Raw genomic sequence first — 114,296 nt, forward strand, 5'->3', positions numbered from 1 at the left:
AGAGGGAGAAAGAATGATATAGACAGAGATGGATGAATGAAAGCGAGAGATATAATGTCAAGAGATATGGATTGAAATAGTGGGAGATATAAAAGGATAGTGAAAGAGAGATGTGAAAAAAGGAACGAGTGAATGAAACCGGATAAGAAAGAATGGGCGGGGAAAAGTGAGAAAAGGGGAACAATAAAAGATGGAGAGATGGATATAGGAACATGGAGAGAACTGAAAATGAGCACAATGAAGAGGGAGAAAGAGAAAGAGTGAAAGAGTTAGAAACGAGGTAGAGTGTTCCCCTTCTCAATCTATTTTTTTATAGTCTCTCTTGCTTTATCTCCCTATTTGTATCTTTCCTAATCTTTCTTTCTTGTCATCTTTCTTTTCACATGTCTATGTTTTGTCCTTCCATGTCCCTCTTTTCCTAATCAAATAAAAAAGTTGTAGGGACTAAAATTAAAGTGTTTGTTCAAACTAAACATATTTAGTCATAAATAAATAAATAAAATATTTTCTTATGCGCCACCATGTAAATAAAAAAAGGTCATCCACGTGACCATTCGTTAGTTAAATGAGAGTTAACCTATTAGCGGGAATCATAAGTTCATATGAAAAATTTTAAGGCATCAATACGTGATTTTATTTTATAAGAACTAGAATAAAAATAAATCGAGTTTCATAAGGACTAAAAATATATTTAATAGTTTATTTTAGACTTAATTATATCTTTGGTCTCCTAAACTATTTACTAGTTTCATTTTGATCTCATAATTAATCATTGTTATATTTAGGTTTTTAACTCTACTTTTGTCTGCAAAGTTAGTTTTTTTTGTTAGTTTTTATGATAGAAAAATTAAGTGTGGTACATATGACTTGTGATGTGGTAAGATTAGCTTGTGATGTGTTAATTTGTGATTTGCCAATATAAAATGGTTCTTTTTAATTTGAAATGAATTAGGGTTTTCATGGGTTAAATTACGTCACTCTTCTTCATCTCTCATGTCACCTACATCCCCGCCCCCTTATTCTCATTATTTATCTTCATCAAATCACCATTTTGTTAAGTGTTGCTTATAATTCAAAAAGTCATGATCGTTCACAACAATGTAATATAGATGAATGTGTTCAATCATTTTGATTTGTTGACTCTTTTTTTAGAAGACAAACCAAGAGCGAATTGATATTTAAAGATAAAATCGTTTTTTGAACATATATTACAAGTTTTAATTATGGAAAAAGCTTTTGGTAAGTAGAAACTACAAAAATACTGATGACAAAGGATGATGTTTCACACTAGGCTGAAACTCAATCCATGAAGGCCCGATGATCAGTGCATTTTGGAACTTTTCTTCGAGTGTTGTACTTTGACATTTATAAGGTGTCTTAAGTTTAATTTATGTATTTTAACATATTTTTAAAATTTGTATCATAAATAAATTTTAGTTTATTTCTTTTATTTATCTTCGGAATAAACTGCATTTTGGTGTTTTCTCGCTGTACATATCATGTCTTGGATTAGGAGTATCAAGTTGGCGCCTACGAGTAGGCGTTAAAAATTTAAGAGAAAAAATTACAAGTTCCATTTTGATTTCATAAGCTAGTTAGAAGTGTTAATTAGTCATTTATTTTGTTTTTCGTACAAGACTTGAAGAAAAGTTATAAAATTATGTTTTTGGGCTAAGGCTATTAAAGTTAAAAATCTTTGTCTATTTGTTTTTTACTTTTGGAAAGGAAAACACAGTCACGAATTACATAATTCTATGTATGAAATATGGAAGGAAAATAGAATTGTACTGTCATGGCCAACTAAACTTTTCCTTCGATTCACTATCTCGCCAATTCATCAAGACTAGAGGTTTTTATGCTATTTATTTATGATTCAATTTGTATTCTAATGTTTAATTCTAATGCACATAAATTTGATAGGATTTAGTTTGATAGAATTTGATTTCTTAAGGCATGATTGATAGGTTGTAGTTTTATGATGCTTTATTGTAAAACTATAGCTCATTGTCAACCATAATGATTTATCTGATAATAGAAACTCAAATTCACCCATGCTTGATTTCTGATTGTTTATTTACTCTATAGTCAATCAGGAATATGACTTAAATTAGAGATTGACCCGTAAAAACAGATAGGTTAGAATTGTTGATTCAGTGGATCGCTCGATTTTAACTCATACACATTTTCTATCGAAATTCCTAAAACCATCCAACCTCAAAACCCCCTAATATTTTCACTTTATTGGTTCTAAATTTAGGTAATTGATTTGTTGTTACATTTTATTTAATGATTTAGTAATTTTACATGCTTTTGGTTGCTTATTTCATTGAAAATGTGTGTTATGTGATGATTTGGCATTACTGGGTATTTTATGGGATTTATGGAGAGTGGAAATAATCCTTTAGAGTTTTAATTTATTTTATTTGATTAAAAATAATACAAAATAGTGATATTTATGTGGAATTCTGAATTATTAAAAAAAAGGAAATTAGAGATAAGAATGGTAAAGATGGAATAAATAAAATGTTGGAATTAGGTTTTAATTTATATAGAAAATGTGAGGGTTTGGGCGAGATTATTGATACGTAGAAGTTGCAAAGTGGGAGAAAAAGAGACAAGAGGAAAACCTTAGGAAGCTTTTGACGGAGAAGAATAAAAAACCATAATCAACTTGTTTTTGCTGGAAATTCAGGTAAGGGAGAACTACTCTAATATAGGTGTTATTGCTTGAAGGGTAGATAGGGATCCTCACCTTCCTATAGGTTTTTCCTCCATTGTTGTGTTTTAAGAGCTTTGTATATTGGAATTATAGTGTTTAGATCTCTAAACAACACACAATAACAAGGTATAAAACACTGCAAAAACTTTAAAGAACACAAGTAATTGTTCACCCAGTTCGATATATAACAATACCTATTGTAGGGGCTACAAAGTCAGGGATAAGTCTACTATTATAGTATCAGTTTGAAATACTATGCAAATAACCTCCGGTTCACACGTAAACAACCTCCAGTTTACAACATTCTCGCCTAATCACTACCCGTGCTATATTTCTACCTAAGAATCACCTAGGTATAAGGCCATCCTCAATTCCCCTCAATCACAATCGTGATAATCAATTGCAGAAATTTAGAATACACACTTTCAATACATAGTCACTCAATGCTTAAAAGCTTATGAATGAACACATAATTTACAACTCAATGAAAATGCTCAACTCTTTTATCAATATGATATTAGAGAGGCTCACAATACATAAGACTGCATAAACCCTAACACAAACTACAATGTAAGTTCTACACCAATACTAAGTTTGTTGCTTGCTATTTAAAACAATCTTTTAGACTGGATTTGAGCTTCAAAACCACAGCAGGGCACTCCAGAAAATACTCCAAAATCTTCTCCATGAAGATAGGGCTTCAATCATTAGTTTCCTAAATATTCTCCATGTTTAGAAACTAATAAAATATTTTGAAAACAGAGACAATCTCATATCCTTAAATCAAACGCCACATAAGATTGCATATGATCCAAAATTTTCTGCACGTGTAAATAAAAACAGACTTCAACAGATCCAGATGTACTTTAATAGAGACGGTGTCAGATGCTCTTGCACAGGACATCGTTCTTGACATGTCGTTGCAGTTGAAGTTGATATCACATCTTGTTCAACATGTTCCCATAAGTTAGTTTTACCAAACATAATGCCAACCATAAAATAGAGAATTAACATATATGATAATGAATATTTGATGATAAGGGTGATTCTTGATGTGTGCTTATGTGTTGTTATTACTAAATGTATTTTATTGAATTGATGATTTTAATTTGATTGAATCTGATATTGACATTGGTGATTGGTGTGTTGTGTTAATGGTGAGTTTGGTGATGAACAAATGCAGAAAAATTGGTGAGATCTTGAGAAATTATGTGAGTTTGATGAGATAAATGGTGATGATTAATTCTGTCATATAATTATGTTTTGATGCTAAATTTAATAGTGTAAAATGTTAGCAATGTTAGATTAGATTGACGTACGGTTTAGAGGGATTAATAGTTTGAGAATTTGAAGTCAAACATGGAATTTGTGGAAAAACCACTTAGACCAATCGATTGGGGTGGGGGTGCAATCTATTGGTTCCTTTGAAAACAATTGAATTTTTGGACAAAATGTAGCAAGCAATCGATTGACCAGGGCATACAATCGATTGGCTCCATTAAAAATTGGAATTGTTTGCCATAATACAAGGAGCAATCAATTGGTTCTTTGGTGCAATCGTTTGGTTCTTTTTGGAAACGTGAAAAATCAGTAATAGGGAGCAAGGAACAATCAATTGTTCATGGAGTGTAATCTATTGGTCGACTTTTTGTTTTAATCATAACTTGAGCTACGTGACTCGAAATGAGGAGCAGTTTGAAGCATTGGAGAGCTAACACATAATACTACCCCATGATGATTTCTTAGGAGATCAATTATGTATTTATAATTAATGGTGATGAAAAAGAGATTAATGGTTATGATGATGTTTTAGAGATTGACGAACTTTATAAATGATCATATGATTATATGTTGTGATGAGATGTAATTGTATGTTGTGTTTTGAATTATACTTTTATGGTGAGATATAATTGTATGTATCTTTGCTTCATACCTATTTGATGAGATTGAATCAATGTGTTGTAATGGGATAAATAAAAGTGTAATATTAAAGTTATATGTATGATTGTTAGGTGGTGAATTATGGTTGTACAAGTGAGTTGTGAATTGTGATTATAATTATGTGATATTAAGGTAATTATATTGCTTGTGTTGAGGTGAGTAGTTCAGAAGTGGGGACTAATGTGAATGATGTATTGCATGTTATTTATAGTTAGAAGTGGAGCCATAAGTGTTGTTGTTGCATTAATTGTATGTCATGCATCATACATGTTAGTGTTAAAAGAGACGAGATTTAGAAGTTAGGACTCGGTTTAAATGAGGAACCATTGTTGAGCGGACGAGATCAATCACAAACCTCTGATGTCCAAATTGGTACCAGGTGTATTAAGTTGAGTTGTGAGTCACATTGCATGCATAAAGGCTATGTGAATTGATCGTTGTGTTGTTGCGTAAATTGAATGTTTGTTGTTGATTGTGTGATTTGAGGTGGCTAAATTTAGTTATAGTGTTGTCGGTAATTTTTGCTTTTTTTTTTGTTTCTTCTTCTTGAAGTAACCACCTGAAATTCCTTTTCAAGAATATAGTCAATGTTCTAGTCATCATCATTCACTATTTTAGACATATTTGCCCAAGACTTTTGTAAAAATTCTTTCACTTATTCCTTTTGATAAGCAACAATGTCTTAAGTTTTTGTTTCAAGAATGACCTCCTCCTCCATTTGAATAGCCTCAATAAACTCATTATTTGAGTTTCATCCTATTTCTCTTATTTGTATAATGCTCTCTTGTTCAAACATATTAGTGTTGTCTTCTTTGTTAGTTTCCGATGTGTCTAAGATTGGATATGTCATTATGTTTTCTTGAGTGACCTGCTCTAAAACTGGGTTAATTACTTCTTTTGTATTAGTTTTCTTCCCCACCAGAACATACATCACCTTATTCAGCTTCTGAATTATATTCTTCTCCTTACCTTGAGATTGTTCCTTTATTTTGCAATTAGTTAAAGAATGACTAATGCACGAACAAAAAGAGAAAAACTCAGAGACTTTTTCACACTCTATGTCCACAAAGAAGGCAAAACTAGCTCTTTCAAATAAAATTGTATATCTCAATTCTTTTGTTAAATCCAGGTCCACCAAAACTCAGACGAAGTGTTTGAAAGTTCATTCAAAGGAGGATTTGTTGGAAGTTGGATCAATGTAGATAGGAGTTCCTACACTACTTACAATAGAGAAGATAATGTGTGGTATCCAATATTCTTGGGAGAGACCATGAATCCAAATCCAAACCAGAGCATAAGTTTGTTTGAGAGTAGATTGAACAAAGTCCTTAAACTAGAGAACAATATAAGGACACCCCGAGAAAATATCCAAGAATTAATTGACCTGACTCTTTGAACATCTTCTAAGGAAGAGAAAGCAAATTCTAAGAATCCTTTTTCAAAGAAGTAACACCCCATTTCCCAATGGAGGGCCATAATTCCATAAGTTTTTTTTCCAGGTTCATAATCGTTAATGGCATTGAGCCTTTCCACCAAGACACTCTTTCGTGTAGGTGGTGCTTACATGCTTCTATCCCAAGGTTGTATTCGTCCTCTGGAATTGTTATGTCAAGTCTACCGCCTTTAAGGCAAAAGACTGAAAGTTGACTCAATGGTATATCACAACGTTGTTTGAAACAACTAATGCAAAAGATTTTCCACATTGTTGATTTGTTTTCTTTACATTTGGAATCAGAATGGGGTTTGAGTGAGTTTCCAGAAACAAAAGAGAAACGTCCATGGTTGAAGATGGAAGAAAAGGGAAAGAATGAAAAATTTAGAAACCGAGAAAGAATCCGGTGAAATCTCGCCGTTATTGGTGGAAGCGATCATGGCTTTCCACTTTATTGAGAACTCAAAAATCGGGTAAATCTGAGTGAATTATTTTATTATGAGCTACAGTTTAACCATGATAAAATAAATAAAGGGTTAATACTACTTTACCCCCCTGCCATATAAGCGAGATTCGATTTACCCCCCTCTAAAAAAAAAAACTTATTGGACAAACCTTGCAAAATAAAGATTCCATTAATATTGACCCTGATCAGTTTTTTTGGCCAAGATTCTTAGAATCTTGCCTACGTGGCATTTTTGGTAGTGCTGACTCTACAACACATAAGCAATGTGGCACAGTCAGCACTGCCACGTGGAATTTATTTTTTTTAAAATTTTTTTTTGAATTTTTTTTTTAAAATTAATATTTTTTTTAAAAAAAATTAATTTTTTTTTTAAATTAATATTTTTTTTTAAAAAAAATTAATTTTTTTTTTTTAAAAATTTAATATTTTTTTACGTTTTTAAAAAATATTTGACAGTACCTGCGGATTTACGTACGGATTTAAAAATACTTGCGGATTCACCAACGGATTTGACAATACCTGCGGATTTACCTACGAATTTGACAATACCTGGGGATTTACCTGCGAATGTGACAATACCTGCGAATTTACCTGCGAATTTGACAATACCTGCGGATTTACCTGCGAATTTACCTGCGAATTTGACAATACCTGCAGATTTACCTACGAATTTGACAATACCTGCGGATTTACCTACGGATTTAAAAATACCTGCGGATTTACCTACGGATTTGACAATACCTGCGGATTTAACTACGAATTTAAAATTACCTGCGGATTTACCTTTAAAAATACATGCGGATTTACCTGCGAATTTGACAATACCTGTGGATTTACCTACGGATTTGAAATACCTGCGAATTTATATATAATAAAAATAAATTTTAAAAATAATAAAAAAAACAGTAAAACAATTTTGGAAAAAAATTTTTTAAAAAAATTAATAAAAACGTAAATTTTTTTTATTTTTCCAATTTTTTATAATTCTTTTTCAATTTTTTTATAATTTATATATAATAAAAACGTAAAAAAAATATTAATTTTTTTTTTAAAAAAAAATTTTAAAAAATCAACAAAATTAATAAAAAAAATATTAAATTTTTCTTAAAAAAAAATTAATAAAAAATTTTTTCAAAAAAAAAAAATTAAAAAAATAAATAAATTCCACGTGGCAGTGCTGACTGTGCCACATAAGCAATGTGTTGTACAGTCAGCACTACCAAAAATGCCACGTAGGCAAGATTCTAAGAATCTTGGCCAAAAAAACTGATCAGGGTCAAATTTGATGGAATCTTTATTTTGCAAGGTTTGTCCAATAAGTTTTTTTTTTAGAGGGGGGTAAACCGAATCTCGCTTATATAGCAGGGGGTAAAGTAGTATTAACCCATAAATAAATAAATAAATAAATAAGGGCTCTATATAATCATAATTTAACTTATGAAATATTGTATGAAATTTTATTTAAGTATAGTTTAACTTTGACAAATTTGAAACTCTGTGTAATAGACCGTTTTACACGCCCTCAAATTGCACGCCCTCAAAGATATCATGTGATCTTTATACAACTAACAAGTGAGTTGTATTTTAATATGCGAACAACAGATGAACTCAAGGTCGTCTTTGAGAACGTGTAAAGGAGACTGCAACACATGACTTCATATTTGTCAAGGTTAGTCAAATAAAACTCATAAAATATTTGTCAAATTAAATCATAATTAAATAAAATCTATAATTATTTTATCATAATTAAATTATAACTAACCTACACAAAACATTCTTCAAAAACTTGAAACTATCTAACTTGAAACTATCAAACTAGTATATTTGAAGAGGAACTATATACATAATGAAAGTAATAAAATATTATATCTATTTTTAAAATATAATTATACCATTTCATTCTATTATATTCCACAACTCAAACATATCACAAGATCAAAGAAATAATTTCTCATATATTTTAAAAACAGAATAGAAGGTCTTGTAGAAAAAAAGAAGCCAAAGAGAGTTAAAGTAGTAATTAGTTAATGAACTAATTTGAGAATACACTCTTGACAACAATAACATCATTGTCAACAATAAATGAAATATAAAAATTATAGCCCACATAATTCAAAAATTGAAATGCATGGATGGGCAGAAAATTTAAGAACACAATAATTTGGAGTTGTCCAAGTTGGTGGTGTGTGGCAGTGGGTGTTAAATGGCAAATGGATGGGTGACGAACTGACGATGTTTGATGAATGATTGGTACTAGCTAGCTAATTGCCATACTAGATTATATATAAATTAATATAATTTTTAAGGATATTATAATGATTATTTAGTTGCGACCAAATAATTAACTTCAAACTTAATAACTTATTTTATACATTCATTAAGAAAATCTGTACATGATAGCATATATGTTAACAACTTCCGCCATAATTATAAACAAAAATTTTCTAGGATCATAACTATAAATAATTTTTTTTTTTAAGTTTATTTAGTAATGAATGTATCTCATCTACATAAAAGACAAGATAGATTCATTATTCAATAAACCTAAAAAGAAAATATTTGCTTATAATTATAACCGAAATGAGTATATTATTTATAAGATATATCATATATGCACTGCAACTACTAAAAAAATTTTAATATTGAGCTAATAAAATATAATTTGAATCAAATTAAACATATTATTAACTGTTCTCTCCGTCTTATAATAAGTGTTTTATTTGCACTTTTTCTATGTCTTAAAATAAATATCTCTTTAGAATATCAATATAATATTTATTATTTTTTTCCATTACTATACCCCTATTTATTTACTTTCACGCTTTTCAACTACTCCACTACTTATAAAAAATAAGGGTATTTTAGTAAATAATATTAATTTTATCATTAAAACCAACATATCTAATCATTTTCTTAAGAACTGTGCAGAGCTCAAACATGACACTAGTTATAAGACGAAGGGATTACAAGTATTATTAGTCCATTCCAAATAAGATATAAGGTGCATAAATTGTAAAAGGCAAGATCTCAGAAACTCCCAACTAACATGGTTGTATGCCTTCTCCATGTCGATTTTATACACTACACCCTCTTATTCTTCTTGGAATTTTGCATGGAATGAATGACTTCTTGGAAGAAAACTACTCTTGTAAGGACCAACAATCTCATCTAAGTAAAGTTTAATTCTATTTGCCAGGACTTTAGTAATCACCTTGTAGATAGTATTGCATAAATACCTTGTAGATAGTATTGCATAAGTTAATGGGCCTAAATTTCTTATAGTTTTGAAGACAATCAAATTTTGGAATAGGGCATTGAGAGTCTCCGCAATAGTAAGATTAAAAGTACCTGTTAAAAGCGTCTGGCTCACCAGGTTGCAAACATCAATACCCACTATGTGTCATTATTGCTTGAAAAAGATACCCTAAAAATCATAGGCCCTTTAAGAAATGTGGTTAGGCCTAATTCATCCCTACAAAACCGACTAGTAGAATTATTCGATGTGGGACTCTTAACACACCCCTCACACCCAAAACTAAACAACTTGAGCATGAAAATAAATGGTGGGTGATCCGATAGCACAACTGGAGCATGGAAATAAATGGTGGGTGATCCGATAGCACAACTGGAGCGTGTAAATAAATGGTGGGTGACTCGATAGCACAACTGGAACGTGAAAATAAATGGTGGGTGGGCCTATAGTGGAAACCATAATAGGTGGTCCATCGGATCTTAAATCAGACTTTCTGATACCATGTTAAGAAATGTGATTGAACCTAACTCAACCCTACAAAACCGGCTAGTAGAGTGAGGATTTCCCCCTTATAATCCGATGTGGGATGTGGGATTCTTAACAAGATCCTTGGGACTTATATGCATTTATATGATTCAAGACACTACTAACCTCATCACGAGTAACAGGCTGCAACAAAGAAGCTCTAGCAGGTTCAGAGAGTTTAGGAATATTCACGAAGTGCTCCCCAAATTGAGGAGCTACCTGAGTAGTAGAGCAAAAGAGCTTCTTAAAAAATTGTTAGGCCTCCTCCTTCATGATTGCATCATCAGCGCGCCAGATACCATCTGAAAGATGGAGCCCATGAATCTTGTTATGTTTCCTCCTTAGGATGAGTTTGGGCATGAAAATATTTGGTTTTCCTATCCCTCAACTTAATCCAATCATCTCTAGATTTCTGGTAGCAATGCAGTTCTTCTTGGAAGAGAATTTTATCATATTGTTGTTGTAACCTTTGCTCTAAACAAACAAGTCTGGCATAATCTATTCTTTTAAAGGAGAGTTGAATGCCTTTACTTCTTCTCTCTAAAATATGCTTTTCCTTCCTACTGTTATCAAACAACTCAGCATTGAAAATAAGAGACGTCCGTTACTTGGTTGAGAGTAGGGGTGGCAAAACGGGCCGCCCGCCCCGCCCCGCCCCGCCTTAAGCCCGCCAAAAAACGAGCGGGGCGGGCATGCCCGCCAAGTAAAATGGGCATAAAAATCATGCCCGCCCCGCCAATATGGCGGGTTGGCGGGCGGCGGGCGAGTTTATATTTTTTTTCCAGTTTTTTAATAGATTAATAGGTTTTTTTTTACTTTTTAATTAAATTTTTCACTTATTTTTTAAAACAATTTTTATAAAAGCAACTTTTTAACAAATTTTACTTAAAAAATATTACATATATTTACAAATAAATATATAAAATAAACCATCAAGAATTAGAATTACTAGAATTAACTAAAAAAGTGGAAATTTTGGAGTAGGGGCGGGCTTTGGCGGGCTATGGCGGGCGGCGGGTTTTGGCGGGGCGGGCTTTAGCGAGCCGCGGGCCTAAAATCCCAATCCAACCCGCCATTTTTTGGCGGGTGCGCGGGCGGTCCGACGGGCCACGGCCCGTTTTGCCACCCCTAGTTGAGAGACCTTACTTAGAATACTACTATTAGTACTATAATTCTAGTCTAGTACAATATGATTATATTGTAGGAGTATATAATAGTATAAATTAATAATTGTTTTAAAGATACTAGTTAAAAGTCAACAAAATGATTTTTTTATCTTAAATATATAAATACAATAAATGTTGGTCACTGGCTTAAAATTTAATTTAAGAAAGAAGGAAACAACACAGGTCAGAGTTGGTTTTGCTTCACTTGTGTACATGTGCACAAATTGACATTACTGGGTATTATTCTGTTTATGAGTAAGTTTTTTATAGATTTAAAAAATGTAGATTTATCTTTTTAAAATTGATTTTTAAGAAGTTTCTAAAAATAAATAATTGAAACTATTTCAAGTTCATTTGTTTTAAATTGAAAAAGTAAATTTAATTTTCAATAGAGAAAAGAGGTCATGCACTGATTTTTACACTGTCAACCAATCACCTCTATGTATTCAATCAAAATACTTTTTTATTTAAAAAACACTTTAATGACAATATATTGGTGATGATTCCCTATTTCACACTGTTAATGTACTACCTTTTAGCTCTTTTCAATAACGGTTAAATACTCCCTCCGTCCCTAAATATAAGAGAAAAAACAAAAAACACATTTATCAAGAAAAGTATATACATAATCATTTAACTTGTTGGTTTAATGAAATAAAGTGCTTAGAAAGATGTAAAAACAAATATGATTGGTTGTTGGTTATAGAAAAGATGAGAGAGAATGTAAACCAAATGCAATTTGCATTTAATTTTATCTTGAAAATATGAAAGATGGTTTTTTCTCTTATATTTTGAGTTTCTCTTATATTTTGGGACGGAGGGAGTAGTTTAATATAATAAAAAATATATATTTTCATAAAATATATCTTTTTAAAATATTTATTTTTTATTTTTAAAAAAGTTGTTAGATTCATAAATATCAGCAAATTTTTTTGCATTAATTCATAATGTTTATTAGAAGTTGTGATTTTACCAAATTATTTGTAATGGTCCACTTCACATAGATTAAGAAGCCGTAATAAATGAAAGAGACAGAATTGTAACTTTACATTAAAATTAAGTGAGAAAACAATAAATTAAGAGTATTTATTAGAGAGTACTAAAATTGCATTGGTAATGTAAAATGACAAGGATTTTAGGACAAATTTTTTTTAAATGTGACATTTATATTGGGACAGAGAGAGTATTTAAAATTGAAATTGTATCATGCAAAAAAAAAAGTCCAAGCATAAAATATAATATTTAAAATTATTTATTTTATGAAAAGCAATTTAATTAATTTTTTATTTAAACTTTTTCATAAAGAATCTTTTTCTATTCTTTAACAAAAAAATATAATAGTTTAATAATTATTTTAAGAAAAGTTGTACTCCTATCTTTTATCTAATCACCTTTTCCTTAAAGCATGTGTAATGAATATAGTACAGTGTCCCTTTCTTTCTGGAACTAGAAAAAACAAAGCTGAAAACATAGGAATAGGAATAAGAATGATTTTGAAACAAAACAACTATACAAAAACCATATTCAAGGCAGAAGAGAAGTAGAAAAAAATAATGTCTGCTGATATCTTTCATTGTTTCAATTTGTATAGTTTCATCTGAACAACAATCAGAAAAATGAAGAAAAAAATAAATAACAACAATATCCTCAGAACTAACAAATAATTAGCACTCCATCTATACCTCAAACCCCATATAGGATTTATGTACAAACAGAAGATAGAGAGAGAGAAGAAAATAAGGTTAATCCCACTCATTCCTACAATTATGCATTGTTAAGCTAAGTTATGTACTCATTCATTCATTCATTCACCTTTTGGCTTTAATCTGTGGTGTTTGGATTTGAGGCAATGCTTGTGGTTGTGGTTGTGATCCACCGCTAAGTGCAGCTGCAGCGGATTCGACGTGTGTGAGAAGATACTCGTATATCTTTTTTCTCAGTCGGTCGATTGTCTCTGCTGATATCTGGCACGATTCTCCTTCTTCATCGTCTTTGCTCAACCCTATCTTGTCTAGCCAATCGTTTACGCTCTTTAGTTGAGTGAGCATACCTGCTATTTGGCCGTTATCCGACAAGGTAGTGTCGGCATCACTGTCCAAGAATCTTTCAACGAATCCCAAAAACCAGTCTCGGGATTGTACCTGCAGCATTTCAGTCAAGTCAACCACCTCGTCGAGACCATTTCCTTTAATCCACTCTGGAGGTGGTTGAACTGGTTGCTGCTTGTGTCCATTTGCTGAATCGGTCGATTTGCGAGGGATGATTCCTTGTGTGACAAGCTTGGAATGAACTGTCGGACGAGGTTTTACGCGAAGTTTCGACGATGAATTTTCACTTGAATTGTGTAGGACTAACGCGGGTTGAGTTCCAATTGCAGTCTTTTGAATTTGAGAATTATTACTTGAAGCTTCTTTTGAATAAACAGCGAAAGATGACAGGTTGGTGGCCAGGGCGGCGTGGACCCAAGAAGCCGCTTGTTTTTGTCTATCTGATTTTTGTTTTAGAGCTTCTTCCAGTTTGCTATTTTCGGAATCCGGAGATGAACCATCTGGAATAGGTTTAGATAAGGATTCTGCAATCGTCCGGGTACTATTTAGACTTGCATGAAGCGATAAAAACTGCTCAACTGCTGGCTGCGGGTTATGTTCTTTTGCAGAATTAGTCAGCTCCGAATATATACTGCCAAAAACATCGCAAAAAAGTGTCAGCAACAAGTTAGTATGTCGCATCGAATTGCGGATTCAGAATAGATACTGCCAGAAATATCATGTTTGGTCATAGTCATACCTCAGACATTGTAACAAACTCTCGGCTGCTGCGGCTTCTTGCATAGCCTCAATTGCAGCCAGCTGTGCAGAATCTCGGTGCTTCATTACGTCCTATCACAAAAATATGAACACAAAATAAGAACATAATGAAACAACTGCATCACTTTTCATCTAAATTCAGCAAGCCATAATATAAATTAATCTATCAGAAAAACGCATTCATTGAGTGAAGCTAATGCGTGGAGAACAAGGACAACAAATATCTTCCGGCACAAACACAATCGTATCATATGAACCGACTTTATTATACTTGCATCCTACTTGAATCTAACATTATTCTGGTTAGAGTTTGTTTTGATAAAGATCATCAGACATTTATTGAAAAACTCACAAGATATTAATGCAATCAAGAGTCAAAGAGCTTTAAATGTAAGAGTGCCACGAGGATTCTTCAATCAAAATTACCTTTCCGAGCTTTGAAATAGATGACGGGAGTGACGCCCATTGAACACTTGAATCTGTCACTTTTCTACTATTTAGAGAAACTTTGACCATGTTTCCAGGTAATCCGTTGTTAGAAACTTCTGCCGATTTCTTTACAAGGGAAATCCTTTGCTTACTTGATTTCTCTTGTTCCTCTATATTTCCATTAGAAGTAACCTTCTTTATAGATACTTGAGCCTTATGGTCTTCCTTAGAGGGCTTTATCGGGGCTTTAACCTCTCTAGACGGCAATTTATCAGTTGCCATGCTTCTCCTAGGAGTCTAACAAACCATAAAACGAAAGTAAGAAAGAAGAAAAACATTTGAGTTTGATTGACTCAAAAGACAAAGGAAATTTAATCCAAGGTTATCTGAATTTATGTTATTTAGATACACAAATTTGATATCAAATTTAAACAACAATTTAAATGGTTAACACGGTTCAAATAAGCGGTTAATTATGTTCAGTGATAATGAATACAACAAGGCGTTACAACTCGTTAACCATTCACTAAACACAATTAACCACAACTTTGAATGTCAACGATCACGTTTTCAGGCAATCAAACATGCATATATCCATAGATACATGAAATTCATTATTAAGCATAATTTGTGTGTCAAAATATCATTACTCAAACGAATAGCACATAATAAGTATGACAAAATTTGACATCAATAGATGCTAAAAAGCATAAATGGTGAATCAAACTTACCGAGCTTTGAACTACCGGCTTAGCAGCAGGGCCCTTGATTTTGGAAGAGTCTTTAGTCTTGACCTCCATAGTTCCTTCCCAACTCTTTCTCAAAGCCTTAGCCCCAAAGTCAAAACCTTGCACCAAATTTCTAATTGGATTTCCCAAACCAATTTTCTTCCCAACTTTTCCCGCATCAACCACTCCCGCAACCTTCTCCACTCCCTTACCACCAACCTTCGCTCTCTGCTGCTTAACACCATTAGAAAATTTCTCAAAAGAATTCGGCAACGAATAAACACTACTAGGCGAAGAAGGAATCGACTTCGAATTCGCCGACCTCACTCTATGTAACGGTGGAGGTAACGATTCCCTCTTCACATCAATCTTCAACACGGGTTTCGTTTTCAAAGATTCACTTTTACTACTACCTCTTGCAAAAATCCCTCTTTTCTTCTCTAACCCTTCCTCCTTAACACTACTACCACCACCAAAACTCAATCTCACTCTCTCCTTCTTCTCTAACCCTTCCTCCTTAACAACAACACCACCAAAACTCAACCTCCCTCTCTCCTTCTTCTCTAACCCTTTCTCCTTCACACCAAACACATTCCTAGTCCTAGGACTCTCAGAAGAAACAACATTAACATCATTCTTATTCTTCCTAGTATCATTATCATTGTTATCCAGAAACGAAAGTGAATGAGTAGCAACAATATCCTCAGGACTACCAACACAAGGGTGTCTACCAGGAACAGGCTTAACACCCCTAATCACAGGAACAGGAGAACCAGCCTCAAACCGATCAACAAAAACAAACTGACCCAATTGAATCTTATCACTCAAAATCAAATCATCATGTTCATCAGGCAAAGAAACATAAGTAGCATGAGATGAATCTGAAACCTTAAGATAAAAACCTTGATTTGGGAAAAGCTCACCACCTGCAAGAGCTGGAACAATGCTCACAACTTGCAAAAGCGATGATCTGTGTTCACCACCAACCTTCACATCTGTATTCATGTGTTGTAGAAGCTTCAAAAGCACTCCGGGAACAAGATTCGCCATTTTTACTCACCAATTTCAATTTGCACATCACTCTTCGAAATCTCTCCAAAAAATTGATTTTTTCTGTGGCCCAGATGGATTTTCTTATAGCAAATAAGGATTAAACCATGGGTTTTCAAAAAAGGACAAATTTTTTTGTCTCAGCTTCAAGAATTTCAGGGTTGGGGCAAGGAATGGTTTTTTGATAGCAATTTTAATATTTTTTTTAAAATAGAGAGAATAAAAAAACAAGGAAATAAGGTTGTAGTATATGGTAAATAAATTAATTAATATTAAATATGAAATATTAAATACTCAATTTAAAATAATTAGAAAATAAAAAATATTTTTTTCCTACCACAGTACCATTTTTTTATTAATCTGTGGGTGGTAATAGGGCACGCACAGCTAGGAGAAAACAACAACCTAAAAACTAAGATACAATAAACAAATTATTGAATATTTAGAAAATGTTATTTTATATACAAATTCTAGAAAGAAAAATTATTTAAAATATAAATTTAAAGATAAAATATAATTTGATGGAATATACATCCTTTATTAATTGAGAATGTAAAATACAGATTTTATTTTTCTTAAAATATAATATTTAAATATATTATATTTTATATAAATTAATTGATAATATTGTATTTACTAGAACATGTTTTAGTAATAACGTCTAATTTAATAATATTAATTTTATCAGTTAGGATAAGATTTATAAAGTTTCTTAAAAAATATTTACTCTTGATCTCTATTTTAAGATATTATATAAAATAATTAATTACAAATGACACATTTAATTAATCATTAAATGTGATTTGAATTTGAATTTAATATTTCACAATTGACTTTTGTAAATTTAGTAATTATATTTTGTTTGAATAATAAAAATATTGACGAGTTCAGCACAATTATATTCTCTCCGATAATTATTATAAATAAATAAATGAATTTAATTTATATTCATAAAAAATATTAATTAATTTTCTTATTTTATGTAAAATACAATAAATTTAGTAGTTATTTTTTATTAAAAATATTTGATGGGTCGAGCACGGTTTATACTCTCTTAGACTATTATTATAAATAAATAAAAATTAATTTATATTTATTAAAAAGTTAATTAATTAAAATTAATGTTCTAATCTTATTCAAGATACTAGAAGATAAATTTATTAAAATTTAATAAATGATATTCAATGATTCAACTTTTTGCATTAAATATTTTAAAAATAAATTAAAGGGTGTGTTATAACATGAATATCATGAGTAAAGTTGAGATAAAATGGGTGAGGGATATAATTGGTTGATAGTTATTGCATGATGGATACGCAAAGAAGTGTGAATATCTGACAATAACATATGTATAAACACATGCCATTCAATTGAATGTAATGTAATGTATGATGAACTTGCCTTGACCCACACTTTCTCTCTTTGCTTTGGTTGGATTGGGATAAAACACAAATCAAGACTCAGTTGTGGGGCTCTTTGAATTTTAATGAGGTTATTGAATGAATCCACAAGAGGGTTGTGACAAATTCAATTCTATTGGAAGGGTTTACATGTTTGATTCTATTTTTATAATATTTGAATTCTTTTTTATGTTATAGTGTGAATGAATGCAAGTGCATGTGCTTTTTGTAAGGTTGGTGTTAGGACCAATGTAGTGGTGTGTCGGCTACCTATAAGAAATTGAGCCACGTTCACATATAAAATATTTTTTTAAGCTTCATTACATGAGTTGGGCTCCGAGCCCAAAAACGTAAATTTTAAAAAATCCAATCAAAATAAATCGAATTATAAAAAAAAATCATCAGGAAAATGTTTTAATTTACAAACATTCGTGTCTTCTATAAATAAAACACTTTCATCTTCAATATTGTTCACACTTTCTCATATTCTCTTCTCATTTTGTGTCATGACAGCTCCCATAATTTTTACGAGAGATGGATACGTTATTTTCTCGGCCACCAAACCTCCGATAAAAATAAAATTTTGACAATTCTTTCCATGGAGCGTCTGAAGAGAGAATTGATGTGATGGTTAGACGGAGATATCGAAGATGGTGGAAAAATTAGAAGGATCCAGAGAAGAAGAACAACCACTTGCTTTGCAACTAGAAAACCTCATTGTTGGTTGGAGGAAGTCAAAACTGACATCGACGTAATCTCACTGATGCACGAATCTGATGAAATTGTTTTGACGTTTATAATTTCTTAACTATTTTGTTACGTTGTTGCTTTTATTTTTATGTGGTGTATGTGTTGGCGGTTTATCTGATGCTTGTGTTCTTGTTTTAGTCTTTATGGCACTTAATGTCTTGTTTGTGTTTGATATGTTGTAACAAATGTTCTTAATGAAAAACATTTCGTTGACATAATAAAAAAGTGCAGATAATGTGAATATAATTTTTATGCTGTCGAACTAGTAACACGAGTAGGACAATTTTTTCGGCTGTGTTCGACCTGACGACACAAACCACACTTTCTTTCTAGCTTGTCAAGGGAGTCCATTTCATTTGCGATACACTTGCTTTTGGGACGACCCTTTTTATTCCTTCGCATTTGCTCGTTGTGCCAAACTATGTCTCCTTCGTACGCTGGCCAATAATCCAGTTTTGCTACCACTGGAAAGCCATTGTTGTATACATTGAGCAAAGTCTTCGCCTTGTAAATGGGAAATAGAAGTAGTAATGCATCTTGATGAGCATACGTACATGCCGCAATAACATGGGAGCAAGACATACGAAAGGCTTGAAACCTTCCACAATACGTACATGCCGCATTTGTAAGTTTTAATCACATAACTTTAACAATTTATAGTTTCTTTATATTTAGTCAAACAAATTTTTCATTTATATTACTTGCATTTATTATTTGATACTAAAATATTTAGATGTCGCAAACATGCGTATATTGCTCCAGATCTGTTGATCGTCCCACTCTTGGAGGAAGTTGGTTTTGGACATGTTATTAAGATCTCGAACTGCACGATCGATGCCAAATTCATTTTTACAATGTTGGAAAGATGGAGAACCGAGACACACACCTTTCATTTACCAATTAGAGAATGTATCATCACATTAGAGGATGTGTACATGTTAATGAGCCTCGCTATTGATGATGATGCGGTAAATGAGTTAGCTCAACAACGTAATTCCTTATGCAAGGAAATGTTGGGCAAAGATATGGTGGATAAAACTGTTGCTAGGGGTCAAGGTATTTTTCTAACCGAACTTAAAGAGCATTATGCGTCTCTCCACTTGAATGAAAATTCATCTTACGAAGATAAAATAATTAAAGCCATCAATTATATTATGGTACTATTTGGAACCATGTTATTCCCCGAAAAGCACATGAAATAGTATCAATATGATGTATTTAAGTTTACTTGGGGACTTTTAAAAAATAAGTATGTATAGTTGGGGCTCCGCCGTTTTAGCCTATCTATACAGTTTATTTTGTAAGAATGTACAAACGACACATGTACTTTTTATGGATGCGCTTTCTTACTCCAAGCATGGGGTTGGTGGAGAATGGAGTCCCTTAACCCCGTCAACTACAATCCGTTCACGTTCCCCTATGCAACAAAGTAAGTATATATCGTAAATAATTCATTATTTCTCTCTTCGCTAAATAGATGTACATAATTAATTTTTTTCATTCCTTAGGTTTTGTGTAGAGGGTATGAATTACAGCAAGAACCCAAGAAATAATGTGACTCTCTATCGTAATCTTATAGATCACCTTGGTCCGGATGATGTACGCATTAACTCGAAACTTTTTCTTCTTTTAACTTAGGCCTTTTTTAAGTTTTCATTATTCTAATTTAATTTTATCCACAGTTTATCCGGAGACCATATTTGGGTTTGAACCCAACCCCGATAATGCATTAGTTTGGACTGCAACTACTGCAATCATACGGTTCAACGTCGTGGAGTCTGGAGATGCACCAAAGCGACCGTGTCAAGATGCAGTTCAAAATACATCAAGAAATACCGTGCCCTCCAACTTGTTTAGAACCTTGGCATCTCAAAAGAGTCGATGGTCAATGGGGTATTAATTGGCAAGAATTCGCTCCAGAATGGTGTAAGATGTGGCATAGGCGTCACCGATATGTCATACAGTTCCCCGTTTTCCTCACCCAGAATAATATGCGACACACCGAACAATATATTGATTGGTACAGATAGGTTACTAATTCTGAAATGTTTGTGTCTGACCTGAGGTATTTGATCGACCCACGCACACAATGGGCACAATCCTCAAATACCCAACAACACTACAACCAATCATACGCCACCCAACAACAAACACAACACGCATCAACCTCCCACCAAACACCACGACGACGCATGTCCACAAATACCCAACCCCAATCACAACCTCAATTCCAATACACCCAACTGTCCCACAACCAACCTCAATCACACCCTCAATACCAATACACCATATGCCCCACACCCAATCGCAGTACTAACAACACCAACCATACATGATCCATCCCGGTGTGGGCCCCTCCTCATCTCACCTTAGCCCTGACATTGGCCTATATGAAGAATATTCCCCAACCAACCCAAGTTATGATCAACTACCTTATTTCCAATACACCTAGAACTCACAGTTCCAAACTCCACAAGATTCATTTCCTTTTCACTCCTGTTATTCTTACGACCAGTGCTATCGACCACCCATGGAACCCCACCCCCAACCAATACGACCAAACTTTGAGGGCATGGGTAACCGACAGTTTGAAAGCGGAACTTCAGAATATGAAGATCTGACGAATTTCATGGATCCTGAATGCATCGACTACGCAAGGCCCTCGACCCAACCGCAACAGCCACTGACCCAACCGCAAGAGGAAGATCGTCGAAACCCACCACGACGTAGGCGAGCACCCGGGTGCGGAATAACAAATCGTTATTGAGTCCCGGGAAATCATTAAATAATATGTAAAAATTTTCAGATTATGTAATCGTTTAATTATATAATTGTCGCTTAATTTCACTTCGATTTATTTGTTATTATTAGATTCCGTTCAAAAATTATTGTGTAATATTGTGTGATTCTTTAATTAAACATAATTGTTCAATTATTTTAATTTAATTCAGTTTAATTATAATTTTTTTAAAGTTCTAAATCATAGTAGACCTCAAAATTATATGGGTGTTTACATAAACACTTAGAGTTTATCCACTAAATAGAGGAGTTGAGTTTACGACCTTGTAGTATATGTGTTAACTTCTTATGGATTAAAAAAGTAAAACAGGGAATAAACATTATTCTATGACATCTCTGGTTTGATTATTTGTGGTGGGGAAGGAAACTACTTTATATCGGAAAGAGGAAGGTTAAAATAAGTTATAAATCACGCTGTATTTCGGAAATGTACATTTGAATTTCACTTATAGATGAATTTTAAAATAAATCTTCAAAAACACCTATAAAAATATAAAATATGATACGTTCGGAGATGTATCTTCAAATTTAAAGGATAAAATTAGAATTTCATCATACACCCTTAAAAAGGTTAAGAAATATAGAAGAAAAAAAATTCTATTTCTACTTACAACTTGGGCTTTATTTAACCAATCTCAAAATAGGGCTCTTTTCATTCACTTTGGTCCATGTCTCATATTTCATTTTGGAAATTACTTTTCAAGTTTTCATACCTCGTTTTTGTAACTATATAGACCACCTTTTTTACTTTAAAATACTCTCCGTAAGAAAGAAAAAAAAAGACTCGTAACTAAGGAAAAATAAAATGACATTAAAGAAATATTAACAGTAAATACATAATCACTACAAATTTTTTATCTTATGGCAAGGCCTAATTTTAGAATGGTAAAAATGCAGTTGTCATAAAAACTAATAAATAACGAATTTTATATTTTGTTATGGTAGAATATATATATTTCTTACAAATCTTTATATATTTCTATTTTGTAAAAGTATTACAAATTCATATTTGTCGGTTCGTATATATGTTTGTGTTTGTGTCAATGTTTCATCCATACACACACATAGTGCCATGATTTATGAAGAAAACTTATTTACTTACTTGAATGTAAAGGAACATAATACATCTCTCATACAATAGTTTTGGTTAGGGGTGTTCAAAACTAAACCAACCCAATAGAAAACCGCAAACCAAACTAAATCAAATCGAAACCGCCAAAAATCGTATTTGGTTCGGATTAATTTGAATAATCTTTTAACAAAATCGCATGGTTCGGTTCGGTTTGCAGTTTGTATTTTGTAAACCGAACCAAACCAAATCAAACCGCATTATGTTACAATCTAACTTTTACTTAACTCAATTCCAACCCAAACTTAAACCTATTATACCTTAGCCTTATGATTTAGAACAATTTTCTCATCCTTACACATATAATTTCAGTCCCGATCTTCTCTAATCTCTAATAACATTATCGCACCTTCTTTGCCACATTCATCTTCCCTCTTCTTATATAATCTCTACTCTCTTATATTCTTTCTTTTCACATTCTCATTTTTATGTAAATGTTCCGTATTTCATTTTTGTTTTTATCGCACATTTTCTTCTCTAATATCTAAACTTTTTTTCACCTTCACTAATCTCTCGTCTCTTCTATTTTTTTGTTTCAATATAATAATTTTTATATTGTTTTATGCTATTATTTTATGTTTAATGTTTCACTTTTGTTTAATTTAATTTTTGCATATTAAATAGAAAATTGTTGTCAAAATATGACGAGTTTTGTTGTTATTTGATAGTGTATGAATGTCCAAATACAAAATTATGTTGTCATCTATATATGTATGTATGACTCAATAAAATATTTGTAAAAATCGAACCAACCAAACCGAACAAAACCGCATTAGTTTGGTTTGGTTTGGTTCGAATTTTTTTAAAAAGCCAACCAAACCAAACCGCACGATTTTTTCTCTTGCGGTTCGAATATTTTTTTCGTCAAAACCGCACCGCGAACACCCCAAATTTTGATTGAAAGTAATTTTTTTTTGTTAACAGTCTACTATGTGAGCCCTCTTCATAGAATTTATGTAATTGCATATAAATAAATTTATTTTTGATTTGTTGAGACAAATTCATTTTGTTTATTGATTATGATTTGTTTGTCTTATATTAGATTTTTGAGAATTTAATTGTGTTACTATATTTGTCTCTACCTTTTACAATTTTGTTAGTTTTTAAATATTTTTCATGTTAGAACAATTTCAGTAGTAGAACTCTATGAATGATGTTATAACTTTTTTAAAATTGGTCTCTCTAAAATTCTATGAACAGAGCTCATATTATCAATATTCTAAAATGATAGCATGAAAAATCATTAAACAAATTTGTTTTTCTATCTAAATTTGTTATCAAAAGCATTTATTTTGTGTCATTATTCACTTAATGTTAATTAACCCTCCACCTATGTTGTTAATAGCGGTTGTGCGTGGCCGCGATTGCGGGTTTGGTAGCGGGTCGGGTGCTGTCCAAAGCGGGTAGCGCAACCGCGATTGCAGGAAACAATATATTTTGTGGAAATGTTTCTGGCAAACGGTGAAACATTTTGCAAGAGTGAAGCGAGAGAAGAGAGCATAACAGTGAAACACATCGCGAGAGAGAAGAGAGATCTTGTGATTGTGAAAAACTATTCGATAAATAGTGAAATAAATAGTGATAGAGAGTATATCAGTAATAGCAAGAAGAGAGAGCATGTTGTTTTTTTTCTTTACTTGAAAATTGCAATGAAAGTTGCCCTGCAGCGTTTTTACTCCACTCAGCTTCTCTCGAGGAATTAACTTGCCACCCTCTTTTTTATACCTGGCACCCCCAATATTTTTTTAATTCAATTTTACCCTTGTTAAAAAATGTTGAGATACAAAGAATTTTCGGTATACCGGAAATTTGAGATTTCCGGTACATACCAGTTTTTTTATTTTATGGTATCACAGTTTTTTTTTTTTTGCAAAAATACCGGAAATTTCAATTATAAGGAAATTTCCGGTACATCATACCGGAAATTTTAGTTAATTTCAAATTTCCGGTACATACCGAAAATTTGAAATCTATGGTATCACATTTTTTTTCTTGCAAAAAATACCGGAAATTTCCAAAAATCCGATAATTTTTTCAAAATTTCTGGTAAAAACTCACGGAAATTTTTAAAAATCCGGTATTTTTCAAAATTTCCAGTACATCCCCCAAATTTCCGGTAGAAACGTTAATTTAAGCAATGGTATAATGGTAAAACCATAGCTTTGGGGGAGGGGTGATAAGTTTAATTTTAGGGGTGGCAAGTTAAATTTTCGCTTCTCTCCCATGCTCATAACTTAAGGTTTGGCTAATAATGATAGGCCCCCAGCTTTTTTATTGTTGTTTTTGTTTTGTTTTTTTGGGCCATAAGCCTAAGTAGTTGTTTTATTTTTTAAACACCACCCTTCACTATTATTTGAAACCCCTTGTTTTTTTTGTTTTTTTTATTTTTTTAATTTTATATATAAAATAGATATTAATTAAAAAATAGAAATAGTTAAATAGCGCCTGCACCGCTCCCCTCTACCGCGCCGCTCCAATTTTGAGATTGACCGTGCAACGTCGCTTTCTGAAATTAAGTAATTAACAACACAACCCTCTGTATTATCATGTTATCAAATGAATTCATTTTATAATCATTATTCACTAAGTGTGTTTGGTTCAGGGTAGACGGAGGGGAGGGGAAGAGAGAAAATATATCTAATTAAATGTGTTTAGTTCGGGGTAGACGGAGGGGAGGGGAGCAAAATCCCTCCAAAACACCATTTTTGCATCCCCCAAATCGGGGGGGATTTGGAGAGGAGGGAAGGAAATGTGATATTTTATATTTAAAAAATAATTATATTTACTAAAGTATCCTCAGTTTTATTTTAATATTTTAAAACTATTCAATTTTTGTGTTATTGTTTCTCCTTTGAATGATTTTTTTCTATTTCTTCCATCAATTTATTTTAATTACTCTGAACTTTGAAATTATTTTTGTATTTTTATACTTAATGTAAATTATAATCAATGTACTTTTTGTGTTTTCATAATTTTTTTATTTTTTGTTTAGTATAAATTATTTTACGTATTTATTTTGTTAAATGGTTCATCACGATTTAAAAGTTGTTATTAACACATAGTTTAATTTATCTCAGCGAGACTTCGATCTGAATCAAATATATTCAATTTTTTAACCTATAAATTATAATTTTTTTAATCAATCAACATTAAAAATTTTATGTTTAATTATTTATGCATATTTTATTATTAAAAAAAGTATTTCTGAATTTTTATACTTTGAATATAATATAACTTATATAAGATGATAAAGATATCATAATGATAAGGATAAAAATATAAATTATCAATAAAATTTCTCTCCCCCCTATGAACCAAACATATTTTTAATTAAAATCACTTTTTTTCCTATTCTCTTTTAAACCAAACATATATATAATTTACAAAAATCTCTCTCCTCACCTCCTCTCCCCTCTATTAAAATTTCTCTCCTCCCCTCTCCTTATTTGAACCAAACGAACGTTAAAGCTATGTTTGTGGCAGTATTAGATTTTCTAGGCTGTCTAATCAGTTTTGGCGCACTATTGTTAATTGAAGAATGTAACGCTCTCTTCTCTCTCTTCGTCAAAACAACTCTCCACCGCCCACCACCCTCTTTCTTCCTAAAATCCAAATTTTCTGTCTGAATCATGTAGCTACACTACTTAGTGGTGTGATGAGGTCTCTCCTCTGCACCTCCATTTTACCTTGGGTTGTCCAACGTGGTTTCTCCGGCGTTTCTTCGGTGTTTTTCGGCGATGGTTGATCCTCTAAGGTTGTCTCTCGTTGCACCCTTCATCCCGTTTGGATTGACTGGTTTTTGTTCTTTTCTGTTCCGGTGACGTTCACTTCAAGCAGATCGGCTTCCGATTACTTTAGATATGGTCTTGTGTTCTCTTCGGTGGCTGCTCCGACCTTTTGTAGGTTTGTGTTTTTGGTGCTGAGTTGGTATCTCGAGATTTTGATTCTCTGCTTGGCTTGAGATCTGTTGAGATCTGCAGGTTCCAAAGTTTTAGATTTGCCTCTCTGCGTCGACACTAACTTATTATCCTCATTAGTCTTCGGGATTGATGTGAGATTGGTTTCATATCCTTATCATTCAATTTGATGTTGGATTGTTGGACTCGAAAGAGTCGTTTGGCTTGCTGGTTTTTTTTCCAGAGGTTATTGGTTCGTGAATCCGGTCGTGTTGGCGGTTGATTCATATACCAGTTTGTTGTTCTTCAAGAGATGAGTTAGTTTGTCTATGGTTTTCTATGATGCTTCGAGACTTATACACATATTTCTTCTGCAATCTAGTTTTCTTCCCCGCGTTGGGTTCACTGGTTTGTGTTATGTGTATATGTATCGTCTGTAAGTATATGTTTTCTTCAACTGAACTTTTGTCCAGTTTTTTTATCACTTTTGTTTTATTTGATGTATTCCCCTTTTTTGTATTGATCTTGTAGTCATGGGCGGAGCTACAGCCCAACGAGCCCGGGCATGCGTCCGTGCTCAACCCCTCTTTTCGTTGTATATTCTCCAACCTAATAGTCGATTTTTAGACAATATTAGGGGCAAAATTAATAATTTTTAGACAAAATTAGTAAAATCAGGGGCGTGAAATTTTTAGACAAAATCAAGGGCAAATTTTTTAGACAAAATCAAAGACAAAATTAGTAGAAACATGGTGTAAAATTAGTAAAAATTGGGTGTAAATTTATTGCCCAAACTCCCTAAAATTTCTAGCTCAGCCACTGATAGTTGCTGGGTAAGGTTTATGCCCCCTCAGCTTGTTGTTCTTCTTTTAATTTTATATATTTTTCTTTGCTTAAATTTTTTTTTCTATTTTATATATAAAATGAAATTTTTGGCCTTTGTAATTAATTGTATATTGTGTGCATTTGTTTCCAAAGATGACATATAAAGGGAACAAAAGTAGATTCGAAAAGACTTCACCCAATTTCTGTTTCAGGTTTGTGTGATTTTACTGAGGTACTAGTTGTTGTAATTAATGGTGCAAATTTTTCTGTATCAGGTTTGAATGTAGCTCTCTAGCATTATGTAATAAACATGTAAAAATAACTTGGAGAAGTACTATACTATTCTACACACATTCCAAAATCACAGACTAATATTTTATTATTTATTATTAGTAGCACTTTGAAGATAATGTCAAAACAAAATCTATATATATATATATATATATATATATATATATATATATATATATATATATATATATATATATATATATATATATATATATATATATATATATAAAAGACGTATTAAATGAGAACTTTAGTTAGTAAGAGAACTGAGAACTTTTAATAATAATCATAAGATTTAAAATCAATGCTTTAGATTTCACTCAAATTTTAAGAGACAATAATTAATAAATAGATTCTGATTTAAATACATATCGCATAAATGCAGATTTGAGCATTGGTTTTAAATCGCACGGTTGTTATTAAAAGTTCTCCGTTCTCATAATATCCAAAGTTCTCATTTGATACGTCCCATATATATATATATATATATATATATATATATATATATATATATATATATATATATATATATATATATATATATATATATGAAAATTGGTTTAGAAATAAGTGTTTTTAAGGTTATGACTCTAATACCCAATTCAATATATGGAGAAGAAGAGTGAATGGAATTTGGATTTTAAATTGTGTACCCGAGTTCTTCGCGCACATCCTTTATATAGTATGATGGTTATAACAACTTGTTATTTGCTAAGTGTATAATGCGGGGAGCTGTTGGATGTTTCTTGGATTTGGATTGCCTATACTCTTTCACATGATAGTTTCGCTACACCGCAAGTACTCTAGACGAATTATAACTCCCTCTTGGCGGTCGACCGATGACCATTCCTAGCGGCCCATAATAGTTGCTCCCCAAGCCCTTGTTTTTGTATGGCAGTGCAACGGTTTGTCATATCTACATCGTCCGCCGATTATTCCTTTAGCTAACATAGAAAATAAAGAGAAGACATTCCAGTTTCTTGGGAATTCACTCCTTTAATACGCCCATGCCACAAATGTCTTTTTGGAGGTACCCTCATAATGATCTGAAGCGTTAATAGGGTTATCATACGTTTCTTAAGGAGCCATTTTCTTATTTCTTTGTTATTTCTCTTCCTTCAACAATTTCCTTTCATGGTACTTAGAGAAAGTAGTATCAACCAACTGCTGTGTCTGCTCTGGCTTCAATGGCATGAATCTATGTGCAAACATTTGCGACGTGATATTCATGTCACTAATTAGTGAAATGAAAATCACATTCTTAAATAGTTGTCACCCGCTCTCCTGCGGCGTAATTAGCCACGTCGCAAATTTCAGTTTATGAAGTGTTTTTGCTTGTTGTGGCATGAATTTCAAATGAGATTTTTTTTGTAGTGGTTGTTAGAGATCTTAACATAGTCTCATTATTAAATAATTGCATTGCCTCTTTCATATATGAAATTGATATATCATCTCATGAGGGAGAAGTATTTATATTAGGCCAAACATTCATCTAAAAGTTAAAAACTCGCTCAAACAAGTGAGATACATCATATATTCATCCAAAATTTTAAGGTGATAGATGTATATGAGTCCCCTGACTTATAAAGTGTTAAACTTTCACTTTTTCAAATAATATGAGACTTATAACTCACACTTGTTTCTCAACGGAAATATGTATATATACAGAAATGTTGAATCGAGATTAATTCTACAAAATGAAAAGTTATTTAAATTTTATAAAATTAATATTACTAAAAATAGGGATATTACTAAAGATAAAGTTGAATATTCCATATTTTATAGTCACAATATAGCAAACTCTAGACCTAATAAACTTACTTAACGGATTACACTACTATAATAGATAAAATAATTATAAATATTAATATTTTAGAGTTTATTATATTTACGACAGAATCATGTTGTTCTAATCAATATTTGAAGTACTTTTTTTGAACCATTTAGATGAGTGCGATGCCTGCCTATAAACATGCATTCGTCGTCATGTATGTAATATGTAATGTTTGCAATGTTGTGCATGTTGATATCTATATATATGAACGAAAGAGAGAAACAAAGAGTATACGTTATAACATGGTGGTATGTGATAAGCAAGTAACACAAAAGAAGTACTAATGGAAATACCTAACATGCCAATACAAGTCCAATCTAAGTCTAGAAAGTTGCTTGCCACTATATAATGTTGGCCTTTAAAAGCTAAAGAGGTTGCAAATTGTAAAGGCAAAATATGCTATTCAAATCACCTCAACCAAAAGCCGCACGCAACTTTGATCCGTCGCTAACTTGCTTGCCACAAAGAGTTTATCATGCATGGGCCCTCTACTTATATGTTTTCACTTCTACATCTCAATTGTCAACAGTAATTTTACAATATACTATAACTAATTTTAGGTTTAAATTCTAGTCCTTTAGGTATTACATGATATTTATTAAACATGCAAAAATATATAATGACCATGATCTAACCAATATTCCAATAATTTATTATCTTAAACAAATTGATCGTTCATATAAGTTTTAAAACATTGCGAATAACTAGTTAGAGTATATATATATATATATATATATATATATATATATATATATATATATATATATATATATATATATATATATATATATATATATATATATATATATATATATATATATATATATATATATACACATATATATATATATATATATATATGTATATATATATATATATATATATATATATATATATATATATATATATAATGACCATGATCTAACCAATATTCCAATAATTTATTATCTTAAACAAATTGATCGTTCATATAAGTTTTAAAACATTGCGAATAACTAGTTAGAGTATATATATATATATATATATATATATATATATATATATATATATATATATATATATATATATATATATATATATATATATATATATATATATATATATATATATATATATATACACACATATATATATATATATATATATATATATATATATATATATATATATATATGTTGGATTAATTATTTAATTAATCAATTATGGATTATCATTAATCAATTATTATAAATTATTATTAATATGAATTATGGTCTATTATTGTTAAGCACTTATTGATGAATTATCTAATTGGGTTATTGTCTCTGAATGGACCGTGATGGGTTGAACCATTCAGTTAAGCCCAATGAGAGGTCCCTGGCCTCAGCCGTTTAGTTATTTAAGTGTTGCCCCATTAGACGATTAACATACAGTGAAAATCCTAACTGGCAATGAGGGTAGTAATCCTCTCATATTCCCTCTCCTCAACCGACAGTCTTTCCAATCCTAACAAGGTACACCGTTCTTATTGATATTGATTATTCTATGATACATGATAAGCTATAATTTGTATCTGTTCGATTCAACCAAATCTATCAATTGGTATCAGAGCATGGTTGAGATATATTTTATAGCTATCGTTTGAATCAAAACCTTGTTGTTTGTAAAATGTTATTACTACTAATTTTTCTAGTTTGAGATTATATACGGATTAAATTATCTCTCATATTGCTACGGATCTCATCAACTATTTATCAATTAAATTGAATGCTTCACGTGTTCACCGTTTTGGATTTTTATTTTATGTTTTTCCCTTGCCGTCACGATATAAGCATTTCTCTCATCCGCAGCTATTCTGTTAAATTAATTATTCTGTTAATTTTTCATAATATGATGTATTAACATACCCGTGTGAGAATTCTATCAATTTAGTGGTGGGCATGTGCCTTGTGTTGAGAATCAAGTGTGAGTGTGGATAATAGTCCCACATTGGAAATGTGTGTGGTGACTTGAGCATATATAAGTGGGAGAACCCACTCACCTTATCACCTTAAGGTTTTAGGTGGAGAAGTGGTGTCTCTCCCACAAAGGTGTGTTGCTCAAAGGAATGTCCCAGAAATTAACAATGCTCCCGAACTCGACCCTCCCCCGATGTTCCAACAATGGTATCATGAGCCTTTGGTTCAAGAAAAAGGGACCGGCTAAAACTTGTAGTTGAAAGTCAACGGATACATGTAGTTGAAGAGAATCAATAGATACATGTAGTTGAAGTCAACGGATACAAGTGTATGTGGAAGAGAAGCTTCCACATGAGGGGGAGCATTGTGTAAGACTCACACTTGAGGGGGAGTGTTGAGAATCAAGTGTGAGTGTGGATAATAGTCCCACATTGGAAATGTGTGTGGTGACTTGAGCATATATAAGTGGGAGAACCCACTCACCTTATCACCTTAAGGTTTTAGGTGGAGAAGTGGTGTCTCTCCCACAAAGGTGTGTTGCTCAAAGGAATGTCCCAGAAATTAACAATGCTCCCGAACTCGACCCTCCCCCGATGTTCCAACACCTTGTTGTATACACGCTGAGATTCAATTGGATTATACACATGAAAATCAATATTTTATACTTGTAATTTTGACGGTGCATAATTGTTTGGTTCAATTGTGAAAAATTCGTGTTGCGGCTGTAATAACAACTTTTTATATATGCTACGCAATGGTTCACTTGAAATCAAATCAGAGCCTTTTGATACATATTAGGGCTATTTTGAAATGTTTGTGTATTTACCAAATTAATTTATCATAAAAGTTTATTGGTCTAACTAGTCGACACTCTATGAATTAATTCAAACATAAGATTTCATGGTAATTTTCACAAATTTTATGAAAAGGTGAATATACTTAAAACCATTTAATCATGAACGTGGGTTTTACTGCTAATAAAATAATGTGATTTTATTTTATTTTGGATTTTCTAACTTTATTGGTTTGAAATACTACTTCAAAATTGTTGAGTGAATCATGGGATATCCATTTTAATTTTGATTTTAATTATGAGATAAACCCTTAATTTTAACTTGGGATTTTCGTGAATAGGTTTGATGAACTTTAAGAAAAAAAATGATATCCTAATATTGAGAATAATTGTATCGTTGTGTAGGTCATCTTGACCAAATTTGCTATTAAGTAGCAAATTAAACACAATAAATGTGCACGAACTATTCTCTCTCTTGGTAGCTATTTTCTCTGTGATTTTTAGTGGTAATATTTCTAGTCTTAATATTAATAATATTTTGCAATATACTAGTTATTTATTACTCTTAGCATACCAAGTTAAGTATTCGGTTATTCAAAAATTGCTGACTGTGCAATGCCATGGATTTATTTTCACTCTAGTTAACCTTTGGTGGTTATTTTTCTACCTAACTTTTTGGCTAATAATCAATTTTTCAATTGTGTATTATTATGAAATTGGATCTTCTGCATTAGCTTTAAATGTTGATGTTAAAATATTTTAGAATTATACACAATATCAAATAAAATAATCTCAATTTTATAAATTTATGCTCACTTTTAAAATTATTATTCTTCATATTGTATATTTATATCAAATTAAAATATCATTTTATAATTTGATATAATAAATTATGATTGATTTATGAGCTATTTGAGATGTTATTGTGAATTCTAAAAGTAATTTCTGCTCATGGACTCTATTTGCAAAGATGAATGTGATGCTCTTGAAGGTTAGTCATAATTTATTTTCAATCTCCTATGACTAATTATATATAATTGCATATAAGGAAAAATTGTTTCTAATATAATATACTCCTTTTGAAAAATATAAAAAGTGCATTTATAAAAAATTATTAATTTTTCAAAATATTTTGAATTAAAACTCCTTATTTATTGTCATAAATTGATTTCTTGTTATGTACTTAAAAAAAAAATTGTTTTATGAGTATATTAGAAATCTTATTATTTTGAGAGTTTTATTATGAAAAATTAAATAATCACTATTAATTTATATAATTGTAATTTCACATATTGTGGATACAGTTATATAAAATGTTCTATTTTGAATAAAATATAATCAATCTTAATTTGCATGATTGTAACTCACCTATCGTGAATACAATTGTACAAATTTTGTTTACTAAAATAATTAAAATTATTTTTATTTTAATTATAATAAATATTTATAATAGTTATACCCTATCGGGGTTGTTACTATTAATATAATTTGTTTTGTTCAATTTACTTGTGATTTATAATTATGTAAATTATGGTTCGAATATCCTATCGGTATTAGAATTTTGGTGACATAACATTTGTACATTGTCATTATATTTCTTATTTAATATTGTTGAAACTATTATTTAATAATTTATTATTAATTTTTTATTATTAAAATTGATTTCAATTCTCTTTGTATTATGTAAGTGATGGACATACCCTATCGGTGTGACATTACTTGACATGATTAGTGTGTGATAGAGAAAATAGTTGAGTATTTGTATAAATATTTTAAAACTCTTAGATTAATAATTCAACTATTTATTTTCTATCAAGTGGGAGAATTAACATGTCAATTGTATAGAAATAACAAATAAATATTATTTATTTAATATAATTAATATAATATTATTTTATGGAGACTTATATTGAGGATAGTATAGTCTTATGGTATTGATGGAAATTTACGACTACTTGTGTTATATCCTCAATATTAATTGAATTAAAGTCTCATATTTTTCCGCTGCGTATAAGATGTTTCTCAAATGTGTGTGATTACAATTGTAGCATTTGAGTTTTGAGTGAGTTATTAAGATGTTGTATATAATCCTATATTTATAATTATAGGGATTTGATGTCACTCAAATGATGGTAAACCTTTTATATGATCATCATACTGTTTCATGTGAAATTATATCTATAATTAATGATATATTCTGTTTACGTGCAAAATATGTGGTTGAGTTTGTTAAACTTTAATGATGATATTATACTACCACTTCTCCGTGTAGTTTTGTACTAAAAATAAAATTAGTATCCCATTGTATAATCAGAGTATTAATTTAATACTAGTAGATTCTGATAAATCGTTATCATGTTGGATAAGTGGGAGTGCATGTGTACAAAATCATATTGCATGAACTATAAAATATGACATATTCTAAAAAGACTTCAAAATGTACAATAACTCTACGAAGTCTTATTCTATTATACTGAGATATATATTATTCTCTTAATCTCAGGAAACATCAAAACTTGATGTTTAGGTTGATATTGAAAAGACACAATAATTCTTTAGCATGCAATAATATTTTGTTATTCTATCTTCAATAATCCACTTTTGTCAGGTCATAATATGAAAGTACAAGTAAATATTCATACTCCTATCGAGTATGATATTGTATTATGAAGGTACTTGTGATTAAATGTAATTACTCTTGTAATAGGATATACCTATATGTAATTACTATTCGTAGACCTATGTGGATATTCTATGACCTATAATTTAAAACTCGTTAGTATAATCACTACCCAAAGACTTATACACATGAGTAAGTCTTATGATAGTTTGGGTTAGTGGGAGTTTATTAATAGCATTTTCATATGTTTGGGCCATTGTTTAATAACATATTTTTCTTTTATGAAATATGTTTCTCTAAATTCATCATTTTTAATATACAATGTATTTCTTTGACTTGTATGATATGTTTTCCCCATCGGGTTCATTTCTGCAATGTTGAAATTTACTTTTGTTTTGTGAACAAGTGTTTTGACCATAATTAAAATTCTAGTATTAAAATTTATATATTTTTAATAATTGATTATTGTCATCCAAGTGGGAGAATGTTGAATTAATTATTTAATTAATCAATTATGGATTATCATTAATCAATTATTATAAATTATTATTAATATGAATTATGGTCTATTATTGTTAAGCACTTATTGATGAATTATCTAATTGGGTTATTGTCTCTGAATGGACCGTGATGGTTGGACCATTCAGTTAAGCCCAATGAGAGGTCTCTGCCCTCAGCCGTTTAGTTATTTAAGCGTTGCCCCATTAGACGATTAACATACAGTGAAAATCCTAACTGGCAATGAGGGTAGTAATCCTCTCATATTCCCTCTCCTCAACCGACAGTCTTTCCAATCCTAACAAGGTACACCGTTCTTATTGATATTGATTATTCTATGATACATGATATGCTATAATTTGTATCTGTTCGATTCAACCAAATCTATCAATATATATATATATATATATATATATATATATATATATATATATATATGAGGAGGGATCAAATTACACCCGAAGAGTTACACCACGAGTTACACTCGTTCAATAACTACATCTCGAAATAATATTTTTTAAATTCAACCGTTGGATTGAAACATAATATCATATAGATCATACCTATAAAGTTTGAGCTTAATCTATAATGATTTACTATATCATCAAGATATCCAAAGATTAACGTCAAAATGAGCTTTCATATAACGTTAATTTTGATGTTATTCAATGACATAGTAAATCATTATAGATTAAGCTCAAACTTTATAGGAATGATCTATATGATATTATGTTTCAATCCAACGGTTGAATTTAAAAAATATTATTTCGAGATGTAGTTATTGAACGAGTGTAACTCGTGGTGTAACTCTTCGGGTGTAATTTGATCCCTCCTCTATATGTATATATATATAAAGAGCATATCAAGTGAGAGCATTTTTTAATGAGAGATGAGAGGAACAAATATCAACCATTGGATTCATCAAGAGAGAGAAATTAATAGCCACATTAATGCATTAACTTTCTCTCTCTTGGTGAATCCAATGATTGATATTTATTCCTCTCATCTCTCATTATAAAATGCTCTCACTTGATATGCTCCATATATATATATATATATATATATATATATATATATATATATATATATATATATATATATGGGACATATCGAACTTTGGTTATTACGATAACTGAGAACTTTTAATAATAACTCTACGATTTAAAATCAATGCTTCAGATTTTACTTAAATTTTAAGAGACAATAATTAATAGTTAGATTCTAGTTTAAATACATGTCACATAGATGCATATCTGAGCATTGATTTTAAATCGTATGGTTATTATTAAAAGTTCTCAGTTCTCATAATAACCAAAGTTCTTATTTTAAATCTGTTGTTTGCATTTATCATCTAATGTCCAAACCTTTAGAAATTTGAATTGTCTAGTCAGATCAAACCTATCTTTGTCACAATGGAGAAGAATAGGGTAAATGTCTGAGTGATTCTTGATCAAAGTGGAGTAATTGATTGTGTTTCATTTATCTAGTCAATTTTGATTACAAATAGCTCTATCAAGCCTAACAGAAGAGTAAGCACCACTTTTTTTTTTAGGTTTCACCACCAGTATTTGGTTCACTGGACCGTCTAATCTATTTCGGAAGTCAGTTTTGGCATCAAGTGATTTCAGCCCCTTCCTGATCGCATTGTTTTCCCCCTTTATTCCAAGTGTATAATAGTTTCTATTAGTGTATAGATGCATAAACTCCTTTTGATTTGTCAAACTAAAAAACACATCAGTGAAAGTTGTTTGTGGGAGAGCATCTATCACTTTTCTCATGAAAACTAATAATTGCATTGAAATCACTTAGCATGCACCAATGATTAGGATTTGCTTGTTGAAAATTGATAGATTCATTCTATAATTATATTTGAATCACGTGAGAGTTACTTACATATCTGCAAAGAAAATTTTAATTTGATCCACTTCTATTTATGTTAATAGTATTATTATTTATATCTATTTATGTTTAAGACAAATTTTCAACCATATCTATGTAACACAAAAGATTTATCAAACCAAACATCTTGAAAATTTATTTCAATTGATTTAAGTTTTTTTTTTTTTTTTTTTATATTTTGTCCATCTAAATTTAAAAGTTATGTTCAATAAAATCATATCAAAATTTTGCATAAGTTGAAATCAACAATTAATATTTTTTTAAAAAAATATTTACAAGGATGGAATTCAAACAATTTCTTTATATAAACTAAAATAAATACATATATAACTATAATATCATATTTAAATTTAAATTTGGTTACAATTAATATTATTTTATAAATTTAATCTCAAAAGAGAATTAATTTATTTTATGTGATGCTGTTTATTTATTTTCATGAAAAATATATTAGAATTAAAAATATGATAAAAAATAACTAATACATTTACAATTTTAGAATATATTTTTTATAAAAATAAACAAACATCTCAAAAGGATATATTATATTTAAAACAGGTATAGTAGAATTATAAATTCTAATAATTTAATAATAAACTACAAACCTAGTTGTTTTATCAATTTAAAATTTATGATCAACTAATATCATATTTAATATCCTTACATTTTATATATTGTATTATATATAAACAAAATCAATCGGTTCATGTAATTAATTTGGCTTAATTGGTCATGATCAAATTTTTGCATCCAAACAACAAGGTTCATTTCCCTCAAAGTTACTTATAGAAATAGAAATAGTTTGAGTCTTAATTCTTAATTGTTTCAGTCGACCTGTGGTTTGCGCTGACATTGCGACTACTAGTTATTATCTACTTTAGGTATGAAAATTCTCACGACTTTGTCTTTTTTAAAAAATGTGCCTCGTTAGATTGAGGTGTATGGATGTTGCATATAAATTACTATTAGTCTCGAGGTTAAGGGGACTGCCACTCCATGGTAAATTTATTTCTGAAGTAAAACACGTTGAATGATTATCCAATGTTATCTTCGTTTAAAGCATTCGACATATGGAGGATATGTGTAGACTACACTGAACTCAATCGAACTTGTCCCAAATATTCGTATCAATTTCTCAACATTGACAAGATAGTAGATGATTCAGATGGCTACTAATTGTTGTCATTCATGGATGCGTGCTCCAAGTATAACAAAATGCCTATGCTTAAGTAGACAAAGACAAAATCTCTTTCGTGAACGAACGTGTCCACTACCGATACAACGTCATGCCCTTTGAATTGAAGAATGAGGGTGCAACATATCAGATGATGATGAATAAGATCTTCAAGCAAAGGAAGGCCCTAAAGACTCAAGTGTTTACAAATTTTTTTGAATGGAAAATTATATTTATATACAATAAAGAGGGATGAACCCAAAAAAGTATAGATGCACAAAAATGGCTCAAGAAATACTAAAAGCTACATTCGATAATCCAAGAAAAAACAAACTAAAGAAGACAAATAAAAACAAATAGAAAAAGCACCAAAAACTGCAACAAGCCAAACTCCAAAGAAACTTGCCTAAAAAAATAAACCACAAAGAAGAACAAGCTATATCTCAATCCAATATTACTACCAACAATAGATCAAACACTACCATGAAAATAAAGGTACACCCACACACAATGCCTGTCCATAAATCTCAGTTCGCTATTGGTTAATCTAAAGGATACAATTCCGAAGCCATTATGTGAAGGTGCAAGAGTCTCAGCGGATCTCCTCAAAAAACCATTTCCAAACCAAAAAAATACTTTTCTCCTCCAAATCTTTCACGTTTAATGAAGACCCAGTAAACACGATCTCATTCTTAACCCTCCAAATAGACCAAAACACCACATTCCATATCATAGAAAGATCCCTATAGACTTCGCTTTACCATCTAAAGAGATGAATATATCAAAAAGACTACCCAAGTCCCTCAGAAAAAACTATATGCCAATCCAACCAACTGAAAAATCCTATACCATAATGTAATAACCAAATAAGAAGTTACAAATAAATTAGACGTCGTCTTGACTGAAACATCGCAAAAGAGACATAAAGTAAGACTAGGGTTGGAAATTACCTTTATCTTGAAAAAATTCTCTATGGAGGGAAATTTATTAAGAAGAAGTTGCCAAGAGAACACAATCACCGTAGATGGCACCTAACTACCTCAAATATGGGGAATAACTTGAATGCAATCAGAAGGAGGGTGACTATAAGAAGTCAAATGAAAATGATAAGAAAATGACACCGAGAAAATTTCATCCTTCGAGAGATTCTTAACCCACTAATCTCTGTCCAAGGAGAAAGGATGCCCTCAAATGGACGAGAGGAGATCAACATTTACAAGTTCCTCATGAACAAATAAAAATCTCACGCACCTGAAGTCCCAGACTAATGTGTCACCAACTCACCATCCAACCAGATCAACACTCCTCTAAGGATAGTATATGATGCCTTAGACAATGATAGAATCTCATACGTCGATGATATGTTTTATAATCTTAGACAATGATGCCTTATTCTCCTTCAACGCTCCCTCCTAAATCTTAACCTTGGTAGCAAGAGAATAAGGGGAACTATGCTCATCCACTTCCTCTTTTGAAGAATCCAATTTCCCCTTCAATTCATCTAGATCCTTTTAAAGACTAGTTCGTTCAAGAAGGACGATATCTCGACCTTATCCTTCCGCTTAGCCATAATGTTCAGCTACTGGAAGTAAGTATAATCTCCCTAAAGGAAACTAACATGCACATATTTTGAAGCTCGGGACCCCTTGGTAACGAGGAATTATTGCATGGAGTAGGTAACAAGCACACTTTGATTCCCCTCATGACCACCCAATCAACCTTAGGTATCTCAAAATTAGGTAATTTCAAGGGTATTTCATAGTTTCGAGATTTATCATTATCCCTCTTCAAAGGGTCGTCATTGGCCTCTTTTAAATTTTCCACGATATGATTTCTCGGCTTATCTTTGAATTTTTCGCTACTAATCTCGAAATACAGTTGGGTATGATGTATTATGCCTTCTTGTTTATGATGCTATTGTGCTTGTTCCAGGTTTGGAATATTACTTATGTCCAGGTCCACATCATTTGTTAGTATGATAATATCGATGGTGTAATTTTTTCCTCTTGATTATATGTTGTATGAAACCCATGATAAGTGCAAAAAATAATGAATAGAACGATTAAGGTATACACTAGAGCAACAACAAAATACAATGATAAAATTAACTCTCACTTCTTACCAAATTTCCCTATTCTTTCTAGACTATATGTTGCCTCTACCATCAACTGTGTTTTAATGTACCATATTTTTTGTTAGGATAACGGTACATCTGAAAGGCCATCACTTCCATAAAACCTCAACTGTCTTAGGAAGGGACCGGGTCGACCTTTAGGCCTTCTTCTTCCTGTGCCAATTCCTCTAGTGGAATAAAATACTTATTCAGAGTCTCCAAGAAATGATTATGATTCCAATACTTAGGGAATTTATCCTCACATTTATGTGGATCTGACCTAAGGGGGGAAAATGAGGATAACTTCAAGAGAACACACAAACTTGAGTCTGCATCATAACTTCAAGGAATGACTAAAAAATAATGATCTTTGAAGTTCTTCAAATTATCAACAAGAACATCAAACATTTTCTTCGCTTGACGAAACAAGATCATCCCTTGATCTCGCACCACATCCATGTAATCACACCAGTATTGAAATATTTTCACATATGAACAACTCACTGGATGCAACTGAGATAGTGAAATCTTGAGATGATTCAAAACCCCGACTTCAAAGTTGTTGAAAGGAAGTATAAACCTCATCATGGAGAACATGCACTCGTGAATAGGTAGTGAACATCCACCAAAAGAGCTTCATAACTTATTATCGGGCTCAACGTGATGGATGCGCGTCCCTGTAACCATTTCCAAACCTTTATGCCTTGCTAAAAACTGAGGTCGTACGCAATATAAGATTTTTCTGTCCATTTTGTACCATCTTCTCTTCATTGTGAGTTCTAGAATGTTTCCTAGATTCGAGATACCTCCCAATCTCGTCATCATTCCTGACCATTCATAGCCCTAAAAGCGTTCATGTAAACATGATTCCTTAAGTTACCCTAGTAATCCTTAACAATTTTTTGAGGTCACCACGAGCAATTTAGGGAAAGAGAAACCTCGACAAAACTCCCTAATGTCAATCCTTAATGGGTTAGGCCTCCTATCCTTCTCCATGGGCTCCTCTAGATCCTCGTCATCCTGGGCATCCCATTTTTATTACCACCATCATTAAAACTCTTCATAGAGTCAAAACTATCACTAATTTGTATAACAATCATATGAGAAGGTATAACCGTTGGAAGAATCACATCCAACTAAAACAAATTACGATATAAAATGCAACGGAAAATAAATTTCCTCTAAGTTGAATCTTATAAGTGGACATGATTAGTGATATAATATTTACCTCTTGTGGCGATTAACCATTGATGCAGAAACCAAAGAATGATTATGAATGTTGGACAAAGAACAACAACTCTACAATGTCCACACGAACAAAGTTCTTTCAATCTCAGTGTTAGCTGCTTCAAATAAAAACTTTAAGAGAGAGCAATTGCGGATAGGGTTTCAAAAAATTAATTTTGTCAAGTTACAAATACTCCAGTACAAGGCTTCTATTTATATAATCTCTTGTGTGGGTTATAAGTAGAACAAGCCCACTAAGCACGTCGTACCTCACGTCGTATTGTATTTCACTTAAGAGTATTGTATCTTACGTTGTTCTTATTTTTACTTAAAAATAATGCATCTTATGATGTTCATTATTTCACTTAAGTACAATGTACCTTATGGTGTTTCATGTTTCACTTAAGTACATCATACCTTACAATATTCCATGTTTCTCTAATTAACGCTAGTGCATTGTAAGACCGTACAATTGAGTAATCTTCACTTATTTATTATCTCCCATCAATCTGTCCTTAAGCGTGTGATTTTGTAGGTTCTCATGATTTTGGAAATTATATCAGATCATACATTTAGTATGATAAATAGTGAGCGGTATCTAGTACCATATCATTTTTACTCAAGCCATGAAAATGTCATGTGGTTTGACAAAGCCTTTACGTGACAATTTTTATGTGTATAATTGCCATTTTCCCTCATTTCTATATTTAACATAAGCCATAGAGCATTTTGTTACCCTTGTACATTTATCTATTTACACAGGATGAGAAAATTCCATTTAGATCACTCATGTTCCTCAACATAATTTGACAAGTATCCTTCAACCATCTTTATGATCATCCTATTTTGGACAATGTTTGATCACCAATAAAGTACTCAACTTCATATCTAAGGTATGCAATGATTTTAGGTCGAATGGTGGTATACACCAATATCACCTTGCAATTAACTTATGAAACTTGATAACTCTTAATCATGATTTGTGAGATGTGGTGTACACCAATATCACCAATATTCTCAATGCTTTAATGTTATCCCATTTCACAATAAATATTTACTACAAATACTTTAAGAATAATGTCCTTATGTTTTAAGGGATCTCATGATTAAGGCACAGTTAATGTTTCATATAATAGACTATCCATTCTAGGGACTTTATTTATTTTTGGAAAAACAAACATAACAAATAAATACCTTATTATTATTAGATAATTTGATACAGCTACCAAATTCTAATAAAAATATTGGTCTATAGAACTTGCACCAACACCAACACCTCCAATTCAATTACTCCAATGTGCGAGGAATCATCACTTATTTTATCCATGTTGGATAACTCCGCAAAATTCATGTTTGGGTTTCCTAAGATGGCTATTGATGAATAAAGAATAAGAAAAACTATAATGGGACGAAGAAATAGATAAATATTACCTCGAATAAATTATGAAGATAAAAGCAAATACAATGATGAAGAAATCACCTATAAACTTAGAAATGACGAAGGAATACGAAATCAAGAAAAAATAGGCAGATGACCAAACAATATCACTTGAATACAAAAAAGAACAGAGAGAAACTTACCAGAAGTAGAACATTTGAGAAAGAAGATGAAATAATTATTCATAGTAAAGGGACATCCTTATATAAGAAGACGAAATGGGAAATCTTCGACCTAGGATGGAGGGAGGTTTAGAAGATGAAATGGTGGAAAATCAATCTCCAGATCGCAACACTGAAGTACACTCATGTAATCTAAACAAGTGTCACACCCTACTCTAAGGGCCTGAAGCCACGCGAAGGAATAATGTTATAAAACATTTTAGAGACGAGACTAACATTTAATATAATGCACATGTTCCAAAATCTATCTACTCTCACTCACCAAACTTTTCCATTTCCACCTGCACAAAGCAAAGGCTCTCCCGTGGAGCACAAGATGACAATAGAGAGCAACCTGACAATCTTAATCTAAATGCGCATAAATCTCCTATTTTTAATCAACTATTTTCCAATCTCTCCAACTCTCAATATATGAATCTCACAAATCCAAAGTATTTAGAAGTGTTTCTTCGTCTCCTTAGATACCTCCAAAGTTCTTTTAGTTTTTAGTCTTCAATCCTATAATTCCTCTTTTACCTCTCTAAACTTCTCACACTAGGATCTCACCACTTCTCAGTTTTAGTCTACGAAAGTCCAATTCTTGATTTTTCTACTAAGCGTGGTCTCTGTCAAGGGGACCTCTTATCCCATTTCTTTAGTTTGCCGACGAAACCATCATTTTAGGCGAGCAAAATTGAAAAATATATGGGTCTTAAAATCTATTATGCGCAGTTTTGAATTGGTATCTGACTTAAGCATTAATTCCCATCAGGCCCGGCCCTGAGCAGGAGCAAGAGGCTCTACAGCACAGGGCCCCAAATTTTTAAGGGCCCCCAATTTTTGAAGAGTTCAATTTTTTTTTGCATTAATATTAATAAATATATAAATTGATATAAATTTTTTTAATAAATCAAAAAAATATTATAATAAAAATTTAATACAATTAAAAAATGAGATTGATCAAAGTCTAAATAATTATAATTAAATTTGTTTTATTAATACATAATTATATTTTATATGTGCCATTTCTATTTATTATAATTATATTTTTTAAAAAAAAAATTGGACACATTTTTTAAATTAAAATGGGACCTTCTGTGTGATTGGGCCGACCCTGATTCCCATATGCCTGCCTTTGTAAAATATTAGTGAAATTCTTATCTGGAGCCGATTGCAGTTGCGGGAATCCGAACCGTGATTTTCTCCACCAAATCTAGCATCAATTACCACTAGACCAACTAATGATTGGTTTAGATAATCTATCTTTATTGAGAGACAATATCTAATTAAAAAAGAGTTAAAAAAAACATTATTTTATTTACTGCATGAAAGTAATTGTGAGACTTTAACCATCCAATCTCAAATCAAAAATCGAAATTATTGATTGCATGAAATTGTGTGGTATTGGACTATGACTATCCCAAAAACTGTGTCATGGCCCATAGAAAATATTATAGATGTAGATGCTGATTATAACTTTTTTGAAATTATAGCACATTGTGTACGTTTCCATGTTTCCCACTAAGGTCTCTTCCCTTTTCTTTCCACCAAGTTGCCTCTTTAATAGTAAAAAGAAAAGAAAAAGGGAATATAGAGAGTCACTAATCACTATATTGCACCCTTTTCAGCCTCTTTCTCGGATGCATTCACATGTAATTGCAAACACACGTTTATGCTATCTGTCTCAGTGTCTAACAATTCCTGTGCTCAATTTTCATACATATATTTTTGTTGGAAAAAAAAGGAGTAATAAAATTTCGGTACGCTGGAGCAATCTAGGGTATGACCGACAATATTATTAGCACTCAAATGTTTAAGTAAGTTTCTGACGAAAAAAATAGTATAAGAACAAATTATGATTAAAACATACTTCAAATTTTACGTATAATCTTTTATATATGAAGGACAGTTAGAGATTCAATTGTTTTTTCGAATTAGTTTGCGGAAACCCTATAATTCAAACACTACCTTTGGAATATAATTTATTTAATATTTCACCAACCAAACTAACTATTTGGGACAATTGACATCTCATCTTAATTTAGATTTTAGATTTCTTTTGTTTATCTTTTCGTTTTGTTCTTTTTGAAAATTAAGATAATTTACTATGTGGGGATAGTGACATGCATAAAGTAATGTCATCATGTCAACTACACATAATCATTCGATTAATTATATCATTAATTATTTGGTACAAAGTTGCCTCAAAACAAATGTATATTACAAAGCAAAGAGAACAAGATTAATACACCATTTTATGTGTTTTAGTTCATGTGTAAGAAAGTTTTAACTCATCCATTTTAACAACTTAATGTATAGTTGAATGTGGTAATAATTAAATACTAGAATTTTTTTTTTTGTTTATCTTTCTGGAATCTGACAAGGTAGCATTGCACTGAAACAAATGGAATTCATAAAAAGAGCACAAGTTCAAACACCTTCAAACAAGAACAATATATATTAAGTGCAAAAAAAACTTTTAGCAACACAAACTCCAATGCCATGCTCTTTTATGAAAGTTGGACACAAGAAAAATTACAAAGTATACAAAATCAAAAGAGAAAGTTAAAAGAAAAATCCAATCCTAATTGCTATATATCCATACATAGCAAGCCAAACATTCTTAATTTATTATAATCACACTCTTCATTATTTTCTCTATATCATCATTAGCCATATAGGTTCATATATAGCTATATCCTAGAATAATGATAATATATATAGATACAAAATCATGCATAAGTTTCTAGGGTTTCCATGTTGAAGCCCAAACAACTTGTTCATCCTTCCAAGTCAAGTAAATTCCAGAGATATTATCATCTCCTTGAGGCACAACAAGTGACCAACCACTTTGATACCTTTTTAGCAATGCTTTGACATCATCCACAACATCATCACTAAATCCAAGAGGTGAAAATTCATTCTTTAGTCTTTGAAACCATTGTTTTCCTCTCTCTCTTTTCTCACAATCATCACCACCTTCTTCATCATCATTATCATGATCAAATTCATGATCACATGCCAAAACCCTAACTATGCTTCTTGAACACTCTCTTTCCAACATCAACTTTTCATTACTTGTTGGTGGAAAACTCTCCTCTAGCATCTCAAAGTAAAGTGTATAGAACTTGAGACACTCTTCAAAGCATTTAACATAATCATCACTTACAAAATCACCTTCTTCCTCAACAAATGTTATGACTCTAGGACAAAGTGATTTGAAAAACTTGATCAAACTTTCTCTTTCTCCTACTTCAACCCTTCTCAATGCTCCAACACAATTCAAGGCTATTGCTTCATCTTCTTGAATTCTTAATCTCTCTTTTGTTAATTCTCTTAGATGTTTCAAACCACTAATAACATTCAATTCAAAAGGTACTCCCATTAACCTAGCAAATTTCTCCATTCTTTGACCAACTTCCTTCATAACAACATCACTAGAGTTTTTGCTTGTGACAACAATTGTGAGCTTAAGATGAGGTGTTTCATCGTTTCTTGTCGCTAAAGCTTCTAGAAGAGTAGGCCATTGAGTACAAAGAGTGTTACTAATATCAATTATATGAATTTTTTTCTCTCCTTCTAAAGCTTCCAAAATAGCACCATTTGATGCAACATGTCCAAAAGTTGTCCATGGACTCACCTCTTGAAACTTGAGTATCAATTTTCTCGCAGAATCAAAAGAGTGGTTTTTGGAAGCAATTGAAGAGAGAGTTTTGTAACACTTGTGACCGGATTGTGTTGCCTTGGAAAAAAGAGCTTGTAGAAAATAGGAAGCAAGTTTTTGATCGATATCGCCATACGGTGAAGATAACTCATTTAACATCCAAAGAAGATGGTGGATTTTGGATGAATCTCTATTAGATATTGCTATTGCACACTCTTTGAGAAGTTTGGAAGACCATTTACCATCTTGATCATGATGACATGTTTCACTTGAATTATCTGAAGATGTTTGATGATTGCTTGATGATGTAGGAATCATGTCTAAGTGTGAAGAAGCTTCACGAACAATATAGTTATTTTGGTTGATCAACTTCTTCAAGTGTGTTGTTTTCTTGGAAGTATTGTAAGGACTTATCTCCATGCTTTGATTCTCTTTATGGTGTCACTCTTTGAATTTGAAGAAAAGTACCTGTGCTAGCTGTGCTATGTTTTCTAACCTCTTTTGTGCTTAAAAACTATTGTGTTTTGGAAATTGTATATAGGTCATTTTCGAAACTTGTCATGGATATATATATATATATATATATATATATATATATATATATATATATATATATATATATATATATATATATATATATATATATATATATATATATATATATATATATATATATATATATATATATATATATATATATATATATATATATATATATATATATATATATATATTATAACAAGAGTTATTTTAAATTTTTGAAAATCGTATATGGATTAATCGTAATTTAATCATAAAAAAATAAATAATAATTTTATTTAGATATTTTTTAATTTGACAGACATTTTATACAATCTTATTCAACAACAATTTAACATTGACAAATTTTAAACTATGCATAGTAACCCGTCTTTAAAGATAGCATTGATTATTAAATAAGTATTTTTTAAAAATTACAATATAGTTGAGGGATAGCATATAAATATCTCAAAAAATATTTTATAAGTTTTGAGATTTTCACTGATCTTGGTAAATCTCATAAACTCAACTCCTCTAAATATTATATAAAAAAAAACATTTTGAAGTAATGAACTTTATATCTGTTTTGGAGGTCTTAAAAAGTTGTAATTTTTAAAATATTGTTGACTTATAAATATTTTAAATAATACATATTTTAAATATAACATATTTTATATTACCGTATGTATTTAATGCTAAAAAATTATACAAACTAACTTAATAAAAGATTAAAATTAACATTAATCTATTTCATTTTATTTTTACATAAAATATAATATTAAATAACTTGATCATGTTTGATCATATTATCACTCTTGTCTCTTAATTAAGTACTATACTATGTTTATACGCTCAAAAAATATTAGTACTATTAGTACTTCTTTATATTCTTTACTTCTTTTGCTTTTGGTTACATCTTCAAGTTATTTTGGAGATTCTTGTTATTCTGATACCTCAGATTCATATTAAAAAAAATCTGTTGAATTCTAGAGGATTTGCGCATATGAGACAAATAAATTCTTACAGACAATATTCTTACACGCCTCAAGTTGTTTAACAATTTAATATTTTGCAAGTTCCATAACTCTTATTATGATTAAAGGTGATAGAATTGCATTAAGACTCCAAATTCCACAACAATCAATGTTCGTGAACAATGCATGAGCAATGATTTTTAGTAGTAAAATAAAATTGGTTAATAAAATATAAAAAATTAGTTAATGAAGTGATGAAGTTGGTTAATAAGCGTTCAAGTATTAAAAATGATTTAGTAGGACAACAAAGTTGATTAATGACAAGTAAATAAATTGGTTAATAAATGATGAAGTTGGTTAATAAACGCTCAAATATAAAAAATAATTTTTAGAAGTAAAATAAAATTGGTTAATAAAAATAAAATGTCGGTTGATCAAGTTATGAAATTGGTAATTAACAGCCAAATATTAAAAATAACTTTTAATAGTAAAATAAAATTAATTAATAAAATATAAAATGTTAATGATATAATTTCATATTGGTATCTCTTCATCTAAAAATAAAAAATAAATAAAAATAATTTTTATATTTAAAAAAATACATATTTATTTATAATATTTCATTGTTAATTGTTGGTGATTTTAGTATCATCAATGCATTTTGGTAGTAATGTGATTTACTATAGGCCAATGCAATTATGCGTTAAGTTTGAAACGAGTTAGGGTAGTGCGGAGTGCACGCTCGTCGAGCCAAACGTGTAATTGAATATGAGTAATAGAAACGGGGTTCCAAGGGGCGTAGCCCCTGGCGGAGTGCGGGGCAGCGCCCCGTCGGGGTCCAAGGGGCGGAGCCCCTGGCGGGGTGCGGGGCAGCGCCCTGCCGGGGTCCAAGGGGCATAACAATTCGGTTTGAATAGTTGCACCCGTTCCAACAGACATAACTGTTTCCGAAAAGGTGTGTCCTTTCGTCTCTATTATTGGTCTCCTATATAAGGAGTCTTTTGGTCTCAATTTGGTTGACGGAATTACACACTTCCTCTCTACATTCTGATCTGTTCTCCATTGTCAGAAACAGATCGTTCTTCAAGAATTATCCCCGCAAAGATTTCGTGAACCCAGACAAAGAATAGGGTCGAAATACTTTGTTCGGAAAGTGTACAAACACGATTCTTGAAGATATCCAGGATTATCATACCATTTTTCTAACATTAATTGTATTGGTGAAGATTGAGATACATAGTAGTGTATGTGTTTGGTATAAAAACAGCATTTTTCTTGTCATTTAATAGTTGTATCGTTATAAACAAATCCTTTTGTGGGCAAAGGAAGCCATCAATTTCTTGTCGTTGTAATGTTTTGTTTAATCAAACAAGTTCTCATTCGAAAGGAATAGAACATATATTCTTGGACATAAAATATGTGGGCGAGGAATCCTCTATCATTGGATGCCAAACATATGATACTAAAAGAAAAATAACAAACAACTTAGAATGCAAACAAAGAGATGATGATAAAAAAAAATATAGATATTAGATAAGAACTAAAACTACATATTAAATTAAAACAAGATTTGATGTTGTTGGAATATTAAAACATTGTTGACTTCGATATTAATATTATGAGAGTGTGTCATGCCTGTTTGGTTGAATGTGTTGCATATGAGAGATAGGAAAATTTGCTAGGAGAGATGTTATGCATTGTTTATGGTATTGGGGAAATAAAGAGTTTTATAAAAGAGCATTCATCAAACTACATACTCAGCTCATCAAGTTTTGAAACTAGGTCAGAATTATCATCACATTGTCAAATATTGAGTTAGGTTATTGATGAGAGATTATAACTATAGTACTAGAAGATAGTAGCAACTTTAGGGACGACTCATTTTATCTAAATTAATATACTTGTTATTTTATATGGATTGAATTATTTTTATGGGCAAAATGTTAAACATTATGTCACGTAAATTATTGAGAGGTATACTATTGATTATGTTATTCGTTGATGCGTTATTTTTTATCAAAAAAATAATTTCATTTTGAATTTTACACGATCCTTTTGGAACAAATCCTGTCTTTTTTTTTTATATGTCAGGCGATAAGTTTGTAAGAAAGATTTTGAGATTTCTACTAAAGAGGTTGGACATGAAGGTTACTGCCATTGAAGAAGCACAATTTTTCCACAATGATAATTGATTAATTATTTGGCTTCTTGTTAACTTTTGAGATGACTTTTGATGACAAACTCGAGAAGAAAAACAAAAGAGTGATGTTTAAAGAAAATACTCACCGTGAAGACCATGTATCCAATTGCATTGATGAAAATATCGTTTAATCTATTGCTATACTTACAAAAAAATTGTAGGGTTGTGATAAGACTTGACGAAGCCTTGGGACCAATGTTTCTCTCATTATCAAAGACAATCAACAATAATCTCCAAGAAGTAGTAATTTTCAGCGTAGAGGTAGAGAAGGTGAAAGATAAAATCCTAGCTATCCTGTGTAGGTTAGTCATGGTTCTACCATGACAAAAGAATTAGAGACCCTTTTTAACCACGTTTTAATAGCGACAAAGATTTATGAAGTCCAATTTAATTACACTTTAACCGTGGAAATTTTGAGGTCCTGTACGGTAGTCTGTCTTACTTACATGCCCATAAAGACAACCCTAGTCCTCGTGAAGGACGACGAGACGATTCTTAGTACAAAACAAATTTTTAAAATATAAATAATATAAAACAAACAAATAAATAAATAAGTCCCACATTGATTGGAGATAGATATATAGAGGGACACTACTCACCTTACCAACCGGTTTTGTAAGGATGAGTTAGGTCAAACTCTAATATGATATCAGAGCCTATTGATCGGACCATGGGCCGCCCACCGTTAATATTCACGAAAATTCTACCCCGTACATCTACATTTATCCCAACACCCCTACAAAAAAAAATTCGGACAAATTTACCCCTGTATAAATAGTAAAAATTCTAAAATTTTTAACTTTTTCACTCATTCATACAGTTTCGCTTGTAGGGGAGATAAGAGAATTTTTTTTTCTAAAACCGGATATCCCAATCATCCCAGTTCCGATTCTTATTTCAATCAAAGAGTGAGTTTTTGCATATTTTTTTTCAGCCGAATAACCCAGCGATGGGGTTTCCGGTTCTTGTTGTTACCAACCGGATAACCCAGTGATGGGGTTTCCGGTTCTTGTTATTACCAGCCGGATAACCCAACAATGGGGTTTCCGGTTCTTGTTTCCCTCAGCCGGATAACCCCCCTTGGGGTATCCGGTTCCTATTTTTTATTTTTTTTAGTTTTTTTTTGTTTTTAATATTATATTTAATTTTTAATAACATTTTATTTAATTGTTAACTATTTTTTATTTTTATTTTTTTGTGGTTCGAAGAAGAGGGGGTGCGATCGACGGAACGCGTCAAAGAGGAAGACAACGTCGAGAGGCTGACGGCGAAGGACAGCAGGGAGCTACACCTGAGGTTGGTCTGCAGCATCCGACATTTCCCGGAGGACCTACTGATACATCTTTATTGGTTAGATATCAGAGTCATGTTGTCTGTCATTTATGGTTAGGCGAGGTATGTAAATGTTTTCTTAAATGTTTTTTTAAATTACATGTACTTATATATTAACATATATTACAAATTATTTTCAGGAGAGACGACCAAAGCCAACCTTAAAGGTTGCTGCACATGGCATCAAATTAATAGGATGGGTTCCGGCAATGCTCCCAAGGCAGATGGAAGATTGGTTAGTTGCATCTGGCCTGTCATCTTTGCAGCATACTAGTTTGGCCAGGGTAGATACACATATATTATCTACTTTTGTTGAGAGATGACATCCTGAAACCTCGTCATTTCATATTCCGTTCGGCGAGATGACCATCACGCTAGATGATGTTTCACGTCTTCTTCATGTACCGATTAGGGGCGAGCTGGTTGACCCCGATGTTGATGTCACCGATTATGATGTTATCCATCTAGCTGTTGAGTTGTTTGGTGTTTCACTGAGTGATGCAACTACAGAGGCTTCTGCTGTAAGGGGTCCTTACTATAAATTGGATTGGTTGAAGCAAGTTTTTGAGCAACAAAGAGCTGCAAATAACTTTACAGGCGCTATGAGAGCATACATGATGTTGCTATTAGGTTGTACTATTCTTGCCGACAAGACTTTTACTCTTGTCGAGGCAAAATATCTACCACTGTTGAGAGATTTGAATACTTGTGGAAGATATTGTTGGGGGGCAGCTGCACTGGTTACTCTGTACAGATACTTAGGGGATGCCTCATTTTATTCATGCAAGCAGCTTGGCGGTTATGCCTCTCTTCTTCAGGTTCAAAATTTTACTTATGATTTCATTATACTTAATATCTACTATTTTAGTTTAATTAATTTATTATAATTTAGTTTAATTTATAATAGTAACTTTTACTTTTGTTATAGTGTTGGATTCATGAGTACTTTCCAACTGTTGGAGAGAGAGGTACTTCTGGGTTATGTGGCATTGATAGTCCGATGGCTAGGGCGATGAAATAGGAATATAGGAAGGGGACGCAAAAAGTGGCTGACATCCGAGCTGTGTTAGATCAGTTGACTCCTCACGATATCGTCTAGCGCCCTTTTGAGGATCATAGGGTGCACCGTCCTTTTGATGATATCTGTTTGTACCGGGGTGGTTTGAAGTGGTATAGTACTGTAGTTCTATATTTACCTGACAGATGCATGCGTCAGTTTGGATACAGACAGTACATACCGACTGCTCCTCCTAATGTAGACACACTTGATGTGGATGTTGAGTGGGCTACATATATGCAGAGTGTGTTGCAGGTGAGCCGATCCCACGATGATCCCCCAGCTGCGTTTGCCACCATGCCATATGAGACAGACGATGATTATTTGCCGTGGTATTATACGGTGTCACATCCTCGTATAAGAGCACCACAGGATGATCAGCCGATGGAGGTACCAGTGCCTGTCTATGACGAAGGACCTTCAGACCCGAGATTATCATATATATCTCATGAGCTTCATCATTACTTACAGCGTCATCAGGCTGTTCCTGAAGACGAACAGTTTCTGGAGATATTTAGAGCACTCAGACTTGCACAGGGCGGACCATTACCTAGGGAAGGTCCAATTACTTATGACAATGAGTCTGATTGATGTCACATTTTATGTTTATATTTATGTTTTAGTTTGAGACTTATGTATTGTTATGAGACTTGTAGACGTATGTATTATTATGAGACTTATAGTTTGAGATTAACTATTTATAATCCATTTGTCAACATATTAAAATCCAATATCATAAAATCATACTAAATAGTACCAATGTTTTAATATCATAAAATCAAACTAAATAGTGTCAATGTTGTAATATCATAAAATCAATCTAAGCTGACATATTTTGGCAGTATAGGCGTAAGCCGTTGCCAATGTTGTAACCGCCCGGCAAATCCTACCATCCAAGAAGTTGCATATTTTGTGCGATATTTCCTCCAATCAGTTGTGACAGGTGGCAACGGGAATCCTTCATTCATGTTTACCTGCACACAAAATAAATATCAGAAAAAGTCAAATAGGGATTGAATGTACCTAAATTGTGTTACTAATTACCTGAACCCAATGATTTCCATTGACAAATCCGATGCAGTAAATGGATGCATTAGGTGAATGTGCACTCGTCATAGGAAAGTAACTCAAACTAGGGTGACCTAAAGAGACGAGAATAACGTTATACCGATTAGCTATTACGTAGCCCAACTCAGGTAACGTCATCCATTTATTTGGTGGCTGTTGTCGTAAAGTTTCTATCACCAACGATGATCTCACTGTTGGAAGGCGTTTACCAAATAAATCCTCATACAACTTTCTTCTAGGACCTATAATTTCTTTCTCAAAATCCTGACGAACCATTGACCATCCATTTGTGCCATAACCATGCAAAGATGCAATGACTCTAAACCCAGAATTTCTATCATCTCTTACATCAACAATGTCATCAATAAATGGTCTGATGTAATCTGGAAATTGTACAATGTATTTATCAAATTCTTTATTTTTTGAGGTTTGGGATAGTTGTGAACATAACCTCTTTGAAGATCTTTGCGAACTTGAATGTGCTTGATCAACATACTCATATCCTGAAGGATCACGATAAACATCATATCCCACAGGTCTCTTCCCTTTCTTCTTAACCCCTCCTTTGGTTTTAATTTTTTCAGGCGGTGGACACATCTTTGTTGTAGTCGGATAAGCAATCTCACACACTCTGCTTTTTAATGCTCTTTTTCCGACAACATCTAATGACCTCCACCTTTTCCAGATTTCATCGATTGCATTTGTCATGTCTACTTCTGATCCATCATCTGCATCTACATCTTGATTTCCTTCCATACTTAGTTTTCTCCAATGAATATGAATATCCTCAATTGGTATCGCATCACCACTCAATGTATATCTCCCTAACTCACAAGCACATGGTAACCCATATACTTTTCTATGAGTACATCCACACTTTTGCGTATCGGTACCTACCATGTCAATCCTCAACCACTCTTCAACAATCTGCCTCAATGCAGCTCTTGATACTAAACCACGCAAATTTGAATAAAAAGGACTAGTGTGTGCATGCTCAACTTCATAAAAACTCTTCTGAAATGAAGCTCTAATGTTGCCCACTTGTATCTTGATATTGTCATTCATAGCCTCCCAACATTTGCATAAATCACCTAAGCTATTGTCTAACATTTGCTTAAGTTTCCAATGCGCAGATTCCACCCTTTGAATAAAACAAAACAACTAATTATCTGTAATATTAAGATAAAGAAATAATGTCGATAAAATCTCATAAACATACCTATTTGTTGTGGTGTTGCCCAAATGTAACACTTGATTGATCCATGCTTCAACAAATCGATGTCTGTGCGGTGTCAACCATGTGTCATTCACATAATCAATAAAACCTTTGGAGTCAACACATGCATCCTCAAGTTGTTTCAACCTTTGATGGTACTCCATCTCATCACTAGCCTTTGTCAGTTCAAACCACATTTTCTCCACTGTTTCTCGCATATCATCCACAACATGTTCCTTACACTTTGATTTCACGTTTTTGTTGATGTGAAATCGGCAAAGCAAATTAGTTGTCTTTGGAGATACTGTTTCAATGGCTTTCATTAAAGCAAGATCTCTATCAGTCAAGATTACTTGAGGACAATCATCCTGCTTGATAAACAAATGTTTCAACTTATCCAATACCCAACAAAAAGTCTCTGTCTGCTCATATTCCATATAGGCAAATGCAACAGCAAATGTTAATTTAGTTGATGTCATACCAACTATTTCAAACAACGGTTGCCTGTACTTGTTTGTCTTGTATGTGCAATCCATAATCAATACAGTAGGAAACATATTCAACAATTTCACTGATTCTGGATGAGCCCAGAAAATATCTCTCACAACTTCTGACTCATCCTTTTTCCTACTCCAATAAACATAACCTGATTCTTCAACCAACTTGAGCAATTGTTGCATTTCTGTTCTAGGACCCCTTATGTCTTTTTGTATCTTACTCTTATGTTTGTATATTTGCGTGATCTGAGTTACATTCTCCGGGTCACGCTCTTGCAATGACAATAATATGTGTCTTGGTGGAACATGGCGTTTTGTCAAGTCAACAATATGTTGCTTATCATCTGTATTTAGTCGACTTACGAAAGCATGACCTTCAAATCTATCAGGTAACCCGTGGTTGTGTACTCCGCATTTTACATCGATCTTCCATCCAGAACCATCTTTCGACGGTGTTGACCTAATTTTGAAAGGACAACCACATCTCTTACTAGCACTTTGGGTTTCGCTATCTGTTTTTTTTTGTATTTTCCACCTCTATCACAACCAAATACTAATTTATCACTTCTTCCTCTCTTTCCTGTTTTGGCATCTGAACGAGTTATTATAACTGTCACTTTATTTCTGATTCCAACCTCCTTAATCCAACTTATCGCCTCTTCTCTTGTAACAAATTTCTGACCAGTTACAAAAACATCAGTTGTATCCACACATGTTTGAGTTACATCGCATTTCATCAAAGGAGGATCCACACCTAAATATATAAAATTAATTTAGTTTAATATATAATTAAAAAAAATAAAAATAAAACGAAAAAAAAAAATTGAAAAAAAAATGAAAAAAAAGGAACCGGAACACCCACTAATGGGATATCCGGTTGAGAAAAAAACAAACCGGAACACCCATTAGTGGGATATCCGGTTGAGAAAAATGGCAACCGGAACACCCAACCCTGGGTTGTCCGGTTTTGGATATTAACTAACCGGAATTCTGCATCTTGGGATATCCTGTTAAAGCAACGTACAGGTTCCAGCCACTCAAATGTCCGTACAAACAGTAAAATTAAAAAAATTAAAAATAAAAAATAAAAGTTAAAAGTTGAAAAAGGACAAAATTGAATTTTTTTTTAAAATTGTAGGGATATTGGGATAAATGTAGGGGTACGGGATATAATTTTCAATATTCACACATCAAGCCCAAAAAGAATGATGGGCGTGAAGGGGTGATATATAGATGGACACTCCTCACCTTACCAACCGGTTTTGTAAAGATGAGTTAGGTCAAACTCTAATAGTTAAAAATATATATAATTATTAATTACTTACTATTTAATTATTACATATGGTGCTATAAGATTATAATAATTGCATAGATGTCTGATGATGACCTCCCTCCAGCTTTTGGATTGGCATCTTGAGATTATTTATCACCACCTTGTAGAGTTCATATATCTAAATAAATTGTTGACATATGCATCCAAAAATATTCTAGAAAATGCTTTCTAAATCAAGTAAACATATGTCATTCTTTGATCCTATTATTTCTACTAAACACCAAATAAGTTAGCACGGCCTAATCGTCAAACTGTCATCCAATATATATTAACAAATAAATAAGCAAAATTATGATATGATAATGATATAATACCTTAATTATCATATGATAATGATATAATACCTTAATACCTTATACTATTTTGTCAAAACACTCAAATGAGTCAAATTAGTCATATATATATATATATATATATATATATATATATATATATATATATATATATATATATATATATATATATATATATATATATATAGTTTAGACAAAAATATTATTATCATAAATAAAAATTTTAATTATTAACTATTTCCTTTGATCTTATTTATAAAATAGAAAATTATTTTTTAATTTATTAAATAAGTAAGTAATATATCTATTCAGATACCTTAGTTATTCAATATATCTAAAATGTAAATTTTTTCTTATAAATAAGATTGAAGGTAGTAGGTTTTATATGACGCACTTGATAGTCATGCATAGAGCTGTCAAAATGGGCTCGGCCCATTGGGCCGACCCATAAGTCCTACAATTTAGCGCGGGTCGGGCCGCAAAATACCTTAAAAAAAGACGACCCTGTCTTTTTGGGCCAGCCCATCGGGCCTATGTTTTTTATGGGCTGGGTCGGGTTGGGCCAAGCGGGCTTCGGGCTGGCCCATTAAAAAAAGATTTCGGTAAATTTTGGAGAAAAAAGATTGAGATAAGATATGATTTTATAAATGTGTTTTCAAGTCATAAAGAAAAGTTAAAGAGGATCAAGATATATTTTCAAAATGACGTGATCAAGGAAATGGTTGTGAGATATAGAAAAAATTTGATAAGTATTGGTGATAATATTAAGTTACTTTATACTTTTACATGGATGATTTTGTGGTATATATATATATATATATATATATATATATATATATATATATATATATATATTTGTGGATAAATATTTTAAACATCACTTATATACGTTTATGTTGACTTTTTACTTATGTTGTACTGCATTTATCCATTACATCCTTTTTCTAAAATTAAAATTATAATATTGAAATATGGGTCGGGCTGGCCCATCGGACCGCACGAGCCTTTGAAAAATGGGTCGAACTCATTTTATGTGGCCCATTTAACAATTAGGCTGGCCCGGGTCAGCCCATTAAAACACGTTAGCCCACCGTACCGAAGAGGGCTGGGCCGGGCCGGCCCATTTGAGAGCTCTAGTCATGCATGTTTAGAACTCACCATAAACAATGTAAATATCTCAAAATTTTATGGTATCAAATGGAACAATTATTCCAAGCTAATGGTTAGACAAGAAGACAAGATGTGAAACACTCATATGTTACCAACACACTATCTAATCATTGGAGAAGTGTCTTTGGCATAGCCTCATCTTTCTTAATTATTTTACTACTTTGTTTTAAAAAAGGTTTATGGGCGATCCTATTGATGGTGGTCCATGACTTTTTTATTTTATTTTCTTGCAACTTTCCTATAGTTAGTGTACATTCATTGCATTATGTTATACTATTATATGTAAGATAGTACAGTTATGTCATGATGTTTTTTTAAAAGGAATATACTTTTTGACACATTTTTCAACAAAATATTTGTCTCAAAAAGTCTCACTTTAAAATTTTCAATATACCAATAATATCTGTATGCAATTAATATTATAAACATCGATATTCTTCTCTTGAGATGTATGGCAATGCAACCAATTTTATCTAGCTTACTAGTACTAGTTTCTAACCAAGCAAAATGATGTATATGATATGTAGTCTTATCAAAATTTGCAAACTTCAAATGCAAGCAATGATTACATATGTGAATGGAAGGAAAATTAGAGACACTTGACTTGTTACCAAGATGGTTGAAAGATGCTACTGACGTTACATTCCTCCACTAACTTTTCTCAATGATTTTTGTATGCATTCAAAATGTCAATTTTCTTATGGATTCTTCTTTCCTTCATGAAAGTTACCTACTATACATCCAAGATACTCTAATTCTAATGGATCCCAATTGTTTTTACCTTAAAAAAAAATTAAAATTGATTTATGTGATGAAATATACCGTCTGCGTAAACATCATTCACTACTATAAAGTATATATAATTATGGTTGCGAGAAATATTCCACCACCCGCGATAGCCCGTGGTAACGAAAAAGTAATAGTATGTGTCATTCTTACCATCATGGACTGGTAGCCGTGGTAAAAATACAATAGTGTGTAACATATCACTACGATTGTAGAAAATAACTGTAGTAAAAGATTGTGGTCAGGGGTTCAATACCCAGCACTAGTGTTCGCATAAGGTCACAACAAGTGGGCCAGCAGCGACGGCGTGATATTCAGTGATGATTGAGAAAAAATGGGTTACCTGTAAGGTACTCCGATGTCTAAGTAAGAAAGAGAGTAAAGATACAACAGAAAGTATGAGATTTTGAGTGAGAGTTTTAATACCTTTCCCTCTAGGTGGAGAGGGCTATTTATATTGTTCTGCGTGTGACTAGGTCAAGTTATCTTTTGGACTGAGCACGTTTCTAGGGCCAAAAATATAGGCGACGGTTAAACCAGTCTTCGTTCATTCGGGCATACTGAACTAGCCGTTGGCGGGAACGGGAGAGTTAGTGTGCTGGGATGGTCCATTGTTGTGAAAAGACCACCGCTCGGGCGTGCTCGATAGATGGGCAAAAGAGGAAATGTCCCTCTGTTTGTTCGAGCGAACGAGTCAATGCTTATTGGACCGTTTTTCTACTTGTGAATATATTGGACCAATTCTGACAATTGGGCTAGTCCAGAACAATTCTATAAAGTTACTCTCAGTAAATAGATAAATAAGTAATTTCATTAATTAAATTATCAATCATTTAATCATGAGATAAATGTCACGCTTTAATTTAAATTGAAAATGTACTTGTCACGTCAAAGATTACGGTGATTTGGTTTAATAAAGGGAAAAAAAAAAGAGAATTTTCAAATGTCATGGATGAAATCAAATAAAAGAATTACATAGAAAACTTTCAAATTTTCCACATATAATAGGAGACAAAATAAATACTATTATTATTTTTTATTCTTTATTATTATTATTATGTTAGCTTCCCTATTTTAACCCGTTAATAGAATTGATTTCTCTATTTTAAAAGAGGAGGATCAAATTATACTCGAAAAATTACACCACGAGCTACACTTGCTTATAATTTTATTTCGAATAAATATTTTTTAAAATCAACCGTTGGATAGAAACATAATATCATATAAATCATATCTATAAAGTTTGAGATTAATCTATAATAATTTACTATGTCATTGAATTACATCAAAATTAACGCTATATGAAAGTTCATTTTAATGTTAATCTTTGGATAATTTGATGGTATATTAAATCATTATAAATTAATCTTAAATTGTATAGGTATGATCGATATGATATTATGTTTGAATCCAACAGTTGATTTAAAAAAATATTTATTCGAAATGAAGTTACGAGCGAATGTAACTCGTGATATAACTCTTCGGATGTAATTTGATCCCTCCCCATTTTAAAATCTCTCGGTCATTCCTCATATTTATGAACTAAAAAAATGGTATACTTTAATTAGTGACAAAATTTGAAGATGTAGAATTATACCTTAGGATTAATTAAATTATAAAAAAGAATAATTTCTAAAGCTTAAACTAAAAGAAAATTAGAATTTTTTGTTTTTTTTGTGTAAGCAAGAATTATTATTAAACCGTGATGATATTCCATATTAGTAAACCGTATATAATGTTATTTAAAATAATTATATTTCACATCACTATTTATTAATTCAAAAATTTGAAAGAGGAGCCGAAATTGGAGAAATTAAAAACGAAGGAATAACAAATGTGCATGGATAAAAATATAATGATTAAAGGTGCAACTAATAAATAAAAATAGAAACAAAGAATAAAACGTTTAAAATAGGAGACATGGACTTTGTTTCCTTTGATTAAAGATGTTTCTATGATTTGGCAGTTAAAACAGTTTAGCAAAACTTCACACATCCAACTTGTTATTCACGAAAACACAGCTACATAAATGTATATCCTACCTATTACACGCACTATGAAATTTATTTGTGTAACTAATTTCACGTGATCTTCAATCTTCTTCATGTTCATATTTTGCGGCAGATCCCCAACCCAACACACAAGATCCAACATAACACATGTCATTTATAAGTGTATGAGAACTAGTTGTTAGCTAAAATTTAGCTGCTAAATAGCAGTGCCAAAAAGTAGAGACAAATACAAATAATACACATAATCACGAGCTAAAATGGAAAAGTGGTATTCAATTACAAAGGTGTTGCTGGCTGCTCTGGCCTTGGCAAGACTGGCTAGCAGAACTAATGCTTCCATCCTTTTGAGTGACCATCTTGCATGTATGGCTCTAAAAATCCAATAAACTGAAAAAGAAATACGTTGAAAATAACTAGTTTGAAATTTATGTTGAATCTATTTACGAGTTTAAAGATATGTATGTATAATGCAAATGCAAGTTGAAAATATCGAACTTTTCTCCAGGTTAAACCTTGATTCCCAGACATTATATATACAGTATGATGACTTAAATGGAAGTCCAACGAGCAACTAACATAAATACCAGAATATAGTGTATCCACACACCTTACTTCCATCTTCATTCCAACGAGCACCATACCCATCAGCAACTCTTATTTCAAAGACAGCTCCATGTGGCGGGACAATGTGTATATTCATCCAACAGCAATGTGCTATTAAGTTGTTAATAACATCCATTGCGAGCCTGTTTTTATTAGAATCTGAAAAGAGCGTTGAAAAATACAGGATAAGTAAAAACAATGATATCAACTTATTAGAGTGAGACAGACTATTTCAGTGACCCAATACTAGTATACTTGCTGACAAGCATTTAAGCAAAGCATGTTGAACCTAAACCGAAAACATCTTCCACCAAAGGAGTGTTTGAGTAAACAAACTAATTGAGTTCTGATTCTTAACTAAACACTTATTCATAAGTTACTTCTGCAATTGTATCCAAATACCAATAAAAGTACTTTTTCCATTTGATAAGCTCAAACAAATCCAAATAAGCTCTTTCAAATGCCCTAAAAATCTAAACAAATCCATAGGAAGAAAACCCTAGAAAACCAAGGTAGAATGGAAAAGCAATTACCAAAGATATATCTCTATGATTCTCTTTCAAAAACAAATTCTTACCATTCCCAACCAAAGAACCCCAATAACCACTGCTACTTCTGCAAGCATGCTTGGCCAATGCCCGAGCTCCATGAGTCAAGGACTTTTCCTGAATATTGATCATAAAAAGTACATTTATGATTTGTCATTAAGTATCAATAAACTGGTTGTAACATAGGGGTGTGATTATTTTACAATATTAAAATTAAAAACAATCTTTCAACTCTGAATTTAATGTGGAATGATACTAGTTCCTAAGGTTCTTCAAAAATATAACAAAAAGGAATCTAAAAACAAATCCTTGAAGAGGTGAAAGCAACTAAAACTCTGCAAAATTAACCCCAAAAGAGTGCTACAAATTCAATTTCTTACATTTGGGTTGCATGGAAAATTAAATGATGCTAACAGAGTTGATCTTGGTGGTGGAAGTGCATTAGGAACGGTCCCAGTGGTATGCATTAGACCGAGAAGGCCTTGTACACCCACATAGCTTAATTCCTAGATAAAAGGACCGCACAATAATCAATAACTCTTCAGTGAGATTCTATACCAGAATACTGGAGCATTAGTCCATATGTAGTCAAATGAAACAACACATGTAAGTAAATAAGCATTAGTAGCTATTCTTGGATGTTTCTATTCCTCTTTAGCAAAACATGATGCCTAATTATTAAGCTAACAATTTCCTTTTCTGCATATGAAATACATAGCACGATCAACAATTAGGAAGATACAAAATTTAGCAAATCAAAGTCAATTTTTAAATCCAACAAATAGTCAGTTTTTAAATCCAACAAATAGCCAGTTATAATGGTTTTAGAGGAAAGTGAACCTACAGAAAGTAAGCTAGCCAATGAAGTGCATGGTTGAACCGAGAGTTTTGAAACACTGATTGCAAGAACGCCATTTGCTTGTTCCATCTCTTCTGTGTAAAACCTCCGATAGATCTTCACACCTATAACATAATGCCATGCAAGTTTTACTATGGAAATCAAGAATTGATTCAGACAAGGACTGAATGCTGGTTCTTTCATATTAAAACTCTTTGGATTCACATTTAGAATTAGAATGCAAGAACAAATACCGATTCCTGCCAGTTATATAGTTCATCTACATTATAAATGCGGATTCAATTTCTTTATTGAAAAACCGGAGTTTTAATACCTTCTTTAACATTTTCAACTCCTGGAAGAACTTTTCCAAGGTCTTCTGTCTCCAACATGTCAAAGAATGAAGGATACCTCCTTACTCCCTGTATATTGATGAAGTAAGAGACAGGGCAAAGCCATTACAGACAGTAACACCAATTATTGATGAAACAAAGCATCACCTGAACTTCAAACACCAAAGACTTATTTAAGAGAATCAGATTTCCTAATTCAATCCTAGAAACCAAATTAAAAAAAGAAAATTAAACAGGAAAAATGGAAGAGAGAAGTAAAATGGATAGTCAACTATTAAGAGATAGTAAAATCCAATCAAGTCCATATCGTGCCAATAACATGGCTCTGGTGTCTATGACATAATAGCAGATGCTACATATTGTCGGATTCCCTTATTTAGCTTATTTTGATAAAATTCAAAACGTAAATGTATAAATGTGTCGCATAAATTGACTCTTCCTAGACAAGGGACATCTGGCCTAATGAAGAATCAAAACATTTACATCAAAATACTTGAGCACTGCCATGGAGCTAGAACTACAAGCCTGTTGAAATTTTGTACTTGACATTACAGGTTTCAAACTCTCAATAAGTAAGTCATCTGTTTGTTCAGTTGGTTCTACTTTTAATTGATTATCCAATGTTACTTTTTTATTTCTTTTACATGTAATGACTTAGAATTGATTCATACGCACACACAAGATTAAATCGGGTAGCATCATAAGACAGTATAAGGCACGGACACCGGAAACACGACACCGACACTGATAATAATTTGAAAAGATGAATAAATTATACGTAATCACAAGTGTTGGTGTCAGTTTCGGAGATCGACACTAACACAGACACACCTTTTTTCAGAAATATTTTGTAACTAAAATAAGTATTACCCTTTTGTACCGAGAGAAATCAATAATGGTAAAATAGAATAATAGGCATCACATCAAAACCTGTTGTATTTGGCAGTGGCACACCTCCCCTCAATTGTTTTCAAGCCATCTGCAGGCAATAACATCATAAGACATGGTAGATGTTAAATTCTAGTTAGAGGGAAAATAGAATACCACTCCCAAAGACGTTACTATAACGAGTGTTACTAGCATGCAGTTATTCAAATTCAACTCAGTAACACCAGTTATACATAAAATGTATATTTTTTTCAGCTGTGATTACATAGAACATGATCATATTCAAATGGACAAGGGAGTGACAAAAAATACTACCTTTTAGTTGTGTAAAAAAAGGCTCTTGAACATGAAGTTCAAAGGAAACACTCTTCAAAACCTGTTGAAACAAAACTGTTACATTGAAACCAGCCTAATGAGAGATTAAAAAGAGCAAACAAAGGAAACAACAGTTCACATAGCACACTATACATTGACTATTTCAGACCCCTTGTCCAGAATCAACTTCTGCCATTCATTGTGTTTTTGCTGCATGGAAGAATTCTCAAATTCATTGTTCATCATTTCTAAATTGCAGCTTGTACTAGAAAATGACTGAGAAACCATACACCTCAATAGAGCTGAAGCAAGACGGTTGTGCAAAGGATATGGTGGAACTCCTTCCAAAGAAGATTCTGCAAAACAGAACAATTGTTATAGGCACATATAAAGTTAAAAAATTGTGAAGAAATTAGGTTAATTGGGGATTACCGAAATCAGAAGAAGGAGAAGAAGAAGCACTGTCTTGTTTGAGGAGAGTGGAGCAGAAACCGGTTTCGAAATTGAGAAGATGAGAGTGGGAAGTGAGAGTGAATTTGACGAGCTCCGGGAGACATTCACTGAGCTTAACCACCGGAGAAGAAAACTGATTCCCATTGTCACCATTTTTGTTTTCCATTTTCATTCAACTCAATTGCTGCAACTCACTAACCTACCTACGAACTTGGAGTTTCATATTTTAATTATTTTTTAAATTATTTTATGAATTAAATGAATTAGTCTAATCAAATATCAATTTTTATTCGTTAATTTTAGTCTATGTTTGGATATCTAAAAAAAAATAAAAAATAATAGAACAGAGTAGAATGAAATAAAAATTTTATTCTATTGTTTGGGTATGTTGGGATGGAATAAAATAATTAGAATGTAATACATTTCATTCAATACCACCTCATTCTAACATTTCTTAATCAATCCAAACTATTAAATATAACTTTATTTCATTTCATTCTATTTCATTTCATCATATTTTATCAATCCAAATATATGCTAAGGGAATTTTCTAAAAGATTCTATGAATTATTAAGACACCTTTTTAAAAATTCAATGTGTTATGAATATTTATGTTAGTGGATGTCCATCCATCTCCATGTTCTTCATCTTCCTATTCCATACTTAATATGTGTTTAATATGTGTGATTTTCTATCTCCCTTGACTCCTATAAATAGAGACTCATATTACAATGTAAAGCACACTTGAAATAAGATAAGATAATATTGCTCTCTCTATTGTTTTAGTTAATTTCATAACACGTTATCAGCACGAAACTCTACCGTGTGAGCGATTTTATGATCAATTTGCATAATCATGTTTCTTCTCTTTCGAGTAAGTTTTTAAGATTTTTCTTCATCTTTATAGATTAAATTTTAGCATGCTATTCTATTATTTTTTTGTATAAGATTTCATTGGAAATTTTGTTTAATTAACACAATTATATATTTTAAAGTTGTCTATCATCGATAAGTTCTTGAAGCATCCCTGAAGGATTACTTAAAGAATGATTGTTCCATTTTTAAGAAAACAACAATTGTAATTTTCATGCATTCCTGAAGAATTGCATGAATAACGTGCATCCCAGAAGGATTATAAATATTATTATTTTTATTAGTAAACGATTAGTGATTGAGTTCCTGAAGAACTACAAAATGTGATTGAGTTTCTGAAGAACTATAAAAAAATTGTGATTGTGATTGAGTTCCTGAAGAACTATACAAAAAAAAAAACCTCTCTTAAACTAATGTTAAGATATCTCAAGAGAATTACTTAAAGAATTATTTTTCTTAATCGATATGAATGTATTTGATTAAAGTGTTTAATAATGAAATACTATTATATTGGTTTTGACTTATATTGGAGGTATCGAATATCTTTGTATTACACAACACAATTTGGACAGAAAATGGGTAATAGAAAAGCTACCGTTTTTTTTCCCGGGCTTGTACTACACTTATATTAGTACAATTGAAGCACATGTCATTGTAAACCTGTAGTTTACAAATTACACTTAAATGTGTCGTTGGTAAAACCAGTTGGGTCATCTCGGATTTAATATGACGCGGATAATTTGTATTGAAGAACCAGAAATTTCTTCAATCCAGTCAATTTTTGTGTGTTTCTAAAGGAAAATAAAAATTTGAGAAATTACGATTTTATGACACTAATTGTTGCATCGACTAAAATATCATGCATATGTCTCTACTCACAACCAGAAGTTTGTGAAATTATTTTCTCAACTAATTAGACTAAGATCTTGTTTTCTGGATTTTTTAGAAATTCCTGTATAAGTATCACATATATTATTAAAATTGATATTGAATATCATGTAATATATGTTCATAAAAAAAAATGGACCCGAAGATCCATTCTTTAGACGTCTAAAGTTAATTATATGGTTGATACTTATGAGATCATCAATTCTAAATTATATATTTGAAACACCCAAAGTATGATATTAAGATATTTATTCGCATTAAGCCAACAAGATACTATATCTTACTCCTCCCTAATTTATTATAATACTTCTCATCTAAGTGAATATTTGGATGTGTTGTGTATATTCCAAATGCTCCAATATAATACATTAAGATGAGTCTTGAAAGAATATTGGAAAAATATAATTAATATGAATCTCAATTTTGAGGATATAATTTGAGAAAATAATCAAATACTTGCTTTCAGCCCAGTAGGCTAATTATCACTTGATAAATTAATTTTCCCAATATTAGGGGGAGAGAATAAGCAGCTGAAATCATGAACAAGAAGTTCAAATGAACAATTTAAACTAAATTGTTGTCTTGATCCTCGTACAAATCAATATGAACCAAATGTTCACAATATTATTCATTTGCAAAGTTTATGAAATAAATTATCAGCTGATAATACTCCACTCAAAGTGGATTCTCTTATTGGATAATAAAATAATGCAAATGAGTTGTTGTTGCGCCTGAAGCGTGGTATGAAAGTTGGTTCCAATGTTAAAAATCCTCTACTAAGAAAAGAAACTAAAGATGACCCAAGTGAGAATATGAAAATGCTTAGAGCACTTTGACATAATTTAATTTTCAGTTCCAGAAGAACAAATCAAGTACTTGAAATATGAAATAAAGAGATCTCGATAAATTATGTCATTGATGAAATGGAATGGAGCCGAAATTGAGATAACCAAATAAAGTCAATATTGACAATATCTTTGTATACAATATAGCGCTAAAAGTGATCAATGATAACGAGGATCATGAGTCAAAGTCTATTAAAGATTGTAGACTAAGTGAGAATTGGCCAAAATAAATATATTCAATTGAAGAAGAACTAAACTCACTTTACAAGTAACTCACTTTTGGACCTGTAGTCCGAACACCTCAAGATGTGAAACTAATGTGATATAAATGAGTTTTTGTGAAAAAGAAAAATAAGAATGATATAAAGTTTGATTTATTGCTCAATGATTTTCACAAAGACCTAAGATTGGTTTTGATATATTCACCTGTAGTGGATTCAATCGATTTTTGATAATTAATTAGCCTTGTAACACATGAAGGGCATAATTTGAACATGATGGGTGTAATGACATCTTATTTATATGGTTCACTTAATAGTGACATTTACCTGAAACTCCCTGAAGGGTTCAATATACCAGAGGCACGTAATTATGGATCTCGAGAAAATTACTACATCAAATTGAACAAGTCTCTGTATGAGTTGAAAGAATCTGGATGCATGTGGTATAATCGCCTCAGTGAATATTTACTAAATGATGAATATACAAATAATTCAATTTGTACTTGTATTTTCATAAAATGATGTGGAAAAGAATTTGCAATACTAATTATCTATGTGAATATGATACATATTATTGGAACTCCTGAAGAGCTTCCAAAACTATAAATTCCTTAAAGAAAGAGTTTGAGATGAATGACCTAGGAAAAACAAAAATTATGTCTAGCCTTACAAATTGAGAATTTGGACAATGGAATATTTGTACACTAGGAAGATTATATAGAAAAGTGTTGAAACACTTCTATATGGACAAATCTCATTCGTTGTCTACTCCAATGATTGTTATATCATTAGATGTAGAGAAAGATCTTTTCAGGCCTCAAGAAAATGATTACAAAAATTGTTTGGTCCTGAAGTACCATATCTTAGTGCAATTGGAGCACTAATGTACCTTGCTAATTATACACGTCTTGATATATCGTTTGTGGTCAATCTATTACCAAGATACAATTATTCACCTACATGAAGACATTTGAACGGAGTCAAACATATACTTCGTTATCTTAGAGATGCTGGTTACTTGTCAGATTCTCACAATAGTAGATCAGAAACAAGCTATTTGTTTACATGTGATGGTACAACCATTTCATGGAGATCTATGAAACAACTCATGGAAACAACTTCATCAAATCCCGCATTACTATTACCACTACATGAAGTCACTTCGAAGAAGACATTTTAAGAAACAACTACAAAGAATATCGTCTCACATGTAAATGTCTGCATGAGGGGGAGAAATACATATGTTTTGCACTCTTTTTTCCTTCACCATGGTTTTGTCCCATTGGGTTTTCCTGGTAAGGTTTTTAACGAGGCAATTCACATTCAAAGGATATTGTACTCTTTTTCCTTCAGTAGAATTTTTCCCACTGGGTTTTTTCTAGTAAGGTTTTAACGAGGCATATCCTCAATGGACATCCAAGGGGGAGTGTTATGAATATTTATGTTAGTGGATGTCCATCCATCTCCATGTTCTTCATCTTCCTATTCCATACTTAATATGTGTTTAATATGTGTGATTTTCTATCTCCCTTGACTCCTATAAATAGAGACTCATATTACAATGTAAAGCACACTTGAAATAAGATAAGATAATATTGCTCTCTCTATTGTTTTAGTTAATTTCATAACACAATGATATTTTTAAATTTTGGAAATAAATGCATCTCAAATATATTTTTTAATTAGGGATTTAATGCTAGTAGATGAATACTTTTAGATTTTTGTGGGAAGTATACTTTTAGACTTTTTTTTATATAAAAGGAATGTGTAACTCATTTACCTATAAATTTGACCTATAGGTATATAGAGTAAATTTGGAAATGCATCTTCAAACTTAATTTTGAAAAAAAATTAGGATCAGTTTTAATTAAAAGTGTTTTAGTGAGACTCCGGTGCTTCCCTATTTTTAAGGGTGGCAAAAATGGTCATATCCACCCGACCGGTTCGTTTAGGGATGTCAATTTGCATCCGCAGGAACGGGGATGGAGGGAAAAGTTGCCCCGATAACACTTTGCGGCGGGGATTGGAAAAGTACCCTCCGCCCCGAGGATTTCTCAACTCCGACCGTATCATTTAACTTTTATATTTTATATATTATATAATTTTACATAAAAAAAATTAACTTATTAGAAAATGAAGAATAATTAGTAGATCATTTTATTTTATATTTTATTATATAATGTATTCAATACATAGAATGTACACACAGTCTCCTCTTTTTCATTTATTAATTATCTTCGTCTCCTCCATTCATCATCTCCTCTGTTTTCATCATCATCACAACAACCACTCTCTTTTATTCATGACGCTTAAGGTAATTACTTTTCAAATTCACTTTACATTCATTAGTAACATGTTTTTCATTCAATTAATAAATTAGTAGTTATGGATTTGTCACACTCACACATAATCAACCACTTGCGTTGGTTGACAACGGTACTGTGGTGGTAAATTAGCGGAAGCATGGTAGCAACAAGTTTTGCTAATATTTATTTTATTTTTTTACAAAAAAAAATTAGCAATAATAAGTGCTTTTGCTTATTTTGTTATTGATACAAGGTGTATTTTATTTTAAAAAAATAAATATAAAAAATATATATGTTTTATTTAAAGAAAATAAATAACGAAATATTAGTGTCATAGTTTTGATCAAAAAGTATAGAAATTTTCTTAAGATCCGATATCCGTAGATATCCGTGGGGATGAGGATATAGGAAAATAATCTTCCGTGGTGGGGAATGGGGACAGAGGGAGAGGCGGAGATTCATAAGCATCCTCTAAACATTCTATGCCCCGTTGACATCCCTAGGTTCGTTTGACCCGCTATTTTTGACGGGTTGGACTGAAGTTTTCAGTTCGATGTCTTAAATTGGCTGCTCCTCTAACCCATTTTAAAAATGAATCAAGGCGGGACAAATGGTAGATAAAGCATTTTCTTGTATTTAAAGTTAGTGGAAAACTAGAAAAATGGTCAAAAACACTTGCTCTTTCGGATGATATACATAAATATAGATTATTAATTTTATAGTATTTGTATTTAGATATAAATGATTTTTACCTGAACCATTTTTACACATGGATCCTCTATTATTTTCCAAATATCGTCGGGTGCCAAATTGTTACCGAGTACGACAAAGAGTTGTTTTGTGCTTGCATGATTAATTCACGCAGGAGAATCCGATGACTGAATTGTACACACATTCTTGATCATATTCTAGTGGATGAAATATGTTTCACACTTTACCATTAACACTATCAAACACAACCGCTAGAGGAGATCTACAGGTACTCTAAATGGCTGACTTGCAGGTCTCAATTTTTATACCAACATCTATCTGAACGAGTCACATAAAATAATTTAGGTATCGCAAGATATCTCAGATTTTGAAAAGGTTTTTTTAAAATCGTTGCATACAAACCTAATATTTTTTAAATGATAAAAATGATATAAATGACAAATACATAGTAATATTTTTTAAATGATAAAAATGATATAAATGACAAATACATAGTAATAAATGGGAGAATTGTATCACCAAATGAGAGAAATGTATCAATGAGTATGCTTATGAGTTTGGTCCCCTTCTTCTTGTAAATTCATCCTCAAATTGAAAGAAAAATCAAACAAAAATTATGTGAAAGTTGTATCCCCAAAGGAAAATTCTATACACCCTTGGTAGCTTGGTCTATCATTTGACTTGTATATGTCATAAATTCAATTTGTATTTGTATAATTTTTATGTGATATAAAAATGTTCACATCTTATACATGATTATTGAAAAGCTGCTTGCGCATTTTTGCCTTCCAATATCTAATTTCTAATTTCATATAAACTAAGAGATTATTCCTATAAAAAAAAAAAACACTATATATAATTGATTAATTCTTAATCAATTAAGTTTCTATCAAATCTCAATCTCTTTATCTTTATCTACTCTTGATTTCAATGAATTTGGTACTTCAAAATGAGGCTCCACAGAACCATCTGAAACATGGTAACAATGTTCATATCTAGCCTTCATAGTCCAAAGCAGAATCAACAAAACCATGATCACTCCAAGGAACACCATTCCCACCCATGCCATCTTAGCATATTTCTCCATAGGCTTGCAATGGTGAACAAGAACTTGAGAGAATGCATCTTTCACAATTTGACATTCTAACAAATGTTCCATGCTTGGATACACATTCAATAAATCTTGAATTGAATTTGTGTATGTTTCAACTCTTGCATATTCACTATTTGGTATCAAATTTCCATTCTCACATGTCACAACATTTGCATCCAAACATGTAAAAGGCTTCAATACCTTAAAAAAAGAACCACAATGTTAATATTTCTTGGTCTTATAATTTAGAAAAAAAATTAAAAAACACGGCGGTTTCACTTTAGTCCAGAAAATATATATTGTTTCTTGAGACTAAAGTTGCGCCGCCGTGATTTGGTATAGACTGACAACATATTCATGTGTCGCGTACCTTTGGAATATCTCCTATTCGTATAGTATTTTCGGGACAATTCTCGGGCTGATAAAAATAATTTGGTGGTTCTGAGAAAGGATTGCAAACATGAACAGGATTTGGATATGATGTTGCCTGCATTGATAAGTTTGTATTCACCTGGAAAATGACCAAAAAGTTAGTTCAATGTAGCAGTGATTTGGAAAGGAATTTGATTTTTAGATTATGCGAAATTTACCTCATTGACAAGATGATAGATTCCAGAACTAAATTCAGATAGAACTGGTTTTGCTTTGAGCAGTTCTTGACATGGAAGGATTGAGCTTAGGCTGTTGTTATAAGGATTTTCTTGAAAGTTGTCAAGAGCTATGCATGCATCACTAGAAAATCTACAATATATATGAGGATAATTTAGTAATTTAACCTATAAAAAACGGACACACACAATATTGACACTGGTAATAATTTGAAAACATAAATTAATTAAACATAATTACAAGTGTCAGTGTCGGTTTCAAACACCGACACTGACACATGACACACATTTTTTCAGAAGTGTCGATGCTACTTAAAATTTAACAACATAGTAAATAGTTTTAAAACTTTTGAGAATATGTAAGGACTTTATATTTACTTTTCTATGAAGAAGTAGACTCCAAAGAATAGCCAACATAACACTGTCATCAACCAACAAAATGCAACAAGCCTGTGAAGAAAAAAAGAAAAAAAAATGTTAATGTTAGTGACATCTATCATATATGAAATTTGTAAAAAAAATAAAATGAAATTTTAGCATGCTTACATGTACAATGACCTCCTTAACCTTAGTACTCCACAAACTGTTCACAGAAAATTTCAAAGTTATATGAGAAATTGAATCATGGATCAATTATTATGTGTATAACATATAGAAGAATTTCTTCATTGAGTTGTAAAATCAAAGCAAAACTTTAATACCTGACAAAACTGTTACAGCAAGCAAGTTCAAACACATAATCACTGTAGTAGTTACAAACCTGCAATGAAATTGAAATTTATTCCATCACAATTTAACTTTAGTCGAGCTAAGAAACGTTGATACTGACACCAGACACAGCACAGACATTGACATGTCACCAGGGACAATAATTTGAAATAATTGATTATTCAATGTGTTGTGTTACGTGCGCCAATATTGTGTCTGGTACCAGACACGACGCACACTCTGACACATGCATAATGATAATAGTTTGAGAAAACATATTATTGAATGTGTTGTGTCATGTGTGCCAATATTGTGTCTGGTACCAGACACACCTTCGATCAAAAGTGTTGATGCTAGAGTGAGAGAGTCTTACACTATTTTCAAGCCTTTGTTGATAAGGCGTCTATTCTTCCTAGCTTGCATTTCAATATTTCCCGATGCATCATCAAGTTTCTCAGCTGTAGAGTCAAGATTCGATGAAGCCTCAATACTAACATTTGCTTCCATCAAGCTATTTTCCATGCCTTTTAATGCTTCTGTTGTGTTATGTATTGTTTCCAATGCTTTATTCGCAGTTTTGATTATGATATCAACCGATATTTTCGCTTCTGAATGAAATCTTGCACTCCCAACCAGAACTAGCCCTGTTGCAACTCTACAAACATCAAGTCATGCATACATCAAGATTTTTTATGGATACTCAAAGCTACCACAATTGAAGCTGCATCAGACGTATTTGAAAAAATAAATAAATTAAATGTAATCAGACGTGTCAGTATCAGTATCAGTTTCGAACACTAATACTAACACAGACACGTCTTTTTTCAGAGGCGTCAGTGCTACAGAATAATTTAAAACCTTTGACAAAGTGAATGACTTACATCGCAATTAACATGAGAAACAAGGCCAAAAGAATTAGTGAAACATCACAAGTCTTGTAATTACAAGGAAACGCCTTCTTCATTCTTTTTCCTTCTCCATCGTTTTCGCGAGAACAAAACTTGGCAATTACCAAAAAAACTCCATACAATATTCCACACAGAAGGAACAACATTCCAATTGCATATCCATATACTCCAGTGAATATCAAAGACTACAAAACAAAAAACATTAAAAACATGTTAACAACATCATTAGTATTTAAACTTAGATTAAAAAGAAGAGTGAAAATAATTTACACTCCAATAATTCTTGTTGGTGATGTTGAATCCTCCTCGGTACTTTTGAAAATTTTCTAAAGGATCAACTCTAATTGTATTATCCTTCTGCCTAATCTGTTCTTTCGCATTATCTGCACCAAATATAAACATAAACATAGTACTTCTCATTTTCCGCGTTTCATAATATGTCACGCGTTTCATAAGAATGTGATAATTGAGATTTTTGAGACTTTGATGAAACCAAATAATTAATTACCTTCAGCAGAATCAGTAGGTGAGAAAGCTTGTGCTGAAATCTGTGGCAGAATCAAAACTATGATCACTATAATAGATACCAAACCTTTGGCTATGAACATCTTTAACCTGAAAATTTAACTAGATGCAATCAACCAAAAGAGAAAAAATAGAGTTTCCATGGTTTATAAACTTTATACTATGCATATAAATGTAGAAGAAGCAAACTTGAATAAACTTTATTAGACCAATATTTCATAGTATAATTGAGTCACAAGAAAAGAACATTATGACATGTGAAAGTGCATAGAATTTTCAGATTACTTACTTGAAAAGTTCAGAAATGAAATTCAACAACAAAATTCTTCAGCTTATAAACTATGTCACATTTTTCAACTCTCATAAAGAGTTCTAAAAAGTATAAGATAACGCCTAACTAATTTTTGTTTAGTCAAATATGGTGTAGTGCAAGAAACCAAATCCAACATCTAAACTAAAACGCTTTTAAATATAGTTTTGGTTGTCATATGATTTAACTGATGCGGATTCTCTACAATAAAGTTTTCACGCAATAACAAATCTCGAGAGATGATTTTAATCGAATGGTTTAAATTTTAATTTTAATTTTGTACGTTAGAATAATCTTGACCGTTATTTTGATCGGACAAGTATAATTTATTTATTCGTCACGCATACTCAATAAGATTATTAATAAATAAATAAACTATTAATAAAAAATAGATATAGAAATATGAATTTGAGTCTATTTTTATTAATTACTAAAATTAATAACAATTAGAGAATATTTTAATTTTTCTCAAATTTTGATAAAGAAAATATGAATTTGAGTCTATTTTTATCAATTATTAAATTTAATAACAATTAGAGAATATTATAATTTTTCTCAAATTTTGATCAATAAAACCATTTTTGTTATATATATATATATATATATATATATATATATATATATATATATATATATATATATATATATATATATATATATATATATATATATATATATATATTATTAATGTTTTCTTTTTTTTATTACCTTTAAATACTTTTTTTTCATTTGTGTTAGATTAAATAAAGATGAAATCTTAATGTTATATCTATGTTGACGCACCTAGTCATCAATGGTGAGAATTGATTCAACTTTGCTTCTTACATTGGTAATAAAAAAAAGTAAGTTATATAAAAAAGTGATAAACTCCAAATGAAATAATAAAAAGTAAATTAAAAACAACTTTACACAATGTGAAGGCTAAGAAAAATACAAAAATATAAATAAAATCGTGTGAAATACTCCACTAAACTTATAAAAAGGATTGAATTTAATTCGTGTCAAAATTTCAACCTAATCCTCTTAGGACCTTATAAGTCATAAACAACAACTCCAAACATTCAAACACTATACATTATTTTGGCCTTTCTCAAAGTAGTTTTCTTAAGTCAAAAATATGACAAGGCATGACTTTCAAGTGGTCAAGAAAACAACTTGGTGGTGCAACATTTCATGGTTTTTTCATACATGCTTTATGAATTGTTGTATTTCTTTTACCAATTTTATTATTATATTATGCACACACATAACCTAGTCTAAGTATTGATGCAAATGCATACAAGTGAAATTTGTCTATATACATCTTTTTTTTTCTTGCACCTTATGTGTTATAGAGGCGTCTACGACTCTAAAATTTATATGAAACTTATATGATTTATGTCGGACAATTTAAATAAAAGTGTTCGAAAATAATTATTTTTGTTTAGAAAGACCTTATATTATTTTTTGACTCATCACATACACATCTACATGAATTAAAGATATGTCAATATGTTGTTTTTATACTATACATCTGTATAAGTATTTAGTTCAGTAAAATAGCTATATTATACAAGTGAAGTAGTTAATCTTTTAGATATATGCTTGTGTGGGTATATATAGTTTAGGTAGTTAGTTTGTAACTAAATTTATTAGTAATTTAAACCAACTAACTAACAACTAACAAGTGGTTAGTTAGTTAGTTAGATTGCTTGTAAATTATGTTTTAAGTGTGAATGAAATACATCACATTTGTTACAATTTTAATTAGTTACTTTGTTGTACAAGAAAAGTTTTTGCACTAATAATTGTCAATTGACCAACAGATAATAAATTGGAAGCAAGTCCAGGTGCTACAAACACATTCCGAAAATCAGAGTTGAGGTCACCAACATTCGTGATAGAGAGAGCATTACCATCCGCAATTTGAATTTTCTGATTACCATGGTAAGAATGTAAATTGTGCAAGTATTCAGAAGAGGCTGTCATGTGATTGGATGCACCAGAATCAAGAAACCACGGGCAGGAAACATTCGAAGACTTACCCTGAATTCCCAAGGTTGAAAGAGCGGAAAGTACCATCTGTTGGATTATTTCAGGTTGGAGAGCACCACCATTAGATGGATTGGTGATGGAAGGACCAACTGTAGAGCTTGTACTAGCAGGAAATGCTTGCACCGAATGTTGTGCTGATCGTGGAGGACGGGTGGGACAATCAGAGATAATATGACCCCGCTGCTTGCAATAATTACAAAACTTCTTACTGCAACTCTGAGCAAAATGTCCAAATTGTTTGCAAGAGAAACATTGGACATGTCGAATATCACGACCTTTACCTCTACTCTGAGGAGCATATGCAAACATAGCAGACTCAAAAATGACAACATCGTGAGACATGGATCCTTGAGTAGCAAGACGTTGTTCCTCTCTGAGAAGTTCACCAACACATGTATCTAAAGAAGGAACAGGATTCCTATTCAGCAAAGCACCTCTGACAACCTCAAATTCTGCACGAATCTTCATGAGAAATTGATCTCGCCTACTAGTATTGTAGACCTCTTGGACATCCGCGAGAGAACTCTTGGGAACATCAACATGTATAATCGTAGAGTGTTCTGTCCACAAATTCAAAAAACCAGAATAATATTCTTGAACAGACAGATTGCCTTGTTTGTAATTGGAAATGTCTAGCTCCAACTGAAAACGTTTGGCCGCGTTGTCTAGGTTATAGATACGCTTCAAGTAGTTCCACATTTCTTGGGCAGTGGAAAAAGATCGCAAATTATTAATTATGTGAGGATCAATAGTACCGAGAATCCAAGTGATAATCTGAGCATCTTCTATTTCCCATGCATCTAAGTCAGTTGTCTCTAACGGTGCCAAAGAGACATCGTCCAAGTGACTCCATAATCCTTTCCCTTTGACATACATCCGAAACTGAAATTCCCAAACAAGATAATTCTTTCCGGTAAAACGAACACAAATATGATCTATCTGTTCTTCGGAAGCCATAATATCAGAGATGACTTAAGAACAATTTTGTTAACGTAACAATTTTGTTAACGTGAAACAAGAAACACCTACGGAACACTGAAGAAAATACTTGCCGACACCAAATCAACACCCCAATTCAGGATACTCGCCGACACCAAGTCAAAACCCTAATTCAGAATACTTGCCGACACCGAGTCAAAACCCTAATTCAGAATACTTGCCGACACCGATACGATAACACGATCAAAGCAAACACGATTTGTAAGCACCCGAGATTAGAATCGCAATCTTGGAAGATTACCGAGAACCGAGATGATTTCAATTACCGAGAAACGAGATCTACCGAGACGATTTCAAGAGCGACCCAGTGGGGTGTCGCCGAATAAAGCCAAGATTAACCTAAAACTCACAGGTTTGATCGAAAACCTACTGATACCATGTCAACAATTCTTGGCTTGATACGTTTCTCATTATTATTTCTCGTATATATAAAGGTTACAGGGCTATATCGGTAATTACACTAAATAATTACATTTAAACTAATTCCTATTCACATTGGCATCCGGTTGTGTCAAAAGGGAAACACAAGAGAATTATGAGGGGATCATTGAATTGGGAAATCTTTAGTGGTTGTGTGAATTTTTCCAGGGTTCTTGCAGCAATCATGAACATAATGGTGTGTTTTTTTCTAACATCTTAGTTCTTGATGGAATTAATTGAGAAAGATGGAGTGTCTTAAAGAAGTCATTGTTTGGAGCTCAAGATGTGCATGAGATTATGCAAAATGGCCATGAAGAACATGAAGTAGAACCCACAGAAACACAAAGAGCCACCACATTCAAAGATTCAGAGAAGAAAGATTGCAAGGCTTTGTTCTATATTCAAAAAAACGTGGATGCTCATCATTTTGAAAATATTTCGAAGGTGTCAAAATCCAATGAGGTATGGATATCTCAGAGAAGTATTGTGATGGTGGAGAAAGGGTGAAACGAATGATGATTTAATATTTAAGGAGGAAGTATGATTTGATGGAAGATGGAAGATGGTCAAATGATATGCGATTACTTTTTTAAATTAATTCTAGTGGTGAATGAAATGAAGACATGTGGTGAGACTATCACTGATCAACAAGTGGTTGAGAAAGTGATGAGACATATGACATTAATATTTGATTTCATATAGGGGTGACAATTCAAGAATCCAAAGATTTGAAGACCATGAGGATAGAAGAAATGTAGAGTTCGATGGAGGATCATGAAATCACGATGATGGTTAGAAGAACTGAAAGATAAGTTCAAGAAGACTTGTAAGCTTAAGTTATGAATAAATTTCAAGAAAGAAGGAAAATAAAGCTTCAAGAGTGCAAACTTGTACAACAATAGAAGATCAAATATTGGTGATAAAGTTGAATCCTTCAAGGGAGGAAGCGGCTCTGGCACCAACCAGTCAAAGAAGAAATAACTTTATAAAATGAAGGAGAAGTACTACAACCATTTTGGTGATGAGTGTTGGCCAGAAAAGGGTTGGAGGAATACTCAAAGGAGTGATGAATATGCCTATATAGCTCATGATGGTGACTATGATTCAAAAGTTGTTTTGCTAATGACCATAACATGTGATGGAATACTATATATGAGTCATGGTGTTTTTACTCATGGTGTTCAAATCAGATGTCTGGACACAAGGAATGGCTTACAAGTTTGGAATCAAGCAAGAAAAATAATGTCAGACCTGCAAATAGCACTGACATTGCAGCATAAGGCATATGGGACACTATAATCAAAAGGAAGGATGAGAAAAATTCACTTATTAAAAGGTACTTCATGTACTTTGGATGATGTGCAACCTACTGAGTATAGGGAAATTCGTTAAAAAAAGGATTTTCAGTATCCATGCGTGGTGGTGCACTCCAATTATTTGATCCATACGAGAAGTTAGTATTGACATCAAAATTTTTAAAGAATATGACATTCAAATGAAGCATTCAAAATGCAAAGGAGGTGTTCATGTCAAGCATTGAGGAACCTGAGTGGTTGTGGCATATGAGGTATTATCATCTACATTTTAGAATCCAAAGTGAATTAAGCTCTAAGAATTTAGTGTATTTCTTACCTAAACTGGATGCAAACATAATTACATGTGAAACCTATTTAAGAGGAAAACAAACCACACTGGATTTTGCATCAAACATGCATAAGAGATCAAATGATGCACTAGAAGTTGTGCATTCACACATATGTGGCATTTTTGAAGTATTTTCACTAGATGGAAGCAAGTATTTTATAAATTTAGTAGATTAAAAAAAAATTATGGATGTAAAGCATTGTTGAAAGCAGTAAAGCGGCAAGCAACAAAAGTTTTGGAAACATTTATCCGGGAATTTATCGTGTCCACAGAGATTAGTGCTACTGAATTGTCGTTCGACAGATTCTTAGTTCTTGAGTTTGGGTTAAATGGGTTTTTAGTAAACAAGGAAAATATACTTATGAACATAAAAAGAATTCATTTTTCAGGAAGAAATGACTTATCAAGCTTGGTATATAATCTACTTCTCACAAACTTAAACTTATCGACCAGTTACACTCAATCTACAGTACTCATCAATGTCATCCGACATCGCTCACACCCTAAGTCATTTCTAACCCAAAGTAAAGAGAACTACTATATCATCTCGGCGATGATCTCTCAGTACACCTCAATAACACAGCACACATCCATATCAATCGTATCGACGATCTCTCAACCGACACAACCAACACGGAAGCATTAAGCTTCGATACCCATAAAGATTGTTAGCTCTAAATCCATGTATGAAATCCATATACTACAGATAATCATCCTAGATAAGGATTCAAGAAGTTTATCTCTACAACAACCCAAATCTCTAGCACAGAGCAAAAATCTAAGACAACAATCAACAAAGATTTGTAAAGCAAGTTTTATATAACGCCATGGGCGACAAATATACATGAGTTGAAGGTAAATATATATACAAAACCCAACTAAGAGAAATACATAAAGAGAAAGAGAGATAAAACCACAAATCTTCCGGTTTTTCAGTGTCGGTTGATGAGCAATCCACCTTCTAATCAACGAATGCAAGACCCATAATTGATATATCTAAGTTAATCCTAAAGAAAAATGAGGTTGATGGAGTTGAGAGAACAAAAACCCTCTCCCAAAACCATACCTAAAAAATCTATTAACCCCTATTTATACACTTATTTAATATGTGGTGCTTTCTTAACCATACAATACTTATCTTATCTGATGATATCTACAAAACTACTCAAAAGAGTCTTTAAAACGTCACCTAAAAATTGGGCTCCAAAACAAAATTAGTGGCCCAAACGCTAAAACAGAATCTGCTGACGCAACTCAGGTTGCGACTCGAACTCTGTTCGCGGCATGAACTGAAAGAAATTCCCCATATCAGAATTCACACAAAAACAAGTTGGCTGATAACACTCCGTTCGCGGCACGAACTGAGTGAATCTTCACTCCTTTGCTTTCCAAGCTCTCTTCAATATTTTCTCAAGTTTAATTCTTCAAGTACTTCAAAATCTTTCATGATCCATCCTTATTTGAACATGCATCCAAAGCCTTAAGAATACCTACAAAAAGACACAAAAACTACCAAAAGGTATAAAAGTATATGAAAATAAAATTATTCACAAAGTATACGTATTTATACACAAAACGAAGGATTATTCAACGAATATCATCAAAAGTCTCAATAAGTGCCACAAAACATATATACAAAATAAGTACATTTTGGCACTTAACAAACTCTCCCCAACTTAAACCTGTTTGTCCTCAAAAAGGCCAAATAAATCAAAGAATCAAAAGTAATAGACCAAAGAATCGTGAATCAACAAGTTTCAAAAACCAAAAACAAATGTATGGCTCAATACAAAAACGTATAAACAAAGTAAATACTTACCACTATACTACAACGACAACATGTAAATGAAACGAATCTTAAGTATAAAAATCATGCAAAACATTCTAAAACAATACATGCTATCTCATGAATCACACCTAGCAAAATTCATCAATGGAGGAAGAACACACAAAGGTGAAGAACTTTTAACACTCATCCAACAATCTTGCAAACAAAAGATTAAATTATGCATTCATCCAAAAATCACATTGAAGATACAAAAGCAAGAATCACAAGGGCTTTTCAAGGTTGTAATGTGGCTTGGTTAACAAACAAGGGCTAAGTCCTAAGGCTAATTGAAACAAAAACTTGCCTAAACCTAAGGGAGTAATTATTTCCGCAAAGTTTCACGCACCAAAATCTCGATCAAACTTCTTCTCCATCACAAGTTGTCAAACCAAAACATACTACTTTTTAGCACAATTATTACATACTCTTTGTTTTTGTTTTTCAAAACTTTTTTCTCTTCTTTCTTTCTTTTTCACATTTGTTTCTTTTTCTTTTCTTTTTCTTTCCACAACCTCATACCAACCACAACATAAGTAGTAAACATCATCTCCCCAACTTGAATACAAGTATCATCATAATAAGAATACTCCCTACTTTCTAAGGAAAGGTAAAAATTCACACTATAAATCATAGTGGAGGGTTCAAGAAAACAAAGAATCAACATCCATACACAATTGAAAACCAAATGCTCATAGACAAGCATTAAGGAAAAACAATATGGATATTGACAAAAAGGCTCAAAGGGAGTTACTAATAGTCACACACTCACAAGATGAATTGACATTTGGCTATGGTAGTTGTGCTCAAAATCAAACAAGTGTCTTGATCACTCTCATGCTTTCATAAAATCAACATAAACAAAAGATTAAGCATAATAAAATCCAGTTAAAACAAAGATTGTGGCCTCCAGCATATGTGAACAAGGGAAAACTTCCTCACATTTATGGTTTGGGAACTAAAGTGATTCAATCAACAAGCAAGTAATGTAAAGGAATGAATGGCATGGTAATTGTACAAATGAAAAGTTTCTGAAACATGCTATGCTATAGAAAGTGATAAATGAGTACCTTGAATGATACGACTTCAAAAACAATATCCTACCATACATCCGCAAGTTGAAACACTCAAGCTTCGGAAAATCACCTCAAAAATCTTCGAATTACCGAACAAAATTTAAGTACAAACAACAACAAAAAAATTAGAAAAACAAAACTATACAAAATTAAAACATGTATCTATACAATTCACTATACAAAAGTATACAAGTATTAAGGAATTCACAAATATACAATATTCACAAAACTCAAAAACAAAGAAACTATCACAATGCAAATTCAATAGAAACACCAATCCCCGACAAATTTCAATTTGTTTAGCCAACTTCACCTTGCTAAATAGCAAAAGTAAAGAGGAACAAAATCAAACACACAAACATATATAAGTAGGAAAATATAAACATGTATCAATATAGAAAAATATACAAGTATGAGAATATGCACAAAATATACGATATTTACAAAACTCAAAAACAAAGAAACTATCGCAATGCAAATTCAATAGAAACACCAATCCCCGGCAACGGCGCCATTTTGTTAAAAGCGGTAAAGCGGCAAGCAACAAAAGTTTTGGAAATATTTATCCGAGAATTTGTCGTGTCCACAAAGATTAGTGCTACTGAATTGTCGTTCGACAGATTCTTAGTTCTTGAGTTTGGGTTAAATGGGTTTTTAGTAAACAAGAAAAATATACTTATGAACATAAAAAGAATTCATTTTTCAGGAAGAAAAGACTTATCAAGCTTGATATATAATCTACTTCTCACAAACTTAAACTTATCGACTAGTTACACTCAACCTAAAGTACTCGTCAATGTCATCCGGCATCGCTCACACCCTAAGTCATTTATGACCTAAAGTAGAAAGAACTACTATATCATCTCGGTGACGATCTCTCAGCACACCTCAACAACACAACAGACATCCATATCAATCGTATCGACAATCTCTCAACCGACACAACCAACACGGAAGCATTAAGCTTCGACACCCATAAAGATTGTTAGCTCTAAATCCATGTCTGAAATCCAGATACTAACAGATAATCATCCTAGATAAGGATTCAAGAAGTTTATCTCTACAACAACCCAAATCCCTAGCACAAAGCAAAAATCTAAGACAACAATCAACAAAGATTTGTAAAGCAAGTTTCATATAACGCCATGGGCGACAAATATACATGAGTTCAAGGTAACTACATATACAAAACCTAACTAAGAGAAATACATAGAGAGAAAGAGAGATAAAACCACAAATCTTTCGGTTTGTCAGCGCTGGTTGATGAGCAATCCACCTTCGAATCACCGAATGCAAGACCCATAGTTGATATATCTAAGCTAATCCTAAAGAAAAATGAGGTTGATGGAGTTGAGAGAACAAAAACCCTCTTCCAAAACCATACCTAAAAAATCTATGACCCCTATTTATACACTTATTTGATATGTGGTGCTTTCTTAACCATACAATACTTATATTATCTAATGATATCTACAAAACTACTCAAAAGAGTCTTCAAAACGTCACCTAAAAATTGGGCTCCAAAACAAAATTAGTGGCCCAAACACTAAAACAGAATTTGCTGACGCGGCTCAGTTCGCGGCTCTAACTCTGTTCGCGGAACGAACTGAAAGAAATTCCCCACATCAGAATTCACACAAAAACAAGTTGGCTGATAACACTCAGTTCGCGGCTCGAACTCTGTTCGCAACGCGAATTGAGTGAATCTTCACTCCTTTGCTTTCCAAGCTCTCTTCAATATTTTTCTCAAGTTTAATTCTTCAAGTACTTCAAAATCTTTCATGATCCATCCTTATTTGCACATGCATCCAAAGCCTCAAGAATACCTACAAAAAGACACAAAAACTACTAAAAGGCATAAAAGTATATGAAAATATAATTATTCACTAAGTATATGTATTTATACACAAAACGGAGAATTATTCAACGAATATCAACAAAAGTCTCAATAAGTGTCACAAATCATATATACAAAATAAGTACATTTTGTCACTTAACAAGCATCGAATTCAAAAGTGAAGCACTTGAAGTGTTCAAGAATTTTAAAACCTTTATAGAGAATGGGAATGGGAAAGCAATAAAGATTTTGAAGACTGATGGTAGTGGAGAGTAAACCTCAAACAATTTGAGTCATTTTGCATCAATTAAGGCATAAGACATCAAGTTACCTCACCCTATACGCATCAACATAATAGTCTAAAAGAGGGGGAAAAACATGACCAAACTATACTATGAAAATAGAATGCCAAAGCACGAGAATATGCCTCATATGTTCTAGAGAGAAGCACTTAACACATCCCCTTATATAATAAACAAATGCTCCACCAAGAATCTAAAGATGAAAGTGTTTGAAGAATTATAGAGTAGAAGAAAGCCTAGTGTGGAGCATTACAAAGTGTTTAGATTAATATGTTTCAAGCACATACCTGATCAAAGAAGAGGTCAGTTGGATGACAAAGTGAACGCATTGTATTAATAGGATATCATTTTAAAGATTCTTATAATATGTATTGTTGAAGTTGGTATTTGTGTTTGTTAGAGTTTGTTTGAAGTCCCACATTGCTAAGGTTCCCGGACTGTTGGGTGTATAAATATGTGAGGGAAACCTCATCTCTTGAGCTAGCTTTTGGGATTGAGATCCAAGCATATTTAACATGGTATCAGAGCCGGTTTAAGAACTGCAATATGGGCATTTGACCCAGGCCTACACGCTAGGCGTGAGGGTGGGTGTTGAAGTTGGTATTTGTGTTTGTTAGAGTTTGTTTGAAGTCCCACATTGCTAAGGTTCCCGGACTGTTGGGTGTATAAATATGTGAGGGAAACCTCATCTCTTGAGCTAGCTTTTGGGATTGAGATCCAAGCATATTTAACATGTATAATATTATGGATCGGAAGGTGAACATTAGCATAGAAGTGATTTTCAATGAGTTAGAGGCCTGGAAATGGCGGGACATGCCAAATAAAGAAAGTGATATCAGTCATGTTTCTAATTTATGATACTAAATTAGAAAGTGAAGTTGGGGATGAAGTGAATGATGAGAAAAAACTAGATTTCAAATGTTGAACTGGAAAGTGTGGTTGTTGTTAAAGTGAGTAAATCAGCTAAGAAGAACGGAATTTCTAATATTGAATTAGAAAGTGTAGTTGATGTTGAAGTGAGCGAATCATTTGAGAAAAACAAAATTCATGTCAATGATAAAGGAGTTAATGATAATACTGATGTAGAGGAATTCACGGTTGAAGATAGCCAAAACCGAGAGAAGGTATCAAATAATTTTGTCTCTGATACTGTTGTTGAAAATCGTTTGGTTGAGGTTAAGGTGAGCGAATTCACCAAGGCAATATGATTCATGATGATACAGTTAATTAGAGAGGATTGTTGAGATATCAAAACCTCAAGTGGCTCTTCAAAGAAAAATATTTACAAGAATTAATCAAGTAAGAAATTTTTTATGAATACATTGATGAAGTAATGGTAGAAGAAACCATGTGCAAGCAAGTTAAGGGATCATTTAGGTACTAATGCAATAGCACATCATACATAAACTATAAAACACATATAATCAGCAATTTCATGAGTGAGACTAGGAAGTCACACCTAGTGATAGCAAAGAGAATACTTTAGTATCTAAAGAGAACCATAAGACTTAGTTTGACATTTTTAAATGTTGGGAAGAAGAAGAAGGCAAGGTACAATGATGAGTGTGGTAACATAAGTGGTAGAAGAAGCATTCCAGTCTATGTTTTCAAGTACAATTAAGTTGTCATTTCCTAGTGTAAAAATAAGAAACTTGTCACATCTCTATCATCTTGCAATACAGAATACATCTCATTTGCTTCATGTCAAGCAATTTAGTGGGATTCATTGTTAAAGAAGCTACCGTGTGAATTATTAAAATCTTTGGATCTTATTATTGACAATTATAGTCAGCCATAAATATGACCAAGAATTCAATTTCATACAGGAGAAGCAAGCATATAAAAACTAGGTTCCACATAAGAGAACAAATGATGAATGGAATGCTTGAAGCTTCTTATCGTCCAATAAAATTACAACTAGATGATGGATTTACAAAGACCTTAAAAATTGATAAATTTTGTATTTAAGGGAACAACAAGGATTGATGTATGTTTAATCTTATAGAGAAATGGTGTTTGATGACTTTAAACATAATATTTTCATTTATATTATACACATGTGTGAATCAATATATTTTAGTGAAGTAGTTATGTAATACATTCGTACGAATATATAGTTCAATGAAATAGTTATACTACACACATGTGCAAATTATTAGGAAGATCCTTAAGTCCCACATTGATTGAAGATGGAGCATTGAAAGAGTTTGTATAGAGTGACATTCCTCACCTTATCAACCGGTTTTGTAAGGATGAGTTAGGTCAAACTCTAATATGGTATCAGAGTCTATCGATCGAACCATGGGTCGCCCACCGTTAATATACACGCACCAAGCTCAAAAGAATGCTGAGCATGAGGGACCTTTAGGAAGGTCCTAAAGTCTCACATTGGTTGGAGATAGAACATTGAAAGAGTTTATATAGAGTGACACTCGGAAAATATAGTTCCATTAATTAGTTTAGTAGCTCAAATTAACTTCTTAGTTAGTTAGATAGATAGGTTGCTTGATCAATAAATTATATAAATATGTAAATTTTCCTGTTTGTCTCAAAATCCTTAGAAAACTACGGATAAATAAAATATACACAAATGTTTGTAGTAATTATTGTTAAAAAAAGAGCAATAACATGGACTCATCATTATGGTGTCAGTGAGGAGGAGAGATTGAACACCTTAGATGCTGGATTGAACATTGAAGATGGTGGCGGTTATGACAGATGAAGGAAAATGTAGGGTATTAAGCAAAATAGACTCAGATCTTTGCTTTATGCTTTGGAAAATATATGATATAATGAGAGATGAAATATTTGGAGTTTGTTTTTTATTAGCAGTGTTGAAATGCTTCTTAATTCATTGTTGTTTTATATTCAACGTTTCTCTTTTCACCATTGATAAGCATATTAATTTACATACATCTTGTATAATTCAACGATTTCATCTCGCATGGAAAAATATGATTGGAAAATCGTTAAGAAAATACAGATGATTATTATTAACTTTAAAGATTAACCAATGTTTCAGAGAAAATTTATGAAATAAAGAATGGAGAAACGGAAAGGAAAGGGAGAAATTTTGTCCATTAATTCAATCCATGTAGCATAAGCTTAAAAAAAACAATATCTAAGATGAAGAAGAGAGACATGGTTATATGATTATAATGTCCGACAATATTTATACTCTTAACAAATCTAGACCATTAAACAAATCGTGTGACTTGTGAGGGACTTAATTCAACACACTCATCTTAGAATTTACCTTTTTTATGAGTGAAATATATCACAATTATTACAATTTTAATTTGTTATTTTGTCGCACATAAAATCCCAATGCCCTACCAGAAACAATGTTGATTAATGAAAGTTTATAAATATTATTATATATTTTTTTATATTAAATGAATAAATAAATGTCAAATACTATATCATAATCTTGTTTAATAATTTTTTTAATGAAATAAATTGTTCAATTTTGATTATCTTAACAATATTATTAATATTTTATATAATTATAATAAATAAATAAGCGTATTGGTCGAGTGCATATGATCTCTAATTAATACTATAAACAAAAATTTCACGTTTTAAAATTACTGAATAACATGATTTATTTAGTCTATGAAGCATTAATATTATTATATATTCTTTCAGTCATTTTTATAAATAAAAATATAAATTTTAAATTTATTAAATAATCTAAAAAAAATATCTATTATTAACACAATTTTTTTTGAATACTATAACAACATAATATTTGAACAATTTGTATAAGCTCTTAAAACTCCTTGAAATCTCCTCCAATATAATTTTATTTTCTCAAATTAAAAGAATTTTAGAATTATAAATAAAAATTAATCCTTAAAAATCTTCTCACCTAAATCTTTTTATTTTTTTCACTCCAAACTTTCAAACCAAATTTAAAAAAAGTAAATTAATTTTCGTGAACTAAAATCATACAGTTTATAGTTGTTGCTTTCAACAATTGTTATTTATATTCTTTAGTCCTATACTATAATAGCAAATGAAAAATAGTTAACTAGATATTTAATATTAATTAAGTTCTTAATAACTTCAATTAAAATGTCAAAATTGAATTTATCAGAAAATATGGACTTTAATTAAAAAAATCAAAAGAGGAATAGTCTAAAAAATAAATAATTTTTAACAAGTTTGATTTCTAGAATAATATTTGTTGTCAAAAAAACTACAATAATATTTGATCAAAGTTTAATCCTCAAATGCTCAAACTATAAAACATGAGAATTATTTCTCCTAAAAAGTGGATAATTAAGACAAAGTTAATAAAAGTGAACAACTCTTTGTGGAATTCTAATTAGAGCAATATTTAAATTTTAAACGAAAAAATTACCAAAGTGATTACAACCGTGTGTGCTTTTCATCTTTAATTTACTTCTCCGTGTTAACATATATCAATTCAATTTTTTTTTATCATGAGTAAAAATATTCCATTTTTTATAAAAGCAAGTTTTGTTTTTTCTTAAAAGCAAGTTCTATTCTTAAACACTAAGGAAGACCTGATAGCACAAAAATCATATGTAGCTTCCGTAAAAAAAATTATAATAGCTTATGCATTTACCATCAAAAATATACTTTTATTGAATTAATAATGAGGTTAGTCTTCTATTTTAGTTCATTCATTAAATTGGTCCCTCAGTTGTAAAAATATTAGAACTAAATCATCCTCGCACTTTTGATGAGAGTAAAATTGTGGGCCTATCTTTGTGACATGATGTTGGATTTAGCGCATAAACAATGCCACCACACTCCAGCAATTTCAAGACTTGTTAGAAAGATTAAAAAGCTAAATTTTGAAATAAGAGGGATAAAAACTTATTTTAAACAAATTAGGAGGATCAAAATGTAATTAAACTTTGTCAAAAAAAAATGTAATTAAACCATTACTCAATTATGTCTTTAAAATATAGTGGCAATTATTATACTTAAATAAGAAAAATATCTATATTTAAACGGTTTAATAATAAAAGGAAGAGTACTGATGATGAAAATGAAAATGACACTCCTGTCAAAAAAAATGAAAATGACAGTTGATATGACAAACCATCTCCACCGTAAGACATTTTTCAAACAAAACCCCACCTTGTGGCCCCACAAATTCCTAAGCCATGCGTAGATTGTTTTTTGTTACATAATAGAAACACAACAATAATTAAAAAAAAGACAAACAACAACAAAAATTTGGATAGTATCTTACAAAGAAATTTTTTATAAAATCAACAATCAACAGCAGTGACATTATTCAACAGAGTGAAGAGAAAAATTCATGCTATAAACAATTATGACATTTCCATTTTCAATTAATAGATATGTACCATTTGATAGAATCAATATGCATGATAAAATGTATTATAAGTTAAATAAAATTATACCACAACTTATTGCTCTTATTGCTTAAATTTAAATAAATTATTATTACCATGAATACAAAATAATTCCTATTGTAGTACTAAGTTAGAGCCAAACAAGGGAACAAGACATCTAACATTTGAAAGGGAAAAAAATTATGAAAACTAATTCAACTTGACGGATTATCAACAATTATTCATTCTTTCTTCTATATTCCAAGAGTAAATCTTGGGTCACAGAGAGAAAGAATGAATAGGCAAGCCAGTTAACGATGAATAAAAAACATCATGACTGAGGCTGGAGCGGTGTTCTTGGAAGTGGAAGTATGGAATTTGCCAGTTCTTCGTTCATCTTCACAGGAAGAGGCGGCATTTGCTTCATCACCTCAGGTGTATCGTTCATCCTATTGAAAAGATCGAGAGGAAAGACGGTGTTGCAATTGAGTCAAATGAGTTCATATAAAGAAAAACAAATAAATCACTTGCTTTTAATCTGTATAGAGTAAATAGAGAAAAGAACAAAAACAGTGCAACTCACTCATTCATTATTCTAATGATGTTGTCTCTAGTTTGGCACAAAAGATTGATGTTGTCCTGTATCTGGAAACAAGACAGAGTACAAAAAAATTTTTGGTCAGTTTTCGGCGACAGAAAATGGCCTACAAATGGAAATTGAATCGAGCATATTATTGTTGATCTGGCCAAAATGAAATGGAATATAATACAAGAATAAAGAAAATAGAACAAAAGAAAACTTGAAAAAAGGGCTAATATCAAGATTTGCAATACATGTATAACGAGTCGGACTCGATAGATCAATTTTCAGTCAAGCAGTCTAATCAGCGCATAAAAGGTGAAATAGATTAAAGATAATATCAACACACCTGGAGAGAGGAAATGTTTGCAGAGACTCGGCTCAAGGCCTGTGCATTTTGCTCTAATAGCTCAGCAGTAGGACCTCCAATTGCTGCAAAAGGATGATGATAAACAACAATCAATTATGAAAATAAATTAGACCGTTTATAAGAATGCGTAGAAGAGAAATTCAAAGCTCAAAAAGTGCCCATTAGAGATATAAGGCTGTATTGTCATGTTCTCACACCACAACATCCAAAGGTATGAAAAATAGTTCACAAGGTAGCTTACCTGCATATGGGATGCCATCATCATTGTCCATTGTAATCATTGGTGGTGCATATGGAGGAACATTGGGTCGAGCAGAAAATTGAGACGATTTTGCTGCGGGATCAGAAACCCTTTCCTGGAAATAAAAATAGATTTTTGATAAGCATCTAAGTCCCATCGAAGAGAAACATAAAAAAAAATTTGATTGTTTCTAATATTTCAGAAATACACAAACATTCTATTAACTTTCTTCAATTGTGCTACTTCGCTTTGTTTCCTGGTACTTCTTTTAACCCATAAGCTAAACTATTAATTACTTAACAAGTTAAAAGAAATGAGGAAACAGAATGCCACACTAGCTTCTTCCTGGTTAGATAATTTCACAATGCTCAGTTTATTCCAAAAGAAAAACTAATAATAAGCATCATAATGAAATTCTCTAAGAAATACTCTGTAGGAGAAAATGCTATACAGAAAACTTAAAGTCAGCACAGCAAATTCAGGAGACATTTACTAATTAAAAATGTATATTATGAAGGTCAATATTAGAAAAGACAGTTATAAAACTTAATTATCGAACACTTTTACATGTACCAAGTAGGCTTTAATCACAGAACTATACAAGTAAGGAATTCAAGACAAATTCAATTCAATTGTCCAAAGCAGGGGTGCCAATGTGACAGCACGAGAAAGTGGTAAACATGATATTCACGAGTTAACATTCACATGAATAGGACCAAAGACAAACAATATCCTAACATTACATAAAGATAACAAAAAGCGTCTCCAAAGCCGTGCATTAGGAAACAAGACAAGAACAAGATTAATATAATAATTGTAAGAATGCCCGATAACGGAAGCTGTACCTTTTTATCTTTACTTTTTCGGGACAAATTGTGATCATCCTTCCTTCTCTTGCTATTTTCTTTCTTCTGTAAGAAATGAGAAACAAACACGCAACTATAATAAGTGTATGCGGAAACTGAGTTTAAGCAATCTCAATAACACTAAGCTTTGTTATTTCATATTTTAAATTAAGTATGGTGAGGGTCGCAAACAGAACAGAAGTGTCCTGCACCATTTAATGGATGAATAGATCATCAATTACAATTTTCTCAGAAAGGAAAAAGATAGTCACTCTTCAAGTTCTCTCTCAAATATCTTATGTAATGTGTTACAAATGACTTGTTCACTAATAGTCTTTTCCTTATGCGTGTATAATGTTATGATTCTGTTACAATTTGTAAGGATTAGTTACAGTTAGTTTTATTATAGTTAGAATTAGTTGCAAGCTGTTATAACTGCTCTTGCATTCAAGTCTAAGAGAGTCAGTTGTGACACTCTCTCTATAAACACTCTATAAGAGAATCAGAAATTATCTAATACATTCAACATTTCATCATAACAAATCCTATTACAAATCTTTTTTTCAAGCCAAAGAGAAGGCTACGACAATTGACAAATCCACAAGAAGTGGGGTACAAGAGGTTGAAAGCTTTACCAAAATTTTATAATACAAAAGGTGGGTATACTTACAATGCAATGACATATCTAAGATAAGATTATCATGTCCCAACAAACAAAAAAAGTTCTCACAAGTCACACCCATCACATGGAGAGTTATCAATAGTGGAGATGTCAAAAAAACCACTATGTGAAATAGCTCATAGCATTTTGGGCAAATAGCAGAACCGTGCATTGCGGTTGAAATATATCAATTTATTACGTAACATAAAAAAAGTAATGCCGTAGGTGAATAAAACTGAGTCACCATGCAGCCAACGTGCCCACTCTTCAGTTTTATTTTTAAAAAGAAGAAAAGTCCAAAAATTGTCTATTATTCCCTAAATCCATATGAACGAAAAATGACATAACGGCTGCTATCAGTTATCACTCTTATAGAGGAAATGGTATAGCATCAAGGTTTTCATATTAGGTTCATCAAAATCCATTGCGCAATAGCACTGTAGCACTACTTTCTTACAACACTCACATTAAACCGTCAAGCACTGTTATAAAAAACTTCTAGAAAAAGGACCATGATAAGTTAAACCCTTATGCCTGGTCCAAACGGTTCATCTACCAATGGTCATAAATTTACATCTAAATTCTAACATAATCCCACTCAGATGAAATCAGGGGTCATAGATTATTACACCATTGACAATGAAATAAAAGTCTTAAAGGCAGAAACAACAAATATGTAGCTTACATTCATCCACCTGACACGCAGAGCTACATCCCGGACTGTCTTGTTATTTAACTGTTGGGCTATCTTTGCATATCGCACTATGTTAGATTCTGAGGCATATCTGCAAAAGAAAATTTTGAATTTTTGATTAATTTATGCGACTACTAGTACTACCTTATAGAATTTAAGGGATATCCATCAAAATACATAACATAATGAAAAAATTATGTGAATCCTAATAGTGTTAACTGTTTAATTAACTGGAACCCTAATTTAACTAATTCATGAATTAATCTACAAAAATAGAATACAAAAACCTAAATTTAATTTCTCAAATAAAACGTCAAATTCAAATTCAAATTCAAAACATATTGATAAGTCAGGGTAACTGAACATATTGAGAAAAATACAAAATTTCGTACTTGGAGAGTCCATCTTCGAGAGTGGTTTGTTCTTCAGGCGTCCAGTCAAGAGAAATTCCAGGATTATGTTTCATGTTCATGACAATACCTGAAGAGCTCTCCGGTACGGAATTGCCGTTGAAATTAGAAGGATTGACATGAGTATGTTGTTCCTGATGGTTGCCAGTACCAGATGGGTTAGCCATGATACCTAACCTTGTTATTCAAAACTGTTGAATTGAACCCTTGCAAATTGGTAGGAAATTTCGAGATATCGGAATTGACCCCGCCGGGAGGAATTTTGCGGCACCGAAACGGAGAGAGCGAGTTAACGAGTGAGGTCGAAAGGGATTAACGAAAGGAGTACGTGAGAGAGATAAGCAGAGAGGAGAGAAGAGGGTTTTTGATTCTACGAAATGGAAATTACTCGTAAGGTTATTATATATATTTATATATAATATAGTATCAAAATAATAAATGAATACAATATTGTATTAATTCACCCTTATTATTGCAAATATTCTCATATCTTTTTCTTTTGAATAAATTAAATACCTTGATAACTATCACTTAACCAAGTGTCCAATAAAATAACGTTTGTGATTTATTGTAAAATATATTCGAATTAAATTCAAAATAAATACACCTTTTAGATTAAATCACCAAGGATTAGATTAAACCACCAAGAAAATAGGAAAAATATATTTATTTTTGAGCTTTTAACCAGCATTTAATTTTATGGAAAAGCGGGATAATCAACCTCATCTTTGTTTCAAATATCCTAACTTTTTTCTTTTAAATACGAGTATATATCATTAGATTAGATAGTTGACTCACATGGTAAACAAGTATTTTAATATAACAATTATTAAATGTTGATATTATTATTATTATTATTATTATTATTATTATTATTATTATTATTATTATTATTAATATTTATTTATAAAGAAGGGCTAACACCACTCTCTTTTCAACACTCTCTTCAATATTTGCTTTCTTGATTGAAACATGTGTGGGTCCTCACTTTGAAAATGAATCTCACATAAAGTGCTAGGACTCACACATCTTTCAACTCATAAAAAAATAGTGTTGGAGGGCTTGAAAAGACAGTGTCAATAGTATTTCTCTTATTTATAACAATGACATCATCATATTAAGATATTTTCTATTACTATTATTTTTTTATTTAATTTTATATTATTTAATTTTATACTTTGTTATCGTTATTCACTATAAACTAACAAATATAGGGTTGGTCTAGTGGTGGAAGTTTGGGTCTTGAGACTTTATTTTGACTTTAAACAGGGCTTCCGCTAGTTGACATTGGGATTGATCCCTCTTGAACTAGTCGGTCGCAAGGCCGGATATCAAGATTTTCAAAAAAAAACAAATTTAATCGAATTTGATTCTTCGTATTTAATTTTTTATTTCAATTACTTTGTTTTTTTTTGTATTACTATATTATTTTTTGTCAATAGTGCTAAAGAGATTAATTAAAGACTTCAGACCTATTGCGTGTTCTAGTACTATATACAAAATCATTTCTAAAGTGTTGGCTAATCGAATGAGTAAAGTATTAGGGGTGATAGTAGGGGAGAATGAAGCGGCGTTTGTGAATGGGCAGAAAATTCATAACCATATACTGCTCACATATGAATTAATTAAAGACTATGACAGGAAAAGTATCTCTTCAAGGTGTTTTTTGTAAATGGATATTCAAAAGGCATATGATACGGTGGACTGGAATGCGTTACAAAATATCTTGAACGAGGTTGGTTGCCCGCGACCATTTACCTAGTGGATCATGATTGCGGTTACTACTATTTCATACAGGTTCAATGTGAATGGGAACCACATGGATATCATGGAAGCAAAAAGAGACATGCAGCAAGGTGGCCACATATCGCCTATGCTATTTGTAATGGACTGCCTCAATAGATACGTGTACAAGATGCAAAAGAATAATGATTTCAATTATCATCTAAAGTGTGGTAAACTGAAAAATCATTAATCTTTGTTTCGCGGATGACCTTCTTATGTTTTCTAGAGTAGATAAAATGTCAGTGGAATTGATGATTGTAGCCTACGGAAAGATCTCGAAAGCAACAGGTTTGGTGGTGAATGTGAAGTCAAGACTCTCCATCTATTGTGTTTTGATGAAGACAAAGTGTAAATAAAATGATCATGTCAAAAAGTATGGAAAAAATTTCAAGTGCATTTTATCTATTCAAATGATTCAAGACTCATCATAATGAAAGCTAGCATCAAAGAGTTCAAGAATTATATTTTGAAGACTAACATTGATCTTGATTTATTGAGGTATAAGCATGCATTTATATTGATAAATTTAGTGCTCAATTATTCTCCAAAAAATCACTTGCATGCATTGGTCATTTGTGTTCAAAATCACTTTCAAATATATTTTTTTCTCATGTTTGAACCATGCAAAATCACTTTCAAATTTTATTTTATTTTATTTTTATGTTTGAACCATGTTAAATCACTTTCAAATATAATCTATTTACTTGGATAAATCAATAGATATTGCATAAGGTTGGTTCAAATATTTAGACAATTATTTAAATATTCTATACATTTTCATCTTTAAAATTCTTAAATTATCATGCATAAAAATGTTTGATTCAAATGCATAAAAAAACTTTCTTTTTCTTTTTTTTAAATGTTGTCAGCACTTGTTAAGTCAGGTTTGGTTAATTGACTTAACAAAACATGATGTTGTTTGAAATTTAAATAATTATTTGAAATTAAAAATTGCTACGAACTTGTTAAGTCAGGTATCTATTTGAACCGACTTAATAAGTCCTGTACGTTTTTTCTTAAAAAGAACAGCAATTTTTTAACATCTTTTCATGCACTCTTCATGAAACCTTTTCATTTTAAATTGACAATTGTTCATGATATTTTTTTCATGACTTTACCATGGTTCATAAAGGTGTTATGCTCTTATAAATACATTAAATTTCAAATTACAGATCACATCTTCAATAGTAATTTAACATCATTGTTATCATTTAAATTTCAAAACAAGTGTTTGTGTTCTTGAACTTTCACAAATAATTTTTCTACATGCATTTTCATATTAGTCTAGAAAAATTCATATATTATTTACAAACACTTGAGTAGGGATGGCAATTTGGCCCATCCCTAGTGGGTACCCACAAAAATATCCACAATGGGTAGGGTAAAAACCCGCATAAATGGGTACGGGCACGGGCTCGGGTAATTACCCACTTAAATAAGCGGGTATGGGTGCGGGTATGGACAACTTAGTACCCAGCCCGCCCCATATCCGCACAACATATATATTTATATATTTTGATTTATATTATTATATTAAAATAAATGTCTATCAATTTTCAAAAATATATCGAGGTTAAACCATTACATATGTAACATAAATGTTTGTTTATTTCATAATTTAATAATAAGTTTTTTGAAAATACTTAAATGATACTAAAAACTTAAAATGATATGATATTTTATACTTGATATACTTATTTTTTATTAAAAATGCGGGTAACGGGTACGGGTATGGGTACATACATACCCAGAGGGCACGGGTACGGGTGCTAAAGTTGTTACCCAAATGGGTATGGGCTCGGGTACGGGGAATTTTTCTAACCGCGGGTATGGGGATGAGTATTATAGTACCCTACCCATACCCTGCCCATTGCCATCCCTACACTTGAGCACTATATTCTATCATTATAAATTGTTTGTTTGGAAGAGAAGATCAATTATATTGATTCATCATCAAAGTGATAATTATTCTACAAAGTTTATATTCTCAAAAACCTTGTTGTATTCATATCTTATTTTTCCATAATTGTTGGAATTAAGATTACTTGGTTTTGTATTCCTTGTTGTCCAGGATTGTTGAAACTTGGAAGCAAGAAGTTGAAAGTGAAAGGATTATTCTTAATTCAACTTGATTATTCCAAGAGGATTGTTCTTGTTGGTTGAAATCTCTTTGTCTAGGATTGTTGAAAACAAGTGAGTCATTAAGGGATGATTGTTTTCTTAGTGTACTTAGTGAAAATCCAAGAGGATTGCTCTTAGTGTTTGTGTAGGTCTTGTACAAGTCACAAACTATAGTAAAATCTCTTTCATGTTGAAAAGGGACTGGAGTACTCTCGGATTGTAAGGGGAACCAGTATACATCATTGTGTTCTTTACTTTTCCGCATTTACCGCTTTCATCACAAATAAAAAACCAGAAAAGAAAGAAACATATATATAAACTCTTGCACCAAACCAGAAAAATTAGAACAAGTATTCTAAAAGAGGATAATTTTTCAAAGTCCTAATTCACTCCACTCTTAGGCGCACTCTTAAACTTACAATTGTCATCAGAGCAGGTTATAGGTAACATGTTCCTAAAAGATCAAGATGGCTTCCGCAAATCAAAATCTAGTTTTTAGAGACGGTGGTAGCAACAACGAGTCTCCATTATTTTGTGGAGAATACTTTGATTTCTGGAAAATTCGGATGAAGGCTCACTTTGAAGCACAAGGAGAAGAAGTATGGGAAGTAGTCCAAAATGGTCTCTTTATTCCTACAAATGTTGTCGATGGTGTTGAATCAACAAAGCTTAAAGTTTCATGGAATGACGATGATAAGAAAAAGATCCTCTATGATAAAAGGCAATCAATCTTCTTCAAGGTGCACTTAGCATGGACGAGTTTTTTCATGTCTCTGCATGTACAACGGCAAAAGAAAGATGAGATACTTTTGAATAAACTCATGAAGGAACCTTTGAAGTTAAGAGATCTCGATTAAATACTTTATGTCAAGAATACAAGTTATTTAGAATGCAACTCAGAGAATCTATTCTTGACTTACAAAAGAGATTCGTGCACTTAGTAAATCACTTAAGTGCACTTGGAAAGAAACTCACTACCGAGGAACAAAATCTCAAAGTGATTAGATCCTTAATAAGAGAATGACAACCGAAAGTAACGGCGATATCCAAGAAGAAGAATCTCTCTAGAATGACTTCTGCAACATTGTTCGGAAAACGTCAAGAATATGAAACGGAACTTGCAAGACTTGAAACGCATGAAATTCAAGTAGAAGATTCAAAAGATATTGCCTTAAAGACGAGAGTTAAACATCATGATAGCAATCAAGAAGATCCACTAGTGAAGAAGATGATGATTTTATCAAGAAATTTGAAAAGTTTCTAAGAAAAGAAAGGAAAAAGGATACCATTAAAGGGGAAGCACCAACAATGAAGGTTAAATACTTTGAATATGGAGAAAAAGGACATGTCAAAAGTGAATGCCCTAAATTTGAAAAGAGGAATAAATACTTCAAGAGAAAGAAGGACAAAAGGTCAAATAAAGTATATGTAGCATAGGATGACAATGAAGTAAGTTCATCTTCCGATTCCAAAAGCAAAGAATGTGCAAATCTAGCATTCATGGCTTCACACCATTCACATGATGAAGACGATGAGGTTAGTAATGAATTTTCCCTTTATGATAATGATGCACAATGTGCCATAGATGAACTCTTGAATGAATGTAAAATTTTGTACAAAACTATATCATCTCAAAATAAACAAATTTCGTCTCTAGAAGAAAAAGTTGAGACAATGGAAAAAGATTTCAAAGATGAAAAACAAAAGATGATTAGTGATCAAAAACAAAATTCTGCATGCAATAATTGTGAATCACTTTCTTTCCAAATTGTCTAATTAAAGAGAGTTCTGGGAAGGTATAAAAAGGACAAATTGGGTTGGAAGGTGTCCTTAGTTACAAAGATATTCCAACGATAAAAGTGGGTTTGGTTATTCAAAGTTTTCAAAACCAAGTTTTAACAAAACTATCTTTGTTAAGGCTAGTGACCAAACAACCCAAGAGAAAGTGAACAAGCCTAAAGTGGTTCATCAATATCCTAATAGGAAAATATTTGTTAAAAAGAAATCTTATGTTCCAAGATATCAAAGAAACTTTGTACCTACTTGGTTTTATTATGGTATTATTGGCCACGCACCTAATGTTTGCTATATTAGAAACTTTAGTGTAGCAAGTTGACATTATGTGTGGGTTAAGAAGAGAACTAACTATGATGGACCCAAAGCACATTGGGTACCAAATCAAACTTAATTTGTTTTGTAGGTTTTCTTATGGACCACTTTAAATCTATGATATTTTGATAAGTGGTGGTTCTAAGCATTTGATGGGAGACATAAACTAACTTTCAAATCTAGTTCTAAAAGTCCAAGGATTATTTCATATGGGGAATACCTTAAAGGAAGAATTCTTGGTATTGGCAAAGTTGGAGTGCTAACTTTCACATCCATTTGAATATGTACTTGATGTTGAAAGACTAAAGAAAAATCTTCTAAGCAAAAGCCAACTTTGTGACAAAGGCTTTAAAATCATATTCACCAAAGATGAATGTTTTGATGAAGTCACTCATGAGGTAAAACTCATAGGTATAAATTGTTTTTATTTTCATAAATTTCTCTACAATTTTAAAAGTCTTTTCCCATCCTTTTTGCTAATGACAAAGGAGATAAGATATATATGTGAATATGTATGCCTATCTCTAACTATTGCAGCCTAAAAGAAAGATGCAAAAATCTATATGAATCAAAGGAGAGCTTTGATCAAGGGGAAGTTATCAAAGATAGGGGGAGCATTCACATAAGAGATTCAAGTTTTTCAAGAGATCCAAACACCTCAAATTTCAATGGTTTGTCATCATCAAAAAAGGGGAGAATGTGAAGTCAGGACTTTCCATCTATTGTGTTTTGATGAAGACAAAGTGTAAATCAAATGATCATGTCAAAAAATATAGAAAAAAGCTTCAAGTGCATTTTATCTATTCAAATGATTCAAGACTCATCATAATGAAAGCTAGTATCAAAGAATTCAAGAATTGTATTTTGAATACTAGCATTGATCTTGATTTATTGAGGTATAAGCATGCATTTATATTGATAAATTTAGTGCTCAATTATTCTCCAAAAAATCACTTGCATGCATTGGTTATTTGTGTTCAAAATCACTTTCAAATATATTTTTTTCTCATGTTTGAACCATGCAAAATCACTTTCAAATTTTATTTTATTTTTATGTTTGAACCATGTTAAACCACTTTTAAATATAATCTTTTTACTTGGATAAATCAGTAGATATTGCATAAGGTTGGTTCAAATATTTAGATAATTCTTTAAATATTTTATACATTTTCATCTTTAAAATTCTTAAATTATCATGCATAAAAATGTTTGATTCAAATGCATAAAAAACTTTCTTTTTCTTTTCTTTTTTAAAATGCTGTCAGCACTTGTTAAGTCAGGTCTGGTTAACTGACTTAACAAAACCTGATGTTGTTTGAAATTTGAAGAATTATTTGAAATTCAAAATTGCTGCGAACCAGTTAAGTCAGGTATCTGTTTGAACCGACTTATAAAGTTCTATACATTTTTTTATAAAAAAAAACATTAATTTTTTAACACCTTTTCATGCACTCTTCATGAAACCTTTTCATTTTAAATTGACATTTTTTCATGACTTCACCATGGTTCATAAAGGTGTTATGCTCTTATAAATACATTAAATTTCAAATTACAAATCACCTTTTCAATAGTAATTTAACATCATTGTTATCATTTAAATTTCAAAACAAGTGTTTGTGTTCTTGAACTTTCACAAAGAATTTTTCTACATGCATTTTCATATTAGTCTAGAAAAATTCATATATTATTTACAAACACTTGAGCACTATATTCTATCATTATAAGTTGTTTGTTTGGAAGAGAAGATCAACTATATTGATACATCACTCAAAGTGATAATTATTCTACAAATTTCATATTATCAAAAATCTTGTTGTATTCATATCTTATTTTTCCATAATTGTTGTAATTAAGATTACTTGGTTTTGTATTCCTTGTTGTCCAGGATTGTTGGAAGCAAGAAGTTGAAAGTAAGAGGATTGTTCTTGGTGGTTGAAATCTTGTTGTCCAGGATTGTTGGAAACAAGTGAGTTATTAAGGGATGGTTGTTCTCTTTGTGTACTTAGTGAAAATCCAAGAGGATTGTTCTTGGTGTTTGGGTAGGTCTTGTACAAGTCACAAACTATAGTAAAATCACTTTCATGTTGAAAGGGGACTGGAGTACTCTCGGATTGTGAGGGGAACCAGTATACATTATTGTGTTCTTTATTTTTCCGCATTTACCGCTTTCATCACAAATAAAAAACCAGAAAAGAAAAAAACATATGTATAAACTCTTACACCAAACCAGAAAAATAAGAACAAGTATTTTTAAACCAGATAATTTTTCAAAGTCCTAATTCACCCCCCTCCCTCTTAGGCGCACTCTTAAACTTACAATGAATCCACAGAAATGTCACGTGTACTGTGCTGGTGTTGATGAAGAGACAGGGAAAGATATGTTGGCAGCATCAGGGTTCTTGGAAGGGAAGATGCCGTTTAAATATCTAAAAGTTCACGTGATAAGTAAGAAGCTTTCAATAAACCATTACTCGTCGTTGATAGACAAAATTAATTGTAAGATTAAGCGTTAGACAGCCCGACTGCTAACATATGCGGGGAGAGTGAAGCATATAAACAGTGTTATGTTTGCGATCACGAGTTACTGGATGAACTGTTTTCCGTTTCCAAAAGGGGTGCTGCAAAAAATTGAGAGCATTTACCGTAATTTTCTTTGGACTGGTGGTTACGAGGGTAGCCGAAAAGCCCCAATAACATGGAAACAAATGTGTAGACCGAGAGGCTATGGTGGATTAAATATCATTGATATTGAATTGTGGAATAAAGTTAGCTTAATGAAATTGTTGTGGAACTTAAGTGGTAAGGAAGACTCATTGTGGGTAAAGTGGGTGCAAGCTTATTATCTTAAGCATAATAATCTGATGGAAGTTCAAGCTAAAGCAAATGACTCATGGATTATGAAGGGTGTGTTGGACTAGAGAGAGGATGTCGCGAGTATAGAAGCTCTTGAAGACATTATAGAGGACAAGAATTTCAATATGGGCAAGGCTTATATGAACCTACAAAACTATGGTCATAAAGTACTATGGAAAAACTTGTTGTGCGGAAACAATGCAAGGCCCCGAGCCAATTTTATTTTTTGGTTAGCTTGTCGTGAAAGGTTGGCTACAAAAGATAGATTGTGTAAATTTGGCTTGATCGATAATACTACTTGTTGTTTCTGTTTATAGGAAGAATCGATAAGACATCTATTTTTTGAATGTGATATTATAAAGCAAATATGGATGCAAGTCCTTCAATGGGTGCAAGTTCCTCATATTCCTAGAATTGGCTCGAGGAGACTAAGTGGCTAGTGCAACAAACGAAAGGGAAAGGAATGCGGGCTGCAATCCTCAAAATGACAAAGATAGGAAAGAGAATTATAGATACTCTAGTGTATAGAGGGTGGAATAACAAAAAGCTTAGAAATTACATAGCTATCTTAATGATAGAGGGGTGTTAGTTTTTTTTTTTTTGTATATTCCTTTTTAGTATGCTGATTTTTTGTCTGGTTAGTGGCTGGATCCGATTGGGATCACTTGTACTTATTGAACTTTTTTTATCTCAATAGATTTGTTTTAATGACTTATTATTATCATTAAAATATTTATTACAAAATAAAATTGTTACATACCAATCAAAACATTCTCATATATTTTAAATATCTTTTAAATTTTTTGACACAATCATTGTTTAATAAATAATCTAAATAAAATGAAATATATTAATAATGACATTGTAGAATTGGGTGATAAGACACATATTTTTTAAACAAATCTTCTATAAGTTGATCTATAATTCTAAAACAGATATATTTTATTCTCCTACATAAAAAGAAAAAAAAAAGCAACAAATTATACCATATTTGAGTTATTTTGATTTTGATTGACATAATATTAATGAGATCGTTAAGAAATATATGATTTATAATCATTTGTGGGTTCTTTTTGTCTTAAAATATATATATATATATATATATATATATATATATATATATATATATATATATATATATATATATATATATATATATATATATATATATATATATATATATATATATATATATATATATATATATATATATATATATATATATATATATATATATATATATAGTTATAATTAGAAGATATAAGAAAAAAAATAAAAATAAAAAATAAAAAATCTTACTTTTCTGATATTGTGCATATTTTAGAGAAATATAAATTTGTGAAATATATGATAAGCAAATAATACATTTAGGATTAGTCGTACGTAGTTGTAAAGGTGACGAAGAATGATAAAAGTCACTAATATTATAAGAATATATTGGAAAATAATAAATACAATTTTTATTTTTTTAAAACCGATTTTGATTAATTGATATTCTAAAATTGATTTTAATAATTTGAACGGTTAAAAAAATTTAATCGAAATTAAATATTTGTTTCAATGCATCCAAATTTAATTCTTTGTTTAAATATTTTTAACCAATGTTAATTGATTGATATTCTAAAACAAATTTAATTAATTTAATTTGAGTGGTTAATAAATTTAATCAAATTTAATTTTTTCTTTCAATGCAGTAAAATTTAATTATTGATTTCAATGATTTTATTGTTTGATATCTCTATGTTAAAATTTATTATTAACATAAAATTATAATCAAATTTTTGTGATTATATTGATTACATAGAATTATAATTTATCACAAAGAATTATTGTGATTATATTGATTACAAAGAATCAAATTTTTGTGTTATATTGATTACAAAGAATTATATTGATATCAAATTTGATTACATAGAATTATAATAAATTAATCGAAGTAACATAGAAAATCACAAAAAAAAAAAACAGTAATACGAAAGAAAATGAATAATTTTAAAATATTAAAATAAAATTGAGGATATTATAGTAATTATAATACTTTTTTAAATATCAAAGTTTAGATTTCTTTTCCTCCCCTCCAAATCCCCATATTTGGGTGGCGCAAAAAGGGTGTTTTGGAGGGGTTTTGCTCCACCCCCCTCCCTTCATAAAATTGGAACCTAACACATTTAATTAAAATTATTTCCTCTCTCCTCCCCTTCATCTATCTCGAACCAAACACACTCTTAGTTTTCGTAGATGATCGTTTTGGATCAATAACCCTTTTTCTACCACTAAAAGTTGCTTCTAAAACAACAATAGTAACTAGAACAGTTAGAATATCCTTTACCAATTTACTAAAAACATGATACTTTGCTTCATTTCCCATCCACCATGTTAAAACATCAAAATTAGCTTTAGGAGGGACTTTCAAAGGAGGATCATCAAGATATAATTCAAGATCAGATTTTGAATTATTATCCACAACAGTTTCTAAAAACCTCTTGAAATTCCTTATTCTTAATCCAAAACTAGATCCTACTTTTGGAATTTCATATAAAGGGGCATCAGAATCATTGGTTCCATAAGTATCTTAATACCATTGGAAGAGGAAGTTTAAGTTGGTTGACAACTCTTGTTGATAAGCACTTGCTTAAGTAGGATTTGGATACAAGAACTGATATACCCAATTGATGAAGATCATCTTATACCTATTTGATCAATTAGAGTATAAGACGGTATAATTCACATGGCAACATGATTGGCCTTAGAATTTAATTTCATCATAGGCACAATTGAAACATAAGGCAACATAATTCACAAAACAACTGAATTGACCTCATAATTTAATTTCATCATAGGAAATTGAATCACAAATTTACAAGGCAACATAATTCACAAGGTAACAAACATTGGCCTCAGTTTTTAGATGCATCATAGGCACATAATTCACAAGTCAAGAGAATACAACATCAATCAAACAATAATGTAATAATTTACTAAACTCAACAGTAGAAGACAACCTATTATAATAATTTACAAAACCTAATCGATAACCCCCAATTAAAAACCCTAGTCGAACCCTTATTAAGAATAAAATCAAACAATTATTAATAAAATGTCAAAACTCATGTCAAAATTGAAACATGCATGTACAAGCAAACAACAACCAAAACATGTTTAGCTAAAATCAAAACATGTTAGGTCAAAATTGAAACATGCATGTAAATAACATATAATATAACGATTCAAGATATAAACATGGTAAAGAATAGTATAATTAAAAAAATTAATGGTTGAATACATTACAAGATTTTTGCTTGAACGATTCATGAACTTAATGATAGAAACACTCTAACAAATAATATCACACTCGAGAACAAATAATATGACACTCAAGAACAAACAATATCACACTCAAGAAAATGTTTCTAAACTTTTTTGCTTGATCGGATAGAGAGAGGGGGAATAGGAGGTCGAAGGCGGAGATGGAGATTGAATGAAAGAGGGAGACGAAGACGATAGAGTTTGGAATTCAGAAATAAAAGAAAAAATAATGCATACTAATAACATTCAGTTGCTTATTGGATACATGGTTCGGTTCTTGTTTGGTTTTGAGTAACAAATTAAAAAATTATCCATTCTCGAACCACGTAACGTTTTGATCAGTTCATTGGTTCGATTCTATTGGACCGATTCTCTGATGGGTCTCGGGTAAACAGGTCCAAAAACAGCCTCATTCTTCACTAAAAGGTCGTTCTGAAACATAGGCATCACTAGAGTTGAGCTTTAGGAAGTGAGAATTCTTAATATATGATCTAACTAATGAACCAATTTGAGGTGATTCCCAAAATGGTTTAAAACTACTTGACGAACACCTGTAACTCCTTCTACTTTAGCACAAGTTGTAACTCCTTATAACTCATCTTCATACTACACATGACACCATCGTTTTTTTTTAGTTTTCATCTCTATATTTAAACCATATCACACACGAGCCTTCTTCAGTTGCATACTACAATTCAATCGTGTTGATAGATAAATAAATCCAAACTTAACTTCTTTAACCCTAATCATGGATTATTTTATAAATAAATTATTTATGAAGATTTTTTCAAAAAAGTACTACTATTATTCTTTTTGAAACAATTCCTCGTAAAAAAAATTATTGGAAAATTAATATTTTTATTTTATTTGTGTACTTGTCAAAAAGTACAGGATTGCGTGGTATCTCTATAAGGATAGCGGATACTCAGAAACCCTATTAGTTTTATAACAGTTAGAACGGTTAGGGCTTACCCACAATAGCGAGATGCCTTGTACGGTGGTGTCTATGATGTTTACGGTGGTAAGAGAGGTCAACTCATGTGAGGTGAGAGGCTTTGTGAGATGCGCAATATTGATTAGGTTATGATTTATCTTTCTCTCGTTGGGGAGAGGTATTTATAGAGGTCATTGATCCTAGGATTTTCTTAAGAATGATAACCGCCTACTAGTCAATGATGAACCGTGGAATCTCTAATTTCTAGGAGAACGTGAATCAACTATTGACTTTGACCATGACCATGAAATTCCTTTCTATGTGTTTCCCATAACTGGGTGAGTAGGAAATGCTTAGGGCGAGACAATTTTCCAGTGTTTTAAAAACCGGATCGGACTGGCCGGTCGGATCAGTCGAACCGAGAACCGGCCAGATGATCGGTCTGGTTCAATAGCTGGACCGGGAATGTCATTGGACCGGTGTGAACCGGTGTAAACCGTTAAAACCGGCGGTTTTTGTGAACCGGTGGTTTAAATGTATTTTTTAATTTTTTTATTTTAAAAAATTAAAACAATGTCATTTTGACTATTTTAATTAAAAATTAAAATAAAAAATAAAATAAAAAATAAAAAAATGGTTGTAGATGCGATTGATTTTGTTACAGATAATTTTGATATTGAAGAATGAGATCCCAACATTGAAACAATTTTTCTTTTATTGAAATTAAATTTAGCAGACAATGAAATTATTTTGTTATAAATTATTGAATTAAATTATGTTGCGATTAAACTTTTGTTTATATTTTATAAATATGTACTATTTGATTGTGTGTGATACCTATGTGTAAAATTTGAATTTAAATTATGAACTTGTGAATTTTTTTATAATATCATATTTTCAAAAAAATTTAAGTACTAGTTATATTTTGTAGGGACTGAATCATTCGGTTCGACCGATTTTATACCTATATAATTTTGTTATAACAACCGTCTATTCAGCCGAGTTATCTGGTTTAACCCGGTTTAGTCATGCGGTTCGACCAGTGACTCAGTGGTTCGACCAATAAACTAGTGATCCAGTACCCTCACCGGTTTGATGTCCAGTCCGATTTTTAAAATACTGCAATTTTTACTAAGGGACGACATATGGTCATTGCCCCGTCTGAGGGCTATAGTTCTCCCGTCTTATCTTGACCTTTTACAAATATAACACTACAATTTATATTATAAGATAAGATATATTTACATAAAATTGTAGTCGAAAAATGGATTTAATTCATATACATGACAGTATAAAAATATTTTATACCAGTTAATCACAGTCATTACTTTTTTTTTAAAAATATTTTATTTTTACCTTGACAAAACTAACGATTGGTTGAAGTGACTAATCTTAATTTTGTTTACACTTACCATATATATTTATAATAAATTGTAAAAATAATTCTATCTAATTATGTTAATTTTTAATTAGTTTTTATTTATTTATTTTATCAAAATCCTGATTATCAATTTTTTTATCATATATATTTTTTAATTTATACAAATAATTAGTTTTTACAATAAAGAATTTTTTAAATATTCCTTTTTTGGAATAAAGAATTTGTGCAGGTCCTTTACACATTGGCTATTATTGCCCCACTAACTAACTACACATGAAATATGTACGGTATAATCTTCTGCGGATCAGTGTTGTTATGTCAATTACCTTTTTGTCCTCTCTTTTATTTATCTCTTTGCTGTTCTCTTTTTGGGCAACTATCTTCGGTAAGATTTTTTTTCTTACTTTTTCAATAAGATATTAAGATGTGAGATTCTATCTTACGTGGAATTGTATCACATTTGTGACACTTTGATAAATCATAAGTATTCTATTATATGATATGATATTAACAATCATTTTAATTTGTTTAATTTAATTTAATGTATTAAAAATCGAACAGAAAAATGAACCGGCAAAGTATACGGATCAAACTTCAATTAATTCAATAGATTAAATCATAGTTGAAACTTGAATTGCATATTAAATTTAAATTAAAAAAATTAAATTATATATTATTAAACATCATTTATCTCACGTCGACAAACAATATAATAATTTTTTATTCTTTTATCCTTTTATTTATCTCATGTCTTTGAATTTTATTTATCTTCTATCTATGAAATTTTAATTGTTTGCTATAATTAATTTTTTAGATAAAAATAAATAAATAAAGTAAGATATACAAATTAAATTTGATTATGTGAACCATCTGATTCAACGAAATTGGTTAAAATTATGCGATTATTTTGATTTTTTACGATTTGAAATGATTTTATCTCAATTTTGTAGATCTAGAGGTTTGTTGGTCCAAACCAAATTGAATTAGACTACGGTTCAATAGGATGGTTCGATCTCGCTTTTAAAACATTAGTTTAATTAGTATATTAAATCATTTATACTAACCTATATATTTAAAAGTACAATAAAATAAATCAATAGTTAGTGCATGTTTGATTTGACTTTCAGAAGGGTCAAAAGCAATTATATATGTCTAAAATTGATTCGGGGTGATTTTGAAATGTTTAGTTAGGCAAAAGTAGAATTGATTCTCATTTCTCTCTACAGAATTGATTTCATTTGAAGCTAAAATTTATAGTTTCTAGCTCCAGAATTGATTATAGATGATTTTTATATTAAAATTTATTGCTCAACACCAGGGGCGGATCTATAGCCCAGCCAGCCCGGGCACGCGCCCGGGCTCAACTTCTCCTTTCGTTGTATACTCCCCACCTAATAGTCGATTTTTAGACAATACCAGGGGCAAAATTAATAATTTTTAGACAAAATATAGGGCAAAATTAGTAAAAACAGGGGGCAAAATTTTTAGACAAAATCAATGACAAATTTTTTAGACAAAATCAAGGGCAAAATTAGTAGAAACAGGGTATAAAATTAGTAAAAATAAAGTGTAAAATTTTTGCCCAGACTCCCTAAAACTTCTGGCTCCGCCACTGCTCAACACACTTTTATATAAATGAATTCAAACATTTATCCACCGTCAATCCAACACACCCTTAATAAGTTTAGTGGTGACCCCACAATAAAATAACTATATTGTATTTTGCTTCAATCTAATGATATAATAATATCCAACACACCCTTAATAAGTTTAATGATATAAGATATCATAATGCTCTCCATGTGCTCAGTTTTAGTGCCTTCTTGGGCCAGGAATCTCCAGAAATTGCGGAATTCTTAGCTGTTATTATAGCCTTGGAAAAAGCCAAGGTATTGGGCTTATCTAAGCTTTGGATTGAATCGGATTGCATTTTAGTTGTTAAAGCTTTTAAGGACCATAGCTTTGTGCCTTGGAAAATCGAATCTAGTTGGCTCGTGTGTTGGGCGTATTCACTTTCCATAGATTTTATGATCACACACATTTTTAAAGAAGCCAATTTTTGTGCAGATTTTCTTGCCGATATTGGATTAAGAAACAAAGCTACGACTTAGTTCAATTACATTCATAAAGATATCATTAGTGAGTACTCGCTAGACAAGCAGGGTACTCCTAAACCAAGGTTTTGTCGTTAAGGGGTCTTGGTTCGGCCCCTCTTGTGTACTTGGTTCTTTTTTTTTTAATGATATATTTCTCTTTAGTTTTAAAAAAATGATATAATATATCTCGTATATTTTACAAGCATATATAAAAGCATACTTAGTGGCCAATACTTTAAAAAATATATATATGAAATACCGTGTTTACTATATTTTATATTATAATTTGATCAAACATAATACTTTTAATTATAATTTTAGTCTTTTATTTTATTTTATAATTTTAATCTTTTTATTTTAAAATTCAATATTTGTAATCCCTCAATTCAATTTTTTAGAAATTAATTATTATGCACTGTCGGTGTAAAATTCATCACAACCATTCATACTTATTATTTTATAAATAATTAAAATAAAATTCAAATATAATTTAAAACTAGTGTCTTACCCGTGCGTTCGCACGGGTACCCGTCGTTTTCGCGCATTGTGATTGAGAGAAATCAAAGATGATAGGGAAAGATCAATTTTTAGGGAGAGGTTAATATAATAAGAAAAGATGTTTGGAAAAAAAATATTTTGTTAATATTTTGGGTCTAAGGGTTGGTTAAAAAATGTAAGTTAATAGTGATACCCGTGCGTTTGCACGGGTACCGGTTCTGGCATGTTTATTTTGTTCAATATTGTATTTTTTTTTATAGAAAAAAGAAATTGATATAATTATTATTATGATGCATTTCGTTCAATAAAGATACATAATAAAATGAGAAATGAAATTGATAAAGAATATAATATATATGTTGTAGTAGCAAAATTATAAGCGTTCGAACGGGTACCCATTCTGGCATGCTAATATTAAGGGAATATAAAAATTAAATAAAACATAATAAAAATGAAATTGATAAACAATAGAATATCTATCTCGTAGTAGCTAAATAATAATTGAGTTGGATTGATGCCAAAATTATAACTTCATGTTCTCGTTAATATTCAATATTTTGATCAGTAGCTTCATGTTCCCGTTAATATTCAATATTTTGATCAATAAATTCATGTTCTCGTTAATATTCAATATTTTGATCAATAAACATCATTTTCCCGTTAATATTCCATATTCCGATGAGTAACTTCATGTTCCCGTTAATATTCAATATTTTGATCAGTAATTCATGTTTTTGTTAATATTCAATATTTTATTCAATACCTTCATGTTCCCGTTAATATTCAATATTTTGATCAGTAAGTTCATGTTCCTGCTAATATTCATTATTTTGATTAATTAGTAACTTCGTATTCCCGTTAATATTTCAAATTTGTTCCCGTTAATATTCAATATTTTGATCAGTAACTTCATATTCTCGTGAATATTTATTATTTTGATCAGTAACTCGGTGTTCCCGTTAATATTCATTATTTTGATCAATAACTTCGTGTTCCCGTTAATATTCCAAATTTGTTCCCGTTAATATTCAAAAAATTTATCAGTAACTTAATGTTTCGGTTAATATATTCAAAAAAATTATCAGTAAGTTCGTGTTCTCTTTAATATTCCATATTTTGTCAATAACTTTGTGTTCTTGTTAATATTTACCCGTTAATATTCAAAATTTGTTCCCGTTAATATTCAAAATTTGAATCAATAACTTAATGTTTTCGATAATATTCAAAATTTTGATTAGTAACTTTGTGCTCCCGTAAAACTCAATATTTTAATCATTAACTTCGTGCTTCCGCTAATATTCAATATTTTGAATATTAACGGGATACCTGTGCATTCGCACGGGTACCAGTTTGGTACGTTCATTTGTTTGAAATGATTTATTTACATAAAAAAAATTAAATAAGATAGTTAAATAAAAATTATATGAAAAAATAAATATGGAGATACGAAGGAAAATTGATACGCTCATTTGTTCCATAAATATAATAAAAATAAAATGAAATTTTTTTAAAAGATATAATAAATCGGTGTCTATAATTCTTTCAAGAATTTTACATTAATATTCTCCTCCGACAGAGATTGAGTCACAATACTCGCATGTTGGTAAGTCTATCAAGGAAGATAAGCCAAATAAAGTTAAGCACTTTATGCACAAATACACATTGTTCAAATACCACGTGTGGAGTATGTCTGTTCAGAAACATTTGAAAGGCATATTTAAACTCAAATTAATAGTCAAAACCAACCAAGTGAAAAAAGACAAATAATAAGATTATAATTAAGCATTTATATAAAATATATTTAATTATACAACAATGCTATTTATCGCGAGAATTACAATCACGAATCCGTCACGAATCAGCCGCACTTAAAATTCATTGTTTACTTCGTTGTCTTCTCTTCCATAATAATAATAATAATCAACCTCACAGTATGTTCTTCATCTTCTTTTTATTGTTGATAAATCTATGTTCCCCATCTTAACTTTCAGATTCTAGATAATTAATCTTTTTGTTCATTGGTATTTGAAATTCTATATTTTATTTTCAGAGCATTCTTAGAATCATAGCAAATAACATGTTTTGTCAACAAATCACATACTACATGAAGTTTTATTTGCCAACACAAATTCACCAGGAACAGAAACAACATAAAACATATTTTTAGTTACATCATGATTAGAACTGAGCAATGGAATGCTGAGATATCCATGTTCCACTTCGACATCTATTTCTCAAATTGGGTCTAGATTTTTTTTCTACACTAAAACATATTTGTGGTTAACACACACTACTCCCAAAAATGCAAAGCTAGTTGTGTGAAAACACATCCACACAGACCTTGAGAGGTAAATCCTCTTTTGTCGGCAAAGTTAGATACCATGGAACAATGGAATGTTAAGTGAAGCGGTTGCGAAAGAGAGAAATAATTGAAAAGAAAATATTGGAGAGAGAAATATAAGAAAGACAAACAATAATAAAATATGTGTGTAGACAAATGTAAAAATAAATAAAACACACAAGT

At 31.4% G+C, this 114,296-nt stretch overlaps 8 protein-coding genes across 10 annotated transcripts; 2 read left to right on the top strand and 6 right to left on the bottom strand.

Moving 5' to 3' along the window:
- Positions 1–13,043: 13,043 nt before the first annotated feature.
- LOC131621873 (uncharacterized) lies at positions 13,044–16,741 on the bottom strand. Of its 2 annotated transcripts, XM_058892921.1 has the most exons (5): positions 15,937–16,741; positions 15,470–15,879; positions 14,736–15,035; positions 14,290–14,381; positions 13,044–14,181 (listed from the first exon to the last, which is right to left on the bottom strand). In XM_058892921.1, the coding sequence occupies exons 1-5, from the start codon at positions 16,514–16,516 to the stop codon at positions 13,311–13,313; spliced, it is 2,253 nt and encodes a 750-aa protein (XP_058748904.1). In that variant the 5' UTR covers positions 16,517–16,741; the 3' UTR covers positions 13,044–13,310. The 2 variants fall into 2 exon arrangements, with proteins under 2 accessions (XP_058748904.1, XP_058748903.1); XM_058892920.1 differs by having other exon boundaries at positions 15,470–16,740.
- A 29,021-nt stretch (positions 16,742–45,762) lies between these two features.
- LOC131621757 (protein SHORT-ROOT-like) lies at positions 45,763–47,496 on the bottom strand. Its single transcript, XM_058892805.1, has one exon. It carries the CDS (start codon positions 47,382–47,384, stop codon positions 46,047–46,049), a length of 1,338 nt encoding a protein of 445 aa, XP_058748788.1. The 5' UTR covers positions 47,385–47,496; the 3' UTR covers positions 45,763–46,046.
- Positions 47,497–51,650: 4,154 nt separating this feature from the next.
- LOC131621811 (uncharacterized) lies at positions 51,651–52,312 on the top strand. Its single transcript, XM_058892847.1, has 3 exons — positions 51,651–51,706; positions 51,866–52,052; positions 52,130–52,312. Exons 1-3 carry the CDS (start codon positions 51,651–51,653, stop codon positions 52,310–52,312), a joined length of 426 nt encoding a protein of 141 aa, XP_058748830.1.
- A 39-nt stretch (positions 52,313–52,351) lies between these two features.
- LOC131621812 (protein MAIN-LIKE 1-like) lies at positions 52,352–53,637 on the top strand. The gene is made up of 3 exons (XM_058892848.1): positions 52,352–52,807; positions 52,918–52,992; positions 53,089–53,637. The coding sequence occupies exons 1-3, from the start codon at positions 52,352–52,354 to the stop codon at positions 53,635–53,637; spliced, it is 1,080 nt and encodes a 359-aa protein (XP_058748831.1).
- A 224-nt stretch (positions 53,638–53,861) lies between these two features.
- Positions 53,862–56,010, bottom strand: LOC131621813 (uncharacterized). Its single transcript, XM_058892849.1, has 3 exons — positions 55,334–56,010; positions 54,091–55,255; positions 53,862–54,020 (listed from the first exon to the last, which is right to left on the bottom strand). The coding sequence occupies exons 1-3, from the start codon at positions 56,008–56,010 to the stop codon at positions 53,862–53,864; spliced, it is 2,001 nt and encodes a 666-aa protein (XP_058748832.1).
- A 5,545-nt stretch (positions 56,011–61,555) lies between these two features.
- On the bottom strand, positions 61,556–65,632 carry LOC131621758 (uncharacterized). 2 transcript variants are annotated; one of them, XM_058892806.1, is made up of 11 exons: positions 65,399–65,632; positions 65,120–65,322; positions 64,967–65,027; positions 64,694–64,742; positions 63,911–63,965; positions 63,745–63,832; positions 63,417–63,535; positions 62,953–63,078; positions 62,602–62,689; positions 62,029–62,183; positions 61,556–61,808 (listed from the first exon to the last, which is right to left on the bottom strand). In XM_058892806.1, the coding sequence occupies exons 1-11, from the start codon at positions 65,589–65,591 to the stop codon at positions 61,749–61,751; spliced, it is 1,197 nt and encodes a 398-aa protein (XP_058748789.1). In that variant the 5' UTR covers positions 65,592–65,632; the 3' UTR covers positions 61,556–61,748. The 2 variants fall into 2 exon arrangements, with proteins under 2 accessions (XP_058748789.1, XP_058748790.1); XM_058892807.1 differs by lacking the exon at positions 62,953–63,078.
- A 6,258-nt stretch (positions 65,633–71,890) lies between these two features.
- Positions 71,891–75,567, bottom strand: LOC131621759 (uncharacterized). Its single transcript, XM_058892808.1, has 11 exons — positions 75,395–75,567; positions 75,089–75,195; positions 74,851–74,963; positions 74,554–74,765; positions 74,046–74,327; positions 73,666–73,724; positions 73,511–73,547; positions 73,343–73,414; positions 72,947–73,097; positions 72,727–72,867; positions 71,891–72,557 (listed from the first exon to the last, which is right to left on the bottom strand). The coding sequence occupies exons 2-11, from the start codon at positions 75,186–75,188 to the stop codon at positions 72,153–72,155; spliced, it is 1,572 nt and encodes a 523-aa protein (XP_058748791.1). The 5' UTR covers positions 75,189–75,195; positions 75,395–75,567; the 3' UTR covers positions 71,891–72,152.
- Positions 75,568–90,892: 15,325 nt separating this feature from the next.
- On the bottom strand, positions 90,893–95,078 carry LOC131621874 (uncharacterized). The gene is made up of 7 exons (XM_058892923.1): positions 94,672–95,078; positions 94,271–94,370; positions 92,925–92,990; positions 92,080–92,194; positions 91,818–91,900; positions 91,472–91,533; positions 90,893–91,337 (listed from the first exon to the last, which is right to left on the bottom strand). Exons 1-7 carry the CDS (start codon positions 94,854–94,856, stop codon positions 91,220–91,222), a joined length of 729 nt encoding a protein of 242 aa, XP_058748906.1. The 5' UTR covers positions 94,857–95,078; the 3' UTR covers positions 90,893–91,219.
- Positions 95,079–114,296: the final 19,218 nt, after the last annotated feature.

The sequence above is a fragment of the Vicia villosa genome, unplaced genomic scaffold, assembly GCF_029867415.1.
Source record: "Vicia villosa cultivar HV-30 ecotype Madison, WI unplaced genomic scaffold, Vvil1.0 ctg.000011F_1_1, whole genome shotgun sequence".
NCBI classification, from domain to species: Eukaryota; Viridiplantae; Streptophyta; class Magnoliopsida; order Fabales; family Fabaceae; genus Vicia; species Vicia villosa.

What these genes read in the sequence shown, in the direction of transcription:
- LOC131621813 (XM_058892849.1), bottom strand. Translation starts at nt 56,010, where the DNA reads ATGCAACAATTGCTCAAGTTGGTTGAAGAATCAGGTTATGTTTATTGG. An exon ending in GGCAACACCACAACAAATAG is followed by an intron (nt 55,256 to 55,333) that starts GTATGTTTATGA and finishes TTTTATTCAAAG; the next exon opens with GGTGGAATCTGCGCATTGGA. An exon ending in ATGGAAATCATTGGGTTCAG is followed by an intron (nt 54,021 to 54,090) that starts GTAATTAGTAAC and finishes TTTTGTGTGCAG; the next exon opens with GTAAACATGAATGAAGGATT.
- LOC131621759 (XM_058892808.1), bottom strand. Translation starts at nt 75,188, where the DNA reads ATGTTCATAGCCAAAGGTTTGGTATCTATTATAGTGATCATAGTTTTG. An exon ending in TTAAGGAGGTCATTGTACAT is followed by an intron (nt 73,415 to 73,510) that starts GTAAGCATGCTA and finishes TTTTCTTCACAG; the next exon opens with GCTTGTTGCATTTTGTTGGT. An exon ending in GAATAGGAGATATTCCAAAG is followed by an intron (nt 72,558 to 72,726) that starts GTACGCGACACA and finishes TCTTTTTTTAAG; the next exon opens with GTATTGAAGCCTTTTACATG.
- LOC131621758 (XM_058892806.1), bottom strand. Translation starts at nt 65,591, where the DNA reads ATGAAAATGGAAAACAAAAATGGTGACAATGGGAATCAGTTTTCTTCT. An exon ending in AGTTGAAAATGTTAAAGAAG is followed by an intron (nt 63,536 to 63,744) that starts GTATTAAAACTC and finishes ATTATGTTATAG; the next exon opens with GTGTGAAGATCTATCGGAGG. An exon ending in ATTTTCCATGCAACCCAAAT is followed by an intron (nt 62,690 to 62,952) that starts GTAAGAAATTGA and finishes ATCAATATTCAG; the next exon opens with GAAAAGTCCTTGACTCATGG.
- LOC131621874 (XM_058892923.1), bottom strand. Translation starts at nt 94,856, where the DNA reads ATGGCTAACCCATCTGGTACTGGCAACCATCAGGAACAACATACTCAT. An exon ending in TGCGTGTCAGGTGGATGAAT is followed by an intron (nt 92,991 to 94,270) that starts GTAAGCTACATA and finishes CATTTCTTACAG; the next exon opens with AAGAAAGAAAATAGCAAGAG. An exon ending in ATCATTAGAATAATGAATGA is followed by an intron (nt 91,338 to 91,471) that starts GTGAGTTGCACT and finishes TCTTTTCAATAG; the next exon opens with GATGAACGATACACCTGAGG.
- LOC131621811 (XM_058892847.1), top strand. Translation starts at nt 51,651, where the DNA reads ATGGGGTTTCCGGTTCTTGTTATTACCAGCCGGATAACCCAACAATGG. An exon ending in ACCCAACAATGGGGTTTCCG is followed by an intron (nt 51,707 to 51,865) that starts GTTCTTGTTTCC and finishes TGTGGTTCGAAG; the next exon opens with AAGAGGGGGTGCGATCGACG. An exon ending in GTCATTTATGGTTAGGCGAG is followed by an intron (nt 52,053 to 52,129) that starts GTATGTAAATGT and finishes AATTATTTTCAG; the next exon opens with GAGAGACGACCAAAGCCAAC.
- LOC131621812 (XM_058892848.1), top strand. Translation starts at nt 52,352, where the DNA reads ATGACCATCACGCTAGATGATGTTTCACGTCTTCTTCATGTACCGATT. An exon ending in GTTATGCCTCTCTTCTTCAG is followed by an intron (nt 52,808 to 52,917) that starts GTTCAAAATTTT and finishes CTTTTGTTATAG; the next exon opens with TGTTGGATTCATGAGTACTT. An exon ending in GTGGCATTGATAGTCCGATG is followed by an intron (nt 52,993 to 53,088) that starts GCTAGGGCGATG and finishes GATATCGTCTAG; the next exon opens with CGCCCTTTTGAGGATCATAG.
- LOC131621873 (XM_058892920.1), bottom strand. Translation starts at nt 16,516, where the DNA reads ATGGCGAATCTTGTTCCCGGAGTGCTTTTGAAGCTTCTACAACACATG. An exon ending in AGCCGGTAGTTCAAAGCTCG is followed by an intron (nt 15,036 to 15,469) that starts GTAAGTTTGATT and finishes ATGGTTTGTTAG; the next exon opens with ACTCCTAGGAGAAGCATGGC. An exon ending in AGTTTGTTACAATGTCTGAG is followed by an intron (nt 14,182 to 14,289) that starts GTATGACTATGA and finishes TGTTTTTGGCAG; the next exon opens with TATATATTCGGAGCTGACTA.
- LOC131621757 (XM_058892805.1), bottom strand. Translation starts at nt 47,384, where the DNA reads ATGGAGATAAGTCCTTACAATACTTCCAAGAAAACAACACACTTGAAG.